Source organism: Eumetopias jubatus, unplaced genomic scaffold (assembly GCF_037043125.1).
Source record: "Eumetopias jubatus isolate StellerSeaLion01/CBP00866 unplaced genomic scaffold, mEumJub1_p1.0 scaffold_4, whole genome shotgun sequence".
Classification (NCBI taxonomy): domain Eukaryota; kingdom Metazoa; phylum Chordata; class Mammalia; order Carnivora; family Otariidae; genus Eumetopias; species Eumetopias jubatus.
In genome coordinates, this window is record NW_028274810.1 from 106,671,352 (window position 1) to 106,801,021 (window position 129,670).

General features: G+C 61.7%; 13 protein-coding genes and 1 pseudogene across 22 annotated transcripts; 8 read left to right on the forward strand and 6 right to left on the reverse strand.

Moving 5' to 3' along the window:
• The first annotated feature begins 1,358 nt into the window (after positions 1–1,358).
• MXRA8 (matrix remodeling associated 8) lies at positions 1,359–6,110 on the forward strand. Of its 3 annotated transcripts, none has more exons than XM_028108556.2 (10): positions 1,359–1,468; positions 3,001–3,024; positions 3,141–3,446; positions 3,540–3,641; positions 3,730–4,200; positions 4,385–4,543; positions 4,717–4,756; positions 4,840–4,916; positions 5,027–5,107; positions 5,271–6,110. In XM_028108556.2, exons 1-10 carry the CDS (start codon positions 1,420–1,422, stop codon positions 5,294–5,296), a joined length of 1,335 nt encoding a protein of 444 aa, XP_027964357.1. In that variant the 5' UTR covers positions 1,359–1,419; the 3' UTR covers positions 5,297–6,110. The 3 variants fall into 3 exon arrangements, with proteins under 3 accessions (XP_027964357.1, XP_027964358.1, XP_027964360.1); XM_028108557.2 differs by lacking the exon at positions 1,359–1,468 and having other exon boundaries at positions 2,934–3,024; positions 3,730–3,936; positions 4,045–4,200; XM_028108559.2 differs by lacking the exon at positions 1,359–1,468 and having other exon boundaries at positions 2,934–3,024.
• A 3,023-nt stretch (positions 6,111–9,133) lies between these two features.
• Positions 9,134–20,763, forward strand: DVL1 (dishevelled segment polarity protein 1). 2 transcript variants are annotated; one of them, XM_028108560.2, is made up of 15 exons: positions 9,134–9,378; positions 14,038–14,107; positions 14,238–14,359; positions 14,606–14,709; positions 14,958–15,096; positions 15,920–16,013; positions 16,102–16,171; positions 16,264–16,403; positions 16,482–16,558; positions 16,633–16,700; positions 16,849–17,001; positions 17,645–17,776; positions 17,857–18,024; positions 18,101–18,307; positions 19,770–20,763. In XM_028108560.2, exons 1-15 carry the CDS (start codon positions 9,209–9,211, stop codon positions 20,135–20,137), a joined length of 2,082 nt encoding a protein of 693 aa, XP_027964361.1. In that variant the 5' UTR covers positions 9,134–9,208; the 3' UTR covers positions 20,138–20,763. The 2 variants fall into 2 exon arrangements, with proteins under 2 accessions (XP_027964361.1, XP_087878784.1); XM_088022658.1 differs by having other exon boundaries at positions 16,849–16,926.
• Positions 20,764–21,911: 1,148 nt separating this feature from the next.
• On the reverse strand, positions 21,912–25,088 carry TAS1R3 (taste 1 receptor member 3). Its single transcript, XM_028108183.2, is given in 10 exon segments — positions 21,912–21,982; positions 21,985–22,598; positions 22,600–22,879; positions 23,064–23,184; positions 23,320–23,450; positions 23,453–23,522; positions 23,632–23,661; positions 23,664–24,416; positions 24,489–24,789; positions 24,904–25,088. Coding segments are annotated over 10 exon segments (2,556 nt in total).
• A 1,890-nt stretch (positions 25,089–26,978) lies between these two features.
• On the reverse strand, positions 26,979–30,806 carry CPTP (ceramide-1-phosphate transfer protein). 3 transcript variants are annotated; one of them, XM_028108591.1, is made up of 3 exons: positions 30,752–30,806; positions 28,836–28,970; positions 26,979–28,620 (listed from the first exon to the last, which is right to left on the reverse strand). In XM_028108591.1, the coding sequence occupies exons 2-3, from the start codon at positions 28,955–28,957 to the stop codon at positions 28,098–28,100; spliced, it is 645 nt and encodes a 214-aa protein (XP_027964392.1). In that variant the 5' UTR covers positions 28,958–28,970; positions 30,752–30,806; the 3' UTR covers positions 26,979–28,097. The 3 variants fall into 3 exon arrangements, with proteins under 3 accessions (XP_027964392.1, XP_027964390.1, XP_027964391.1); XM_028108589.1 differs by having other exon boundaries at positions 30,729–30,789; XM_028108590.1 differs by having other exon boundaries at positions 30,665–30,753.
• Positions 30,807–30,906: 100 nt separating this feature from the next.
• Positions 30,907–43,888, forward strand: INTS11 (integrator complex subunit 11). The gene is made up of 17 exons (XM_028108450.2): positions 30,907–31,033; positions 33,959–34,056; positions 34,545–34,618; positions 36,063–36,291; positions 39,700–39,798; positions 39,881–39,915; positions 40,180–40,318; positions 40,791–40,855; positions 41,244–41,433; positions 41,776–41,859; positions 42,291–42,380; positions 42,489–42,651; positions 42,781–42,888; positions 42,972–43,033; positions 43,104–43,246; positions 43,324–43,453; positions 43,569–43,888. Exons 1-17 carry the CDS (start codon positions 31,006–31,008, stop codon positions 43,632–43,634), a joined length of 1,803 nt encoding a protein of 600 aa, XP_027964251.1. The 5' UTR covers positions 30,907–31,005; the 3' UTR covers positions 43,635–43,888.
• On the reverse strand, positions 37,234–37,653 carry LOC114213318 (small ribosomal subunit protein uS12 pseudogene; annotated as a pseudogene).
• Positions 43,796–46,813, reverse strand: PUSL1 (pseudouridine synthase like 1). Of its 3 annotated transcripts, none has more exons than XM_088022659.1 (9): positions 46,709–46,813; positions 46,444–46,501; positions 46,120–46,307; positions 45,808–45,957; positions 45,550–45,720; positions 44,772–44,823; positions 44,526–44,688; positions 44,288–44,392; positions 43,796–44,084 (listed from the first exon to the last, which is right to left on the reverse strand). In XM_088022659.1, the coding sequence occupies exons 1-8, from the start codon at positions 46,777–46,779 to the stop codon at positions 44,289–44,291; spliced, it is 957 nt and encodes a 318-aa protein (XP_087878785.1). In that variant the 5' UTR covers positions 46,780–46,813; the 3' UTR covers positions 43,796–44,084; position 44,288. The 3 variants fall into 3 exon arrangements, with proteins under 3 accessions (XP_087878785.1, XP_027964255.1, XP_087878786.1); XM_028108454.1 differs by having other exon boundaries at positions 44,288–44,395; XM_088022660.1 differs by lacking the exon at positions 44,526–44,688.
• A 728-nt stretch (positions 46,814–47,541) lies between these two features.
• Positions 47,542–61,173, forward strand: ACAP3 (ArfGAP with coiled-coil, ankyrin repeat and PH domains 3). The gene is made up of 23 exons (XM_088022661.1): positions 47,542–47,688; positions 51,277–51,334; positions 52,022–52,141; positions 52,314–52,367; positions 53,553–53,611; positions 54,444–54,627; positions 55,100–55,144; positions 55,281–55,376; positions 55,461–55,535; positions 56,694–56,806; positions 56,894–56,945; positions 57,170–57,270; positions 57,346–57,457; positions 57,737–57,945; positions 58,017–58,086; positions 58,198–58,292; positions 58,372–58,574; positions 58,768–58,875; positions 60,014–60,112; positions 60,236–60,456; positions 60,611–60,720; positions 60,814–60,924; positions 61,020–61,173. The coding sequence occupies exons 1-23, from the start codon at positions 47,642–47,644 to the stop codon at positions 61,165–61,167; spliced, it is 2,490 nt and encodes an 829-aa protein (XP_087878787.1). The 5' UTR covers positions 47,542–47,641; the 3' UTR covers positions 61,168–61,173.
• A 1,830-nt stretch (positions 61,174–63,003) lies between these two features.
• SCNN1D (sodium channel epithelial 1 subunit delta) lies at positions 63,004–67,581 on the reverse strand. The gene is made up of 13 exons (XM_088022867.1): positions 67,528–67,581; positions 67,084–67,454; positions 66,341–66,548; positions 66,041–66,231; positions 65,784–65,872; positions 65,521–65,684; positions 65,297–65,395; positions 64,742–64,859; positions 64,526–64,604; positions 64,385–64,442; positions 64,149–64,213; positions 63,943–64,018; positions 63,004–63,838 (listed from the first exon to the last, which is right to left on the reverse strand). Exons 1-13 carry the CDS (start codon positions 67,579–67,581, stop codon positions 63,536–63,538), a joined length of 1,875 nt encoding a protein of 624 aa, XP_087878993.1. The 3' UTR covers positions 63,004–63,535.
• Positions 67,582–74,531: 6,950 nt separating this feature from the next.
• On the forward strand, positions 74,532–87,744 carry UBE2J2 (ubiquitin conjugating enzyme E2 J2). Of its 2 annotated transcripts, XM_028108355.2 has the most exons (8): positions 74,532–74,723; positions 75,278–75,416; positions 78,894–79,024; positions 79,969–80,009; positions 84,741–84,843; positions 84,924–85,062; positions 85,451–85,531; positions 86,131–87,744. In XM_028108355.2, the coding sequence occupies exons 3-8, from the start codon at positions 78,894–78,896 to the stop codon at positions 86,413–86,415; spliced, it is 780 nt and encodes a 259-aa protein (XP_027964156.1). In that variant the 5' UTR covers positions 74,532–74,723; positions 75,278–75,416; the 3' UTR covers positions 86,416–87,744. The 2 variants fall into 2 exon arrangements, with proteins under 2 accessions (XP_027964156.1, XP_027964157.1); XM_028108356.2 differs by lacking the exon at positions 75,278–75,416.
• Positions 87,745–91,229: 3,485 nt separating this feature from the next.
• Positions 91,230–95,785, forward strand: C1QTNF12 (C1q and TNF related 12). Its single transcript, XM_028108180.1, has 8 exons — positions 91,230–91,394; positions 93,735–93,851; positions 93,932–94,043; positions 94,133–94,284; positions 94,792–94,900; positions 95,111–95,201; positions 95,392–95,470; positions 95,687–95,785. Exons 1-8 carry the CDS (start codon positions 91,230–91,232, stop codon positions 95,783–95,785), a joined length of 924 nt encoding a protein of 307 aa, XP_027963981.1.
• Positions 95,786–104,624: 8,839 nt separating this feature from the next.
• Positions 104,625–109,425, reverse strand: B3GALT6 (beta-1,3-galactosyltransferase 6). Its single transcript, XM_028108621.2, has one exon. The coding sequence runs from the start codon at positions 108,367–108,369 to the stop codon at positions 107,380–107,382; it is 990 nt and encodes a 329-aa protein (XP_027964422.1). The 5' UTR covers positions 108,370–109,425; the 3' UTR covers positions 104,625–107,379.
• Positions 108,607–122,363, forward strand: SDF4 (stromal cell derived factor 4). 2 transcript variants are annotated; one of them, XM_028108177.2, is made up of 7 exons: positions 108,607–108,715; positions 111,617–111,969; positions 115,706–115,842; positions 116,142–116,255; positions 119,951–120,109; positions 120,467–120,642; positions 121,730–122,363. In XM_028108177.2, the coding sequence occupies exons 2-7, from the start codon at positions 111,665–111,667 to the stop codon at positions 121,904–121,906; spliced, it is 1,068 nt and encodes a 355-aa protein (XP_027963978.2). In that variant the 5' UTR covers positions 108,607–108,715; positions 111,617–111,664; the 3' UTR covers positions 121,907–122,363. The 2 variants fall into 2 exon arrangements, with proteins under 2 accessions (XP_027963978.2, XP_087878789.1); XM_088022663.1 differs by lacking the exon at positions 108,607–108,715 and adding an exon at positions 108,755–109,170.
• Positions 122,364–122,446: 83 nt separating this feature from the next.
• TNFRSF4 (TNF receptor superfamily member 4) lies at positions 122,447–128,678 on the forward strand. The gene is made up of 8 exons (XM_088022664.1): positions 122,447–122,642; positions 125,676–125,879; positions 126,134–126,256; positions 126,740–126,841; positions 127,197–127,263; positions 127,819–128,015; positions 128,183–128,287; positions 128,375–128,678. The coding sequence occupies exons 2-8, from the start codon at positions 125,732–125,734 to the stop codon at positions 128,443–128,445; spliced, it is 813 nt and encodes a 270-aa protein (XP_087878790.1). The 5' UTR covers positions 122,447–122,642; positions 125,676–125,731; the 3' UTR covers positions 128,446–128,678.
• Positions 128,679–129,670: the final 992 nt, after the last annotated feature.

Sequence of the window (129,670 nt, forward strand, 5' to 3'; positions counted from 1 at the left end):
AAGGCCCAGGGAGGGGCTGAGACCAGGACCGGCTCTGATTCCAGTTTGGAAACGGGGCTCCAACCCCAGGGTCCTGAGTCTTGCTAAGGAAATGGGTCCATTAGGGGGTGCTCCTCACATCCTCGTGGCTGGTCATTTCCTCTGCTGCAGCCCTGACAGTCTCCCCACCTTGCCTGAAGCTGGAGAGTCCGGCCAGACTGGGGTCCTTGCTTGTCTGAGGAATTGGGGACCAGGACAGGGTTCAAGGGCGAGGTCCTTGCCCACCAGGGACTGGGGCCTGTGACCATAATTCTATTCAAATGGGTAGTCTAAAACATGCACTGTGGGGTTGGGTGGTTGTTTGTATTTTTTTTTTTCCTTTTTTTCTTTTTGAGGTTTGCTTAACTAGAAAGAGTGGGTTTGGTACACAGTGTGGGATCTGTTATTTTGCATTTGTTTATGTGATTTTGTAAGTTTTCCCAGAGGTTCAAATTTGTGCCTTCCATGGGGGAGGCTCCCATACCCCCCTTCCCTCCTCCACTCTGGGCGGGGAGCATCTTAGCCAGGGTTTGGTTTCAGGGACACCAAGCTCTGCCCTTGACGGTGGGCAGATGGGGGTCCAGGCCAGAGGGGAGGGGCTGGTCAGACGCTGCTCCTCAGTGCTCAGGGTCCCCACCCTCACACCCTGGCAGGTCCCTTTGGGTGGTAAAAGTGACTGATGTACAGCAGGGCCCATCATGCTCCTAAGGGAGCTCCCCCCCCCCCCCCCCGCCAGGGCTGGTGTGACTGTTCTTTTCCTTTCACAAATGAAGAAATGCAGCCCCCAGAGGAGGCTGAGGGGAAGAGGGGAAGAGCTGTAGGTCTGGCACCCTGGGCTTCTTGGGGGTCCCAGCCCCAGGATGCCTTTCTGCTAGGAGGCATGCCTCAAGCTCCACAGCACAAAGCGGGGTCCTGCCCACACTGTGTCCACACAGGGGAGCACCCTGGGCCAGGGTTCCCCGACGGAGGCGGACGTGAGGTGATGTGCACCCCAGAGCCCCAGCCCTGTAGCAGCTCCAAAGGGCCTCACGTGTCACAGCCGCCCCCACAGCATCCGGCATCTGGGACCATGCCCTCGGCCCTCCTGCCCCTCCAAGGGCTGGGCTCCTGGGCCCCTCTCCAGGACCTGGGCCAGAGGAGGGGCAGGGTCTCTGCGCTGATTTCCCTTCACTTTGTCAGACGCGGGGCTGTGTTCCTACTCCTCCCCACTGGGCCAGCCAAGGATCCGGGGAGGACTAGGGGCCAGCAGGAACCAGAGGGGGCGGTCTGCAGACTGTCGATCCCGCCCAGGGCTCCGTGATGTCATGGTGGGTGCTACGGAGGGGGAGGGGGCCGGGCTGTTTTTCTGGAGAGTTGGAGCAGAAGTGAGACAAAGCGAGGCAGGCGGGCCAGGCGGGCGCCATGGAGCTGCGGTCCCAAGTTATGGTCTGGGAACTGGTGCTTCTGCAGAGTGAGTGCGGGGTGGGTGGGGGTCCGCACTGGAAGCCCAAGCGTCTTCGGGAGTTTGTGTTCTGGTCACAGCTGCCTGTCTGAGCTTGAGTTGGGAGGAGTGCGACGCTCCCGCTGCTGGGAGGGGTCGGGTGGGGGGGCCCCAGGTGGCAGGGTCGGGTGGGGGGGCCCCAGGTGGCAGGGTCGGGGTGGGGGGGCCCCAGGTGGCAGGGTCGGGGTGGGGGGGCTCCAGGTGGCAGGGTCGGGGTGGGGGGGCTCCAGGTGGCAGGGTCGGGGTGGGGGGGCTCCAGGTGGCAGCTCACCAGGGATAAGGGGCTCCCAGGACGCAGGGGGGTGTGAGGTTTTATGTTAGATCCCCACCACACGGATTCGGGAGCCAGAGGGCCAAGAAGGGCAGGGAGGCTGAGGTGGCGGGTGCCTCTCCCTGGGGTCCCTCCCCCACCCCTCTTCCAGGAAGCCCCTCAGGTGGCCAGAAGAGGACTAGGTTGGGGACTCTAGGGGGCCTGGGAATGGTGGGGCTTACAGGGTCTGCTCCACTCCCCCCTTGGCTCCCAGGCCCCCTGAGCCCGCCTCCTGGGCTGGCCTGCTGACCCGGCACATTCCTCCTGGTCCCGGGCGCTCAGCCCATCTCCGGAGCAGGAACTTGCCTGTGGGGTGCGGACAGTCCAGCCTGCTCGTGCTTCAGACCTCTGCCCTCCAGGACGGCTGAGGGGGCTCCAACCCTGAGAACGGGGTGTGGGGCAGGGCGCACAAATGTCTGAGGACTCTTGAGGGCGTGTGTGGCATGGCTCTTGGCAGGTGCACGTACCTCATTGGATACGAATGTGCGGGAGCCCCTGAAACCAGCCTTGAGCTCCACGCTTTGGCGCTCTGGTGGCCCTGCTGCAGGATGGTGACAGTGGCCCCCATTCCTGAGGGTGGCCATTGGTGACAAGCACACACTCCACAGCTGGTTCCACCATTCAGCCCCAAAAGGGGAAGAGCCGTCCCACGGTCTCGGCAGGTGGCAGTGAGGATTGGGTGGGGACCATGGGAGACATGCCTGCACCATGTGGGGCTAAAGGAGCCCCCTCCCCCATCCTGTCTGCCTGGCTTCTCTGACTTTATCCCCACCTATTAAGAAGGTGTCATTAACAGGGCACCTGGGTGGCTCAGCTGGTTGAGCGTCTGCCTTCGGCTCAGGTCGTGATCTCAGGGTCCTGGGATCCAGCCCTGCCTTGGGCTGTCTGCTCAGGGGGGAGCCTGCTTCTCCCTCTGCCTCTGCCCCTCCCCCCCTTTGCCCTCGCACACGTGCTCTCTCTCTCTCTCTCTGTCAAATAAATAAAACCTATGTATGTATATAAAGAGAGTGTCATTAACACCCCCCTCAGCAAGAACTAGAGTGGACCCAGGCAGCCAAGTGGGGGGCCCGGGGCTGGGTGGGCAACCTGGATGCAAAGGCTCAGGTCAGTGGGGGGCCCGGGGCTGGGTGGGCAACCTGGATGCAAAGGCTCAGGTCATCCCCTCCCCAGTGCAACCCTCTTCTTCTTCTAGGTTCTGCAGTCCTTCTGTCCTCAGGTTAGTGACCACCCTCCCCTGGAAACCACAACAGTTCCCCTCCCGTCCTGCCAGACCCACCCTACACCTTCCCCTTGGGTCCTATCCCTCCCCCAGTGACGCCTCCTCCCCCCCAGTGCCCTCAGGGCCCGTGCCAGCCGCCAGCTCCGTGGTGTCCGAGTCCACCGTGAGCTGGGCGGCAGGCGCCCTGGCCGTGCTGCGCTGCCAGAGCCCGAGAATGGTGTGGACCCAGGACCGGCTGCACGACCGCCAGCGCGTGGTCCACTGGGACCTCAGCGGCCGCCCGGCCGGCGGCCCGGCCCGCAGACTCGTAGACATGTACTCTGCGGGCGAGCAACGCGTGTACGAGCCCCGCGACCGCGGCCGCCTCCAGCTGCCGCTCTCCGCCTTCCACGACGGCAACTTCTCGCTGCTCATCCGCGGTAAGGGGCCTGGGCACCGCGGCGGGCGAGGCAGGGGCGGGGTGGCGCGGGCCGGCTGCACACTTCACCGCCGGGCTTTCTGCCGGGTCGTAGCGGTGGAGGAGGCCGACGCGGGCCTGTACACCTGTAACCTGCACCACCATTACTGCCACCTGTACGAGACCCTGGCCGTCCGCCTGGAGGTCACGGACAACCGTGAGTGTGCCCCCACCCCGCCCGCCCCGGGACGTGCCCCTGCGGGCTCCCTCCCCGCCCGCCGGCGCTGACCCACCTGCACCCCCAGCCCGGGAGGCCGGCGCGCACTGGGACGGCGAGAAGGAGGTGCTGGTGGTGGAGCGCGGCTCGCCAGCGCTGCTCACCTGCGTGAACCGGGCGCACGTGTGGACCGACCGGCACCTGGAGGAGGCGCAGCAGGTTGTGCACTGGGACCGACAGCCGCCCGGGGTGCCGCACGACCGCGCTGACCGCCTGCTGGACCTGTACGCGTCGGGTGAGCGCCGAGCCTACGGGCCGCCCTTCCTGCGCGACCGCGTGGCGGTGGGGGCGGACGCCTTTGCGCGCGGCGACTTCTCACTGCGCATCGACCCGCTGGAGCCAGCTGACGAGGGCACGTACTCCTGCCACCTGCACCATCACTACTGCGGCCTGCACGAGCGCCGCATCTTCCACCTGAGAGTCACCGAGCCCGCCGCGGAGCCGCCCCCGCGGGACTCGCCGGGCAACGGTTCCAGCCACAGCGGCGCCCCTGGCCCAGGTGCCGCCTGGCCCCTCCCTGCCCCTCCCCCCCGCCATCCCCGGACCTGGGTGCTAGCCGAGGGGAGGCCCCCTCCCGTCCATCCCTTCCTGAGCCCCGCGCCGCAAGGGCGGCGTGGAGCCGGCGGACGCTTACTGGGTCACGGGGCGCGCTCCCTGACACCGCCCCCGCACGGCCCGTGCAGATCCCACCCTGGCGCGCGGCCGCAGCGTCATCAACGTCATAGTCCCCGAGGGCCGGGCGCACTTCTTCCAGCAGCTGGGCTACGTGCTGGCCACCCTGCTCCTCTTCATCCTGCTGCTCATCACCGTCATCCTGGCCACCCGTCAGCGTCGCCGCGGAGGTGAGCTGGGGCTCCATCCCGCACAGCTGAGGCTAGGAAGCCTTCCCTGACCAGAGGCCGGGTGTGGGGTGCAGTGGCTCGAGCAGAAAGCAAGCAGGGATGGGAGGGTTCCTCAGGGCTGAGGGAGCTGGGGAGGGGGTGAGACTGTGCCTAACACGAGTCTTCCTCCCCAGGCTACGAATACTCCGACAAGAAGTCGGGGAAGTCTAAGGGGTGAGTGCCCCCTCCAGGCTCTCCTGGGGACCAGAACCCCCACCCCGCTCTGCTCTAACAGCCCACCACCCTCCCACCTCCAGGAAGGATGTGAACATGGCAGAGTTTGCTGTGGCTACAGGAGACCAGGCTCTTTACAGGAGTGAGGACATCCAATTAGGTGAGGGATGGCCCCAGAACCAAGGTGAAGACTGTGGCTCCCAGGCCTGAGCTAGGGGAGGCACATCTCTGGGGGTCGGGGGGCCTCACCCTGCTCTTTCCCTGCACCAGATTACAAAAACAACATCCTGAAGGAGAGGGCCGAGCTGGGCCACAGCCCACTGCCCGTCAAGAACATTGACTTGGACAGAGGTGAGTGAGTAGGAGGGCTGGCCCCATACCTCACCCCACCCACACTCACTAGCTAGCCCCAGGGGCAGGAGTCCCTGGGCAGTCCTGCTAGAAGTCTGCCTTGTGTTTACCCCTGTGACAGAGGGGTAGAGGGCAGACACCCCCCTGTTCCCTTGGCTTCCAGAGTTCCGAAAGGAGTACTGCAAATAAGGTGATCCTGGGCTCCTGGCTGGGCCAGCAGCCCTGCCAACTCCTATCTGTCCATCTTGGAGGATGACCTCCTGACCCTCATGTGGCTCACCCGACCCCCTTCCAGCGGCTGGTCCCGCTGTCCTGGAACTTGGCCTGGACTGGCACAGAGTAAGGCTGTCTCCAGACCCCTCTCCTGGGAGCCATGCCAATCCTCACAAGCAGCGGCGGGCTCTTTGGGATTCTGCTGGAGCTGCAGCTGCCCCTTCACCAGCCCTCAGCAGGTGCCTGCTGGCTCCCACACTCACTGGTGGTCCTGCCCCTCCCCCAGCCCAGGCACAGCCCTGACCCTGCTGATGTTCACCAGTCCTTCAGGCTCTCCTGACCCCTGCCACTATGGGCTGGGGCTCAGTGGGGGCTCTTGGAGCTCAGGTCAGCCTCAGGGCTAGCACCTTGGCCCCTTCTTCACCCCTTTCTAAGGGGAGCCTACGGCTGGGATCTGAGGATTGCACACTCCAGGCCCCAGACTAATTCCCCTCTGCTCTGTGTTGGGCTACTTGGGGCTTCTTCTCTGCTTTCCACCTTATTCCAGCTTTGTTTCCAGCAAGTGCCTTGACAGTCACTGGGCTCCATGTGACTTTTTACTCTGACCCCCCTCCCGCAGCCCCTCCTTGGGCAGGAGTCTGGGGCTGGGACCTCAATTTGGCTTCTGTTTTGGCTGCAGGGGACAGAGGAGGGGTAAAGATGGTTCTAGAGTGGCTTGTGCTGCCACCCCCAACCCCACATTTGCTCCTGGGACACTGCCACCATCACAATAAAGACTCCATGATTTTTAGACTTGGCCCCAGGTATGCCTCTGTGGTTCCTACTTCCTGGGGGGTGGAGTCTGGGCCTTGGGAACCTCGAAATGCTTTCCTTCGTCTGAAGCCCTGCTGTCACCACCCATTTCTTTGAGTGGAAAGTCTGAGTCCAGGTATCTTGGGAAGAGCAACATCCAGTCCAATCCTATGGCACTATTCCTGGTTGTAACGGAGTTCTAGATTCTCTTCTGAGGGCTTATTCGGACGTGGAGGGGGGGAGCCTGGACATGCTCAGAGGACAGCCCTCTGAGAAACAGATGCCAAAATGGGATTAGATGTGTGAGGATAAAGGGGGAGAAGCAGGAGTTGGCACCAAAGGCTTGTGAGGGGGATGGGAGGGGGCTGCAGGAGGAAGAAGCCCTTGTGTTTCCCCAGCCCTGACCCCATCCCCCAAAACTCTTCCAGGGCAGCAGGAAGCGGGAAAGGATGTCTGTCACCCTGTGCTGGAAACCCTGGGGTGGTGTGTGGAGAACATGCAGATTATGTCTGGCTGAATTAGGGGCACAAGCCATCCACACAGGGTCAGCAGGTAACCTGGCATCTGAGCTCCCACTCTGGGGAAGTGAAAACCCCAGGGCCGCCATGAGGAAGGTACAGGACACTCACGTGAAGGAAGTAAAGTCAAAAGATGTGTTACTTACAGATCCCAGGACAGGGGTGCGGTGAGCAAGGCTTCAGAAGGGCAGTTCTCCATTCCAGATCAGGAGAGAGACAGCAGGGTAGCATACACCTATTACTTATAAGGTGGTTGGGGTGGTGGTCATTAATTTTTTGTAGGCTCAATTCTGAGTGGTCATTTTAAAACATACCACAGGCGACACAAGGCAGGAGTTTGTGGTGGGCATCCTAGGTTCAGGCTCTTATCTGAATGTGCAGACTCTGGATGTGAGATGCTCAGACAGCACCTCAGTGTGGCTGTCTCCTCACTACACACCTGCAAGGGTCCCACAGTGGCAAAGGCAGGGAGGGAGGCTGGGCCAGGGAGCTGTGGCTTGCTTGAAAATGTGTCTCCCTCCCAGCCTGTGACCCCTGGCCCCACAGTAGCCGCACTGCTTGGACCACAAACTCACTCCCCCTTGCAGTGTGCCCGCCTGACCACAGAGTCAGCTCTGGCCTCTAGCTACCAGCCTCTCTCACAGGACTTGGGCAGCCAGGTGAGAAAGAGAGGCTTGGCGGGGGGGGGGGGGAAGCGCAGATGGGGCATCAGACCTTACATCTGTGAGACCAGCAGTCATTCATGTCTGGCCTGGGGGATGCTGGTCCCCTGGGAGCTCTCAGGGTGGGGACTGTCTCCCTCCCCTAGACACCCAGCAGAGAGCCAGCCACTACCTGGCTTCCTCAGATTACCTCTGGGGAAACCGAGACCCAAGGGGAGAAAGTGCAGGCTTTGCTGAGCGGGTGCCCACCTCACAGAGCCCTGTCCACTCTCCCCACCAGAGCCTAGGGGGATGGAGGTCAGTGCCCTTGGCCTAGGCTGACCTGGGGATGGTCCCCAGCCTGGGCTCAGGGGCTTTCCTTAAAAGTCTGGCTCTTCCAGTCAGTGGTGGACTGATGGGCTTTTTTCCTGTGCTGATCCACTGCCCAAAGATGGTCATGACCAGGCAGCTAGGACAGCTCCAGGCTCCAACCAGCGTCAAGGGGAGTGCTGGGGACAGGTTGCAAGGGGCATCATGCATCCTTCACCTTCATCACTCTTGGGTGCTGTCCTATGGACTCTCCTGTTCTTCACTCTCACCAATGTGGGATTCCCTCTACTGGCCTCAAGTCTTCCTCCTGGGATGGGGGAGACCCTCTACCTCCAGTGGGGTCAGCGTGTGGTTGGAGCCTCCACAGCCCGAGGGGCGCTGCTCTGGGTCTCCCTTGGTCCACAGAGGACCCCAGGCTGGCTGCGTCGACAGAGGCGGTGGCGGGGATGGGGGGGGTCTTCACCCGCTGCCAGAAGCACCTTCCCCGGGCACCTCTGCACACGTGCGTGCGCGCCGTTGCCGGTGCTGACCTCCGCTGTTGCCTTCAGCCGCACATACACATGTTCACGCTCGCACCCCGCTTCCACGCTCGCACCCGCATGCACTTGGCCCGTGTTTCGCGGAGCCTCCGTGGGGCCCGGTAGAGGGCGCGCGAGCACGCAGTGGGCACCGCGGCGCAGAGACCGAGTTGTCTTTGGCTCCTGGCCCGGACCGAAGTATCCTCAGCTTCCCGTGCTGCACCCCTGCTGCCCGCGAATGTGACCAGGGCGCCCCCCGACTTTGAGCGCCACGGACCCCGGAGCCCTCGCAAAGGGGCGGAGAACTGGAACCTTCTGGGTTCTGTAGTCGACCCCTGGGGGCCTTGGCGGGGGACTTGGCGTTGCCTGGGGCGGGGTCTCCCTTCTGACAGCAGGGCTGCTTCCGGAGGGTCCTCAGCCGTCTCCCTCCGGGGGACGCGCCCCTGTCTGCCCACGGGCCGAGACCCTAGGCCCAGCAGGGGCTACGGCCCGAGCACATTGTGGGCGTCCCCGCGTGCCGGGCCGGGGACCCGTGGCCCGAGGCGGGGGTCAGGGGCGGGGCCCGGGATGACCGGTGGGAGCTCTACGCGGGCGCCGACACCGTGGCCCCCCCACCCACGCGCGCACCCCGCCCTCCAGCCCTTCCGCGCATGCGCAGCCCCGCCCCGCGCCGCGCCGCGAGCGGCCCGGTGACGTCAGGCCCCGCCCGCTCTCGGGCGCCCCCCGGCGGGCGCGCTCAACCCGGGGCCGGCGGTCCCTTTAACTGCGCGGCCCGAGGGGGCGGCGGCGGCGGCGGCGGCGGGGCGCACGGACGCGGCCGGGCCTCGCACGCCCTCCCTGCCTGCGTCCCCGGGCCGGGGCGGATGGGCGGCCGCGGGCCGCGGGGCAGCAGCGGGGGCGCGAGCGGAGCCGGGGCCGGCGGGGCGGGTGGGGCCGGGGCGGCCGGGCGGGGCGCCGGGGGCCTGGTAGCGGCCGGGCGGGGAGCGGCGGGCGGGCGGGCGGGGCGCAGGCCGGCAGCGGGTAGGCGCCGGCGTCCGAGTCCCGGGCCGGGCCGGGAGCGCCGCGCAGGCCCCGCGCCGCCGCCGCGCCATGGCGGAGACCAAGATCATCTATCACATGGATGAAGAGGAGACGCCGTACCTGGTCAAGCTGCCCGTGGCGCCTGAGCGCGTCACGCTGGCCGACTTCAAGAATGTGCTCAGCAACCGGCCCGTGCACGCTTACAAATTCTTCTTCAAGTCCATGGACCAGGACTTCGGGTCAGTGGGCCGTGGGGGCCTGTGCGCGAGGACGGGTGTCCGCACCTGTCTGCGCCCGGGCAGGGTCTTGGGGAATCTTGGGACTGTGACCGGGGCAGTGCCTCCGCTCCCCGGGGGTGCTGTGCGTCCAAGCTGGCTGTGCCCTGAGCTGGGGACGCATGGGGCCCTGGCTGCCTGCCCAGGAGCCTGAGAGCGCTGGACGGTGGGGAGGCGAGGGTCCTGGTTTCTCCACCCACTCTGGGCCTGGGCCTGTGTGGCAGAGTGTGTTTGACTTGCGGGTGGTCAAGGTCCGTGGTCAAGGTCCGTGGTCAAGGGTGAGCTGAAGTCCCACCTTGGCACTTGTCAGACTCAGGGTCCCACCGCCTCCCTTCTGTGGAGGGCAGGTGCTTAGAGGGCTGACCTGGAGGGCTTGTGATTCATTGGGCCTGGGGTCAGAGTAGTGTCAGGGGGGAAGGTAAGGGTTGGGGGCAGGGTCCTAGCCGCCTAGTGGATCCACTGTAGTTGTTAGTATGGGGGAAAGGAGGTGATCTGCAACCGGCACAGATTAGTCTGTTGGAGTCTGCAGAAGTTTCCAGAGGCTCAAGACAGCCTCTCTCTGGATCCCTCCTCCGGGGTCCTGAGGATAGGGCAGAGATCAAGGATCACTGGGGACCGTGGGTTGTCACTCCACCTGCCCCTGCCTGAGGGTTGCTGTCTGTTGGGTCCCTATTCTTGTTGAGCCACATAGTACTTGGGTTCCTGGGAGCAGCCTGGGCCATCTGCTGACTCCAGCAGCCTCTGGGTCAGTGTCCCCATGTCCAGCCTTAGTGGTGGCTGTCTTGGCTGAGGGGACTTCCCGCCTGCACTGGGCAGGGCCTCTGGGACAGTGAGCTGGAGGCTGGCTGTCCGCTGGAAGCTCTGTCCGAGGCCTGAGCCAGCACAGCCATGGGTAACTTGAGTCCCCAGCTCAGCAGTGCTGGTGGGGGGGGGCGTTACTCAGAGGCCTCATGGGCTGAGCAGGTGTGCCTGGCCGCCCTCAGGCAGTCTGTGTCCTTGTGTGTGACTGTGTCTCAGGACTTTGACATTGAGGTCATTTCCTGGATTCTCTGATTTGCATGAACCCTGGGCAGCCCCAGGTCGGGTCAAGCTGGGGCCATTCAGTTCTCTGGGGGGCCTGAGGGAAGTTTGGACAATTAGACTTTCTTGTTCTCCACCACCACTAGGGAGAGGCAGAGAGGGAGCGTGTGTTCTCCTCAACCCTGGGTGGGCTGGGGAGCAGCCCGGCCCCACCATGAGAGGGGTAGCCTCAGATCAGGAACTGTGAGGACCACCCTGGTGAGCCTGGACCTGCTGCCCCAACCTACCATCCCACTGTGGGCCAGGCCTTGAGTACCCCAAGCCTCCATTCCTGGCCATAGTTGGCCACCTAGTAAGGGAAAGGGGAGTCTGAGGTGTGGCCACAGCCACCTGCTCTGGGCCGGGTCCCACTCCCATTTTGGCCAAGTGGCGGGGGGGGGTCCTGTGCCTACCTCCCACTTTTCCCATGCAGGTCACAGCAAAGCTGGAGAAGGTCCCTGGGCCATGGTGGGCTGGCGCAGAGGTGCCAAGCTTTGGCTTTGGTGAGCGGTGGTGCAGGGAGGAGTCTGGGCCCAGCTTTTAGACTGTGAGGCAGAGGTTGGAGTCCCTTGCTATCAGGGCTGCCTTGCTGATTCCAGGCCTGGCTTAGCTCATCTGCCTGGCAGTGGCCCTGGTCCCTCCATCTCTGGGCCAGGAGTTCCGGTCTCTGAAGCCACCTGCCTGTGGGCCATGTGAGGGCTGCAGGGCAGGGGGTGGGGGCCGGGCCTGACCCAGCCTACCTGGGTGAGTGCCCACTCTGCCCTCTGCAGCCGGTCTGTCTGGGGTCAGTGCCCCCAGTGGTGTTGGGAGAGTCTAGACAGGTACCTTTGGAGCTCATGGCTGGGTGTAGATGGCTGGGACCCGCTTGCCCTGGAGCCTGCAGAGCTTCAGCCTGGGGGAGCTCTAGTGTCAGGAGGCGGGGCTGGGGGGAGGGGCAGCCAAAGGCATGGTGGGAGCTGAGGATCCCTGACTTGTGGGGGCATCTTCGAGATCTTCCCTGTCATGTATGAGCTTGCTCTGCCATCTTCCTGCTTCGTGGTGGGGAGGTCTAGTTGGGGGAGCCCTGTGCCTCTGGGGACCCACTGGCAAGGGTTGGCCTGTGGCATGCTGTGGCCTCTGGGAGTCCTGGGGGTCCCCCTGTGGCTGTGCTTGGCTCTAAGGGCCCTGCTCTGAGCAGATTCCTTGCCAGGGCGAGTCTGTGGGGGTGGCGGGCGGGCGGGGCTGGACAGCCACAAGTTTGAGGTTAACCGGGATCTCGCCAGGAATTCTGAGGTTGGGAGCATGATGCCAGTGGGGGTGCCCCTGGGTGGCCACCCTTAAGGGCCGGTGGAGACGGCTTCTGAGGTCTGCTTTTCCACCTGATGAGGCCTGGCCCAGGAGGGAACCCCAGAATTGTTTGGAGACATTTCCCTCAGGCTCCACTGAGGCCTCCCCTGCCCTTGTGTCTGCCTGTAGCTCCCGGAGATTATGCTGGCCGGCAATGAGTTTTCCTGAGGAAAGCACCTGCGCCCTTATCCTGGAGGCTCTGCAGCCCCCCACCCCCACCTCCTGGCTGTCTTGGCCTAGCTGGGTGGGGGCCTTGGTGCCCAGGCTTTAGGTGGAAGGCAGGATGTCCTGTCGTGCTGGGTTGGGGGACTTGGGTTCCTCAGGCTGGGAGCAGGGTAGGGGAGCAGGGACTCTGGGCCCTGGGGGCTCATTTATGCAGGGGTAGGGGGCACAGAGGCTCGGGCAGCCCTGGGTGATTGGTCATCTGGAGGCGCTGGCCAGGGGGGCAGCCCACCCCTGGGGGACCAGGTAGGCCCTGTGGTGTGAGGGCTGGGGAGCTCATCTGCCTGCCTGGGGGGTGAGTCAGAAAGGGCGGGGGCTTGGGAATAGCAGAGGAGGCTGGGCCACCCGGGCTGTGAAACAGGAATCGGGTCCCTCCCGAGTCTTGGTCGCTGCGTTCACTCACAGACGTGCTCTCGCCTGCCGGGCCCCCAGAAGGGCTTGCTGCATGGCTGGTTGTCGGCTGCAGCTGGCAGAGCCCCAGGGGGTGCTGGGCCCCCTCAGGTCTTCCCATGGTGGCCCCCTCTTGCGGGGGACTTCAGCCGAGTGCTGGGCTGGGTCCCAGCCTCCCCGGGGAGTTCAGTTCTGCGGGGCTGTGGCTGTGTAAGTTGGGGCAGCAGACACGGGGGCTTTTCTTCCCGTTGGGTGTCCACCTCGCTGCCCCTATGTGGCTGGCATGCTGGGGGTGTGTCTGAGGGGCTGCTGCAGGATGCTGGCAGTGTGCCCCCTCCTGCCCTGGCTGGCCCCGTCTTTTCTGTCCTCTGAGGCCTGGGTGGTGGGTGGTGGACCTGGGCCTTGCTCCCTTGGGGGAGTATGGGGTGCCCGCTCTGTGGAGGCCTCCTGTTGCTGCCCAGGACGGGCAGAGTCCAGGCGTCCAGGCTCAACAGGTCACAAGGCTGCTTCCTGCCTGTTCTCCTGGCTCCTGTTTTTCTCCTGGGCCCAAGTCCCGGGTGTGGAAATCCCTCTGTGTTGGGCAGGGCTGGGCTCCAGCGGGGTAGGGCATCAGGGTGCCTCCTGCTGCAGGCCTGGCCCTGACTGCCCTGATCCCTGGGCCTCAAGGGGGCCACAGTGTGGGGTGCGTCTGGGCCATAACCACTGCCCGCCCTGCCCCACGGCCCCTCCCCGGCTGCCCCTGCGAACCGTGCTGGCGGCTGCCCTCCTCAGGCCTTTGAATCGGGCAGCTGACCCATCCCCCACCTGTGTCTGACCACGGCATGGTCGACTTCCCTCCCAGTTCGCGTTGCTTTGGCTCTCTGTGTCCTGCCTGGGTATCTCCCCACCCCCAAACCGACCTAACTGGGGGCAGCATCAAGACACCAGCCAGGGGCCGGATGCTGGGTGTGTGGCTGCTGGGGTTTGCTGGCCTTTGGGGCTGGGACTTCTCAGTGGGCCCAGCAGCCCTGTGCCTGGCTGTCCTTTCACGCCTTGAGTTGGGCTGTTGTAGAGAGTGGGGTCCGCTTCTGTCTCCTTGGCCAGGTGGACGGGGCAGGAGGGCAGTGGCCTGCCCTCCATGTGCACGTATGGATCTGCATGCAGTCCCATCTTAATCTGCCTATATTCACGTGGTCTGATTGTCCTCACGTCTGTATTGAGGCCTGCTGTGAACTGGGCCCTGTTCTGGGTTGGGGCCAGGTTTGGGGCGTGAGGAGGTGGAGGGAAGAAGCCAGGCAGAGCCCTGCTGTCAGGGATCCGCACTCCGTGGGGCACGTAGACACAGAGCAAGGCAGATATTTGCATTATAGGGTGTTATAGGAGGTGAACCTCTGCTGCTTGAGGGTCTGGAGTTCGGACCTCCCTCTGCCCTGGGCCCTGGAAGGGGTCTGTGGGAGGATGACAAGGGTCCCCAGGAAGGGATTGCACCAGGTAGGGGCATCCACACAGACTGACATCTGGGCATGTGGCTGGATGGCCTGGGCTGGCATGTACCCTGGACAAGAATATGGGGAGCTCTTCCCTCCAGGGCCCACCGGTGGGAGCCATCCCTCGTGCAGGTGGTCTCACGGCACTGTCTGCCCACAGGGTGGTGAAGGAGGAGATATCCGACGATAATGCCAAGCTGCCCTGCTTCAATGGTCGTGTGGTCTCCTGGGTGAGTCCATGGGATGTTGGCAGAGAATGCTTGGCTAGGGTGGGGGCTGGGCTGGGCTGAACCCATGTGGGGGGGTGGGGGGTGGGCCTGAAGGCTGGTGGTGTCCCTGAGCCATTGCTGTCCTCTGCAGCTGGTCCTGGCCGAGGGCGCACACTCAGATGCAGGCTCTCAGAGCACTGATGGCCACACAGACCTGCCCCCACCTCTTGAAAGAACGGGCGGCATCGGGGACTCCCGGCCCCCCTCCTTCCAGTAAGGACTGTGGGGGGGGCTGAGCCTGGTGGTCCTGAGGGGCCTGCTGCTACCAGGCCTGTCGGGGGAAGGGGCAACTAACCAGGGACACGTGGTCAGTAGAAACTGGTCAGTGGAGGAGGGGCGGGCAGAGAGGCCCAGTCTGGGCAGGTGAGTGGGTGGGAGAGGAGGCAAGGAGCTGGGAGGGTGTCGCACGCAGTGTGGGTGGCCCAGCCTGCCCCAGCCCACCCCGTCTTGTGGGCACAGCCCTAATGTAGCCAGCAGCCGCGACGGAATGGACAATGAGACTGGCACGGAGTCTCTGGTCAGCCACCGGCGGGAGCGAGCCCGACGCCGGAACCGCGAAGAGGGTAATGAAGCCGCACCCTAGACATGCCCGGGCCCCCACAGTGCACCCTATGACCCTGCCTACTCCCAGTTACTGCCCCCAACCAATGGGGGTCCCAGAGTAGAGGTCCTAGGCCTGTCTGCCCAAGACCCCAGGGACCCCCCCCCCCCCCCAGCAGCCTCACAGTCACCTGGCCGGCTCCCAGGGCACTTGGTGCTTGAGGCCACACAGGGGACCCTACGGCCAGCTCCCTTCTTGCTGTCCCCACAGCTGCCCGGACCAATGGGCACCCAAGGGGGGACCGGCGGCGAGACCTGGGGCTGCCCCCCGACAGCGCCTCTACTGTGCTGAGCAGCGAACTCGAGTCCAGTAGCTTCATTGACTCAGATGAGGATGACAACACAAGCCGGTGCGTGGGTGTGTGTGCCCGCAGATGTGTGTGCGCAGGTGTTACAGGTATGTGTGGGTGCGTGTGCACGCAGGTGTGCGCGCGCAGGGGTTACAGGTATGTGTGGGTGCGTGTGCACAGGTGCGTGTGTGCGTGTGCACGCAGGTGTGTGTGCAGGTGTTACAGGTATGTGTGGGTGCGTGTGCACGCAGGTGTGTGTGTGCAGGTGTTACAGGTATGTGTGGGTGCGTGTGCACAGGTGCGTGGGTACCTGTGCACGCAGATGTGTGTGTGCAGGGGTTACAGGTATGTGTAGGTGCGTGTGCACAGATATGTTACAGGTGTGCATGGACACACACATCCAGATGTGTGTGTGTGTAACAGGTTTGCATGCACGTGTGTGTGGGTGTATGTGTGACTAGATCTGTGCGTGCAGTCACGTCACGTATGGGTGTGTGGGTGTGTACGGGTATGTGCACATGCATGGGGGTGTGTGAGTCGATGGGCGTGTGCGTGCGTGGGTGTGTAACAGGCATGTGTGCACGCATGTGCTGGCTTCCTCAGTGTTTGTGCCTCCGTTTTGCCTGAGTAATGCTGCAGATAGGTGTGGGGTTTGTGTGTGTCGTGTGTGTAGGGCCATGTCCAGTCTGGAGCTGAGCCTTCTCCTGAGCCAGCTCTACCCCAGCTCTGTGTGCCACAGCTGACTCGGCTAGGGTGGCACGGGACCTGACGCCCATCCTGTGCACTCCCTGTCTTGTGTGTGGGGTGGGGTGGGGTGCCCTGTTCTCCACCCCACCGCAGCCCTGCAGCCTCTGGCCTGGCCCCTGACCTTCATGCCCCCCAGACTGAGCAGCTCCACGGAGCAGAGCACGTCCTCCCGGCTCATCCGAAAACACAAGCGCCGGCGGCGGAAGCAGCGCATGCGGCAGGCGGACCGTGTAGGTGGTGTAGGGGGCAGCCAGGCGCAGGGCGGGGTCCGCCCGCTGAAGCCCCTGCCTCTGTCCCCTCACTCGCGTCCCTCCGCAGGCTTCTTCCTTCAGCAGCATCACGGACTCCACCATGTCCCTGAACATCATCACCGTCACTCTCAACATGGGTGAGGCCTCACTGGGGTCCCCCGTGGGGTGCGGGACCCCTGGGTGGGGTGCACCCCCACAGCAGGCACCTGCTCACCCCTCGCCCCTGCAGAGAGGCACCACTTCCTGGGCATCAGCATCGTGGGGCAGAGCAACGAGCGAGGGGACGGCGGCATCTACATCGGCTCCATCATGAAGGGGGGGGCTGTGGCGGCCGACGGGCGCATCGAGCCGGGCGACATGCTGCTGCAGGTGCGGGGCTGTGGGAAGGGACGGGGGGCCGAGAGGCTGGCACGCCTGCCCTGCTGTGCTGAACCCCTCCCCCCCCAGGTGAATGACATCAACTTCGAGAACATGAGCAATGACGACGCTGTGCGGGTGCTGCGGGAGATCGTGTCCCAGACGGGGTGAGGCACAGTGGGTGGGCGGCATGGGGGGGCCCCCTTGGGGCCTCGCCTGTGTGACCTGCTGCCCCCCACAGGCCCATCAGCCTCACGGTAGCCAAATGCTGGGACCCGACCCCCCGGAGCTACTTCACCATCCCGAGGGGTGAGTGACCCTGCAGGGCTACTGGGGGGGGGTGGAGGGCGCTCACCCAGCCTGAAGGTCCTTTCCTCTGTGCCCCCGTGCTCCATCGTGCGCTACCGTCCATCCGTCTGTTTGTCCGTCCATCTGTTCCCACCCGGCGGCCACCCAGCTGACCCGGTGCGGCCCATCGACCCTGCCGCCTGGCTGTCCCACACGGCGGCGCTGACTGGAGCCCTGCCCCACTACGGTACGAGCCCCTGCTCCAGCGGCATCACGCGCACCAGCTCCTCCTCACTAACCAGCTCCGTGCCTGGCGCCCCACGTAAGTGGCAGCTCAGGAGAGCAGGGAACTGAGGCACCAGGGCGAGGGGCCTGGCCGAAGTGCCCGTCCCACACGGTCGCACTCGAGGGCTGTCCTGCCGTGTGGCCAGGGCGCACACGCACACGTGTCTGCCCTCACGCACACCCTCCTTCCAGCTGGCTGTCTGTGTGGTGGGACTGAAAGTTGCCCAGACGGGCCAGGCCAGCCCTGGGGCCCTTCTCTCCTGGGGAGGAGAGGCAGTGCACGCGTGTGACTCCCACCCGGCTTTCCTGCAGCTAACACAACTAACAGCCCTGAGCTAGCGGACGGGGAGGGGGGAAGAGGCCTCTCCCCGTGGGGCTCTGGTCTGCAGGGTGGGGGTGGCCTCACCTGGGTTTGGGCCCAAGATCTTGATGAAGCATCTGCAGGGGTAGGGGACAAAGATTCAACCCCCCTCCCCAACCCACCCCTGTGAGGGTCCATCTGGTGGTGGGATTGGACCCTGCAGTCACCGGATGGCCTCACGGTCTGGGCTCCAGGACCACAGACCCGATCTGGAGCCCGGGCTCTGAGATGGGCTGCCGCAGCGGGGCCTGCAGCCCATCCCAAGGCCTCCCCCTGCCTTTGGCTGCTCAGGGCTGAGGGGGGGGCTGTGCCTTAACAGAGCTGGAGGAGGCACCTCTGACGGTGAAGAGCGACATGGGCGCCGTGGTGCGCGTCATGCAGCTGCCAGACTCGGGCCTGGAGATCCGTGACCGCATGTGGCTCAAGATCACCATCGCCAATGCCGTCATTGGTGAGGGGCCCGCCGGGCTGGCTCCGGGCGGGGCGGGTCTGCCCCCCGGGCTCTGTGCCCTGATGTGTGCTCCGGGCCAGGGGCGGACGTGGTGGACTGGCTGTACACACACGTGGAGGGCTTCAAGGAAAGGCGCGAGGCTCGCAAGTACGCCAGCAGCATGCTGAAGCGCGGCTTCCTGCGGCACACGGTCAACAAGATCACCTTCTCGGAGCAGTGCTACTACGTCTTTGGGGACCTGTGCAGCAGTGAGTGGGGGGCTGGCGGGTGGGGATCCCAGAGGGCCTGCCCTCACTGCCCTCACCCACCCTCCCCTCCCGCCAGATCTCGCAGCCCTGAACCTCAACAGTGGCTCCAGTGGGGCCTCGGATCAGGACACGCTGGCCCCACTGCCCCATCCGGCCGCCCCCTGGCCCCTGGGTCAGGGCTACCCCTACCAGTACCCGGGCCCCCCGCCCTGCTTCCCACCCGCATACCAGGACCCTGGTTTCAGCTATGGCAGCGGCAGTGCTGGGAGTCAGCAGAGTGAAGGTGAGAGCCTGCTGGGCACCCAGCTCCCTGCTGTCCCTGCCGCCTGGCTCTGCCCTGTGTGTGCCCACCCCCTCTGCCCCATGCGCTCCTCCCTGCTCTGTGTTGAGGCCCTGGGTGAGCTCCTTCTGAAAGGGGTGAGTGGTTCAGGGGGATGGGGAGAGCCCTGCAGACGTGTGTGTGTGTGTGTGTGTGTGTGTGTGTGTGTGTGTGTGTGTGTATTGGGGGTGCAGCAGAAGCAAAAAGCCAGACGTGTGTGTGTGTGTGTGTGTGTATTGGGGGTGCAGCAGAAGCAAAAAGCCAGACGTGTGTGTGTGTGTGTGTGTGTATGTGTGTGTGTGTGTGTGTTGGGGGTGCAGCAGAAGCAAAAAGCCAGACGTGTGTGTGTGTGTGTGTGTGTGTGTGTGTGTGTGTGTGTGTGTGTGTGTGTGTGTGTGTGTGTTGGGGGTGCAGCAGAAGCAAAAAGCCAGGAGATGGCATGGGGAAGGATGGCAGAGAGGTCCCAGGCCACAGTGGAAGACAGACATTGCCCCCAGCACCTGCAGCCTGGCCGGGAGCTGGAGGTGGACAGTCCCACAGACAACTGTGGACTCACCCTGGGATGTGTGGAGAGCTGAGCAGGAAGATCGAGGGGCGTCCCTGCGGAGGGCACTTGTTGGAGGAGTGGCCTAAGGCTGTCAGTGTCACTGAGGCCAGGGGACAGAGGTCAGGGAGCTAGTCCAGTAGATCCAGACAGGGATGGGAGAGAGAGGAGAGCAGGTCAGAGGGCAGTGGTGCCCCAGGGGAAGCTGTTGCTGGGCGCCTGTGGACCCTGGACAGGCCCATCTGGTAGCCGCATGCACCGTCGGCGGGAATGGGTGTCCGGGCCGGGCCTGCTGTGTAACTCATGCTATCCCTTGCTTTGTGCTGAGCAAGCCTTAGACTGAAGGACTAGCGGAGTGGACCCTCCGGGCCGGTAAGCCAGGGTCCTGCTCGGCGTCCCTCTCGGCATGTTCCCAGCCAGCTGGCCTTCTCAGGCTCCCCGCTCTTCCTGGGAGCCCAGGACAGGGGCTGAACTGAGTAGCTGGCCAGGGCCTTGGGGCTGGACGGAAGGTGGGTCTTGGGGGTGGGGGTGGGGTGCCCAGGATGGCCCACGGGAGCACCGGGCACACAGGGCCTCACTCGTGCCTCAGGTTCTCAGCTGCAAGATCGGGCATTGGGGTGAGATGGGGGGCACTGAGCTGGCCCCAGAGTGTCCCTTCCTGCCTGCCACTGCCCGCCCCTGCCCCCCGGCCTGCTGCAGCTGTTCTTGCTTCTATGAGTGGGGCCAGCCCTGCTCTCCTGTCTGCATGGCTGCCCCCCCCACACCTGCCCTGCTTGAGACTACCAGGTTCTGTCCCTGGTTGCCCTGGCAACGGCTGGTCATCCTGGAAGTGACGTGGCCCGACACTGACCATCTCATTCCTCTCCCTGTCCTTGACTCCAGGAAGCAAAAGCAGTGGGTCCACCCAGAGTGCCGGCGGGAGCAGCCGGCGGGCACTGGGCCGTGAGAAGGAGCGCCGGGTGGCTGGAGCTGGGGGCAGCGGCAGCGAGTCAGACCACACGGCACCGGGCGGGGTCGGGGGCAGCGGCTGTCGGGAGCGTCCAGCTAGTCAGCTCAGCCGGGGCTCGGCGGCTGCCCCGGGCCTCCCCCCATCGTATCCCTTAGCAAAGGCGTACTCGGTGGGGGGGGGGCCGCCGGGGGGGCCGCCCGTCCGGGAGCTGGCCGCTGTCCCCCCAGAGCTGACGGGCAGTCGCCAGTCCTTCCAGAAGGCCATGGGGAACCCCTGTGAGTTTTTTGTTGACATCATGTGACTGAGGAGAGAGTGCCTTCAGCTCGGCCCCATGGTGGGGGAGCCAGTGGTCCTGCCCGCTCCTGCAGGAGGGCACCGCCTTTGGGCTTGTGTGGGCTTGCCTTATTGGTGGCTGTCCTGGGTCAAGCGAGCCTGTGCTTGCCTGCACACAAGGGGTCATGTCGGGGCCCAGGCCTGGACGGAGATGGGGAGCAGGCTGGGCGAGGGGCTGAGGGCAGCCCAGACCACCGTGATCTGAATTCGGCAGTCCGTCCATTCCTATTTGGAGCAGCTTGTGTCCGTGCAGAGCCCGTGCCCTTGGGGTGTGCCTCAGGGACCCCCACTTGCCTACAGAGCTGTGCACAGGGCCCCAGACTAAGCTGAGAAGAGGCTGCTGGGCCTGGGTCCCCTGTTTGCCCAAGTCATAGGCCCCACCACTTTTGCCTGGTCTGGGTTGGCCCTTCCTGAAGGTGGAATCAGAGCCCCCAGGCCCCTCTGTGGACGCCCGGGGTAGGGATCTAATTTATTTATTTATTGCCTGGCCTGTGTGCTCTGGGGGAGGTGGTGGCCAGGTCAGGTGCCCCCGCCCCACTGGGTCTCAGATTGAATGCAGGGACGCAGGTTCTGTCAGAAAGTGGGAGGGGTTGGTGAGGGGGAGATGGGAGGGGGACGTGTTTCAGCTGGTGGTGGTGGGGTTGTGACCCTGAGGGGCAGGGGGCCCGGATGCACACAGCTGCTGCAGGGGCAGGGTGTGGGGAAGAGGGGGTAGCCAGCCCACCCCTCCTTGCTGTCCTTGGGTGACTGCCCACCCACTCACGCCGCTTCCTTCCTGGCGTTTCTGGCCTGCACACATCTGCGCTGTAGATACTGTATCAAGTCGGAGTGTCCATCCAGATAGTTAATAGAGCTGCTTCTGTGTAAATGCTATTTTAAAGACTAAAAAGCATTTAATTTTATGGGACTGATGTGTGGCCTGTGTCTGTTTTCTTCTGCCGGGTACCTTGGAAGGCTGGGGTGCGGCTGTCTCTGGGTCCCTGCTCGGCACCGGGCTCTGTCCCCTGTGCTGGCTGCCGGCAGGGTCCTTGGCAGCTGGTCCTCTGTCCGTGGTGCTAGCTCCTGGCTCCAGGGGTCTTGGCTGTGGATGCTGGCCTTGGTGCTGACCCCCCAGGGCTCTGTCCACGGTGCTGGTGGCCATCTGACCCCATTTTACCCGCTCGGGCCGGGCCGCAGAGAGAGGAGGAGGTTGGGTGTGCACCCCATCCCCCCCACCCAAGTAGGCCTCTGCCCTGTTCATCATTCCCGTCCCACTCTGGGGCCCGTGATCAGTCACATGTCCCTGCAGAGGGGTCAGAACAGCTCCCATCACCCACCAACCTCCCTTCCCTGTGATGCTTGGATAGGGTGCTGGCTGGAGGCTCCAGGCTGGGCCTGGCCAGGCAAGTAATACCCAGCTTGGACTTCAAGTGATCTGACTGGGGCTTTCCTGAGCTCTTGGCATGAGCTACAGGAGCCCCAAGGAACCTTTTTATGGGCCTCTTTCTGGAACAGTGGGGCTGGATCACCTGGGTTGGCCCTGGCCAAGGCTTGGCTAGGACACATACAGAGCTGCTCTCGGGCCCCAGATGGGTGCTGAGGCCCTTCATGAATGCTGCAGGCCCAAGGATCACTGTGGTGTCAAGGTCAGCAGTCAGCCTGCAGTCAGGATCTAGAGCTGGGGGTGGTCTCAGCAGCTGGGGTAGAGTCTGGGGGTTGCTTCATAGGAACTTGGTTTGGGGGCATCTCAACTAAATCTGGGTTCACTGGGGTGAGGTCACTGGGTCAGGGGTCACTTGTTTTTGCCCTGAGTCTCCTTCCCCCCAGTACCACTGCTGCCCTGTCCTCCAGCATTGTCTCCCAGGAACTCAGGGGTGTTGAGCTCCGGCCGCCACAGCAGCAGGTAGCACTTGGGCAGGTGGAAGGTGGCCAGGATGCCCAGCGCACAGAGGAGGATGGCGCCCATCTGCACAGTGGGCTGGTGGGCCATGTGCACATTGGCAAAGAGGGGCACAAAGATCCAGGTGATGAAGTAGGCCAGTATGGCAAAAGTGAGGCTGCGGGCGCCGTTGTAGTGGCCTGGCCAGCTCTGCACCAAGAAGGTGCCCAGGAAGCAGAGGAAGGTCAGCGTGGCATTGGTGGCATGCACCAGGCCAAAGCTGATCCAGGAGCGCACGCAGCAGTGCACCAGCGCCTCTGTGAGCAGCACCCACCAGTCCGTCACCACTTCTGGTGGGAAGACCACCAGGTACCAGGCACACAGTGCTGCTTCCGCCTGCAGAGCAAGCAGCAACACCAGCCAGGCCCAGGGTCCCTGCAGGCAGCCACGCAGCTGCTCTGCCTAGCTGGGTGGCAGCTCCGAACCCACAAATATCTGGGCCGCCTGCAGGAAGAGTGTGCTCAGGCAGCCAGCGAGGGGAAGGTGGAGCAGGGGCTGCTGGGACAGGCAGCTGGCCGGGGAAGAGGAGGATGCTGAGGCAGACAAGGCCCAGGCAGGCCAGGCCAGAGCAGGCCCGTGGCCCGCCTGAGGCCTGAACCAGCAGGCTGTCCCAGTACCAGATGAAGAGCCCCAGGGCCGCCAGCACCAGGCCCAGCGCCAAGCCCAGCAGTGTAAGCAGTACCAGCATGGCTGGCTCCCCCCACATCAGGAACGTGGGCCTGCGGGGAAAGCAGTGTGTGCTCCGGTCCGGGGACCACTGGTCCTGGTCACACTGGGTGCAGAGGAGGTCAACTGTGGTGTGGGAGCAAAGAGGGGGCACTGGGGGGGGGCACGGGCTCCTTGGCCTCACTCCCACCCACTTGCTCTGGCCTCAGGGTTGGCCTTGGAGCCGAGACACGAGGCCCTGTGGGTCCCTGCCCGCCCCCCCCCCCGCTGCCCCCGTCCTCAGCTCGTGCAGCCTGGGAGAGGGGCTCACCTGGGCTGCGCTGGTAGCTGCCAGCCTTGCAGTCCACACAGTCATAACAGCAGGAGTGGAAGCCCTTCACTCGGCGCACCTGGCCCTCCCTGCACTGCCAGGAGCGCTGGGACACGGGCCCCTGGCACGGGGCCTTGGGGCTCAGGTTGTGCTCAGCCGGGTGCACTGCCCAGACCTGGGGATGGTCCCCCCGCCGCCCCTGCCCCGGCAGAGCCAGAACTTGTTCGTGGCCGGGGGGAGTGCAGCTGGGGCTCACCTGGTCCCCGGGCATGTGCCAGGACAGCTGGGACTGCCAGAGCTCCAGGCGGCCATCGAAGGCTCCTACAGTGCGCAGCTCGGGCGTCGGGTCCTGCCACACCCACAGTTTCAGGTCATAGTCCATGTTCAGTTCCCGCTGGTATCGAACTGTAGCTCCAGTCCGCGAGCGCGGAAGCTTGTGTTGTACATGTTCTCCAAGAGCTGGTGGGTGGGTTGGAGCCGGTGGGGGGCGTTGGGCCAGTAGCTGCCTCCAGTGCACACTCCCCACTGAAGCTCCTTCTCGGGAGTGCCGGGGGCTCCCTGCCCTTACCTGCCAGGGCCGCACAGGCTCCCGCGGGGGGGGCAGCCTGAGGCATTGCAGAGCAGCGTGTTGTGGAGGGCCTGGGCCACGGCATATACAGCCGCGTAGGCAGCGAAGGTCTGGTGGTGCAGCAGCCCCGCAGATATGTTCTCCAGCATGATGTGGTCACACTGGGGGCAGCATGGCCCCACCACGTGCTCCTCTAGACCCAGCTATTCAGCGTCCAGGGAGGCACAGAAGGCGGGATCAGCAGCCAGGGCCAGGCGGGTCCGCATGTAAGATGGGAACTTGGGCATCGGGGCGCCCTGCTGTAGGAAGCCGAGCACGGTGCCCACCTCAGCCATGCTGGGCACTGTCATGACCAGGTCTGAGGTCAGCCAGGCCTCACTGGCCACCCACACCTTGGGCGAGAGCCTGTAGTGGATGCTGTAGCTGAAGAGGGTGCGGGCAGCATGGGCGGAGGAGAACAGCACCACCACCCGCACACTGCTCTGGTTCACCTGGTGCAGCAGGTCCTGGGTGGTGCCCAGCGGCAGGCTGCCCACGTGCGGCAGTGGCACCAGGTCCTTGTGTGCAATGCAGATGCCCCTGGCGTTGGCCAGGCTGGAGAAGAGGCTCAGGCCCTGCCGGCCATACTCGTCATCACTGCCCACCACGGCCACCCAGTTCCAGCCGAGCTCCTGAAGCAGCTCCGCCATCGCCACCACCTGCACGCGGTCGCTGGACACCATGCGGAAGAAGGACGGGAAGATCTCCCGGTTGCTCAGCCGGTCAGTGCTGGCACCGTAGCTGACCTGCAGTGACCGAGAGGCAGCTCCTGACGTGGGGGCTCCTGCAGGCAGGGCCAGTGGGGGTGGGGGGCGCACCTGCGGCACGAGGAAGAAGCTGAAGAACTTGCTGGTGACGGGGGTGAGCTCGGATGAGTGGGGTCCAATGACAGCCAACACGTGGGGCTGGTACTGCGTGTAATTGCAGTAGGCGGCAATGTCGCAGCTGCCCGCTTTGGCCATGAACATGAGGCTGGGCTTCATGGCCACCGCGGGCTCTGAACACGTGTCGAAGAGGTCGTAGCCCAGGTGCAGCCCTGGCAGCAGGGCAGACCTGTTGTTGATCTCCTCCACAGCCATCTTCATGGCCAGCGCCCAGAGCAGGCCAAGGGACGAGAACCTGGGGCCACACAGGGCTGCAGGTGGCCGACACCTCATCCCCGCTCAGGAGCACGCCAGACCTGAGCCACCCCCACCCTCGTCACGCCTCGCCCCCCACCCCCCGCATTCTTACCTGGTGCACATGGTGGCATTGGGTTAAGTCCTGTCGCTGAGACCTGCATCGTCGGCCGCGCCCAGGGGGAAGAGCCCACCCAGCACACAGTCCCCTTGCATCCTGAGCTGCCAGGATAAGCACAGTGGGGTGCCTGCTCCGAGGCCCGAGAGAGCCATGAGGCCCAGGAGAGTCAGGCCTGGCATGGCAAGTGGCAGCTTCCAGCAGGGTTGGCAAATGAGAGAATCGGGTGGGGGCCCTGATACGATGACTTGGGACAGGGGAGGGCAGAGGATTTGCTTAGCAAAATCCTCGCCTGTCCTCATCTGCCAAGCCCAGGGGCCCCTGGGGACACCCTTGCTTTCCTGGGCCCCATAGGTTTGTGCTCTTTGGACTCTTTTATTTTATTTTATTTTTTTTAAAGATTTTATTTATTTATTCATGAGAGACAGAGAGAGAGAGAAAGGCAGAGGGAGAAGCAGGCTCCCAAGGAGCAGGGAGCCCGATGTGGGACTCGATCCCAGGACCCTGGGATCATGACCTGAGCTGAAGGCAGACGCTTAACCATCTGAGCCACCCAGGCGCCCCTCTTTGGACTCTTTTATCCTGATGTCACCCACCCACAGGCTCTCTGGCTGACAGTGACCTGGGCAGGCAGGCTCTGAGCAACCACTGATCATGATCTTGTTACCTGCCTGTGCCCAAGCCCCTTTGCACCCACCGCATTCCTGGAAAGGAGGAGGGACACTCAGGACTTCTCCGCCAGAGGATCCTGGGGTCTCTAGCTGCCTGGGGGAGGTGCCAGTGCCCCGATAAGTAGGTACAGAAACACCTCTTCCAGCCCTGGGGAGGACTGTTAGTAGCCGGGGGTTAGGGGTGAGGGGTGGGCTGCAGGGGTGGCTCCACCTGCAGGCTCAGGGGGCAGACCAGCCAGGAGGACAGTGGCCAGACAGCCTGCCAGCTCTCCATCCTGTGGCTGGGGTGGGGAGGGCCCCAGGGTGGGGGCTGTGGCCTCTCAGCTTGTATGAGAACAGGGCTGGGCTGTTGCCTAGAAACTTCAGGGACCCTGAGGCTGGTTCTGCCCACACCCTGCCTGGGCTCTTGACAGAGCAGGTGCCTCCCTCTGGGGACAGGGGGCACAGCTGGGCCTGCAGGACCGTGCATGCAAACGAGGGAGGAAAGGCTATAACCAAATGGGCCTCTGAAGCTGGGTCAGCACCAGGTGTGTGCAGGTGAGCCCCAAAAGATGTGCCAGCAGCAGTTCCTACTTAGCCTCTGGGTTGCCCTGGAGACCTGACACGAGTTTCAGGTGTGGGGGTGCCCAGTAGGCACCCAGAGGAACTGGGGGAGGCTACCGATGCCCCTGGAGAGGAGTAGGAGCTCTGGGTGGTCTCAACCCTGGCAGATGTTTATAGGAGATGGTCTGGGATCTGATCTTTGCTGCCTGTGGGGAGGGACCAAGCTGCATGGCACGCTCAGGGCATGCACATACGTGTGCAACACACACGCAACACACACACATATGACGCCTATGCCGTGCGTGGCCCCGTACATCTGTATGCACTTGGGTGCACACGTGTGCAGCCCTCATGGTCATCTCCAGCCACAGGATGGGGAGCAGGCGGGCTGGTTGCCGTCCCTGTGGGACAGGGCGAAGCAGCAGGCCTGGAGGTGGCAGAGGGGACCTGGCATTGGACACTGCTATTTGGGACTGGCACTGGAGTGTCCGAGAGCATGCTGCCTGACATGGACCCTCCTTCTGTCCCAACCCCTGCTGTGGCTCAGAGCCCCTCCCCTGCACAGGCTTTGTGGGCCTCAGACCTGCCCTTCCAACCCAGCCCCTTGGGTAATTGTTTTCTCACCTATAAAATGGGGAAAATGACATGGACCTTGGCGGGGGTTCGAGGGACCAAGCTAGAGGCCACACAAGCACAGACAGGCCGCATCCCCCTGCCCCATGCTGGCCAGGATAGGCCACCCGTCCCCGTGGCTGACACTGCCCTGTGAGCCTCGCAGTAGGGCCTCAGCCCCATGGGGTCACGCCCCTCCTCCCTTTAGTAAGCAGCCGCCTGACACAAAATACCTCCACCCTGGAGTGCACTGCCTGCTCTGTAAGTGGCCTTTATTGATGTTGGAAAAACAATTACACTTTCCCAGGGTCTCTGCAAGCTGACACGTATGTACATCTGCTGCATGGTGGATACGGTCCCCTTGGCATCGAGGGGCCTGAGCTCACAGTGAAGAGCCAGTAGGCCAGGCCAGGCCCCCACGTGCTGGGCATCCGGTCCAGGCTCTCTCCGTGTGCTATCTCATCCTGGGTCTCCTGAGCTCTGTGGGGCTGGGGCAGCAAGGGGCAGGGAGGAGGGAACACAGCCTCTCGCTGGATGACGGGAGGGAGAGGCTAGCCCTGGACCGGCAGAGCTGTGGGCTCTGTAGAGCTCTGGGCTGTGCTGTGCAGATTCGCAGGCAGTTGCCTGGGGGGGGCACCCAACTGACAGTGTGGCCGCGGGGGGCAGCTGATGAGAGTGCAGAGAGGCAGGGCAGGCCTCTGCTCAGGGCTTTAGTTCCTGGCTGTTGCTGCCAAGGACATGTGGGGCCCTGGCTAGTAAGGACGTGAGGGACCGGGAGGGAGCCTACACTGCCAAGGGCTGCCCAAGGGTTCTATCCCTGTCCTGGGGACGACTAGCCCTGAGTGCAGGGGCCCGAGGGTACCTGGGTACGGACACAGAGGTGGGCCAGGGGTGGACAAGCACCTGCTGAAGGTGCTTGCTGGCAAGCAGGATGAAGTCTCTGTGCCGCAGGGACCTGTGACTTGGCCCCATTTCACGACTTGGCTCACAGGCAGCGGGCAGCTTCTCTGGCTTTTCCATGAATGCTGATTCCTGCCCCTTCCCCGCCCTGCCTTCTACACCTCACCGTCTGGGTGAGGCCTGATTGGACACATATGTAACTCAGCTGAGGGTAAAGCAAAGATGCCCCTGGGCAGAGCAAGGTGATAAGGGCGGAGTAGATTGCCAGGGCCTACATGCCATAGGCCAGAAGCACAGCCCGAGAGGGCCATGCTGTGCCCGTGGCTCTGATCAGGCTTGGCTAGCAGGGGAGAGTGTTCTTCCCATTCCTGGGGCACTCACAGATCTCCATGGTGGGACTGATGGGTGCCGGCTGCCCCAGCCCAGCTCTGCAGGGGAAACCTGCCCCACCTGGCCTGCTGGACCTTAGGGCAGATCCAGCAGGGAATGCTCAGCGTAGAGTTTCTGGGAGACATTGTAGACATGCTCGATGAAGGGCAGGGCCTCGCCCAGCATCTCCACAGCCTGCTCCGGGGACCCCACGTTCATGGCCTCCAGGAAGACCTTGCGTGTGGGCAACGTACAGAAGGCCACGGTGACAGCCCGGCGGATGATCCAGGGGTGGTAGGCCGCCAGAGAGGCATTGTAGGAGTCCGTGCAGAGGACGGCCGTGCGGGCATCCTCGGGGCTGGTGCGCAGGCCTTCCAGGAAGAGCTGCAGCCAGCGCAGGGCACGGTGCAGCCGAAGCACCGTCCGGCAGCCCGAGTCAGGGTGGCGGGAGCGCCGCTCCAGGTCCACCAGCTGGTTGCCCACCTCGTAGGCCACCATGGACTGCAGACTGCTGTAGGGCTCCCGCTGGGGGCCGCTGCGCAGACGATCCATGATCTGCAGCTTCGCGGTGACATCCTTAGAGATGAAGGAGAAGATGGCTCCCAGGCTGTTCAGGAACCTGCTCGAGGGGAAGTAGGAGTTCAGCCCAGGTGCAGGGGAGACCGCCCCCAACCTCCTGGGGCACACGTCCCCCTGCAGGCAGGGGTAAGAAGGCTCGGTGCTGCCGGCCAAGTGGTGCATGAGAACGGCTGACCAGCCCCAAGCAGGTGGGAGCTGGGTGTGTACAGCACATGGGAAGTGTGGGCCCCACAAGGCAGTGCCCCCCAAAAGTACCTGACCAGCCCCCTCCAGCCGGCGAGGTAGTGATCCAGCAGCACCTCTTCCTTCTCATTGAGACACTGCTTGAAACTGACTAAGACGACTTTCAGGTTGAAGTCCGATTCTAAGCCATCCATTTCTTAGTTCGTACTGAAACACAAAGGAAGTCAGGCTGGCGGGCTGTCTCCCTGTGAGTCAGCTCCCTTCCTGGGCCACTATTTCAGGGTGGCGGGGAGAGCAGTCAGAAAGCAACTGAAAGCCCACAGTGGGCCCCGTCCCCCGGTCAGCCCCTTCTCCCCGGGAGCCTACTTCACTCTGCCTGGGCCACATGCTCGGACATAATGACCTGGTGCTGCCGTGCCCTGGGCCTGGAACACACGTCCACAGATCTTAGCACCACCCCACCCCATCACTCAGCCGGTCAAACCACTCTGCTCTGATCTATGGCAGACATCTCCACTCATGTTTTCTTGCTTGTTCACTGTTGTCTCTCTCACCAGTGTGTGTGTGTTTTTACCAGCTGGAGAAATATCTGCTGAGTCTCTGCCCAGAGCCAAGCACCCTCCCAGGGTGGATGGCCTGTGAGGCAAACAGTACTTCCTATCAGGGCGATATTCTTGGAGAAAGCCAGAAAAGTCCAACATGGTAGGTAAGAAAAGATAAGTACTATGAAAAAAGAGACAGTAGAGCGAGGTCGAGGGCCAGGAAGTGTGGCCAGCTGGGCTGGGCCCTGAGCAGAGACTGCAGGGTCAGCGCGCCTGACAGACCCCAATCTTTTCACTGGAGCCATACAGGTGCCACACGGAAGTGCAGCTGGGCCAGAGGTCTTCTACACTCTGAAGACAGCCATAAGGCCCTCCCCCAGCCCCAAGGAACCTTCCGGAAGTGCTCTAGGCCAGAGTCTTGCCCAGGATTCTGCTCACATTCCTACAGTCACTCCATAAACATTCAAGGGCCCACACACTGAATAGGTGCCACAGGGCAACCCAGCCTCTGCCCTCCTGGGTGCCCAGGGCAGGCACTGGGGTTGGGCTCTGATGGTCCCTGGAGACTCAGCAGCATCTCACCACCCAGGATGCCAGGAGCACCTGATGGGGCCTAGTGGCTGCTGAGGCCCTGGAGGCCCCTGGCATTGGGCCAAGCTCCCAGAGGTGAGCTCACCCTGTCTTCAGGTGTGGGGGACAGTCGTGCCCAGCCTCAGGAAGACAGTGCTCCAGCGACTTCCGGCACGCCCCTCCCCTCTCTCAGGGCCTGTCTTCCGTCCACTGAGCAGATGGCCTCTGAGGCCTTCAGGGCTACCTTCCTGGACACCAGACATCCTGTGGGCCTGGCTTTCCTGTCTAGAACCTGAGCCAGCAGCGCAGAGGAGCTGCTGGGAGCTTTTCAGAACTTGCAAACAACAGGAAGGACACTGGCTGTGCAGCCCGGGGCAGGCAGCCTGCCAGCTCTGGGGAGGTGATGCAGGGCACCACCAAGGCTCCCCCAGGGTCAGCCTACAGCCCCAAGGTCAAGTCTCGGCAGGAGGGCTGCCTGAGCCCCGCAGCTCTCTGGTTGACAGCAGGCTGAAGGCTCCCAGAAGAGGGCACCCACACTAGGACCCCAGGCCCAGCGGGTAGGAGTGAAGCCCTGTCCAGGAAGCCCTGCAAGTCTTGCTCGGGAAGGGAGCTCCAGGTGGCGCCGGGCTCGGACCCCGGGCTCGGGTAGGGTGGGGCCCCAGTCCTGGGCGGGCCCTGCTCCAGCTGAGGCCCAGGGATTGAGCAGGGGCCCCGGGTCCGGGGAGGCGTGGGACCCAGGCCCTCGGCCGCCCCTCCCGCGCCTGGCCCCTTGGCGATGCCCAGGCCCACCTGCCCAGTTCGGTTGGGCTCTGCTCCCTGGCCCCGGGCCCGAGCCTGCCGCCCTTCCGCTCACCTGTGCCGCCACCGCTCGCTCACCTGTGCCGCCGCCGCCGCTGCCGGGGGACTCGCTGCCCCGCCCCCGGCCACCTCCCTGACGCCCGGGATTGGTTGCCGGCTGCCCAATCCGGAGGCTCGACGCGTTGGCCGGCGTTTCCGGCGGGCGCACCGGAAGCCGGCGCCGTTGGGGCTGCGCCTGCGCGGTACGGCGCGGCGGGTCGGGGTCCGGCCGCGGTGGTTGTGCGGGCTCTGTGAGGGCAGAGGCCACGGGGCCTGGGAGCGCGCGCGGCAGCATGCCCGAGATCAGGGTCACTCCTCTGGGTGAGTGAGGCGCGCTTGGCCGGCCTCGCGGGCGCGGGGCCGGGCGGTGGTCTGGGGACGAGCCGCGGGGACGCAGAGGGCTGGCCCGGTCCGCGGAGCCCCCGGCTGTCGTCAGCGGAGGCCTCGCGCCGGGCTCCCCCTCCCGAGGGAGGGCTCGGGGGTCGGCCCGCTGCTGTGCTGCTGCGTCCCAGCTCTCCTCACCGTGAAAAGGGGGTGGGTCCGAAGGCGGGCAGCTGCTCCTGGGGTCCGCCCTCCGGACGCCGTCCCCGAGAGCCACAGGGTCTCTCCTCGCTGCGCCGGCGTCTGTCCGCATGGCCTGGTGCCTCAGGTGGCCTTCGTTCCCCGCCTCTGCTTCCTTCCCCCTCCTGCATCTGTGTCGCACCCGTTACCTGCAGCTTCCCGTCTGCCCAGTCCAGCCCTCCGCTCTCAGTTCAGCCTTGTCTTATTTATTTGGCAGCTGGACCTCTGCAACGTTTTTTTGTTTCTTTTGTTTTTTTTAAGAAACTTTGCATTTTGTAAAAGATATAAATGCACACTTTTAAAGGCCCAGAGTGCAGAACACTGAAGGAGGAAAGGTCACTGAGAATCCAGGGTCCCAGAAACAACTGGGGTTATCATTTTGCATTCTGGTGGCCAGCCCTTAGAGCTCTCTGGGCATTCTCCCTGCATCCGTGCTCTGGGCTTTCCCAGAACCTGCCTCCTACACCGGGCCATGTGTGGGGAGCATTTTCCTGTACAGATGCTCCACACAACTCCATATCCTTTCTCGTGGTGTGAGCTCTTTGTCACAAAGCCCCCCCAGCCCCCAGTGTGGACACTGAGGTGTTGCACACCCCTGCTCCTGGCCTACCAGGTCAGGGTACGCATCTCCACGGTGCCATACAGATCACCCTTGCAACAGCCTCTCCTAGCTTTTGGCACAGGGTCCCCTCTGGGTGCTGAGACCCCACACTCCCCTGCCTTTGGCGCCCTTCCAGGGGCCTCCTCGGATCACACTTTGCAGCCTGCCCCTTCATGATTTGGCCCACTTTCTCACCACTCACTCTCTCTGAACAGTTCTATCTGCCGCTTCTGTTACCCCAGTCTGCACCTGGCCGTGCTCCCGAGGCCATAGCACCATCAAAGCAGAACTCCTTCTCTATTGTCTTCCTTTGTCAGCTTCTGCCTTATGGGTTCCCTGGTCCTGTGGGCCAGGTACAGAGAGTCCTGCGTCCCTCCTGCCACACAGCCTTTGCACAGCTGCCCCTCCCACCTCCTGGCTGTCTCTTTCCACCCTGCTCAGAAGTCATTCTAAGGAGGACTTGCCGGGTGTGGGTCTGGAAGTTTCTGTGTCCCCTCCTTGCCTTAATCTTCTCCAGGGCCTAAACTCTACCTGATGGACTCAGTGTATGTCTTACCTACATGGTCATTGTCTCCTTGCCCTGAAACAGACTCTTGTGGATATGAAGTCACCTTTGTTTTCTCCTGAGTTCTGCCTCCTTTTGTGTGCTCTAGACTCTGTTTCCCATATCTGCTGCCCAGGGTGGGCCACTCTCCTTGCTCCCTGGGATGGTTGTGAGTCCTGGTGGGAGCAGGGGCCATTGCCTAAGAGCTGAGCTCTGGAGTCCAGAAAACCATCCCTGGCCCCATGCTTAGGAGCCATGTGTCCATGGGCTGATCCCATGACTTCTGTGCCTTCATGTCCTCTGTAAAGAGGGGCAGCCCTCCCCTTCCCCCGCCATAAATGTCTGGAGGCCTCTGCGCTGGGCTCAGCTTTAGGGCTAAAGATGCAGGAGGGAGCAGACAGCTGAGACCCTGCCATTGTCCTGGTGGGGCGGGAGCAGGCTTATGAGAGACCTCTGGGCCTGTGGCTGGGCTGCCTGAAGCACGCAGACGAAGCTCTTGGCTGGGATCACTGACTGTTGTCATGGATGACTGAAACTTCTCAAGGACCAGCCTGGGTCCTGTTCTGGGCCACCTTGATGTGTGTGGTGCTAACAGAAGGTTCAGGTGGCTGGCAGAGGGAGACTTGTAGGATCAAGATGGAAAGCAGGTCATTTGCTGTCATCAGGCCCTGCAAGGCTGTGTCCCTTTCTTCTTGGGCCTCCAGACCCTAGAGGAGGTGACAAATGGCTAGAGAAGGTGGCTGGGATATGCCCTGCTGAGGCTGAAGCAGATGGGTAGGGCTTGAAGTCAGGAACGTGGATAGGACTCAGGTTAAGTTTTGGGCTGTGGGTGCCCTGAGGGGGTGTGGTGGTGGGCCATATGCACTGTGGCTACTGTATTTGGTCATTGCTGGACGCTGGGGCTATGTCTCGCCATGGCCGGGCTAAAGCCTCACAGGTGTCCATCTGCAGTGAAACCACCTGGAGGTGCTTGATGCCTCCTGAGAGTAGGTCCTGGGGGAGAGGGCCCCATAGCCCAGATATGACCCCAGTTGAGTTTTCAGGAGGGGTGGTGATGCCCTGTGGAGTGCTGGCTTACCCCTATTAAGTGCCAGGACCACAGTCCAGCACCTGTTACACGGCCCCTGGCCTTTGAAGGCTCCCGTCAGCCGCAGCAGGTGGGCTGCTCCCTCAAGAGGTGAGGGTCTTTTTCCATCTGACCTAGGTGGTAGTGGCAGGGCCTGAGGCTGGAGGTGTAGCAGGGGAGGGCATGGGGCCTAGAACTCGCTTGGCAGTCTTGGTACTTCGCCCCTTCCCTGCACATTTCCCTGGCCTGTGTGTAGAGGTGATGGTGGCAGTGCCTCACACATCATCTGCACAACAGCTATGGGGGTCTACTTTTCCCAGCCCACTGAGGGTTCTGCAGCGTCGGGGACCCAGCGTTCCCAGTGGAGCTGTGAGGCAAGTGGCTGGGCCTTGGTCTTGGGGCTGGGGCCATCGCTTGCACCAGCAGGGAGAAGGATGTGGGGGTGGCAGCACCTCATGCCATCTTCCTTTTCAGGGGCTGGCCAAGATGTGGGCCGAAGCTGCATCCTGGTCTCCATCGCGGGCAAGAACGTCATGCTGGACTGCGGAATGCACATGGGCTTCAATGATGACGTGAGTCCTGAGGGAAGGTAGCCTGGAGGGAGCTCGTTCAGCCTGCTCCTTGTTGCTGTTCTTAGCAGGATCCCAGGCTTCCAAGCCTCAGGCTCTGACCCATGGCATAGGGAGTCTGGGCAAGTGGGCAGTGGGAGGAGGCAGGTGGGTCTGGGGTCACTGCATTCCCCGGCAGTCCCCCTGCCTCACTTGACAGATGGGGTGCCCTCTGTGGAAGGCTTGGTGTGTACCAGAGCAGGGCTCTCGGGCTCCTGCAGAGTCATAGGGGGCAGCTCGGCACTCCCCAGGCAGGGCTTCTGGCTTGGTGACTGGTGCTGGCAGTTTGACCCTTCCCTGTGTACTTGGAGGCTGTGAGCAGTCAATGGTCCTGGTGTGGCTGGCCAGGCTCAGCCTCTGCCCTCATTCCCCACTCCTGGGAGCCGCTCTCCGGAGCAGCGGCTGACCCAGGGCAACTAACTACATTCTGACCCTTTCTCTTGGCTTGTCAGAGGCGCTTCCCTGACTTCTCCTACATCACCCGCAACGGCCGGCTGACCGACTTCCTGGACTGTGTGATCATCAGGTGGGCACCTGTCGGCTGTTAGTGATAGTGTGTGGGCTCACATCTAGCCCCACCTGGAGGACCCCCAGGAGCCTAGGAGCCACTCGTGGCCCGGGGAGGCTGCAGCTGCAGGGTGTTGGAGGCCTGGGTTTTGTTCCAGGTTGCTGACGTGGCACACCCCCAGGGCTGGCCCTCCCTGCCTCTGGACAGTGGTCCTGGAGGCCGTGTATTTGCATGAGGTTATACGTATTCACAGTTGCTCCTTGGTGGGCTTTGGTCAACACCGTGGAGCCAGGGGGCACACTGTGCTGCATGTGCCTATTGGCTCTGCCCCTGAATGTCATGGATGAGAGCCCCAGCTACCCCAGGAAGATGAGGCTGGTATTAGGGCAATAGGCCTATGGCAGGGAGACCGCTCCTCACCCCCCCCCCCCCCAATGCTGAGGTGGTGCATTTCATGTGTGAGCGCCTGGGCTACTTCTCAGGCCTCCTCACTCAGCCTCTCAGCAGCATTTGGCAGCAGTGATCACACCCTCCCTTTCGGTCCTTGATCCTCCCAGATTTCTGTACCTTGCCATCCACCCTGCCCCTGACCTCCAGACTCATGGTCTGGCCCCGCTGGTGGCGGTGACCTTGCCAACCTGGCTGAGTGGGGCTTCCTTTTTCCTCCTATTCCTCACACCTCACCCAGACAGTCCACAGTTTGTGGGGTCCAGTCTTTTTCCTGACCCTGACTCTTGCCATGTGGCCAGATGCCCACAGCAGCCTCCTGCCGGTCTTCTCCCTGCACCCTGCAAACCAGAGGAGCTGCTGACATGAGGCAGCCCCATCCTCAGCTGCTCTGAGGCTCTCGTGGTCTCGGTTTCTTCTTGGACATGGGCTGGCATGCGGCGGGTCTGCCCCATCCGTGGACACACAGCACTGTCTTCCCTCTGCCCTGTGCCTTCCTGCTGTGGCTCACGTGCCGTGGGTCTGCCCCGCGCCTTCCTGCTGTGGCTCACGTGCCGTGGGTCTGCCCCGCGCCTTCCTGCTGTGGCTCACGTGCCGTGGGTCTGCCCCGCGCCTTCCTGCTGTGGCTCACGTGCCGTGGGTCTGCCCCGCGCCTTCCTGCTGTGGCTCACGTGCCGTGGGGTCTTCCTGCCGCTCCAGCAGAGACGCCCTGTGCTCTTTAGCTGTTTTTGTTACTCTCTAGAACACGTGCCTGTCTGATGCAAGCGTTACCTTTAACGGCCCCTGCTTTATCAGACACTTCGATTCTAAGTTCCAGGGAGGTAGTAGTTTTTATCTGTTTTGCTCACTCCTCACTCTGTGGTACTGAGGGTGGCATCTGATACACAGTAGGCAGTCAGTGTACAAATGCATGAATGGGTGCAATGGCCACGAGCCTGTGCTGGTGTGGAGGAGCTGTGGGGAGCAGGCTTGTTGGGGAGCAGTGGCCTTGGACTGACCTGTGTTGCACCTGCAGCCACTTCCACCTGGACCACTGTGGGGCACTTCCCTACTTCAGCGAGATGGTGGGCTACGATGGGCCCATCTACATGACCCACCCCACCCAGGCCATCTGCCCCATCCTGCTGGAGGACTACCGCAAGATTGCTGTGGACAAGAAGGGCGAGGCCAACTTCTTCACCTCCCAGATGATCAAGGACTGTATGAAGAAGGTGGTCGCTGTGCACCTGCACCAGACAGTCCAGGTCAGGGTCCTAACAGGCCCCATCTTGCTGTCTGTTGGGTACTGCCCACCAGGAGGCAGCATTGGGCAGGCATGTGGGGTCCCAGCCCAGATTCAGGGGCACACAGGGCAGCGTGCCAAGCGCCCATCAAACATGTGGAACCTCTGCTGCTCACCCAGCTCTGAGCCCGAGTGCATCCAAGAGGGTGTGCCGGCCAGGGGCAGTGGGGGGCAGAGACTGGACGGTGAGGTGGGCAAGCCCCGAAGGGCAGCCAGTCCTGGGCTGTGGAGTTTGCGTTTTGTCTCAGTAACTGTTGTGTGCGGGTCAGCAAGGAAGTGAAGGGTTTTAAGCAGGCAAATGCAATCAAATTGGGAAAAGTTTATCACAAAGATTATAGATTTGTCTGTTTCTCCTTAGAGTCAGTGGGTATTGCTTGTTAACTGGTATCTGTGTATTTTTAGTTATTTCTGGTTTAATTACTTGTCAACACGAAGTATGTGTGTTTATCCTTAATAACGTCTTTTACCTTAAAGTCTGTGTTTCTGGTAACACCCCACCATTCTCACCTTTCTCATCTTTGGCTATTTGCGTAGTATGTCTTTTTCCATTGTTCTACTTTCAGTTTTACTGCGTCATGTTTTAAATGTAGCTCTTTTAAGTGGCGTATAATTTGTTTTTGTTTTTGTTTTTTTTTAAAGATTTTATTTATTTATTTGAGAGAGAGAATGAGAGATAGAAAGCACGAGAGGGAAGAAGGTCAGAGGGAGAAGCAGACTCCCCGCCGAGCAGGAAGCCCGATGCGGGACTCGATCCCGGGACTCCAGGATCATGACCTGAGCCGAAGGCAGTCGCTTAACCGACTGAGCCACCCAGGCGCCCTATAATTTGTTTTTTTGTTTGCTTGTTTTTTGTGGGTTTTTTGGCATATAAAAATTTATTGTTGTCATGTGTTCGCCATCAAACTTAGGATCTGGGTTTTCCTTTCTTGCCTTTGTATAAAGGTTGGCTGTTTTGACGGTCCTAAAGCAAACTCCAGGAATGTCACTGACAGCATGACCTTTGTGACCAAATCCAGCAACTACAGCTTCATCATTTCCCTCAATAAAATTCAGACAGCCATCTTTGGGTACAAAGGCTGCAATTTTTTTTTGTCATTCTTGATCAGCTGGACCCTGACACACTTCCCGATGGCAGAATTTGGCTATTTGGCTTCAACTCCTACTTCTTCCAGCACAATTCCCTTTGCATGGGAAGCACCTCCAAAAGGGTTGGCCTCAGGGCTGTGCCTGAATGGGTTTTCTCATACTGTTCATAACATCCCTTCTGATCTCATCAGTGGCTGCGAAGCTTCCTGGCAGTGTGAAGACTGCAACTCTTGCCCATCCTGCCAGTGCAACGGGCCAGAGCAAAAGAGGGTTTTGTTGTTGTTGTTGTTGTTTTTAATCTATTCTGATAACTTGTCCAGATGGAGCATTTGGACTCTACATTTAATAAGAAAACTTTGAGTTTAGCTCTACTCTCTTACCATTTGCTTCCTATTTGTCTTGCCTGTTCTCTGTTTTTTCTTTCTTATTGCATTCTTTGGATTGATTTTTTAAATTTCTATCTCTCTCTCTTTCTTTTTTTAAAGATTTTATTTATTTATTAGAGAGAATGAGCGAGCGAGCAAGAACATGAACAGGGGGAAGGGCAGAGGGAGAGGGAGAAGCAGACACCCCTTCTGAGCAGGAAGCCCGACACGGGGTTCCATCTCAGGACCTCGGGATCATGACCTAGCCGAAGGCAGACGTTTAACCGACTGAGCCACCCAGGCGCCCCTCTATTTCTTTTATTTGGTTAGTAATTTTATTCTCTTGTAATTCTCATAGTGGTAGAGTTTACAAAGTGCATCCATGACAACAAAAATCTAAGGTATTTGGAGGTTTTGCCTCTAGATAATGGAAAGGTCTTAGAACATTTTAAATCTTTTTATCCCTTCCCTAACTTAGACTATTATCTGCCCTTATTTTAATGTGCTCAGTATATTGGGCGCCTGGGTGGCTCAGTTGGTTAAGCGACTGCCTTCGGCTCAGGTCATGATCCTGGGGTCCTGGGATCAAGTCCCGCATCAGGCTCGCTGCTCGGCGAGGAGCCTGCTTCTCCCTCTGACCCTCTCCCCTCTCATGTACTCTCTCTCTGTCATTCTCGCTCTCTCAAATAAATAAATCTTTAAAAAAAAATGTACTCAGTATATGTGAAATCTAGCAGGACATTATTACTAATATTAATAAAGTCAGGTTTGCTAGGCGTCATCTCTGTATTTACCCTATTTCCTGTGTTCTTCACTTTTTATTTGAGATAATTTACCTTCTTCCTGAAGAACACCAGTATGGATCTATTGGCAGTGAATTTGCTTTTATTTGTCTGCAGATGGATCTGCTTCACCCTCATTCCTTTTTTTTTTTTTTTTTTAAGATTTATTTGACAGCACAAGTAGGCAGAGCGGCAGGGAGAGGGAGAAGCAGGCTCCCCACTGAGCAGGGAGCCCGAGGCAGGGGTTCATTCCCAGGACCCTGGGATCATGACCTGAGCCTAAGGCAGCCGCTTAACTGACTGAGCCACCCAGGCGCCCCTTCACCCTCATTCCTGAAGGACTTTTTTCGTTACGTGTGGAATTCTAGTTTGGCAATTACTTCTTCTCAGTACTTTGAATATGTCTTTTTATTCACTGTTTGAAAGAGGATCTTTAATCTTAGGCTGCTTGTAGGATTATGCCCTTTTCTTTGGTGGGTTGCTATGATGGACCTGCATGTGGTTCTTATTCAACCTTTCCAGGTGTAAGCCTCTTGGGTCTGTGACTGATGTCGTTCATCAGGTTCTTCCAGTGTCGCTCCTGCCCATTGTCCTCCTCCAGCCCAGGGCCCCAGACCTTCCCTCATGCATCTTTCTGTGCTCTGTGCTAGAGATAGTCTTTTCTATATATTTTAGTGCATTAATATTCTTCAGTTATATATAACATGCTATTAAATTCATCCATTCAGTTCTTTATTGGGGTAATTATAGTTTCTGGCTTTAGAATTTCTACTTTTTAAAATAATTTCTAGTTTTTTGGTCAACATTCTTAATTCTGTTTTTTAGTTCTCTGAATATATTAATCACAGCCCTCTTAAACTCTGTGTCTGAAAACTCTAGGAGTCCTGAGTCTGCTTCTCTAGACTGTTGCTTCTCTTGTTTTTCATGGTGTTGTCTCATCGCTTATGTTTGGTTGCTTTTGGTTGAGAACTGGACATTGTGTGTGAGAAACAGGAAATGATGAAAGGCTTGGAACCATGTTCTTCTTTTCCGCCCTCTGCCTCCCAAGTGTCCACCTCCCTGGTCCCTCTGCCATCCTCTAACTGACCACCTACCCAGCATAGCCTGAAGACCTGACTTGAGCCCTCTCCTCTGTAGGTGGACGATGAACTTGAAATCAAGGCCTACTATGCAGGCCACGTGCTGGGGGCAGCCATGTTCCAGATTAAAGTGGGCTCAGAGTCTGTGGTCTACACGGTCAGTGGAAACACTTGGGGCACAGGGGTACTGCTTGGCTGGGGAGAGGAGGCACCCATTTTACTGCCACATTCTTTGCCAGGGTGATTATAATATGACCCCGGACCGGCATTTGGGGTGAGTAGGCTGGTGTGTTTGTTTCATCCTGTGGGGACCCCCAGGAGTGCACTGATGCTCGTGGATGTGCTGGGTGCCCGAGCAGCCTGCGCGCTGGTTTCTGCCACGTGTCCTCTGTGCACGGCAGAGTCTCTTCCTACTGTTTCCCCTAGTGTGCTGCTTGACAGAGGGTCCAGGGAAGCTGTGGCTGGGGTCCATTGTGTTGCTCCTAGCCTTGCAGCCATGTGGATTGTCCACCTCCGGTCACGCCCACCTCTGTTATAGAGCTGCCTGGATTGACAAATGCCGCCCCAACCTGCTCATCACAGAATCTACATACGCCACAACCATCCGGGACTCCAAACGCTGCCGGGAGCGAGACTTTCTGAAGAAGGTCCACGAGGCCGTGGAACATGGCGGGAAGGTAACTGGTGCAGGCAGGGTGCCAGGCAGGGCTCTGGGCCATGTGCCCACCCTGACCATGCTACACAGTCCTTCAGCAACCTCTGGCATGTCAGGAGATGGGTGCTGTGTGTTCTGGGCATGCAGGGAGGAAGATTTGCTTAGCGTTAGGAAGAAAAACTTCTCCGAAGACTAGCGGGGTGTTTATTCACCCCTCACCTCAGATCCCAGACCAGGGCTGGCCAGAATATCCACCATGGTCATTTTGGGACAGACCGTGGCTGGGAGCAGGACTTGCGGGCATTGTGGGGACCTTACCTGTAGCTCACAAAGGGCCTCGGGCTCTCAGGGATGCCGGCTATGACCTCTCAGTGGACGCAGCCTCTGACCCTCAGAGCTACCAGTGAGCCCATTATGGTCAGATGTGGGCTCAACTTGGGTAGGCAGCATGGCCAGGGACTCCTGCCTGAGCCAGCCTTGTCATCCCCCTGCAGGTGCTGATCCCTGTGTTTGCGCTGGGCCGAGCTCAGGAACTCTGCATCCTGCTGGAGACATTCTGGTAGGTGCAGCCTGATTGGTTTCTGGGAACCGTGGCCTGAGTGGACATTAGTGGGATGCCGGTGTCCGGGTCCTCAGTCCAGCTCTAGGCAGAGCATCGGCTGTAGCACTGGCAGCTGTCAGGTATAGTCAGGGTGCTTCATCTCTGTGGGGGTGCCCGCCCAAGCCAGGAGGCCTGTGTCATATGCTGTTCCACACCGCCCCCCGAACCATGCTCTGTGTCATTTCATCAGAACCAGCGTTTTATAGAAGGAAGTAGGCTGAGGTGGGAGACATGAGGGAGACATTGTTCCTCCCACCGGACACAACCAGGCTGAGGGTGTAAGGGGTGACATGGGCCGCTCCTTCCCTGGCAGCCTTCTCCACTGTGGTCCCTGCACTGTCCACAGGGAGCGCATGAACCTAAAGGCCCCCATTTACTTCTCCACGGGCCTGACAGAGAAGGCCAACCACTACTACAAGCTTTTCATAACCTGGACCAACCAGAAGATCCGTAAGACCTTTGTGCAGAGGAACATGTTTGAGTTTAAGCACATCAAAGCCTTTGACCGGGCATTTGCTGACAACCCGGGTCCAATGGTGAGGCGCTAGCCAGGAGGGGCTGGGGATGGTTATCTTGTGCCTGTTGCAGCCAGGTCAGGCCTGCCCCATGCCGGGGCATCTGGGGCCAGTGCTGACTCTCCGCACATGTGCACCTCCTCCATGTCTGGGACATGCGAGGGGACCTTGCCTGCAAGTCTCCCTCAGGGAGTGGGGTGCACTGTGCTGGAGGAAAGACGAGGGGAGGTCAGAAGGTAGAGCCTGTGGCAGGTGCAGGGTCAGAAGGCTCTTGAGGGCAGAGGAGGGGCTGGACCCATGGCCAATACTGGTTCCCTGACAGACGGGTGCTGTGCCGTCCCTACCCCCACCCCACCCCCGCAGGTCGTGTTTGCCACCCCAGGCATGCTGCATGCTGGCCAGTCCCTGCAGATCTTCCGGAAGTGGGCAGGGAATGAGAAGAACATGGTAAGAGGTCTAGCTCCCAAGAGGGCCTGTGAGGTTGGGCAGAGGTGGGGGAACTGGGGCTCTGCCTGGCTTGGGGACACTGCTGTTTGTCAGGACAGGGCTTAGTATCCTGGGGCTTGGTGTCTCACCCAGGCAGCTCAGACTCTTGCTGTGTGTCAGCCTCTTGTATCAGGCAGTGAACTCTTCTAGCCTCCTGAGCTGATGTGGTACTCAGGTCTGGGTGGGCTTGTGCCGAGACCCCTGAGCCTGCTTGGGTCTGTAGTGGGGCCTGGGATAAGGAGCTGCTGGCAAAGGAAAGGGGCTGTTCAGGGTATAGGTTGACAGGCAGGAAGGGCAGGGTGGAGAGACATACAGGGAGGAAGCCCCTGAGGCCGAACTTGGGGGGGCGGTGTTGCAGGGTGGCTGCCAGCTCCATCCCCCCTCCCCCACAGGTCATCATGCCTGGCTACTGCGTGCAGGGCACTGTGGGCCACAAGATCCTCAGTGGGCAGCGCAAGCTGGAGATGGAGGGGCGGCAGGTGGTGAGTCCCTGCTTCCCCAGCAGCTCTGTGGGCCCCCTTTTGGGTTGGTGGGGAGCCCTTGGAGCCTGCTGATCGTGGTAACGGCCTGTGTGCGCTGTGATGCTGCAGTTGGAGGTCAAGATGCAGGTGGAGTACATGTCCTTCAGCGCCCATGCCGATGCCAAAGGCATCATGCAGCTGGTGGGCCAGGCAGAGCCCGAGAGTGTGCTGCTCGTACATGGGGAAGCCAAGAAGATGGAGTTCCTGAAGCAGAAGATCGAGCAGGAATTCCGTAAGCAGCCCAGGCATGGGGTGGGCTTGGCCGATACAGGGAATGTGGGCAGGGTCTACCCATGGGGTCAGCATGCGCAGGGCCCGATGGCCTGGACTGAGGCTCTCTGCCCCTCCCACTCTTGCCCAGGGGTCAACTGCTACATGCCAGCCAACGGTGAGACGGTGACGCTGCCCACAAGCCCCAGCATCCCCGTGGGCATCTCGCTGGGGCTGCTAAAGCGGGAGATGGCACAGGGTATGCAAGGCAAGGCACACTGGGCAGGGGAAGGCAGCGGCGCAGCAGGTGGGCAGCTCCCATCCCTGCCCCTTTCTCCACAGGGCTGCTTCCTGACGCCAAAAAGCCCCGGCTCCTCCATGGCACTCTGATCATGAAGGACAGTGTGAGTGTGCGTGTGCTTGGGCGGGGGTGAGGGGTGCCCCGATGCCCCCTGACCTGCCCCTGCCCCACAGAATTTCCGGCTCGTGTCTTCAGAGCAGGCCCTCAAGGAGCTGGGCCTGGCCGAGCACCAGCTGCGCTTTACCTGCCGTGTGCATCTCCATGACCCTCGCAAGGAGCAGGAGACGGCCATGCGGGTCTATAGCCACCTGAAGAGGTGGGTGCCCCCACTCCTGGCTCTGGGGGTGGTAAGAAGTGGGGCACAAGGTGGGGTCTCACTGTGCCTCCCCGCAGCGTCCTCAAGGACCACTGCGTGCAGCACCTTCCCGATGGGTCTGTGACCGTGGAGTCCATCCTCATCCAGGCTGCTGCCCACTCAGAGGACCCAGGCACCAAGGTGCTGCTGGTCTCCTGGACCTATCAGGTGAGTGGTGGGTCCCAGGGAGCCCTGTTCCCGGCAGGTCGGGATAGGCGGGGGCTGCCCAGGTGTGGTGGTCGGGGAAGGTGCGATGACTGCCTCCTTTTGTATCTGCCTCTAGGATGAAGAGCTGGGAAGTTACCTCACGTCGCTGCTCAAGAAGGGCCTCCCCCAGGCCCCCAGCTGAGGTCAGCTGGTCACCAAAGGGACCTAGGCTTTCATCCAGGGCCATGTCTGTGCCTCAGCTCTTCCCTCTGTCCCCTGATGTGGAGCCCCCCGCTGCTCACATGTGAGGACAAGACCACAGTGTCATGTGCCTGTTTGCCTGAGGAAAGAAATAGGCCTGGGGACTTGATTACCCTTTATTTCTATTCCTGAGCCCCCAAGAGATGGGTGGATGCTCCTGAGGTATTAATTTCCAGTAAAAACCGCACCAAAGGCTGTATGGCTCTTCCCTTCTCGACGCGCAAACCCTTTTCCTGCAGTTCACCGGTGGCAGACAAGAGGTGGCGGGAGGCAAGAGGCCTGCATGGCATGCAGAGCTGGGCGGGGTCCGGCAGCAGGGCTGCGTGTGTCATGGCCGCCCTGACCTCAGCTGGGCATCTGGGGGTTATCTGTGGCTTCTGTGCAGTAAACCCTGCAGGACACAGGAGATTTTCTACAGAGGCTGGGCCTGGCCTTAGGTCCACAGCTTCATCTGTGCTGCAGAGCCCCTGCCTTTCAAGCTGCTCCCTACTCCCTGAGAGGAGCCCCCTCAATCTCCCTGCTCTACTAAGAACATGATCCTAGGGCCCAGGTCAGGAGTACGACTTAGGTCTAGGGATCCAGGGGAAGAGGTACCTTACTCCAGGCCTCCTGTTTTTGGGCTGCTGGTCTCCAGCTGGAGATTTTTTGGCCAACCTGAGGTTTCCTCGCCTTCCTGCTGAACAGAGGCTGGATTCCCACCTGCTAGCAGGACACATGAGGGCTGCAGCTGTGCTGTCACCAAGAGCCCCTCCTCCATCAAGCACTCAGCCTTAGGAGGAGGGGTCAATCAGTGGGATGCATGCAGGCACCTTTCCAGGCAGCAAACTCTTACCGAGGCTCCCGTATAGCACTGACTTGAGGAATAAGCCATGGGCTGGGGCCACACGTGCCTGGTGCCTGCCCAGGGGGTCCCGGCTTTCCAGGATCACCTTCACCTGAGCAGGCATCAAAGCCCCCAGCCCCACAGCCACCAGCACAGATGTCATTCTCCGCACCTGCAACCCAAAGCCAAGACTGCCATAGGGGCCCAACCCCTGGGGGCCACCCCCACCCCCTGGAGGCCCAGGGCAGAACCCACCTGTCTGTACAGGAAGGACCGGCTCTCAAATTCCAGGTTCCAGAACTGCAACCTAGAAATACAGGCACTTGTGATGCCTAGGCCAGAGGAGCCCCTGAGTCCACACTGTGACCCCAAACAAGGAGGTGGACAAGGGGAGGGGTCTGGGGGAGATTGGTTCCCACCCTCAGCTTCACTTGAGGATAGGGGCACTGAGTGGGAGGGGCAACAGAGCCTTCTAGGGAGCTTGGCACTGGGGACAGGGCCCTCTCAGGTGGAGGTGCTGCTAAGGTGTGGGTCCTGGGGCAGCTGAGGGAGGTGAGCACGGCGTTGATCTACCAGAGACCCAAGCCTCAGGGGCGGGGCTCTGCAGCTGACCATGCAGAAATTCCTCCTCTCTTCATTGCTGGCTCAAACTGGGAAGGTTTTGGAAGTCAACAGCTAATGTCTGGCCAGAGGCCCCAGGGACAGTGCCGGGGCAGTGGAACCAACCCCCTGCCAGGTAGGGCCCGAACGGCTAGCCTGGTGCTTCTCTTTCAGCAAAGCCTTTTCAGCAGCTAGGCAAGCAACGCTGAGCTGGGCAGGGCAGGAACCCAGCCTGGGGGGAGGGCACAGCTGCAGGCTCATGGCTGTTGGGGTCATGCCACTCAGCTAACCAGTACCCCCCTTATGAGGGCTGATGGGTGCCCAGGGGGCCCCCAACCCCAGCTGTGTCCTGCCTCTGCACACCCCTTGCCAGGGAAGGCGCTAAATCCAGCTCCCCCAGCCTCTGGCCAGTGTGCAGGGTGCCCTTCCTTACCTGTTTTCCTGGGCGAGGACAAAGGGGCTGCCTGGGTCAGGGGACACGGAGGCTCGGCGCAGCGTGCGCACTGAGCCAGTGGCTGGGCTGCCAGCTGACTGGAAGGCACTGAAGTCATGTGTCCCGAGGAGGTGCTGGGCAGCCTCCTGCATGGCATCCACATCCAAGCAGCTGCAGGGAGCCAGGTGACTGGTCAGGAGAGAGTGGCCAGCCAGGAAGTCTGACAGCCCTCTCCCACTCACGCACACCCACACTCACCCTGCCCGCAGTGCCCAGCATCGGTTTCGTTCAAACACTGACAGCTGGTCAGGCCGGTGGCAGCCCGTGACCAGGCGGTACAAGTAGGTCCTGGATGTGGCTGCATGGCGGGCATGGAAGTCACCAGGTACTCGGAAAGCCTGCACTATCCTGTGGGAACAGGATTAGGCACACCAAAAGGATCCCTCCACCCACCCAAGTGACACCTTGGTATCTCTATCACTCCCAAAGTTTTGTCCAGACACCGGGTCCTTCCCGACTTACGGCCTCCACCCCCATGGACCAGTCTGGAGACAGCAGATGGGTGCTCACCGGATGGCCGGGTGCTTCAGGTGGGCGTTGAGAGCCTCTGCCAGGACCTCTGGGGAGAAGGGGGCCTGGCCTGAGCGGCGCTGGACGTCCAGGTGAGCCGCGTTGCACAGGGCGTGGACCCCGGCATCCGTGCGGCTGGAGATAGTGAACTTGACCGGCACCACCGAATTCAGCCGCTTTGCAGCCTCCTGGGGGGACAGAGCCGCCTGGGGCGGGATGGGCAGCGCGGGGCGAAGACCCGGGCCCAGAGGCGCGGGGGCTCCCATCTGCCCCTCCCTCGTGTCTCCCTCTTTCCATTCCGGGCGGCTGGCGGGCAGAGCTCACCTCCAGGTAGTTCTGGACCCCGACGGCGCGCTGGCAGCCTCTGACGGCCGCGACCCCGCTGTGGGCAGAGACCGGCTCAGGTTAGCTGGCCGAGTTCCGGCCCTGTCCCGCCCTCTGCGGCCCTCCCCGTCTGTTCCCTCCCCCGGGCGTTGGGCCCGGCTACCAGAGGTGCGGGTCCTAAATTTAGCTCCCGCCCCCCTCCCACGTCGGGCGCCGGGATACACGTCGGGGCTGCGGGCACGGATGGGAGGTCCGGAAGACGTACTTAAAGTCCGTGCCCAAGTACTGGAAGTACACGAGGTAGCGCGCCGTCACCGAGCCTGCTGCAGGGCCCATGACGGGAGTCGGCGGACCGCGGCCTGGCTCAGCGGGGCCTGCACGTGTGCCTAGCACGCGCGCCTGCGCGCGCGGGGAAGGCGGTATGGCCACGCCCCCGGCTGCGCCCGCGCCCGCGCCTGCGCCTTAGCGTTGGTCCCCGCCTCGGCGGTCCGGCATTCACCCGCCCTACGGCTGCTAGGGGCGGGAGCGGGGGCGGGGCCGAACTAAGGGATTGGGTGCAAACTGCCGAGTCGCAGAAGAGCCCGTGGGCCGGATTCCGACAGCGGCGCCCAGAAGGGGCTCCCGCGGGCGGGCACTCATTCATCCATCCTCTCAACCCGCTCACCCACGCCCCACTGTTCTGGAGTGGGTCCGTCCCCACGTTCCGCGCAAGCGGTTTTTGCAAATGCGCCGAGTTGCGCAAAGGCCGCATCGCTGGAGCGAGCAGTCTCGCGGCCTCCCCGCGCCCCGCGGACAGGCCGACTGTGGCTGGGTCCGACTTCCTTCCCAGGCCGGGGTGGCCTGGGAACTAGAGGTTGGGACGACGGGGCGTCCGGGCCCGAGCCAGGCGTGGCTGAGCCTCAGGGAGAGGCGTTTGGCGACGCTCCCCGGCCGTGACAGCGGGAGGCGCGCGCGGGCGGCGAACATTGGCGACGCTCCCCGGCCGTGACAGCCGGCGGCGCGCGCGGGCGGCGGACTTTGGCGACATTCCCCGGCGGTGACAGGCGGGGCGGGGCGGCGGCGCGGCGGCCTCAATCCGGGGCGGGCGGGCGCCGAGCGCGGCGCGGGCGGGCCGGCTGACGGACGAGCGGGCCGGCCGGGCATGCCGCTCGGAGCGCTGCGGTCCTCGTGCCAGTGAGTGCCGCGCGCCGCCGCAGCCATGACGGTGGAGTTCGAGGAGTGCATCAAGGACTCGCCGCGCTTCAGGTGCGCCCCCGGAGACGGCGCGTCCCTTTGTGGTCGTCGGGGGTCGCCGCCCCCTCCGGGCACCCGGGGCCGCCGTGGGTGGGCGCAGAGGGGGGTTGTCGTTGCCGCCTTTGTGACGGGCGCGGGAGCCGGTGATGGGAGCTGGAGGACTCCGCCTCGGACAAAGCCCGCAGCCCGGGGCCCAAAGGCCTTGAACAAAAGATGCCCCTTCTGCTGGTCACTTCGCGCGGAGGTTGTGCGCGTGGGGGTGGGGTGGCCGCCAGTATAGACACCTCTCCGTGGTAGTGTCCACCCCCCGCTTTGTGTCTGCACCCTCGTGCTGGCCACCTGCACAGGGCTGAGACCCTCCTGGCCCTGCAGTCCAGCTCTGGCCAGGGTGGTCTGGGTGCGAGGGGTGTCTGTCCCAGGGATATGTCTTCATCCGTGTGACCAGAGCAGTGCATGGCGGTCAGGCAGCCGGAGCCACGTTTTCAGCCTGGGGCCGGCTGCTTGTCAGGGGTGACCTAGGGGCCTTGAGGGTGGGGTCTAGGCTGAGCAAGCCTGGGTGGGAGTTCCGGGTAGGGGCTGTGCACTGTGCCCAGCCCTGGGTTGGTCTTTTTAGTCCTTCGTGGGAGCGCAGGCTTGCTTATCCATGTGCACCACGGAGCACCTTGTGTGTAGCAGGTGCCTACGTGTGAGCTCTGCTCCTCTGGACCCTCCCTGGAGGGGCCAGACCCTGAATGTGTGGGTGGGCTGCACCCCTGGGCTGGCGTGCTTGATGTGTGCATGTGTGCGTGTCACTTCCTAACCCCTCTTGTGGGTGCATACTTGTACTGCGTGTTTATCATGCACAGGGAGCTTTAGCACAAAACACCCATGTTAGTTTGCTTATGTATATTCCCGCACCAGGCGTACGTGTCTGTAGGCCTGTGCGTATGTCCTATCCGTGAGCGCACATGTCTGTGTGTACGCTGTGTCACTACATGCAGGTACATTTGCTTGCACATGAGCACATGTGTGTTTGGTCATGTGTGTGTGTGTGCCTGCTGAGTCTTGGGTGTGCCAGCAGGAGGACCTGCGTGTGGATGCACTGGTGAGCCTCGGCATTGGTGCCTTTACCCCTGGGCCCCTTGCACAACCGTCACACAAGGGTGTCAGCAGCAAAGGCTTGGGGAGACTAGGGATGAGGGGCCAAGCGTTGGCCCAGGGAGGGGCCCCCGGACAGAGGGTTTGGGGGGTAATTCTCTGCCTTCTCCCAGCTGCTGTTCCTGACTGACTGAGGGAGGGGGTGTGAGCAACTCAGGCACCCGCAATCCTGGGCCCCCACCGCTGCCCACTGTCCTCCAGGACCCAGGCTGTGGGGGGAGATGTAGCTGGAGCCTCAGCTGGGGCCTTGGTTCTGACTGAGGTACCATAGTCTCACCCCGACCCCTTGCTCAGAAGCCCCATGGTCGGTCCTTCTTCCCCTGAGTGGAGGGGTCCAGGCCCAACTTGCCTGGTTGGATTGGGGGCATGTCACCCCACTCACCTCCAGGCCTTTCCTCCTGTTCTAGCCTGGTCTGTCTGTGGCCCACAGTGGGTGCAGTGGCTGCCTGGGTTTCGCCATGCTTCCTCTGGCAGGGATGGGCCACCCCAGGAAAGTGCCCTTCTGGGCCTGGGGTGGGGGCTGAGGAGATTCATCTGAACCTTGGGCCACAGAAGCCACACTGTGTGGGTTTCGGGGTTGGGCTGAGATTTAACTCAGTGTGGGTTTGAGGTTCTCCTGGGGTCCCACTGTCTCCTCACCCTCACCCTGCCACTGAAATGTAACCTGGGACTTCCTGGTGGCTGGCCTGGGGTGAGCCAGAGTGGGGCTGGTTGGGAGGCTGTAGTCAGTGATGTGGGGCCAGGTGGCCCCAGCCCTGGGAAGAGGGACCAGGCCTACATGCTCTTGGCCTGGGGAGAGCCCCACAGCCTTGGGAGGCATGTGGGAGAGTCCAGACTCTTCCAGACAGGCCTGGAGGTGCTGCCCCCTTGTTCTTGGTGCCCCCTCCCCTGGGTGGGGCTTCAGGCGCTGAGTCATGGCTTTGGTGGGGAAGCCGGCCTCACCCTCCTCCTTGTCATCCAAGCTGCTGAAGAAATCCTGGAGGGAGGGCAGGAGAGAAGGCCTTAGGTCCTTGGAGGCTGAGCCTCCCAGGACAGGGTGCTAGTTCTTTGCTCCCTGCAGAGCACCCACCTTGGCCCCGTGAGCACATTCATCAGCATCTGGTGCGGCGGCCCCACCCTTGCGGGGGGACCCCCTCCTTGCCCAAGCGCAGCAGCTGCTCAGGGCTGCCTCTACTCCTGGGTGGGTGGTCTGTCCCTTGTCTGGAACTCAGAGTTCCCTTAGTTCCACTGGAAGGGATGGGCGCTGCCCAGGAAGGAGCCCATGTCCTGCCAGAGAGGGTGGTGGGAAGCTTCCAAAGTCCCTGGCTGGGGTGGCCTGGTGCCCTCCCTACAGCTCCCAGTTGTGGGCACGCAGAACTATACATCTCTTGTGAGGGACCAGGTCCCTGACCGCAGGCCTGGGAAACCCTGGAACGCAGCGCCCCCCTGCGGGCCATGGGGGCAGCGAGGGGCCACTATACCTGGATGGCCTTCCCTCTGCCCCGCCCCCACCGAAGACCTGTCCCTGGAGGCCTGCCTCTTTCTCCTGGGCCCCTGTTCTCACCCCTGGCCCTCATGCCCGGTTGTCCTTCATTCCCAGGAGGCCAGATGGGCCCAGTTCACCAGCTGAGCGGCTTGGGGGGGTGGGGGGTGGCGCTGGGCTCCTGGCCCTCTTTCCCTATTTCCTGTTCCCAGAACAAGGGAGGGGGGTCACGTGCCCGATCCATCTGCCTCGCCTTCCGGGGATTCTCCCGTCTGTGGCCTCTCTGGTGATGTCATTCCTTAACTCTTAGCTCCCTGAGGCGGCCCCACTGTCAGGCTGTCGTGGTGGGAGTGGGCGCCTCTGAAGCTTGTCCCACCACTCCCTTTGGGCAAACTGTGCTGTTTGGCATTCTGAGGTTGGAGGTGCCAGGGGGCACTCCTCCACAGTTAGTCTGGGGTCTCACGCTGCTGCCAGACCAGAGAAAGCAGTGGGCCCATGCTTACGGGCCCTGAGACTGGTCTGCCCCGGGGTCCACAGGCCCAAGGTGGGGTCTGGGGTCAACTCAGCCCTGGAGAAGCGCAGTGGCCCAGCCAGGAGAGTGGCCAGGAAGTTGCAGCCCCTCCCTCTATCCTCGGGGGCTTGTCTGACCTCCTGCCCCTGGGCCCACAGCAGCCAGACCCCAGATGGGAACATCACAGCTGACTGGGCCTCTTCCTGCCTGGGCTGGTGCTGGGTGCTGGGTGGCTGTGGAGTCAGCTGGACCTGGGTAACAGTCCCTCACTCTCTGCCCAGGGGGGCATCTGCCTTTCCCAGCTTCCGTTTCCTCCATGTCTGAGGAGCATGGGACAGCAGCGGGGCTGACCAGAGCAGGTAGCCGGACCCACTGCACATCCTCATAGGGAGGGGAGAAGCACGGGGTGATGAAGCCCCAGCCTGACCTGACCCTTGGGCCCTGTGGCTTGAGGTGGGTTGGTCTGCAGCCACCTTCGTTCCTGTTGCAGGGCTACTATTGATGAGGTGGAAACTGACGTGGTGGAGATCGAGGCAAAACTAGACAAGGTGAAGGCGGGGCCCGGGGTGCCTGGAGGGTCCAGGGCTGCCTCTCTGCCCCCATGCCTGGCCCTGACTGGGTTCACGCACAGGCATGCGTGTGTGCGAGAGTGTGCGTGTGTGCGCGTGTGCGCAGGGCGTGCCACCTCTGTGTGCGGTGCACAGGACCTGGGGCTGTCCCTCGTTCTCCCGGCTGTGGCCTACCATACCTGTCCCAGGGTGCACATGCTGCTTGCACATGTGAGTCTCTCATGAAGTGGGGGTTGGCCTCGGTGGGGCCAGGGGGTGCCCAGGGTGCTTCCCAGGGACTGGGTTGGGGGCCCAAGGGAAGGGGCCGGGGAGGAGAGGAGGGAGAAAGGAGGTGCAGCATCCCTGAGTGCCTTCGCTGGCCGGTCCTGCCAGCCCTTGGCCAAGACCACATGCCCACTCCCGCCCTCGGTTCCCCCGCTCTGGGCTTCCCTGTCCTGCTCCAGCCTTCTGCTCTGGAGCCAAGCCCCTCATGGCACCTTGCTATGGGTCAGGTGGGTTTCAAAGAATGGGCTGGCTCCTCAGGGACAGCTGTGTCCTGGGCACAGATGGGTCCTGAGCTGAATTCTGGCTGCCTCCGGGCGGTTCCCACCTCTGTGGCCTGGTCTCTCAGAGGTGAGGGCTGCCACTTGGAGACAGCGCGAATGTTGCTCCTTCTGTCATCCGTAGCTGGTCAAACTGTGCAGTGGCATGATCGAGGCTGGCAAGGCCTATGTCACCACCAACAGACTCTTCGTGAGTGGTGTTCGAGACCTGTCCCAGCAGTGCCAGGGCGACACCGTCATCTCGGTGAGGGGGCACTGAGCTCGGACCTCTAGACAGGGGTGGGCACAGGCGGGCATCTGTGCTGGGCTGCGGGGCGGGTAGTTCTGAAACCTTGTGGACGAGGAGGTGCCAGCCACCCTAGGAACACAGCTGTCTCACCTGAGCAAGGGGTCTTCCCTACCATGTCTCCCCCTAGGAATGTCTGCAGAGGTTTGGAGACAGCCTGCAGGAGATGGTCAACTACCACATGGTAAGCCCTGGCCACAGTGGGGTGATGTGTGGGGGCCTGACCCAGGGCACATCCCTCTGGCTTCCCATCGCAGGCAGCCCCCCCACTGGCTCCCCTCAGGCCCCGCCCAGCCTGGAAGTGCTCTCAGCTGGCTCTGAGGGAGCTGAGCTGGCCACTGCTGGGAAGCCACGTTCCTATTCCTCTGGTCTGTGGGGGTGGGGGGGATGTCACTGAGGTGCTCTGCTGTGTCCCAGGTGGGGGCCAGACAGTGGGGAGGTACTTGGATTCTGGGGGTGGGAGGGGGGAGCAACATGGCCCAGGTCTGAGGGCATTGGGGTCTCAGGATGGGGGATACCTCAGAGGCCCATGCAGGGCCCCCCAGTTAAGCAGAGGTATCGGGCCAGGCAGTAGGAGCATCTCCAGGCTGACCCCTGGGCCCCTGGATGACTGCCAGCCTCACTGCTACCCAGGCTGGATCTGGTGACCTTGAGCCCCTCAGAGCCCCTAACATAGACACACAGAATAGGGCCCAAGGCGCATGTGGGTGGTCAGACCCTGGCTTGGGAACCAGAGCCCCAGACTAAACAAGGAGCTCCACCCCTGCAGGGGAAGTTTAGAAATAAACCAGCTCAGTATAGCTCATTCTGCCCCATCTGTCTGTCTGTCTGTCTGTTCCTAGTTAGGGCCCAGCCCTCCTCCTGTGATGGGGGCATCTGATTCTGGGCCCAATCAGTGCTGTAGGGAGGCCCTTCCAGCTCCTGAAAACCACCCTCCCCTGTCCCCTAGGTCAAGTCCTTTGGGAGCTCTGGGCTCTGACCCGATCTTTCTACTGTAGGCCTGGCCATGCTTAAGGTGGCCTCCAGGGTTGGGAGGCGGTGGGTGTCACCCAGTAGCCTGTGTGAGTCGGCATGGGGTGGTGCCGTAGGAGAGGGGCCCGTCTGGGAGAGCTCTGGTCTATCGTCTGGCTGAGAGCCAGGTAGGGGAGAGGGCAGGTGGTCACAGCTGTGGCCTCCAGGCACCAACCCAGGCCTGGGGCCACACCCACGCCCCTAGACCCTGTGAGGCTGGCTCTGTGGGGGCAACCAGCTGGGGCCCAGGCAGGGCTGGGTGGGGCTTTCCCTGGGCCTTACTTGGAACGACAGGGGCTTGGCCCCTGGAGCTGCAGAGGAATAGACCCTAACACCACCTCCCTCCCTCGGCCCCCAGATCCTGTTCGACCAGGCCCAGAGGTCTGTGCGGCAGCAGCTCCACAGTTTTGTCAAAGAGTGAGTGGTCCTCAGACCCCCGAGGGAGGCCTGGCCTCTAGGGTCCCTGGGAGGGGTTGGTGGTGACACCTGTGATGGAGTGGGGGGGCAGACACAGCTGTGCTTGATTGGGGGGCATCCTGGGGCCTGCGAAGAAGAGGCCTTGGCCAAAGGCCTCAAGACTCTGGGTGGAGGACTTAGCAGGAACAAAGGCTTGGAGGTGCGATGAGGCTGGGGTCAAGGAAACAGCGCCTGGAGGGCAGGGTGTGGGGTCAGGGAGCACACAGAGTAGCCAGCAGGGCCTCAGGCAAAGGGTGAGGGTTGGGGGGCCTGTAGAAGAATTTAGGGTGGCGGAGGGAAGGGTGGGGGCTGGGGGGAGGTCTGAGCTCATGTGTAGCTGGGGTGTTTGTGGCACTCACCCCTGAGTGGTGCTGGGTTGAATCTGAGTCTGGGGTCCAGGGTGAGGCAGGGGGTCTCCCTGGGCTGGACTGATCCTGGGAATGAGGTGGTAAAGGGCAGGGGGAAGGGGGAGTGGTGGAAAAGGGGGGGAGAGGGGGAGGAGGAGGGGGAGGGAAAAGGGGAGGGAGAAGGAAACAGAGGAGGAAGAAAAGTAGGGGAGCAGGGAGAAGGAAGAGGGGGAGGAAGGGAGCAGGGAACAAGGAGGAAGAAGAGGGAGGGGGAAAGAGGGATGGGAGATGAGGAAGAGGAGGGGGAGGGGGAGGGGAGGGGGAGGGGGAGGAGGAGAGCTGGGCAAGGGGCTGGGGGTGCTGGGACAGGGCCTTAGGGAAGGGAGGGCAGCTCACGAAGGCGGAGACTTCCCAAGACCCCCGACCTGACACCTGCTGGCCCCCAGGGACGTGCGGAAGTTCAAGGAGACCAAGAAGCAGTTTGACAAAGTTCGAGAGGACATGGAGCTGTCCCTCGTGAGGAATGCCCAGGCCCCACGGCACCGTCCTCATGAGGTGGAGGAGGCCACAGGTGCCCTGACCCTCACCCGGAAGTGCTTCCGTCACCTGGCACTGGATTATGTGCTCCAGGTCAGCCACTGGGCAAGGAGTGGTCAGGCCTGGGGGGGGTGGGAAGCTGCTCCTAGTTCCTGCAGACGAGCTGGCCTTCAGAGGGAGGACCCCTCTGGTTCCAGAAAACCTCAGATGCCAGATCTCGGGAAGGAACATGGGGGGGGGTTGCCCAGGCAAAGGCACAGCAGTGGGGGTGGGCTGGGGACAAACGTGAGGCTGCAGGCCACAGGGGGTGGGCTGAGGGGGGCCTGGGGGGCCTAGGAGCAGGTGTGAGAATTTCTGTCGTTGCTCATGGGAGGAACCCAAAGTCCTGACGTGGGGAAGGACTCCGTGACCATGGGCGGGTGAGGCTGGCACAGGTGCAGGGGGCCAAAGATGAGCTGGGGGTCTCAGGGGACCACAAACAGCCCGAGAGGACTCTGTGGTAAGGGACAGGCCATGGGCTACCTCAGCCCCAACACCCTTCACCTGTTCACCCGTCCCCTGGCAGATCAACGTCCTCCAGGCCAAGAAGAAGTTTGAAATCTTGGATTCTGTGAGTGATTGGTGAGGGGGTGGGGTGGGGGCACTGGCCTTGAGTACAGGCTTGTGCGGGATGTGAGTACACCTGGTGGGTCCTCCGGTCACTGCTGCTGAGGACCAGGCGTCCCCTGTGCCACACCCACCTCCAGATGCTGTCCTTCATGCATGCCCAGTACGGCTTCTTCCAGCAAGGGTACACCCTGCTGCACCAGCTGGACCCCTACATGAAGAAGTTGGCAGCCGAGGTGAGACTGTGGGCGGGGGCAGGGCCCAGGACCCGTCTCAGTGGGTGAGTGGTCACCTCCCTCCCTGACGCCCCTCCCCCACAGCTAGACCAGCTGGTGATCGACTCAGCAGTGGAAAAGCGGGACATGGAGCGGAAGCACGCTGCCATCCAGCAGCGGGTGAGGCCCTGCAGCTCCTGACCTCCCTGCACGTTCGGGGCCCCCAAGAGACCACTACCCCCTTATTCCCTCTCTAGGCCTGCCCACCCTGCAGGGGCTGATGCTGCTTCTCTTTGAAATGTGCACTCAGGGGAAGAGGTCTCCATCCTTAGGAGCCTCAATGTGGCCGAGCAGGAGGGACAGCCCTGTGACAGTCACTTAGAGGTCAGCCCTGGGTGGGCAGAGGGGCCAGCGTCCTCGGCTCACAGATGCTGGGGCTGGGGCTAGAGCTAGGACCTGGGATTTCCTTCCTTCAAGACTAGTAGTGGTCTCAGGAGGCCTCAGTTGCCGGCTCCTGCCCACACAGCCCCAGGGTAGAGGTGGGCTGCAGGTGGGAGTGGCTATTTCCAGCCACTGGGAGCCTGGCGGCGGGGTGGTGGGGTGGGCAGTCATTCACTGGCTCTTTCTCCCTCCTCACACCCCCTCCTGCTCCTGGCCCTCTCAGACGCTGCTGCAGGTGAGTGGGCGTGTACCCTGGGAGAGGGAGTGAGGGGAGAAGGCACTAGGCAGGGCGGGTCCTCTGCCCTCCCCCACGCATCAGAGCTTCAGCACCAAGGACACCTCCCGGCCTCGGCCTCCCCGGCACCTGTGAGTCCTTTGCTGTCGGTGGTGGCTGGCACCAGCAGGACTTGGGCTGAGCTGGACCGCCTCCCCCGCGGGAACAGGAACGGCAGCAGCTGTCCCTTTCTGCCCCCGCTCAGCCAGGGGAGCAGGTGGCTGGGCCTCCTGTCCTACCGCTGGACACACAGGACGGCACTCAGTGTGTCCTCGGTCCCTGTGAATGGGGCTCTGTCAGGCTGGCTGGAGCAGGCCCAGCTGGCACTGTGAATGGGGGACTAAGGATGGGGGGGCAGCTTCCTTCCTGATCCCAGAGCCTGCTGGCCCTGCAAGACTGGGGGTGTGCGGTGGGGGATGGAGCTCTTGGGGCCCTCAGCTGTAATGTGAGGCGTCTGCCCCCAGTGGGGTCTCGGGGCAACGGTCCCTGCGGGGGTCAGGAAGAGGCTGTGGAGAGCAGTGCCCCACCTCAGCGTTGGCTCGGCGGGGGGGCCTGGCAGGGCGGCAGCGTCCTCACAACCAGGGGTGGACACTCACTGGAGGCTGGGCTCCAACCACCCCCAGGACTTCTCCTATGATGAGCCCAAAGTGGAGTTTGATGTGGACGCGCCCAGCGGTGTGGTGATGGAGGGCTACCTCTTCAAGAGGGCCAGTAATGCCTTCAAGACATGGAACCGGTGAGGGAGGGGCCTTCTCAGGGGGTCTGTGGGGCAGACATGGGGTTGGCCCTGCCTGACCCCCTCCTGGCCCATCCACCTGCCCAGGCGCTGGTTCTCCATCCAGAACAGCCAGCTGGTCTACCAGAAGAAGCTCAAGGTGCGCTTCAGGGCTGCTGGGGCTCGGTCACTGATGGCTGGGACCCTCCCCACCTGGACCCTGGGGTGGGCTGGTCAGAGCGGGGGAGGTCGGACAGGGCCGAGGACACTGAGCCTCCATGGTCAGGGGACAGAGACTGTTTGGGTCTCAGTCTGTGTCCGTAAAGTAGAGCAATAAATGGGTGGTCAGTGCGGGGCCAAGGGCCACGGTGGTGCTGCCTGCAGGACGTGCTGACCGTGGTGGTGGACGACCTCCGTCTGTGCTCTGTGAAGCCATGTGAGGACATCGAGCGGAGGTTCTGCTTTGAGGTCGTGTCACCCACCAAGTGAGGAGGCCCACCCCGTGGCAGGGTTGGGGAGGGAGCCCCTGCCTGCCTGGCCTGATGGTCCCCTTCCTCCAGGAGCTGCATGCTGCAGGCTGACTCAGAGAAGCTGCGGCAGGCCTGGGTTCAAGCCGTGCAAGCCAGCATTGCCTCCGCCTACCGGGAGAGCCCAGACAGCTGCTACAGTGAGGTGTGGCCTTCTCAACACCCTCTGCGTGTGTGAGCGCACGGCTGTGTGCGGCGGGGAGACGGTCCCTGCAGGCTGCTCGTGTGCAATGTGAGCGTGTGTTTGTACCTGCGGGCGTGCCCCTTGTGTGCGTGTGAGTATGCAGCACACACGGGCACGCGGGCTCATGCTTCAGCTACCCTAGCCTGTGCCAGACCTCTGGCCAGGGAAGGGGAGGGGGCCCACCGGGGTGAGGGAGGCTGGAGCTCCTGAGGGCTGAGCGGCCCCTCACACCACCCCCAGAGGCTGGACCGCACGGCATCTCCGTCCACGAGCAGCATCGACTCTGCTACGGACTCTCGGGAGCGCAGTGTCAAGGGCGAGAGTGTGCTGCGGCGTGTGCAGAGTGCGGCCGGCAACAGCCGGTGTGGGGACTGTGGCCAGCCGGACCCCCGCTGGGCCAGCATCAACCTGGGTGTGCTGCTGTGCATTGAGTGCTCAGGCGTCCACAGGTGGGCCCGCCGGGGGGCGGGGGGCTGGGGTACAGCCGCGCCCTGACTCACCCTGCCTCCTCCCTGTCCAGGAGCCTGGGTGTCCACTGCTCCAAGGTGCGGTCCCTGACTCTGGACTCGTGGGAGCCAGAGCTGCTGAAGGTGTGTATGAGGCCATCACAGGCTGCCAGGCTACCACAGCCAGGTCTGCAAGCCTGGGGCGCGGCTGGCCTGTAAGCTGGGGCTGATGCCCGCACCCCTGTCTCCTGCTAGCTGATGTGTGAGCTGGGAAACAGCACCGTGAACCAGATCTACGAGGCTCAGTGCGAGGGGCCAGGCAGCAGGAAGCCCACAGCCAGCAGCCCCAGGTGAGGTGGGGGGGCAGCCTAGATGGGGCCAGGGGAGCCCCCGTGCATGAGCGCAGCCTCACATCCACCCCTGGTCCAGGCAGGACAAGGAGGCCTGGATCAAGGACAAGTATGTGGAAAAGAAGTTCCTGCGGAAGCTGCCCTCTGCACCAGCCCGGGAGGCCCCTCGGCACTGGCGGGCACAGAAGTGCCAGCGCCACCACAGCTCCCCCCGAGCCCCCACAGCGCGCCGCAAGGTCCGCCTGGAGCCTGTCCCGCCCTCCGTGGCTGCTCTGTCCTCAGGTACCAGCAGGCCGTACCCTTTGCTCACACACCCGCGCAGGGTTGGGAAGCGGGCTCCTGCAGGTGCGTGAGCCACCAAACCCCAGGCCCCAGGAAGATCAGGGTGGGGCAGGGCAGGATGGAGGCAGGGACTCCCAGCAGGACTTGGGCACCCTACTTTGCCTTGGGCCTCAGTTTCCCCACCTCCCTGCAGCAGGTGCTGTGGAACGCAAGTTCCGGAGGGACTCTCTCTTCTGCCCAGATGAGCTGGACTCCCTCTTCTCCTACTTCGATGCAGGGGCTGCTGCAGCTGGTCCACGTAGTAAGTGCTGTGAGGGCCCTAGTCCCCTGCTGCCCTCTTCCCTTGGCTCAGTTCCTCAGACTGGAGGGACCGGTGTTCCTTGCAGGAAGGACTGGGTTGGGGCTGGAGAGAGTTTGGGGGTCAAGCAGGGCTAAGGCTGAGATAGCATCTCGAGGGTCTGGGGTTACTTGGCCACTGAGTTGGAGGCTGAGGCCATGAACCTCAAGAGTGATGTGTGTGAATCGCATGTGCGGTATGCACACCAGAGTAAGTATGTGTATGTGAGTGCACGTGGGTGTACATGGATGCGTGGCTGGATGTGCATACAGGCATGTATGTAGGTGTGTGTGTGCTTGCGTGCTGGGGGCCCCGGGTGTGTGTGTGTGTGTGTGTGTGTGTGTGTGCGCGTGCTGGGGGCCCCGGGTGTGTGTGTGTGTGTGTGTGTGTGTGTGTGCGCGCGCGCGCGTGCGTGCTGGGGGCCTGGACAGCTGTGTGCTGGAGCCAACCTGTGAGAGACAATTGTGCATCTCTCCCAGCTCCTCTTGGAGTTGGGAGCCAAATGCTACAAGCAGGGTTTCCCACCAAGGGCTTCCTGTTAATGATTTATCGGCACCCAGTGGTCTGGGGCACCCATAGAGCCTCTCTGGGCAGTGTAGGCAGAAGGCATGGACCCAGGCCAAGAACTGACAGGGCTGGGGGCGGTGACCAGGGAGTGCCCTTCAGCAGCAGAGGGCGCTGCCTCACCATTCCTGAGTCTGGGGCTGCCCTTGGGTAAGCCATCTGAGATTTCACTCAGTGTTGTGGGGGAGGGGTGGGGTTGGGGGTGTCCCCAGTGAACTCACAGCATGCACTCGCCACAAACAGGGCGGGATGCCCACTGACTGTCCGTGGTTCTGTTTCAGCCCATCCATCCTGCTAGGGCCGACCTGCCACAGGGTGGGCTTCCCTGGGGGCTGTGCTCTTGGGTGCATTACTTTGGCTCCTTTGAGCTGTTTTCTCCCCTTTTGCCCCATCCTAGGCAGGGCTCCCCTCCCCTAGTGAGGGCTGATCCTGTCCCTGGGGCATTCCCTGGAGGATGGATGGGAGTTCTAGCCTTCCAGCAGAGCTCTGGGAGGAGTCAGGGACTCTAAGGGTCTCCATCTGTCCCTGGACCCCGCAGGTCTGAGCAGCGACAGTGGCTTAGGGGGCAGCTCTGATGGCAGCTCGGACGTTCTGGCCTTCGGCGCAGGCTCCGTGGTGGACAGCGTCACCGAGGAGGGTGGGTGCGCGCCTCCCCGCCTCCGCTGCAGCCCAGCCCCCGCCCTCCCCCAACCCCAACCCCACTCCAGGCCATTTCGCAGCCCCTGACCTTGCCCCTCCCCTCCCCCCCCCCCCCCCGTAGAGGGTGCAGAGTCTGAGGAGTCCAGCGGTGAGGCGGACGGAGAGGCTGAGGCCTGGGGCCTGGCAGACGTGCGTGAGCTGCACCCTGGGCTCCTGGCGCACCGTGCGGCGCGCACCCGAGACCTCCCTGCGCTGGCCATGGCCCTGGCGCACGGGGCGGAGGTCAACTGGGCGGACGCGGAGGACGAGGGCAAGACGCCGCTGGTGCAGGCTGTGCTAGGGGTGAGCAGGTGCGGGGGGCGGGGGCTGCGCGGGACACAGGTGCATCTTCAGGGCTCTCTTTCTTATGGCACGAATGCGAGGACCCCTTGTACCCTCCTGGAGACCGGCGAGGGGCCATTTCCCAGGTGAGTCTGAACTGTCCTCGGTTCCCCAGGGCTCCTTGATTGTCTGTGAATTCCTTCTGCAAAACGGAGCGGATGTGAACCAAAGAGACAGCCGGGGCCGGGCGCCCCTGCACCACGCCACACTCCTGGGGCGCACGGGGTGAGTCTCTGGCGCCCCTCCTGCCCTGGGGGGGGCGGGGGCTCGCCTCACCCACCCTGGGCCCGGCCCCGACTTGTTCCCTCCACCCATTAGTCAGGTCTGCCTGTTCTTGAAGCGGGGAGCTGACCAGCATGCCTTGGACCACGATCAGCAGGACCCGCTGAGCATCGCGATCCAGGAGGCAAATGCAGACATAGTCACGCTGTGAGCGTGGGCGGGGCCCTGGGGGTGGGGCTCCGGGGCTGCACGGCGGCGCCGGGGGAAGGCGCTCGGCTCGTCTCAAACCGCACTTCCCCCAGGCTCCGTCTGGCGCGCATGGCTGAGGAGATGCGAGAGGCCGAGGCGCCCCCAGGCCAGCCAGGCCCCCTGGCGGGTAGCAGCCCCACGGAGCTCCAGTACCGCAGGTGCATCCAGGAGTTCATCAGCCTCCACCTGGAGGAGAGCTAGGGCGGGGTGGGCCGGGTTTGGAGCGCCCTGTCCCCCCCCCCCCCCGCCCCCGCCTGCCTGCCCTGCCTGTGGTGGCCAAGGGCCCATTTCCTGAGAGCCCCAGGGCCTAGGCGGCCCTGGAACCCTGGCTGCCTGCTCTGCCCTCCTGGGAGCTGCCCCGGCCCTTGGGGCTGGGAGAGACCCCAGCACTGAGTCTTAAGAAGCCCCACATTTCCCCCTGGGAGGTGCTGCGTCATCTGGTGCCCCTTACCACACCTGGGGACCCCGTGTCTTCAGGTGACCCCTTTCTTGGGCACCTGGGTTGCTCATGTCACAAACCACTCTGAAGGCCCAGTGTCACCTTGTGCCCCTCCGTCCATCCTAGGACCTGTGTCACTTCTGTCCTCTCTGCCTTCAGGGCCTGTGTCACCTCGTGCCCCCACCTTTACTGCCGTAGAACACTGACCTGCTAGTTGGGTCCCTCCTACACACCCCCAGAGCTCCTCTGCTAGGCCCTGGGGCTGGTGGCTGGCCACCAGCACCTTTTGAGGGCAGAAGGGGCAGCCCATCCAGGGAATCAACCCGTGTACCTCACTTAGTGACCGGCATCCAGGCTGGGCTTCTCGGGTGCTGGGGGGCGGGCTGCGGCCTGGGGCCTCAGCCCTGGCTGGATGCAGGCGTCCCAAAGCCATGTGGCTGGCCACGCGGGCCCCAGTGCTGGGCGGCCAGAAACCTGTCCCTGCCTCCTCCAGAGGCACTTGGCCCCGAGCCGGTGCATAAAGGACTTTGGCACTTTCCACCCCTGCATCCGACATTCTTTGTCACAGACTGAGCAGATTTTCTACGACCTCTTTCTCACTTTGTCTTTCGTCTTTTCTCTGTGGACTCTTGAGGACCACCTTGACACACCTGGCTCTGCTGGGGGGGCTCCTGCAGGTGTGCCCTGCCCCTCGCCGGCCTCACCCCTCTGGCTGGGCCCTTGGACGGGTCCATGCGTCCCTCAGCTCACTCCCCAGGGCCCACCAAGGCGTTCATTCTGCAGTCCCCTTTCCTGGAGCCCCGGGGCAGTGGCTGGGCCTCTCCCCAACTTACGTCCTTGGTCTGGCCAAGGCCAGTTGGCTGGCCACTATGCAAAAGCTATCCAGGGAGGCTCCATGGGCGGCAAGGTGGGTGCTGACTGAGCCCCCCAACTCCCTTGCCTGTTGGCTGTGACCCCTAAAGAGCAGAATTAACTCCCTCCTTTCTCCCTGCTTGAGCTCCGCCCCTGCCTCCCATCCCACTACCTGCATCAGGGCCTGGGGCTGGCAGGACCCGCCCCCTGCCCCAGACCACGGTTAATAAACTGCTGCTTGCACTCCTGCCTGGTCGTTGGCTCCCCCGCCTTACTCCTCTCTCGCAGCTGGGGAGGGGGTGTCTCTGGGTCCTTTGCCTTCCCTGAGGGGTGGCCCTGAGTGGGGTAGCACCGGTGCCCCAAAAGGATGCAGTAAGCCAGAACCCAGCCCCTGCATGCTGGGGCGGGCTGGGGGCCCTGGGGTGTCTTTGATGGAAACTGACTCCCTATACCCCTCTAGCCCCCAGTCCCTCGCCCCTCTGCCTTTCTCTGGCCTGGACTGTGCCCTTGGAGTAGTAGGGGTGGATGCTAACCAGGGAGGGTGGTCTGGGGCTGGTCCCATCTCCTGGGCAAGCCCTGACCCTGCAAGCTGGCCGTGGGCACTGTGTCCTCCCGTCCCCCAGCCCCCACAGTGTGTTTGTGGCTCCAAGGAGTGTGGAGGTTCAGCCTGGGGCTTTCCGCTTACGTGGGAAGGGTAACTGGGGAGGCACACACACTGTAGCCACCAGGTGGAATCGCTAGTTTTATTACAAAGCAGCCCAAGGTCACCAAGTGCCTTGGTCTGGCCTGACCCTTCTTCCCACCTGCCCCGAGCTGAGGAAGGCTCCACCAGACGCCTACACACACCTGCACACAGGTGTAGACAAGTAGGTTAACACACTTAGAAACGTACATGCATTTATACGACACTGGCCAAACACGGGCACACTCCCATGTGGAGGCCCCCTCCCCCCTTGCATGCACACACACTCACAGCTACGCACAGACTAGACTTGGGAATCTAGAGTGGTAGGGACACTCACTCCCCTCCCCCCTGCCCTGGTGCCTGAGTGAGGCCGCCACTGGGCAGGTGGCTGGGCACCCTGGTGCCTACCTGCAGACCCCAGTGCTGCTTCCTGGGCCCTGGGTTTGGCTTGGCTGGCTGGGGTGGCTCTGTGGGGCTGGTTCGGTTTACCCTGGGCAGCTGGGAGAGCCCACCACTGCCATATCCCTCAGGATCAGAACAAGTCTGGCTGGCTCAGGTGCAGGGAGGCTGGGCCCCTCACTTGGCCTAACTCTTCAGCAAAGACTCCTGCCAGAGCTCCTGGAAGCATCGTGGGAGATGAGGCCAGCAGGGCCCCCCAGATGATTAATGTCATCCCTGTGGTCAGCGGGCAACTGGTTGGCTTCTGGCTTGGCGTGGGATGCCACTGTGGCTGCCCCTGGCTGGGACCCCCGAGCTCCGCGGAGCCAGCGGCAGCCCCGTAGGAGCGTGAGGGCTATGGCGTCGAGCAGCAGCTCCAGCAGCTCCAGCACAGAGAGAACCGATGAGCCGAACCACAGGCTCCAGAGGCTGCCCGTGGCTGAAAGCAGCTGGGGCACCTGCAGGCCCCAGTGGGCGGTGAGCAGGTGCACAGGGCTGCACCCCAGGCTGGCCAACCGCCGCTCCTGCCCCCACCACAGCTCCTGGCTCCCGGCTGGCTCACCGAGTAAACGGGCGTCTCGTCCACCGTACGGTAGTTGAGCTCCTGGTAGAAGATGTTCACCTTGGCCACGTTGCTCCTGGGGCAAGGCAGAGGTGTAAGGGGCTGGGCCCTGGGCCCGCATGGCAGGGTCCTAATTCGGGGTACTGAGGACAAGGTTGGCAGAGGAAGAGGCCAGGATGTGGCCTCTGGAGGGGGAGTGGACCCACCTGAGGGCTGGGCTCTGGCTCAGGCTCCTGTGGCGTCGCTTGCCCAGCACGGCCAGGATCCAGTCCTGTGCACAGAAAAGGCTCACTGGGGCCGCAGCTTCTTGCAGCCCTCAGGGCGCTGCGCGGCCGGTGTTAAGGGCAGGGACCGCAGGGCACAGCTGGTCTAGGGTGAGCCTTTGCGACCTCTGAGACCCACCTGCTTGCCTGCCCCTTACCCACCCCTTCGGGGCACTCACGGCTGACTTGGAGGAAGGCCATCTGGAAGTCCCGGCAGAGAGCTTGTAGGAAGACTCCCTGGGAGAGACAGACCCCCTTACACTCCTGCTGGGGTGCTGTGGCGGTAACCCCGACCCCGAGCCCCCACACGTGCCACTCACCTGCAGGGCCTGGGGCAGCGTGAGGTACAGGGAAGCCGGTGGGTCCCCAGGTCCCTGTAGAGGCGGTAGAAGCAGTGACCTGGTGGGGGGGTGGTTTGTGTGTCACAGAGGAACCCCCTGGGCTCGATCTGGGGCGGAGAAGAGGTTGCAGGCTGACAGCGCCTGGCTGCACTCCACCCCAGTGGCTGCGGGTGGGGGGCGGGGGGCGGGTCTCACCCCAGGCCTGGTGCCTGGCGTAGCTGCAGTACTCGGCCCCTGACGGCAGGGGGTAGAGGTAGTAGCCGCAGGAGCAGGTCTCCACCATTAGCTGCTGAAAGCAGGACACAAGGCAGGCCTGGGGGACAGCCAGGGACACGAGCTGAAGGTCCTGGAGCCGGACGTCCCTCCCCCAGGGCCTGCAAGAGGGCCTGGTTCACCTTCGTCTCAGCAGTGCACCTGCCCTCCCAGCACCCTCCCCCACTCCCCTCCCCCTTGGCCACCCCTTCCCCTGGGCCCCCTCCTGAAACCACTCCCCTGGCCTCCTCCATTCCTGCCCCCCAGGAGGGACTGCCTCTCCCTCTCTCTCCCTCTCTCTCCCTCTCTCTCTCTCTCTCTCTCGGCTGCCCTCTCCGCTGGCCTCCACCTCCCCCGGGCCCTGCCCCAAACCTCCCCTGGCCTCCCTCTCCCGGGGCCCACCGCAGACTCCAGATCTCCCTTCCCTGACCACCTCTCTCCTGGCCTCCCCGGCCCCACTGAGATGCTCCCTTTCTCCCCCCACGGCCGCATGCTCACCTGCAGGGTATACGAGGCGTTGTACAACAGCTGCACATCCACGCCCTCCGCACCCTTGGTGCAGTGGCTGTAGGGGCCCCCTAGCCGGTGCACCTCGTCCTGAGGGGAGGGGGCGTGCTTCAGTTCCACTGCCCCTGCCCTCGAGGCCCCGGAGTTGGGTAGGGACGTGGAGAGTGGGAGGCCTGGGGCCCCTCCTCTGCCCTGGCTCCCAGGGGCCCACCCACCTCTCGGATGCCAATGGTGGTCTCGGTGCCCGGCCGGATGCTGAAGCCCTGGTGCTCCAGGAAGGGCGTGTGGTCATGCCCATGAATCATGACCTTGATGCCAGCCTCCGTGGACAGTAGAGGGAGGTGGTCCTGCTGCCCAGCCCTGAGAACCAGGCTGATCCCTGGGCGAGGAAGGGGGTGAGGCCAGGCTGGCCTGGATGCCCCCTGCCCCACTCAGCCTGGGTGCCCCCTGCCCCACTCAGCCTGGGGCTGGCACTCACCATGGGTGATGCCTGGGTGCTGCGCAGCTGAGACGCCACTGAAGGTGTAACAGCTACCATAGCTGGGGTGGTGGGATGTTTGGAAGTGCCTGGAACCAGGAGCCACACTCATAGCAGCCCATGACCCCGTCGTGCGAGGCCTGAGGGACTGTGGTCTGCCTTATCGCTGGGCGAAGTGGTGTGCAGCCAGCCGGACCCCAGGGGTGGCACCCATGCCCGCAGCGGGGGAAGCAGCCCGCTGCCCTGCCCCCTCTCACCGGGCCTGGCAGTCCTGGCCATCGAATCGGCAGGAGAAGACAAAGTGGCCTCCGTGGCTGTGGTGGCTGTCCTCGCGGGCGGGGGGCATCAGGGCCAAGATGTTCACGTAGTGGAAGCGGTACCACTGCCGGACGGCTGTCACGGCTGACGAGAAGGCCCGGTAGAAGCAGTCTCCCCCTGTGCTGTTACACTGAGGGGAGCGGGGCCAGTTCAGCATGGCCTCCTCGTCCGTCCACGCCCAACTCAGGGCCCTGCAGGGTGGCAGTGTGCCAGGACCTTGCAGGACTAGGGACACTCACCAGTCGGAAACCCACTTTGTTCTGGCCACCTGGTTGGCTCAGCCTCTCTAGGCGGATCCCACGGTCCAGGTAGAAGGCAGGCTGTGGGAGCCGGTCATCAGCAAAGAGGACGTCCCTGTTCTCACTGAAGTTGAATTTGTAGAGAGAGTGGATATTCTCCCGGGCAAACTCATCGAGTACCTGCAGATGGTAGCGAGCTGAGCGTGGCCTGGAGGGTGGCAGGGCGAGGGAGAGGGGTGAGTTCAGTCAGAGCCCCCACATCAGTCCCCAGGTATTGCTGGGGAGAGTAGTGCCTACCCCCGTGGTGCTGATCCCAAAGATCAGCCAGGCAAGCCTAGAAGCCCCCCCGCACCCCGTGTGGACTCCACCGGCCTCCTGACTTGGCCACAGCTCCTTCTGTCTTTGCTCCTGCTGCCTCCCCACCTGGAACGCTGCCCTGCTCCCTTCTCCTGCCCCCCTGCCCCCCACCTGAAGCCTAGCTGCAGGCTGCCCTTCTGGAAAGCTCCCTCCCGCCTCCCCTCACCCTTCCCAGGCTGCCCAGCACCTGGAGTCTGGGTGGCACCGACCACACCAAGCTCCAGCTGGCTCTTCCTGGTCCCTGAACACCCTCCCCACCACCACTGTCCAGAGCAGAGGTCTCAGAGCTCCTGACTGGGTGCAGGGGTGCAGTGGGGTGGGGCCGTCAACGACCACACTGGGGAGGTGCCCACAGGCTGCGCAGGTGGGGAGGCAGCACCACTCACCTGTGTGGGTTCATGTCGCACAGAGTGACGGCTGGGAAGAGCCGCAGCTCCGAGTGCACGGACACTGTCATGATGACTGGGTAGCGCCAGTACCGTGCTAAGAGGAGCCCGAACTGCCAGTAGAACACCCCCAGGGCGCCCACCAGCAGCAGCCCCCAGGATGCCGTCTTGAGGCCGTTCTGGCTGGAGCAGACGAGGCGGATGGCCCCATGGATGGTGGCGTTGGCGCAGAAGAAGGTGAACAGCTCCCTGAAGGAGGTGTGTAGCTCCACCAGCCTCTCTCTCCGCCTGCCCTCCAGCAGTGGTGGCAGGGGCCGCTGGGCCTCACAAAACACTGGGGAACCACTGGTTGCATGGGCCGTGGCTCCTACCTGCGGCCAAGGAGCAAGCTGCAGTGTGGCCTCCGCCTGCTGCCTGGTCTGACTCCCACTCGGGCCTCCTCACCTTGGGCTGGTAGGACTGCCATTCTCTGTCCCTGGGAACTCCAGGGACGGTCATGTCCCCCGGCCACCAATGGCACCGCCCAGCCCGCTGATGCTCAAAAGAGGCCCTATCGGGGGCTTGGGACCGGCCCTGCAGCCACCCTGCACCACACCGGGCCGGGCACTGGGCAGCCTCTGCACGCGAGTCTTACTGCAGCCAGAGCTGGGTCTGCTGGTGGGGACAGGGACAGCAAAGAATATGGTGTCCAAGCCCTGCCTGGTACTGTTTGCACACAGGCTTACTGTTCACTCAAGTGGGGCAGGGGACTGTAGGGAAGGGCAGGCCAGGTGGGTGACCTGCTTGGGGTGGGGACTGTATGGTGTCCTTGGGCCTCAAGCCAATGTTGAAGGTCTAGGGGCCCTACTAACACTAGACTCTGGGCCTCAGTGGTCTCTACCAACCCTTAGTGGCTAGCATGGCCACGTCTGATTGGGACTGATGGAACCAGGCTGCTCCGGCCACGTCTGGGCCAAGGGTCAGGCCTGAGGATTGTTCAGTGCTCCGGGTGCCCGGTGAGGCGTCATCCACTGAGCTTGTCCCCAGGGAAGCCCTGTTTGTAGACCTTAGGCTTCAGGAAAAGTGGGCAGGGGGCCAGTGGGCTAGCCAGTGGTGGGGACCTGAGGGCCCTAGAGAAGTAGAGCCACAGACCCAGGGCCCCCAGACCCCCAGTCCCTCCAGCACAGGGACATGGGACCCTGACTAGGCCACGCCTGCTCGCCCCGAATACATGTGCAGTCACTGCACAGGCTTCCGGGGGACTTCCCACACCGCCTGCCTCTTGGTCTGAATCACTGGGCCTTCCTGCACCCCAGGCGGGGCCTCCTGAGCTCTGGCCCCCTCCTGAGGAGCCTGGGGAGGGGGCTGAGCCAGGGGGTGCATCTGCGCCCCTGCTGCATCTCAGCCAGCACATGCCCAGCCTGGTACACCTGAGCAGGCGGCCCCCACGTGCTCTGGGAAACTGTGTTGGAGCAGCCAAGCCAGCGGCGTGGGGCCACAGGTACAAGGTGAGGGTGGGTTGGCCTTCCTTCCCGGCTTCAGGTCTGGGGTGGGCCTCCCACTTGCCTGGTCAAGAGCGGGTACCAGCATGGGGTGCTCATGTTGGGTCTCACATTGCACAGAGCTCTGCCCACACGTGTGTCCACTAGGATCACACTGGGCCTTCACGGTGAAACAGGCCTCGGCTGTGTGTTCTAGGTTAGCCAAAAGGGGTTCCAGAAGGTTCTTTCTGACTCCAGTAACCATGTTTACCCTCCTCCAGACGTGTAGCCCAAACCAGCCCCCTCCTGCCCCGGCTGGGGCTACCAGGGTAGGAAAAGGGACGCCCTGGAGATGGGGATCTTGAGGACCACTGAGAGCCTCCAGGGCCTCCTGAGGGAAGGGCAGGGTCCAGACACCTGGGAGAGAGGGCCCCAGACGCACTGAGGGATCCGAGGTGCCTCACGTCAGACACAGCAGAAGCAGGGGTGCATGCCACCCATGTATTCCTGTCACACACACCAAGCCCTCAGTCAGTGGGGACCGCGTGACCCTCTTCTCTCGCCCTTTGTGCCCAAGGTCACGTGTGGGACACAACTCCCTCCACTTCGGGTTCGAGAGACCCCGAGAGATGACCTTCCCTCTTTGCCCCCCAGCATGGGAAAGGAAGCCCACATCAGGTGCCCTCTGGTACCTGGAAGCTGGAGCCTCCTTCCGCAGGTGCCTCCATTCTCCCGTGGTGGGTGGCCTCAGCGATGGTAGCTCTAGCAGGTGACAAGACAAAGTGGGATGTGGCCTGACACTGGCCAGGCAGCCTCCTGTTTATAACAGGCTGGCTGGGCGTGGGATGAGGCCGGGCGGGGCCCAGCTGGCAGGGGCAGACACACCCACGCTGGATCCGGAAGGGGAAGCCATGAGGGCAGGGATGGGGGTCCTGCCCCTGGGTGAGATTTTCTTGCCCAGAGCCCTGGGGATGAGGGGTTCCTGGTTCCTACAGTGAGAGGAGAGGCCTGCGTTGGCTGAGACCCCCTTGCACGGCTCAGTGGCCTCTTGCCGAGCAGACCCTCTGCTCCCCCACCTCCCGAAGCTCAGATCTCTCTTGGGTCAGACACCAGCTCTGCCTTCCCCCAGCAGTGTGCCCTGGCCACTCGCCTCTCTGCCTGCTCTCCTTCCGACAGGCCGGCGAGGGATGCCTGCCTGGCTCACGCAGTCAGCGCTGACCACAGGTGTTTGTGACCAAGAGACGCCGGTCAGGGGCCTCCGCTCCCAGAACCCAGGTGTGTAGGGCCAGCCACTGGGACAGGCTTGGACCGTGGGAACAACTCGGCCTGGCTGTGGAGATGACACCTGGCGCCCTGTGGCCCACAGTTCACTCTTCCCAGCAGACACGAAGGCCACCGCTGACCACACCACATACTAAGACAACACCCCGCTCACAAAGATGACACACCCATGTCTTGGTCACATATGTGCTAAGACCACACAGCACATGCTAAGAACACACAGCACACTCAGGGTCCGGATCACACCGTCTTGGGGGTTGAAGTCCTTGGCCTCAGTGTGGCTGAAGGCAGGACACCCAGTTCACCCCCGTCCCAGGATGACCCACCACCTCTGGCCCCAGGGAGGGATCCAGCATGTCCCCAGGATGACTCGGAGGTCTCACGCTCCCTAATAAGCAGACCCTCAGCCTGGTCCCAGGTTTGAGGGTGTGGCTCAGGTCCTACTGCCCCCCCACCCCCTGGGGCAAGCTCTAGGGTTCTGACACCCCACCCCAAATCAGTGCAGAGGGCCTGGACTGGGATGAGGGAGGGAGCCTCACTTCCAACAGGCCCTGCTGGTGGGGCCTTGGCTCTGAGGAGGGGTGAGGTCATCCGCCTGTGGCTTTGGAAGGAGGCAGAATGGTCACTGGTGATGTCTGGGAGGAGGAAGTCATATGCCTGGGGAAGAACAGGCCCTGGGCTCACCTGGGTGTGGATGCGCATCATGGCTCTGTCACTTATCATGTGACCTTGCCCAAATCAACCTCTCGGAGTCCATTAGCTCAAGTGCAAAATGGGCCTTAGTTTCCTCTTCCTGCTCAAGGCTCAGGGGTGGGGCCAGCTGATATCACTGGTGTGGCTACTCCCTCCCTGAGCCCCACATCAGACCCTCCAGACTCAGCACAGGCCTGGGGTGTCTCAGGCCCTCTGCCACTGAGCAATTTTCCTCTGTGGGATAGGGGGGCACACTGTCCTGGGGGAGGCCTGTGAGCAGTCAGAGGAGGGTCCCGGGCGCTCTGGGTAATGAGAACAGGAGTGACCTGTGGCTCCCTGCTCAGGAGGTTGAAGAAGGGAGCTGCCAGGAAGGAGGGACCTGGAGACCCCAAGCTTGGGGAGCTCAGGTCTGGCCAGAGTCCTCGCCAGCCAAGGGCAGCTTACAGGGAACAGGAGCCCCCACCTTCCTGTGGGAGAGGGAGCCCTGGCCGGGGGCAGAGGCATGCCTGTGATGACGAGGGGCTCGAGTCACAGATCGTCCAGGCAGAAGCCACAAACCTCCCTTCCCTCCTCCTGGGGAAACAGCTTGAGAACTGCCGAGGGGCCAGCATAAGGTGCCTGGGCCAAGGATCAGCGACCAGTGGGGAGGGGAGGAGGTCACCCCCGAGAGCCCACTTCTGGGAGGGCAGAGAGGTCTCTGGCTGCCTCAGCAGGACAGAGAGACCGTATCCAGTGGCACTGAGGCTGGCAGCCCCCTCCTCCCTTCCGGGTGCATCCCTTCCCCTGCCTCCCCAGGCCTCACTGGCCCCGGGAGGAGCAGGCTAGGGCAGGACAGGGTGACCCCAGCTCCTGGCACCGCGTAGGCCCAGGTGGTCACTCCTCAAGAGCTGCAGTGAAGGAATGTGGGGACGCCTCAGAGAAGAGACAGGTGGGTGGTCCGACGTCTTCCACCCTCTCCCCAGAAGGACAGTAGGATGGCTGGCCCCAACCTGCTGAGTACAACCCCTCTTCGGGACTTTGAGTGGGAGCCTTCACGAGGCTGGGCCTAGGGGTGCCAAGGCATCCCCTTCCAGGCTGGGGCTGTCCTGGAGACTGTTGGTGCCTGGTGTTTCATGGGGCCCCCGGGCTCAGCTTATTCACCTGTGGGTGGCCTCCCCCTCAGGGGCAGCTTAGAGATGGTCCTAGGGGACTCTGGTGTGACAGAAGCGAAGTCTGAGCCCGTGGGCTCTGCATATGTACCGGATTCCTGGTGGATGTGGCAGGTGGGGGTCACCCTCCCTGGGCCTGGAGGCTGGCCCACCTGCTTCCAGGAGGGTGAGGGGCCTTCTTGGTGCAAATGTGGAACCTCTCCCTGCCTCCAAACACTGACCACAGGGTTAAGCAGCAGCTCCAGTGAGCACAGAGGGGACTCCCTGAGGTGCCTCCAGCCAGCTGGGGTGGGTGGGGCTCAGGGTCTGGCCAGGTGTCTCCCACTGGAAGGGGTGGGGTGTGTGCACACTTCCTGCCTGGTCACCTCCAGGCTGGCTCTTTGGTACCCTCTCTTGAGCCCTGGCCAGGCGGTCCCTCCCAGTCAGATGTGACTGAGGCCTTCAAGTCCTGCCCTGAGGAGGGGGTAGCAGCAACTGGTAAGGGGGATGTTTTCTTGATTCTAACCTTCTTGGTTTTCTGGTAGCTCTTCCGACACAGAGCCATGGGCCCCCCCCCCCCGCCCCAACCCAAGATGCTCAGGAGAGAAGACAGCCACCCTCTTCCCGCAGCCCGGCCACTGGCAGCGGTGGGAGGGGTGGGAAGGAAGTCTGGCAGAAAGGGTTAGCTCCAGCTTCTGCTCCAAAAGGGTGGCTTTGGGGTTAGAGAAGGTCTCAGTTGTCATTTGCTGCCAGCCTCGCTGCCCACTCCTGTCTCGACTGCTGAGGCCATCACCTCTATGGCCAAAGGGCTGGGCAGCTTGGGCCTTGCTGACCTGGAAGGCAGCCTATGTGGGGCTAGTAGGGTGAGGGTCTTGGCAGGACCTGCCGGCCACATCTGTCTTGGGCACCTTCTTCTCCCTTAGGTGTGACTCAGCGGTGCTTGGTGATCAGGAGGTTGGGGGCTGATGCTGAGGGGTTCTGAGCTGAGTCTTCCCATCAAGATGCTCCCACATGAGTCGGCACCCCCATTTTACACAGGGACAAACTGAGGCAGGAGAGGGCCTCTACCTGCCCGAGGCCCCAGCCCCACACTGTCACTGCCTGGGCTCTGCAGGTGTGTGTGGGTGTGTGTCAGACACACCTGGGCTTGAACCCCAGGTGCCCTGGAGTGGCCTCCCTTACATAACTTTCCATGTGCTAAAAACAGCCGGGCCCGCCCCGTGTGGGGATGGCAGAGCCCCCGGAGAAGGTGGAGGAGTGAAGGCACTATCCTGAGTGTGGCAGCAGGCGGCTGAGCTCTGGAAACTAACAGCCTCCCCAGAAGGAAGGCAGGCCAGGGATGGGTGATGTGGTAGGAGGCAGAAGCAGGCTGGATTCCCACGGGTTGACTTGCCTGGTTGCGGACTGAGGGATGATGAGCACTCCTTCTGGGTTCCGCCCAGGGCCTGGGGCTGCTCAGATCCTGCCTGAGATGCCCTGGGTGGGCCAGACTCAAGGGTAAGCATGGTGCCTGTCTTCCGCCAGTGGCCACAGTGGGACCTGTCTTTGCTCGGTGTCCACTGTCAATGGTCATGTGATCAGTCACCTCGTTGACCTGTGAAGAGGCAGTCAGGGGCATGGTGAAGGGTTTGGAACCCTAGCTCTGTCCCACAGAGCCAGACCGTCCAACACAGCAATGGCCTTTCCAGATCTGTCTGGACTGACGACCACCACCTGCCTCATAGTTGATACGCATCATTTCCCCTGACATAACCTATGAGGGGACACTCCAGGCCCCCCCACTTGGCCCCGTCCTGGATTTTCTCTCCAGGGTCAGTATGCTGGCTTGCTCAGCTGCCCCGCCCACCCTACATTCAAACACCAACTTTACGACCTCCTGTGTGTCATCATGTCCCTCCAAGCCTTCCCTCGTGGCAGACTTGAGGAGGTGGAGAGGACCAGCTCCAGGCCTCCGCAGCCAGGGTCCTTTCCACGGACACTGGCCCTTGGAACAGCATCCCCACCTGCCTGCTTCAGGCATACTCCCATGGCCGGGTGGCCAGCTCTGCCTCCCCCTCCCCTAGGCCAGGGAGGGGACCGTGGGAGCAGAAAGCAAGCCTCAGTGCAGTGTCCACTGTTGCATAATGACCCTATTCATGGGCTGGGTGGAAAATTCGGTTGGGGAAACAGTGGAACTATTTTTATGAGGCCGGCTCTCCCCCACGGGCAGGGGCTGGACAGCCTTGCCCACAGCAGACCCCACCTGGCACAGGTTCTCGCAGGGCTCCCGGTCCCCGCGCCTCACTGGTGGCCAGACAGGGCCAATCAGGGCGTAACCCTCAGGGGCCCGAGCGGGGTTCAGTCACTGATGGGGCCGGGGGACCCTAGCGCCTCGGGTGCTCTCCGTTACATAGCACAAGGACTGGCCCCCCAGACCGGATTGGCCCCATCCTTTGGAAGGTAGCCGGTGGGACTGTCGGGGTCCCAGTGAACTCAAAGCAGAGTTCACGCTGGCACCTCGGGGGTCACCGTTGGCCTGGGCTTGTCTGTCTGCCCCAGAATGGCGCGCCCCGCTCTGCGACGGACCCCATCGGCCGCTGACAACCCCTGGGGCCGCCCGCCGGACAGCATTATGGCGGAAGGATGCCTCGCAGCGCCCTGACCGCCTGACCAGGCCACCGGAGAGAGCAGGGGTCCGACACCTCCCCACCCCCGCGGCGGCGCTGACCGCCAGGGCGCACGCGCCGACCGTCCGCCCTTGGGCCCCGCCCCACGGAGCTGCGCGCCGGTGCGCACGCGCGGACGTTCCCGGCCGTGAGGGGCGGGAGGTGGCAGCGAGACGCAGGCGACGGCCGCCCGGCCGGCTAGAGCGGCCGCCCCAGAGCGCGGCGCACCGGAATCGGAAGCGGGGATGAGTCTCCCCCGCCCCACGAACAGCCATCTTGCAAGCTGAGGCGGCGGCGGCCCTGCGGCGGTTCGGTGGCCTCGGTCGCGGCGCGGTGAGGCTCTCCGGCGCGGGCCACGCTCTTCCTTCCCTGCTCCGGCCTCGACCACGGCGAGCCTGAGCGCGGCGGCGGCCCACGCGCGTCTGCGGGGAGAGGTGAGAGCGCGGCGCGGGCCTGGGCCGGGGCTTCGGCCCGCGCGGAGGGCACGGGGCCGTCGCAAGGCTCGTCCCCGCCCGCCCCGCCGCTCGAGGGGCCCCGGCCTGGAGCTTCCGTGCGCGGAACCTGAGGTCGGTTACGGCGGGGCGCCCGGGGCCCCGGGCCAGCTTGGGCAAACGGGCCCCACGGCCGGGGCTCCTGCGGAAAGGCCCTCTGTCAGGGGCGCGCTTGCGGGCCCCTCCGGGACTAGTCGGCAAAGACCTTGGTGTGTAAATGTGCCCGGGAGTCGCTGTTGGGGTGGCCGCCGTTGAGCCCGTCGCCGCCTCGCCCGCAGGCCGAGCCCCGCGGGGATGCGCGTGCTCGGGGTTGTGCCCGCTGGGGTACTAGCGAGAGGAGACTCGGGCGGTAAGAGGGGGCGGCCGCGGTGGGCTGGCCCCGCTTGGGCCCCGGGCCAGTGCCTCGAGGGTGCCTGCCGCTCTCAGCGTCTAGCCGGGTGTAGACCTCTGGCCCCCTTTTGGGTCCATACCACCTAGCTGGTCTGTGTTTAATTCAGATCCAGCTCCCGACATCTTTCCGGGCCCAGGCGTGGAACAGCCGAAGAGAGGTGAGGCCGCAGCCTCGCGGGAGTAGTGCTAGGAAGTGCATGAGAACACACTCCGGCGGCGGGAGCGTGGGTGCTCTGTCCGTTCCAGGTGAGGAAACTGTAATCCAGCTCTGGTAGGAGGAGGCCGAACTGAAAAACTGGCTGCGTTGACGAGGCACGGTTGGATCTCGGCGCCCCGAGCTTGCAGTTCGTCCTCTGCCCTGTTCTGAAGGGCTGACCTCTGGGGCAGCTCTCCGCCCGGGCAGGTGCACAAACTTCCGTGGACGTCTTGGGCTTGGGTGTGTCCCGTGCCCCGCGGGTCAGGCTGGCCGCGGTCTCTTGCCACACTGTCACCCGAGTTACACTGACACGGAGCAGAGGGGGTGTGCGGGGAAAGAGGCAATGGGAGTGGGTACTGGGCAGGTGGCAAGCCTGTGTCCATATGAGGCTGAAGGGACTCATGCCCCGTGATACTGGTTCAGGCTGCTTTCCCTCAGCTTCTGTATGTGAAAATGTCTCATTCATGCCATTTTCTTTTTAAATGTCTTGCACTCTTTCTTTCAGCATAATGCCCTTTCACGGGCCTTGTCTGTGGGGTTCGCAGGGAACTTGAGACGTGCTTCCTACTGTGTGTCGGTGCTGTGGACTAGGAGAGCACTGACTGAAGCACAGGAGCGGTCAGTTGGGAGCCCTTCCTTTTCACGAACTGAGTAGTTGGATCATAAACGTGACTTTAAAGATCATGCGTTTGGGAGCAAGAATGCGAGGAGACGTTTGTGACTGACCAGGCAGGATCCGTTTATTTTGTGTGCCTGTCCAGTAGCCTTCATGAGGCATCCAGCCTGGCCACATAATTGAGTGCCAACACGGCGGTATTTGAATTATCCAGCGAATCGTCCTGTGTATGGCAGAGTGCTAACTTCATACGAACACTTAAAGGAAACAAGTCCAGTGTGGTGGTTCTGCTTTTGGGCTGCTGCCGTTTGTTACTAGGTGTTGGTCCCGGGTGAGCCACCTGGCCCACTTGGCTCGGCCAGGAGCTTGGGGGCAGTGCTGTGCGGGAAAGCATCCCTTCCCAGGCTGTTCTGTAGTCTTCTCCTGCTGTGGGTTCACCAGTGTCTCTGCTGGGGCCTGGCAGGCACCTGAGTGGTGTGGAGCTGGGTCGCAGGGAGGCTGGTGGAGGCACATGACTAGGGGAATCAGGGAGGCTTTTGAGGGACTTAGCTTGGCTAGGCCAAGAAGAGCTAGGCCGGGAAGAGCTTAAGTGAATTTTTTGCGAGTAGAGACCAGGCTGAGAAGCAGCCAGCTGGTTAGGGTGAGGAGGGGATTTGGGAGTGGGGAACTGGGGGGGCTAGCTGGGGCCTCTTTGTCAAGGGCTTGGCCCTGGGGGACTCTTGAAGTGCTGTGATCGGCACTGTGGGTGGAGAAAGTCCATCTGACTTAAGTATGCAGAAGTGGGGTGAGACCAGAAGCTGGGAGGCCAGTCGGGAGGCTGTCGTGGTGGTTAATGGGAACAGTAGGGTGAGTGGAGTGGGGACGGGAGAAGGAGGAGAACAGAGGCCCTGCAGTTTAGGGGCCCAGAGAAGTGCGGTGGGCACTGGTGTGTGGAGGACTGCTCTGCAGGCCTTGGGGTGTAGAGTGAGCACACTGAGCCCTGGCTGTGGTCTAGGGGTTTAGTGCTCTGAGGGGAATTCAGCCTGCAAAGGGGCAGGAGTCCGCAGACCTCTGACCTGATGGAGCTGTCGCTAGGGAAATGAGCACACAGAGGCCCTGAGGTGGAGGTGAGGAGGGGCGAGCGCTGTGGTGGGGGGTGGGGGTGGAGTGACGCCAGGTTCGCGCGGGCCAGAAGTCGGGCTGGAGATCCTGACGGCTGATGTCCAGTGCTGTGGCAGGATGGGCTGGGATTGCTGAGTGGCAGTGTCCGCAGCACGGGGGGAGAGCAGGACAGGTATGGCTCCGATTTGCCACCACTGTCTCCTTTCCCTTCCTGCGTACCCCTACATGTCCTCTGTCTCTATCGTATTTTAGACCAGTGGCTTTCACACTTTATTTTTAGCAGCAGAACTTTTTTGCCTTGCTGTCTTATGGGAAACTTCAGTGTATAAAGCAGTTTGAGTTGGAGCCGTTCTGATGTCTGTGAGGGTGGGGAGCTCTGTGTCTTCTCTCACCAACCCTCGCCTCTGCCTCTGAGCATAGCTCAAGGGCCCCAGGGCCCCCAGGCCAGGCCATGGCCCTTCTCTTGAGGCCTCGCTCCGGGTCCTTAGCCTTCGGTGCCGTCCTCACCCTCCCATGCCATCTCATCTGTCCCATTTGACCTTCACTGAACTGTTCAAGTGACCTTTTTTTTTTTTTTTTTTTAGGATTTTTTTAAATTTATTTGAGAAGAGAGTGCCCACACACATGAGTGGTGGGGACGGGGTTGCAGAGAGAGAGAGAGGGAGAAGCTGACTCCCTGATGAGCAGGAAGCCCGATGCGGGACCCCGGGATCATGACCTGAGCTGAAGGCAGATGCTTAACCGACTGAGCCACCCAGGCGCCTCATGTCCGAGTGATCTTTCTAACAGAAAATCTGATCTCCCTCAAGGCTTGGGCCTAAAGACTTTCTGCTCTGCTGCTTGGCCGCCTGGCCTTGCCTTCCTGGCCAGCCTTGTCATTCCCCGTTTACTGTGCTGTGGCTCCATATACAGTGGCCCAGGACTCTTCCCTGGACCCATGATGCTGCCCAAATCCCTGTAGCTCTTTCCCTCTTCCCAGCGTGTGTGTCGTACTTTCAAGGGTCCCCTCCCTCTCCAGTCTCAGGGAGAGGCCTTGTCTCTGCTCCCCTATTCCTCCCACCCACTTCTGTGCAGTGGTAGTTGTGTTGGAAAATGTTTAACAGCAGGCTTTCGCGGGGGGCCGGTTTGGGGTGCATCCTGATTTCCATGGTATAAACATTTCATTAGCACAGAGTTGGAGAGATCTGCACATTCAGGAGCACTGGTCCAGGCTGGCTTTAGCACACCTCCACTTAGAACCCTTTAAACAAGATTTTTTTGTGGCGCCTGGGTGGCTCAGATGGTTAAGCATCTGCCCTCGGCTCAGGTCATGGTCCCGGGGTCCTGGGATCGAGCCCCACATCGGGCTCCCGGCTCAGCAGGGAGCCTGCTTCTCCCTCTCCCTCTGCCTCTCCCCCTGCTCATGTTCTCTCTCTGTCTCTCTGTATCTCTGTGTCTCATATGAATAAATAAAATCTTTAAAAAAAAGTAAATTAGATGTTTTTCTTCCCGTTTTGGTTCTTTGAGGACAGGAGTGAGGCTTTGGGTTTCCCCCCCCCCCCCCTTAATTTTTGTATCTGTTATTACATAAATGAAGGTTGTGGCAGGGCAGACGGAAAAGGAGAATCTGCAAGTCCTGCAGGCGTCTGAGTGGGTGGGCAAGTCAGGACAACCCACAGGCCTGGGTTCTGGGTGGCTGGGATTAACTGTGCATGATGATGGGCTGCAGAAACGAAAGCAAAAGTGCGGGACTGCTGAAGCTGTCTGTGGGTGAGGGAAGCGGTGGCGTGCCTTTTCCTTCTTTGTAAACAGAGATGTTTGTTTTCCATAGATGAGCAGCAACAGCAATAAAAGAGCTCCAACAACAGCGACCCAGCGGCTGAAACAGGACTATCTTCGAATTAAGAAGGACCCGGTGCCTTATATCTGTGCTGAGCCCCTCCCTTCCAATATTCTTGAATGGTAAGGCTCTGCATTGCCGTTCACCTCACACTGACTGGCATCTGGGTTCTCTGCTGGCTCCCATCATGGCATTGGGAAAGGTGCACTCACTCACTGCCCCTACTCAGTGTTCTCAAATCGGGCACCGGAATTGGGAGCAGTGACAAATTAAGGCCATGTTCCTGGGTGTGTCACGTGCTTAGCGCTGAGGGTTGTTCCTGGTCTGCCAACGTAGGATGACAGTGTTTTTGGAGTCAGACGTATCAGCCAGCATGGTCCACAGCGGTAAGGCGGTGTTTGTGGGATGGGGGTTTGTGAAGGGATGGTCTGGTCTTGCGTTTCCGGTTGGTTCTACTTTCTCCTTTGTGCTTTTCTGTTTTGTTTGAAAAATCTCTGAGTTCGAACACCTCTTGACATACAGCTGAAGCTCTTTGTTTATGTGGGCGAGTGGAGTCTCTGGGTGCAGCTGCTTTTGCTCTGTGCGGGGACTTCAGTGACGGGCTTGGGCTGTGCCTGTTCCTCCTGCTGCAGGTCAGCCATCTGAGGTCAGGTCTGCTTCTCCCAGAACATCAACGCTGGGGGCACAGAGCCACCTCATGTCACCAGCTGTTCCCTGCTCGGCCTGCTTCATAATACTTGGGCACACTGAAAAATGCAAGTTTCCAAGTACACCTCAAGAATGTATGTGAAGTTAACATTGGAAAAATTGTCATTTGGCTATAATGGTTAGAGAGGATTCCTTTCTTGCATATCGTAGGCATAAAAACACTCTGTGGAAAACTCACAAGATACGGTTTTTAAGATTCTGTTACAAAGCGACTAAACCATCTATAGTACAAGTTCACCTATTCAATATTTGTGAATATCTAGTGTTGGCTGGACCCTACAAACCCCAGCCTTGGAATGACTCTAAATTTGGAGAATTTGTCATCCCCAGAGCTAGCTGATTTTCTTCTCTCCCTCAGGCACTATGTGGTCCGAGGCCCAGAGATGACCCCTTATGAAGGTAAGTTTTTAATCTGCGAGGAACAAGAGTCCGTTTGACCTTCTGAATAGACCTCACCGATCAAACACTTGGTATTTGTGAATCACGCCCTGTTTTGGATGTGCATTAGTGAGACTGGACTTGCTTGGAATCCATCCCAGTGTTTCTCCAGGTCCTAGAAGTGTTTGGTTTTGCCATTGTGTTCAGTCTTCGGGGGCTATCTGTAAGTCTTAGGGTTTACCCAGCCTCTGACGTCAGTAGGATCAGAGCCGCAAGACAGACCTGGTGAGCAGGACAGTGCGGCCAGTTTCTCCCGGGGTTTGTTCAGACCAGCATGAGTGTTGTCGGAGGAAGGAAAGGTGTATTTATGGAGCACTCACTCTGCTGCGCCCTCTGAGCTAAGTGGTTGGGCCCCTTTGTGGATGGGGCACTGCGGCTTAGGGAGGATCTGCTCTGGGTCAGCTGGGCACCTCTGCTCTCCTAACTGCTGCTGAGGCTGATCCGGTGATGCCACTCAGGGTCCTCTGGTGTCATTCACAAAGTAGATCTGGGATTAGCCAGCACATCAAGGGGCTGCAGGGAGCCTGGCACCAGCCTCAGAGTTTAGGCCAGGGTGAGAGATGAGCCATGGCAGGACAAGCCCAGGGCAGAGCTGTGGCCAGGTGGGCAGTACCTTCAGCTCTAGCCACTGGGTCCTCACTTCAGGTGACATCTCCCTCCACATGGGGCTTTTGCTTAAGATTTCACTAGAAAAGAGTCCAGCTGCTGGAGGAGAACGTTTGGCCTATATGTCACTAACTCTCTTCTGATGCAGGAGTCCCTGTTATGGGAAGATGTGTCCTAGGGAGACGGGTGCAGACCTCTCTGTAGGTTGGGTGTGTTCATAGTGACATGCTGGGGACTGCCCGAAAGCCCAACAGTGGCATGTGGGCTTGATGGGCTTGCAGTGGGTTTCCTAGAAATGCAGCAAAAGTACGGGCTTTATGGCCGTTTGGACAGACCATGTTAGAATGCTTGTTAGGGTGCCTGGGTGGCTCAGTCGGTTAAGCGACTGCCTTCGGCTCAGGTCATGATCCTGGAGTCCCGGGATCGAGTCCCACATCGGGCTCCCTGCTTGGCGGGGAGTCTGCTTCCCCCTCTGACCCTCCCCCCTCTCATGCTCTCTGTCTCTCATTCTCTTTCTCTCAAATAAATACATAAAATCTTTAAAAAAAAAAAAAAAAAGAATGCTTGTTAAATATGTGTTTTCTGACACAGTAGGACATGAGTGTGTGCTCTCTCACAAGGGGCATTGTGCCTGCTTTTTAAGTTTATTTTTTTATAGTTTTAGTATTTTTTGAATAAATAGTGAACATTTATTAATTTTTGTATCCAGGCCTGTTGCTGCTGGAAATGAGCCTGGACAGAGGTGGAGGCAGCGGGGAGAAGAGAGGGCAGGCCCCGAGCGAAGGCATGCAGGGCTGGGACTACAGGAGACCCCCATACCCCCCAGGCCCTGGCTAGCGTGGGGTCTCCTGTCTCTGTAGAAAGAGGTGCCCTCTTTTCAGACCCAAGCCCGTCACTAATGCTTCCTTGTGTCTGGTACTCCCCTGTGCATTTCCCTGCTGGTTCCGGCCCTCAGGCTGCCAGCAAGATTCCCTTCAGAGACAGAGCTTTTCCTGCTGCCCCTCCTCCCCCTTCTTTCTTCCTCCTCCTCCTCTGCCCACTTCAGCACCTACTCCTGTCCCCTCCCCTGCTGCCCATCCTCTCCTCAGCTCAGGGCTACACTCTGCAGCCTGCAGCCCTTCCTTCTGCTGACCGCTCTCACCTGGGTCGATAAGGGACTGCTCCGAACTACCAGTCCGAGGGACAGATCTCAGGCCTCAGTGTCTGGGGTTCTGTGGACTCTGGTGGCGTTGACTCTGGCTTCCTCCTCACTTGCTTCTCCTCTGACTTCGGGGTGTCCTGAGCTTTCCTTCTCAGTCTCTCAGGGCTCCTCTCCCTGTCCGTGTCTGCTTGGCACAGTGTGCTCCGGGTGCACCGACCCTAACAGTTCTGAAGCGGCCTCCTGCTAGCGTGGGTGTCGCTGAAGATTCTCCCTGAATTGATTTGTAGGTTTTACACAATCTTATCAAAGTCGTAATAAAAGTTTCTTGCAGGCATACACAGATTCATTCTGAGATTTTTATTCTAGAATATATACGGAAAGGCAGAGGATCTAGAGCAGCTAAAACAAGAATAAAGTGGGAGGAGTCACTCTGCTTGATTTTTCAGACTTGTGTAGCCTCCGTGAGCAGACTGGAGGGAAATGTGGAAATGCAGGTCAGTGGAACAGAGTAGAGAACCCAGGAACGGTCTGGCACAGCTGTGGCCTGTGGATTTTTTTCTTTTTTCCCCACTTTGTTACAAAAGCAGTTCGGCGGAGGAAGGGCAGCGTTGAAGGGCAGCATCGTGCTGGGTGCTCTCCCTGGCCTCCTTCCAGGGACACAGTGCTCTCTGTAGTTTCTGTCCCCAGGGCTTGGCCAAGGCTGTGCTCCTCGCTCTGTCCCCTGTGGACACTTGGAATGACGGGTGTGGGAGCTGCTGGCCTTGCACTGCTTCCCTGCCCTCCCTGGAGGCTCTGTCCTCCCCTGTCCCCTGCTTGGCCTTTTCACCTCTCAGGGTGAGCTGTCCTGGGCCCCCCTCCAGCACAGACCCTCCCAGGATTCATCTTCTGCACTGTAAGGGGCACCGAGATGTGGAGGTTGGCATGCTTCTGTGGCTCTGCGTGCGCCACCTGCTGCATGTCGTGCAACTTGCTGTTGGCTTCTCCAGTTTGCTCCCTGTGTGGCCTCTGCCAGGCTCCTGCATGGAGCCCTTCCCTCGGCGGAAGGTTTTCACCTAGCATCTGTCCAATAGATCGCAGGAGGTCGAGCCGCGGGGTCAGCGCAGGTATTGAGAGTTCTGTTTCCCTGGCAGGTGCACACCTGTCCCTCGAGGCAGTGTCTTCCCACTCCCCGCCCCCCCCAAGCTACATGTGGCAGCCATTTCTTGTGTAGCGCTGAGCCAGACCGTCTCAAACGCGCATTGACTCTTCCTGCCTTCTTCTTAGGAAACGCCCTTGTTTGTATCACTTGCCTATTTCCCAATTTGGCTTTCTTTTCTTAGTGATTTTGAGTGTGTGCGCTCTGAGTGTCATTTATAGTGTTAGTCTCTCACTGGTGGACTTGTTGGCCTGTTGGGTTGGCCTTACAAGGGACACTTGCTCATGTCATCCGTCCGCCACTGGCAGAACTTGGAGTAGAAGACTGCACTCACATGAGGGGCTGGGGCTCTGGTGGGGAGCCCAAATGAGGTGGTGGGGAGGCCCTACCCAAGAGTGGCTTTGGAGCAGACACGTGTGACTCTTTGGGACTAGTGTGCCCTAGTCCTTGAAGTGGGACCACACCCAGGGTACCGGGGGCAGCAGGGAGGAGGTGAGGGCAGCTCATGAGGCCTCACTGTGCAAGCATGTATGCATGCAGACATCCCCAGGTGTCCTGTCAGTGTGTGTTCTACTTAATGTGCCCGTGGTGGGCCCGAGGCTCTGCATTTCCAATAGGCTCCCAGGTGCAGCCCTGAGAGGGTGTAAGGCCTCAGGTAGGCGTGGCCAGTGGGACTGGGAACTGAGTGGGCAGGGCTGAAGGCTGTGAGGCTAGCAAGGTCACCCAAAGTGTTGGTCCTGATCAGGTTGAAGGTGTGGCCAAAAGGATTTGCTGATGGAGTAGGTGTGAAACGGCGGCAGGGCCAGGGGGTGGGGGGTGGGGTGGCAACGGGGCCTCCCAGATCTTAGTCTGAATGCCCAAGAGGATGGAATTGCTGTTTGGGGGAAATAGCTGGAATTCTCTCTCGGACCTGTCTGGGCAGTGTTGCCTGGGTGGTCTGTCCATGGGTCTGGAGCTGGGGGTGGGGGCCCGGAGGCCCAGGCGGAGGTGCTGGTTGGAGAGTAATTATCGTATCCTCGTGTCACGTGAGACTGAGACCCGGAAGGTGAGTGGTCAGGGAGGGTACCAGAGGGGCCAGTGGCCAGTGCTTACGGGGCGGTGTGGGACTGGGGAGCCAGGCCAGGGTGGGGCTTGAGGAGGCAGGATCGGGTGGTTGTGAGGTGTGAGGGGAGGTCTGGTGATCTCCATGTCAGCTTTGGGAGACCATGGTGGGAGCATGAGCCTCGTCAGGGTGGACTTGGGCGTAGCTCTCTGGGGATTTCACAGAAAGGAGAGTGAGCCATTGGCAGGCGTCCCAAGGCGGGTGGCGGCCAGAGTTTTGTTTTTCTGTGTTTTTACGGTGGGAGAAGTGACGGCAGGTTTGCTTGCTGCTGGGTGTAGTTTGGTGGGGAAGGAGAAATGAGTAGTGCAGGAGGGAGGGGATCTGAATAGGGGTGACCTCAGCTGACATGCTGGGGAGGGCGGCAGGCGGGGGGGCCAGTGAGGAGCCCAGTGCAGCTTCTCTTCTGATGCTGTGCTCTGAGTGAGGGCACGTAGGAAGGTTGAGCAGGGTTGTGTGGTGGTCATGTGGGGCGAGGGCTGCCCCTAACTTTTGGTCATGAGCCCCCAGTGAGACCTCCAGCAAGACTCTTGTGTTCCAGGGGTGGTCAGCTGGTGGGCACAGAGATGGGGGACAGCGGGTGGGGTGGGATGGGAGGCCAAGGGTATTGATGCCAGCCTGAGGGCTAGAATGGGGCTGGGTTGGAGGGGTTTGCCCCCACAGGAGTTGCACTGTGGACCATGACCAGGGTCTGTCTTTCTTTTGATGTAGGTGGTTATTATCATGGAAAACTAGTTTTTCCCAGAGAATTTCCTTTTAAACCTCCTAGTATTTATATGATAACGCCCAATGGAAGATTTAAGTGCAATACAAGGTAAGGCATTTCTGCTTCTCAAGTGTTGAGTGGGGTCAGGATTTGGGGTGAGCTCTGTTGAGTGGGTCCCTGTTTTGCAGGCTGTGTCTTTCCATCACGGATTTCCACCCAGACACGTGGAACCCGGCCTGGTCTGTCTCCACCATTCTGACGGGGCTCCTTAGTTTCATGGTGGAGAAGGGCCCCACCCTGGGCAGCATAGAGACATCGGACTTCACGGTGAGGGCCGGAGAGCATGGTCACGTGTTGTGGGGCTCCCGCTCATGTCCTTGCTCCCCAGGAACACTCACTGCTCTGGGGTTCCTTATTCTCATCAGCAGGGGGAAGAATGGGCCGAGCTTCCTCAGGGGTCTTGGGAGGAGTGGGCAACACCACTGGTTTTATTTTTCTATTGTTTAAGTAGGAATCAAGTTTAATGTTACTAATTGATGATAATGAAAAGATAAATAAGCCTTGATAAGACTAAATTAGTTGTTGTGAAGAGTGAGTTTATTGAGTGTTTTCAAAAATGTGAAGACAGCAGCTTTTGAGGATAAAATAGTCTTTAGAATTTGAAAGAATTGAAGTTTATCTTCGGACTGATTATTTCCCTTCTCTTTCTTCCTAGAAAAGACAACTGGCTGCACAAAGTTTAGCATTTAATTTGAAAGACAAAGTCTTTGGTGAATTATTCCCTGAAGTTGTGGAGGTAAGGAACAGACACTGCCAGTCAGTTCTCCCCCCTTGCACATCGGAATCTTCCAAAGAGAAGACGGTGCTGCTCTGTGTCCCTGTGCTGCAGACACACAGCACAGAGGGCACCTGTGCCCATGGGCACCTGCAGGAGCTAACTGGCAGGCGCAGCCCCGCCCCTCTCCTTCAGGTGCCCAGAGTCAGGGGGGCTTGGATGCTGGGGTTGGAGCTGGAGAGGCCAGGGAAAGGGAACTGGACGTCCGGGCGTGGAGCTCCTCAGGTGGGCTGCTGAGCTGCAGGGAGGGCCCTTGGCCAGGAGGGGCAGGGTGAGCTGCACTAAGGTTGAGGCCACGGTGATTCCTTGTCCCTTGGACCTGCTCGGTCTAGGCCCTGAGAGGTGCAGGCTTGGTGATTTTGACAAGTCCCTGGGCCCCCTCATCTGTAAGACAGGGTTAGCAGCAGCCCCCACCTCCAAGGGTGGGTATCAGGATTGAATACATGGGGCTGGCGACTGCTGGCCCCACAAGTTTTTGTGGGGCATCTTAGAACCCTCCCTAGTCTTAAAGGAACTCGTTTGTTTAGACCAACCCTTGTTTCTTTTTGTTTTTATCTTAGGAAATTAAACAAAAACAGAAAGCCCAAGACGAACTCAGTAGCCGACCCCAGGCTCTCCCCTTACCAGATGTGGTTCCAGATGGGGAAACACACCATGGTCAGAACGGGCTTCAGCTCCTCAATGGGCATGCGCCAGGGGCTGGGCCACACCTCGCAGGGCTCCAGCAGGTCAACCGGCACCACGGACTCCTGGGCGGTGCCTTGGCGAACTTGTTTGTTATAGTTGGGTTTGCGGCTTTTGCCTACACGGTCAAGTACGTGCTGAGAAGCATAGCGCAGGAGTGAGCCACATGCCACGGCCGGCAGAAGTGGTCAGAAACGAGGGACACTGGGCCCGAGCTTGCCATGGGCTGGCTGGACATGCCGCCGAGTGCAGGGTGGACCTGCCTGACTCCTGGGGTTAGCTTTTTAAAAACCTTGAAAAGGAAAACAAAAACCAAAGTGTGTAATTTGGATTTAGAGGAGATGCAAGATTCTCAGCTCCCTGTCCTCGCTCTGGGGTCGTTGGGGACCATGGAGCTTGGGTGTCGAGGAGGAGGGGCCTCACGCTTTGGTTTTATAGCTTATCTCCTGTATCGTCTTTTGGACCTGTTTTAGTAAACCTGTTTTTCATTTTATTAGATTTGGTCACTTAAAAATACAAAACTCGATTATCAAATACTCTGCGTGCATTCTTAGTCCAGCGGAGCCCTGGCTCAGCAGGCAGGAGGAGTTTCCACAGCTGCGCCCGGCTGGCAGGGGCAGGGGGCCTGGCTGTGGGGCCCAGGGGCTGGCCAAGGACAGCCACAGACGGGGTCCAGGAGACGTGGGGCTTGGCCTCAGCATTTGAAATGTGTTTTGTTCACTTGGAAAGAAGCAGTCTCTCGTAGGAAAGTGGGTTCCTTGTTTTGCTGAAGTTGAAATTCAGCAGCTGCTTGCTGTCTGACCACAAGGTGGCACCCTTTACTTGAAGAGCCACCATGCCCGGTGCGGTCCCTAAGGCTGCTTCCGGTTTATCCCCTAACCTCCTTGCCTCCACACCCGTGCCGGGCGGGGCCGGGCCCCCCACTGCCACCTCCAGGTTCCCGGATGCTGCAGGAGGTGGCCCCTGGTGCCCACAGGACATTTCCTCTGACCCTAGCAGCCCCCCGTGGATCTGCGCCTGACAGGCAGGTTCTGTGCCCTGTGAGGCTCTCCTCACACTTGGTCCAGATCTTTGCTTTACCCTAAAGATAGGGCCACATGTTCCTTTTCGCAGCTGATCCGTGTCTGGTATGGGCTCTGCCCTGGAAGATCACACATGGACTGGGCATCACGGGAAGTGAAGGCTGCCCAGGAAGGGCAGGGCCGGTGGGGTGGAGATGGCCCCCTGGCTGCTGACGTCTTCCATCAAGCGCCTGTTTGATGATTTCATTTGCACGTCGTTTGAAAGCACTGTGTCTGTGGGTCCCGGGCTGAGGGGCTGTGATCTCACTCCAGGGGCCACAGCGGCCTCAAGTGCAGCCACGCACTTGTACATCTTCAACATTCTTTGGTTTTTGATCGGTTTATTTAAAATTGCTCTATAATTTACCACTTGTGTGTATTTAACCCACTCTTGTGAAAAAAATCTTTCATTATATCTTTGTTCCTAAATGTTGTGCTGTTTGAGTCTCTTGGTGGAAATGCAAGTCCATCTCAGCCCATTGCCAGGCTCGCCCCCAGACAGGCCAGTGGCTTGGCCTGTGGGGGGGCTGGAGCTACTGTGTGTGCAGCGTGGTGGCACCCCGTGACTAGCCATGGGCCCTGGCAGCAGCGCCACACCGCTGGGCCCGGACCCCTGCGTGCAGTGGTAGGCAGGGGCAGGCTCCGCCGGGCCTCCTCTGCTGTGCTGGATGCCGGGCCTTACCCTCTGTCCATGGCCGGGTCTGATCCAAACACTTAAGTGTTTCCTGAGGTTTTGAGGAGGCAGATTACATAGCAAATATTTTACTTAACGTGGGTTACTTCTGCACCATATGTGAAATCTCAACTATTAAAAACCCTTTGTCAGTGGTAGAAATAGATCCGTGCTGTACAGAGCTTTCACCCGGTGTCCAAGGCGGCAAGCTGCCTGCAGTGACCCAAGGTAAAGGATGACCTTGGGACGCCTGGCTGGCCCATTTGGAAGAGAAGGTGACCCTTGATCTCGTGGTTGTGAGTTTGAGCCCCATGTTGGGTGGAGAGATTGCTTAAAAAAAAAAAAAAAGAACTTGTGCTGTGGGTCTGCACGTCTGACCCCGTGTCCATGTTGCTCTCCCTTGGAGGGGTCACTGGCCCCTCCCTCGTGTGTGGAGTCCCTGGTGGAGGGCAGTTGGGCGTCCCCAGTAATTGTCCCAGCTGAACCGCTGAGTGCAAGCTGTGTTTGGAGTCTCTTAATCCAGGGGGAAAGCCCCCGACCAAACTCGGGCTGCATGGACACGGGTGAAGGGGTCCTAGAGTGTGGAGAGTGGTCTTGCGAAGGGCGTTCCCAGCATCTCTCCCCCAAGAAGCTTCCCCAGGCCTGAGTCTGAGACTCGAAACTGCAAATGGAGCCGAGGGGTCTGGGTCTGGGTCTGAGGCTGGAGTGACCCTCGGTGCGTCGGGGGGCAGACGGCTGTGGGGACGATGCCCAGTGTCTGGGTTGTGGCTTTGTGGGTACAGAGAAGCGGCCGCTGCCCTGGACCTCCCCTCCGGGGGCACTAGGTGTCTGTGGCAGTAGGGTGTGGAGCACTGGGGAGCAGGGTCTCTGGTGGTTTTCCAGGCAGCTCCTGTGCGCCCGGTGGGAGCCTGGCCGCCGGGAGGAACCATGGGCTGCAGGGGAGAGGGGGAGGGGGCACTGAAGAGCAAAGAGCTGCTTCCTGACACTGGACCCGAGCCCAAGGGGGCCACGTCCCCCTGTAGAGCACAGCTCTGCTGCGACTCGTGAACCATTGGGCCAGCGAAGTGGCTCCCGCTTCCTGCTGATTGTCGAGGTGCCTGGGGATGGGAGCAGAACCCATGGTTCAGCCATGGCTGGGCCTGTTTTGAGGCCCACTGCCGTGTGGCTCCCCCATCTAGCTTCAGAGGTGGTCTGCTGTAGGTCGACCTGCCTGTAGGACCGTGCTGGAAGCTGGCCGGTTGGCGGTGCCCACACAGCAGCCAGTCGGAGATGGTGCATTGCCCCTGGCACTCTGCGGACACACTGAAGCCCTGACGGATTGGGCCATCAGGTGCCCAGCCTCCTGGGCACCCCAGGAGGGGTCTAGCAGCTCAGCGGAGTCTCCTGGGCTACCTTCCTGACTTGGTGTTGGGTGCAGGTCACATCCAGGGTTCCAGCCGGGCAGAGCACAAGGGGATCTTCTGCAGCGTGGCCCCCTTCAAGACCCAGGCATTGGGAGCCGGCTCACCAGCTGGACACCCGGAAGAGCTGAGGCTCCAGCAGCGACCTTGGACTTCGCCATAACTGCCCACTGTTGTCCCTGGGCCAGACCACCTCTGCCTGAACCAGGAGGGGGATGGATGACCCCAGGCTGACTCTCCTCACATCTTCCCCACCAGGCTGGTTTCTGGGGCAGCTGTGCCTGTAGTGGCCATGGACATGGTCTGGGGCTGGGGTCTGCCTTCATCGTTCCTAGTGGACGTCTGGAAATTGAGGAGTGCCGGGAGGAAGACTCTCAGGCTGTCCACTAGGACCAGTGTGCCCTGCTTCCTCTAGACTGCACTGCAAGCAGCAGCTCCTCTGGGACCTAGCCATGGCTCTGACCGTTCCTAGTCCTGGTCCACTGAGGGGCAGCGGTCAGCCCCCCCGGGCCCCCGTTTCGTGGCGACTGACTCTGCAAGGTTTTGTTGGCTTGAGCTGGCCCTGGTCATCCTGTTGCCTACAGTGGGCAGGTGGTTAAGGAAGGGCCCTAACTCTCCCTGGGGACCCACCCACTGGTTTTCAGGTCCAGCTGGGGGGAAATCTTGTGCTCCCTCTCCTTGGGCTGGACAGCTGTGGAGGGAGCAGGCTCCTCTGGCAGGGCTCACCGTCGTGCTGAACTCCAGATTGCAAAGGCCTGGGGACTCATGTCCCTTTCCCCTGCTGGCTCAGGACAGCAGGGAGCCAAGAGGCCTGGTTGGGTGAGGGCACCCCCTCAGGCTGCAAGGGTTGGCCTTGTGCCCCGAGAAGGGGAGGGGGTAGAGGGACTCGGGCAGCCTCAGCCAGGTCACCCGCCCTGCCTTTCTCTGAGGTCAGTCAGTCCCTCCCCTCGCTAGCCATGCTCACCCCCAGTGGAGGGCCAGTGCCCAGGGTCACCTAGACCAGGACAAGGCTGGGAGCCCGGCAGGTCAGCTGTCCTTCCTAGGTCCTACCTTTCTAAGGAGTAGGGTCTGAGCCAGGCTTCCGGGCATCCCTGGCACCCTGGGGTCTGGGGACCTCTGTCAGAGGGCCTGGAGGGGGCCTGTGGTAGGGCTGGAAGGATCCGGAGGGGCTGAGTGAGGTGGGTCATATGTAGGAAGGGCAGATGGGGCTGTCCGTCCTGATGGAGTTTGTCCCTACCCTGGGACCTCCTGGGCCACCACCCTGAAGGGGCTGGGTGTGAGGTGCCAGGAGCTTAGCTGGGAGGCGGGTGGAGTGAATTCGTGTTGGTTTCCAGGGTGAGCTGGCCCTCCTGGAGAAGGGTGGGGGCTGTTTCCAAAGGCAGGGAGCGCCCGGGGGAGGTGCAGCCCCTTGCAGCAGCCTAACGCCCCCGTCCACGCCCCCGGGCTGGCGGGGGAGCCCTTGTTGGCTGGCAGACCAGCAGAGTGTGAGCCCTCCCCCTTGGAGTTTTGGGGAGGAGGGGAGGGCTTATTTGGCGGCGTGCACGGGCAGCCCGGGCACTGCGTGTGAGGGGAGGCCGGCGCCGGCCCCAGCCTGCGGGATCCCAGGAGCGCGGCTGCCTCTGCCGGGTCCCTTGTGTTGCCTGCCCGTCGTGGTGCCCGTCGAGCCGCTGCTCCAGGCTCGCCCTGCCTGCGCATGCACGGGGGGCGGCTAGGCGCCCCCTGGGGCTGTGTCTCCCCCCGGGGGCCCTGAGTGCTGGCTGCACTGCCGCCCCCATGAGCACACCTGGGAGTCCCCGCTCGCCGCGCTGAGCCGCCACCAAGGTCTGGAGCCGCTGGGCGCCATGCGCTGGGCTTGGGCCGCCGCCACGGTCCTCTGGCTGCAGGTCACGCTCCTTGGGGGCATCGGGGCACGGCGGGAGCCCAAGAGGCCACGGCAGCCCAGCCAGCGCACAGAGCCCCCCACGGCCACCGCGTCCAACAGCGAGGGGCTGCTCCGCTCCCCCAAGGTACGCACGGGCTGGTTACTCGTGGGTGCGGGTGTGCGCGCACTCACAGGCTTCAGGCGGCGCCCCCCACCCCGGCTCTGGGCTGTCCTCCCACTCGCAGGCTCTGCCCTGCCCGGCCCTCCAGGCCTCCCCATCCTGTCTTGGTGCAGTGGGGCTTTGGGCAGGACTTGCTGCAGTGGCTCTTGGGGCAGCCACTGGGTCCCCCGGGCCCAGGGGAAGGGTGGGGGGAGGGGAGGGCCTTCCCAGAGGGGATGCAGCAAACCCTTTGAAGCCCCAGGTCCCACGTGCCTCTAGCAGCTTGCTGCCCTTGGGTGTAGTTGCTAATTCAGGAGTGGGGTGGGGCGGGGGGGAGCCCTGGACCCCTTGTCGGGAGCCCAGGTACCCCACAGCTTGAGTGGCTGGAGAGGCTAAGGCTAGCCTGGGCTCTGTGCTTGCTGGAGGTCCTTGCCCTGACCCCCCACTGTGTAGCCAGCACCCCCTATGGCCTCTGGCACAGGCTGTGTTCTGCTCGTTGGGAGTCCCTCTGGCCTCGGTCGGCCCCTGGGGTCCCCTCTGAGACAAGAGATCCTGGCACCTGCCTCAGCCCCGGTCCCCTCCACCCTCTTGGGCCCGGCATCTCCTGAGGGCGTCTTGGCACTGACCCCACCCACACAGGCCCGGTGGTTTCACACAGCTGTCCACCTGGGGGCCGCAGGCCTGGAAAGGGAGAGGCAGGGGCTGGGACAGGCTCCCCCACCCCCCCCACGCCCTCGTGCCTTTGATCCTGGCCTCCCGCCTCCCAAGGGCGTCTCTGCGGCGGCCAGCCCGGCTGCTCTCAGCCCACGCAGCCCATTGGAGCCCGAGGCCCCATTTTCCAGATGGGCAGGCTGAGGAGAGTGAGTGAGTCCTTGGGCCCTGCCAGCCAGAGAAGGGTGGGCTACCGACAGCTTCTGGGGGCAGGCACGGGTCCGTCTGGGGATAATCAGGCAAATCTCTATATTCCAGGAGGGGCCTCCATGGTGGGGGGCTGCCATGGGACACATACCCCAGGACAGCCCTCCCCCGACATTGGGACCCCTGCTCTTTCTGCTAGGGGTGGGCTCATCTTCCACCTGCCCCTTGGCCCCTAGACACCACTCATGGACTTGTCTCTCCAGGCTCCTGGGTCCCTCAAGCGTGGCTAGGGCGGGTGGCAGCCAGGAGATCAGGCAGATAACAGATATGCGAGGAACCAGGACATTCAAATATTCTTGGCTTCTCTCTCTTCTCTGGGTGGGGCCCAGATCAGGGGTGGGAGGCACCCCACCCTCCTGCCCCTCCCATCCCCCAGGATAGAGGCCTGTCTGGTCCGCTGAGAAGCCCTAGCCCTCCCGGGTCAGGAGGCAGCACCTGCCCCGGGGAACCTGGCTCTTACCATATTTGGGACTGAGGTCCGACTGCTGGACTGGACCTGCCTGAGTCAGGACCTCTCAGCTTGCCCTGCCGGGAACAGCTCTCCGAGAGTGGCCAGGGCTCTGCTAGCCCCATGATGGTGGCTCTCTCCCAGCCAGGCCAACATCTGCTGCGTTCCTGCCCATTTCCTGAGCTTCCTGTTGGAGCCTGGCGTGCAGATTTCCTCAGAGGCAGGCCGACTCTCTCCTCAGCCCACGCCCCCGTACTTAGCATGATGTGCTCCTTCTTTGACTTTGGGGTTAGGGTGCTCCTGACTCTCCTGCCTGTCCTGGTGCAGAAACTGGGCTTAGGAGGGGGTGGTTGGAGGGTGGAGGGGGCATGGTCTTAGGCAGCCCCGCTCTGCCCCTCCCAGACCTTGCTTGAACAGCCAGGTGGGCTGGCCAGCTGTGGCCTGGGTCCGAGCCTGAGGGGCGGGGCCGGCAGGAGTGCCAAGGCTGCCCGCTCACACCCCCGATGCCCAGCACAAAGCAGAGCCTGTGCCCGTCCTCACCCCAGCTTGGCGTGGCTCTGAAGCTCTTGGGAAGCCCCCCCCCCCACTGCCCCACCAAAATTTGCTCCTGCTCTTTACTGCCTACCTGTTGGGGCGTGTGGGGCTGGCCCCATGAGCACATGGGTGTGCCTGTCTGCTGGGGAACCCGGTGCGGTGGGAAGGGACACAATTGCCCCAACACAGAACCAAACCAGGGTGCCTGGACATCAGGTCCTGGCTTCCACAAAGGAAGCCCTGGCCGCGTGTGTCCTGGTCTGGGTCCCCAGGGGTGGCCTGCGGTGTCCCATTGCCATGTGTCTTGTGTGTGCCCTGAGTCCTACCCAAGGTGGCCTGGGCCGAGTTCCCCTCCTCACTGGGGCAGTAAGGCAGGACTCAGGGGCCCCGTGGCCGCACACCAGCTCTGTCCCCTGGCCCTGCAGCCACCTGAGGTCCTGGGGTCTGAGTTCTCAGACGCCCACATGACATGGCTGAACTTCGTCCGGCGGCCAGATGAGGGGGCCTCGAAGACACGGTGCCGGGGCCGGGACAAGAAGTCGGTGAGCCCCGGGGTCTGAACCCAGGGCAGGGGTGGCTGTGGTTCCCACTGGGACCCTCACTTTCTCCTGCCTCTGCCCAGCGAGGCCTCTCTGGCCCTCCCGGGCCCCCCGGACCCCCCGGGCCCCCCGGACCCCCCGGTGCTACAGTCACCCAGGAGGCCCTGCTGCGAGAGTTTCAGGAGATGCTGAAAGGTGAGGCTGCTGTCCTGGACTCTTCCCACCTGGGCCCTGGGGGTGACCGCCCCAACCCCAAGACGCTGCCCTCACCCTTTTCCCCACAGAGGCCACCGAGCGCCGGTTCTTGGGGCTGCTGGGCCCATTGCTGCCTGAGGGGACAGGGGGGCGGCTGGTGGCCGAGGCTTTCCACTGTGCACTGAAGGGCCCCATGGTGGTGGACGAGAAGACGCTGGTGGAGCTGCATGGCTTCCAGGCTGTGAGTGCACGTGGGGGCGAGCCCTGGTCTGCTCGGGGCGTCTGCTGAAGGCCCTCCTCAATGCCAGCAGGGGCCAGTGGGGGGGTGGGCAGGGTGCTGGGTCGGCTCCCCACTGCTGGGCAGGGCTCACACCCAGCACATACACGCAGGGGGCGCCTGGGGGAGCCAGGCGCGGGGGTCAGGGGGGGAGGAGGTGACCTGGGTCAGGGTTAGCGCGTCCCGTGTGCCATGACTTTGGGTGGGGTCCAAGGTGGCCAGGAGCCAGGGATGCCCTCCCTGGTGGGGGCTCTTGAGGGTTCGCTCATCCATCCCTTGGGGCCTGGAGCCTGTGCCCTGAGGCCCAGGTGGGCGAAGACACACAGGTTCCCCCCACCCCATCCTGCCCACCTGGGCCCTGCTTGGTGGGGGGGGGGGGGCAGCTGTTGGTCACAGGCCCCTCCCCCAGGCTGGATGTGCAAGATGAGGGCCCAGGCCCTGCAGCCGGCTCTTCACCTGCTATCCCTCTAGCCCACGGCCCAGGGCGCCTTCCTGCGGGGGTCTGGCTTGAGCCTGGCCTCGGGCCGGTTCACAGCCCCAGTGACGGCCATCTTCCAGTTTTCCGCCAGCCTGCATGTGGGTGAGTGGGGGCCAGCCCCCAGGCCTGGGTCCCATTGAAGAGGTGCCTCCCGTTCCATCCCCACCTCCCGCAGGGGAGGGGGGTTCTCACTCAGGGCCCACTCTCCCCCAGCCCTCAGCCGCTCCTGGGCCCGCCCCTGGCAGTCTAGCCACCACCCCTCTCTGCTCTGTCCTCCCTGGGGGCTGCTGCAGGCTGGGCCTGTCTCCACAGACCACAGGGAGCTGCAGGGCAGGGCGCGGCCGCGGGCTAGGGACACAGTGCGGGTGCTCGTCTGCATTGAGTCCCTGTGTCATCGACACACGTGAGTGGGCCTTCCTTGCGGGCACTCTTGATGCTGCGGGGGCCGCAGGGGGTGGTGCCCAAGGCTGGACTGTCCTGCCCGGGGAGAGGGAAGGGGCTGCTCCAGACACAGAGCTGTGTAGCCGGGGCGGGGGAGGGGCTGGCCCCACAGCCAGCGTGCCTTCACCCTCGCCCTGCGGCGCCGCGTCCAGGTCCCTGGAGGCCATCTCAGGCCTGGAGAGCCGAGGCAGGGTCTTCACCGTGCATGTGGAGGGGCTGCTGCAATTGCAGGTGAGGCTGGAGGGCTGGATGGGTGGGGAGGGGTCCTCCACCCAAGGGGTGGAGCCTTGGCCTGGCACTGCGCAACCTAGCAAGTGGACGGACATTGGCCATGTGACCCCCAGGGTGGGTGCGGCCTGGTGGGGCTCGAGCTTCATTCCTCCATACGCTGCCCCCTGGGCAGGCGGGCGCCGTGGGTGGGGTGTGCCCATTGTGGGGTGTCTGCAGGCTGGACAGTATGCCTCCGTCTTTGTGGACAACGGCTCCGGGACAACCCTCACCATCCAGAGTGGCTCCAGCTTCTCCGGCCTGCTCCTGGGCACGTGAGGGCCAGACAGGGGCCAAGAGCACCTGCTGGCCCTCATGCACCCACTGTCCTCTGTTAAACCTGTGGTCAGAGCAATAAAGAGCTCTCAGTCCTCCCTGTCTCCTGGATACTGAGTCGTCGTGGAGGAAGGGGTGGGGGTGCAGCCCCGGAAGGACATGTGGTCTCATGTCCAGTCTTGGAGGCGGTGGCCTATGGACACCTGCAGGGTCAGGGGCCCAGACCCATTCAGCCTGGGGCACCAGAAGTCCCCGAAGGCGGTGAGTCAGATGGCAGCCACACGCCGTGTGCTGTCCCTGTCTGGGGTGCAGAGAGCAAGGTGGGGAGCCCTTGGGAGGGCCTTGTCCGGCGGGGGCAGGCGCAGGGAGCACACGGGTGGGGGCCCCCCCCCCCCCCCCCCCCCCCCCCCGCACAGGGCTGCATACGTGAACCCAGAGGGCGGTGCGCCTCACCCCCAGTGTGCTGAGTGCGCATGCGTTTGCGGGGCGGGGCCAAGGGCACCCCTCCACTCCCGGCGGCCCGTACAAACCCCAGGTGGGGTGGCCAAGGCCCTGCCTGCGGCTCCTGTGGATTTGGGGCTCTCTACCCCCACCCTGTTTTGGCTCCAGCGAACCCAGACCAAAGAATGTAAATTGGTCTTGGGATGTCCGGGCCTCTGCAGAGCTGCGGAGATACGATCTCTGGTTGGCACCTGGGCCCTCAGCAGGCGGCCCCACCTCGGGGGCCGGGGGCCAGGCCAGGTCCTGGCCCCTCCACAGATGCCTGGGGGCTGGGGGCAGGGCCTGAAGCCCCCTCTCCAGGGCTGAGCAGGGATGGGCAGGGGGCGGGGAGGACAAGGGCCCCCGGGTCTGCCTGCTGGCTCAAGGGGCAAGGAGGGGGAGGCAGGGCGGGAAGAGATCCGAGCCGGAGAGAGCCATTATCCAGCCCCTCCCCTTGGGGACCCTCCCTGCAGCCCGCTGAGTAATGAGGCAGGAGAGTGCTGGTGCCGGGCTGGCGCCAGCCCCCACAGCAACAGGCTTGGCCGATGACCCGTCCTCACCTCTCTCCCTGGTCGCCCCAGGGTGGCGTCAGGGGCGGGGGGCCGAGTTGGGGGCGTCTCTGCTTCACGGTGGCTGCAGGCGCCGGCCTGGTCTGAGCAGCGTGCGGAGATGGGGGGCGCGGCACGGGTGCTTTTCTGGGGAGGTTGGGAGAGGAGGGGCACACCGGGGAGGCGGAAACTCGGGAGGGGGCACTGTCTCCCACTTCCCATTATTGAGGTCCTGCGCTAGGCTTGGCCGTGGGCACTGTCCATGCCGGACACCCGTTTACAGGGGGGAAACGGGACGGGGATGCTGAAAGGTGGTGCCCAGCGCCCAGCCGGACTCCCAGCCGTGCCTGGGGCCTCACTGCATCCAGGGGGCTCCCCCCACTCCCCTGCAGGTCCTGCGACGCCGGCCAGTGCCCTGCCTGGTCAGGTCCAGGAGGAGACAGCTCTCACGGTATCCGGACGTGCTTTGGGGACTGTGACGACAGAGATGGAGACCCAGACCCAGGGATGGGGCCCAGGGTCCACAGAGAGTGACAGACAGGGGATGACAGATGAGAGAGGCGAGGACATGAAGGACAAACCAGGCCGGCCCCTTGGAGCCCACGGTGGCCAGGTGGCCAGGGCCCCGGGCCCGCCACGCGATTGCACCTGCCTCCAGGTCTGTCTGGGCTTCCTCCCTGTTTCTGCCACCCTAATCAGAGGTCATTAGCCACCTAGCTATAATTCCCCTGGAATGTGCTGTGTCTCCAGTTGAGCCTCCATGGCTGAGGGTGTGGGAGCAAAGGCATGGGGGGCTGCGGTTGGCCACGATGGCTACCGTACAGCATCGAGGGTTGTGAGCTGAGGGGGCCCAGGGTTCAGGCCCCAAGCTCAGACAGGCCCCCAAGGACACAGGCTGGACTCCCAGTGTGAGCAAGGGGCCGGTGCAGAGTGAGGCTCCCAAAGGCACAGCCTGCCTTCCAGACCCAGGTACTGGCCCCACAGATACAAGGGAGAGCGGCCTTCTGTCAAATGGAGAAGATGAAGATTCTTAAGTAGCCGACTCTGGGACCTACTTCAGTGGAACCTCGCTGCCGTGTTGCCCTCAACCCAAACTGGTGTTTGAAAAGCTCCCCGCAGCCTGGGGAGGGGTCTGGAGCCCCCTAAGTGGCCCTGGGCCCTTGGGGTGATGCCCAGCCTGAGCGGGGTCTCCAGGGAGTGGGAGAGCCTGGGAGATGGGGTCCTTTTCCCGGCCTGGCCTCTCTGGATTTGTAGCTGTGTTTTGGAGTGGCCTGAGTGTCTGGCTGGGGCCAGAGCCGGAGTGGCCATACAGCTCTGGATGGCCTTGGGTTGACCCTTGACCCCGAACCCTACCCGGGAGCAGCGGGAAGTAGTGGGCTGACCTCACTGACCTCCTTTAGGGCTCACTTCCCAGAACCTCCATCTGACCCTGGGGCTTGCCAGGCAGGGCTCGGGGCTCTGCTGTACTAGGTAGGGGCTCCTGGGAGGGAGCACGCTTCCTCTGGGATTCCCCTAGCCCTGCACTGCCACTGACTGGCCCCTCTTGGCCCCACGGTAGGCCTTGGGACCCTGGGGGAGGGGGTGTCTCAGTGTTGGGCCATAGCCTGGCCATCCCGCGCCCTGGGTGCGCTGTCTGGTTTGAGTGCAGACAGGAATGCGGGTGTCTGGTTCAGGACAGCTGGGAAGTGCTCCTGGGGGCCGGGAGAAACCGCTATAGCTTAGCAGCCAGGCCCCACCCTAGGTCTGTGGCCCGAGCCTGGAGGGGCGTTGGGGGGGGGGCGGTTCCAGGCTTTGAGCTAGAAGGCCGCCTGTTCCCTCACCCCATGATTCTCTGTGCGGCTGAGGGATGGGACAGTGTAGGGCTGAGGCTTGCAGAAGAGGCCCCCCGCCCTCACCTGGGCCCTGGGGTCCCTGCCAGAAGCGTGGACGTTAGCATACAGCCAGGCCCTGGCCCAGCTTTGGGTCTGACTTCGCCCCTACAGGTTGGGCCTGCGGCTGGTGAGCGGGGGCTGTTCCAAGGGTGGCTACCTCTCCCCAGCCAGGTTCCTCCGAGCACACCTGGGAGGTTCTCACTCCCAGGCCAGACGTCCTGACTCCTGTGACCTGGGCCGGGGACTGAGATGTGGCCTGGGGGTGCGGGGGTCTGGGGGGCAGTTTCTGTACTTCTCTCTCTGCCTGTCCCCAGGCCCCCTGTGCTGACCAGCTGTCCTGGCTGTGGCTGGGATGGTGTCTCTGCCTTGGAGCGGTGGTCTCTGTGTCTCTTCTAACCCTGCCTGGGGCAAGGACTTTCTTTGTTAAGCTGGAATTGCCAGGGCCCTTGAGCAAACACAGGACAGGTGTCCAGGACCTAGTGGCTGGCGCCCCTGGCCAGCCGGTCGCTGAGCTTGGGAAACGGCTGTGCTTGGGGTCCTTGGCGTCAGGGAGGCCAGCTGGCTGGACCGTGCTGATGGTCACAAAACCGCTGGACCCTGGGGTGGTGAACCTCGGGCCGGGCTCACTGTGATGGCCGGGGACTCTGGGGGATGGCCGGGGACTCTGGGGGATGGCGGCAAGGGACAGGGATTCCTTACCCCAAGGAGGGGCTCCGAGCACACTGCCCTGGGGCAGAAGCTCCCTGCGGGCAGCAGGGAGCCCTGTCTCACCTGAGGACTCTGTCTTGGACACAGAGCGCTGATCTAAGGCCAGGGAACCCTCTTGAGACGGGAGCTGGGGGCCAGGGTGGGGCGCTGCCTCCCTGGGGTCTTGCTCACTGACTGGGCTTGGCCAGTGCGCCCTATGGGCTCTGAGCGCTCCCTGGCCTGAGGGTCCTGCCCCAGGGTCAGCCAGCTGCTGGGGCTCTAGCCCCGGGCACCTGAGCTGACCCAAGAGCAGAGGCCTTCAGCATCCCCGGGTCTCCCAGAGCCCAGACCGTGCAGCTGGGCCCACGAGGACTGGGAACATGTCCAGGTGTCAAGAGCACAGCCCTGACCCATGTCTGTGCCTCCGGCTGCCATCGGCATGCCTGCCCGCTCGTGCATCTGACCGTGTGCACGGGCCGGCCTGGGGACAAAAGGCCTTTGTTAGGAGGGTTTGGGGTGCAGCCCCTGCTCCGGGGCAGTGACTCATGGGTTCCTCTGGTGTGATAACGTCAGTTTTGCAACAGCCGGCATGTCACACACACACCCAGGCAGCTTCGAGGGTAGGAGGGACCCCCAGCTGCACTTGCGGTCCCTCCAGGCTGCTCTGTCGGAACCTGGGTATGTGAGGGGGTGGCAGCGAGAACAGGAGCGAACAGGAAGGGTGTCAGAGGGCCAAGCAAAACTCCATTTCTGACGTAAAGCATCTCCAGAAGCAACCACTCAGCCTCCCCGGGGCCCCTTGCCTGCCTCCCGGCCCCTGCTGGCCCCCTGCTGTAGGCCTGAGTCCCTCCCACCCAGCCGGGCCCCAGCAGCCTGGGGTCCCTCACAGCAGGATGCGCCTTCACCGTGGGGGTTGTCCGATCCTTCTCCTGTGGCGGGAGGGCCTGACACAGGTGCCTCGCTGTTGCAGGCTCGAGCCCGGCTCGGCCTGCTTTCCGTCACTCCCTTTGTAGGATCAAGTGGGTGCCTCTATCAGGTGCAGGGGCCCCTTGGGGGCTGGGCCGTCAAGATCCAAGAATGCCGCTGGAAGGAGGGGGCAGGGCTTGGGTTTCCTTCTCCTCGGGTCACCAGGCTGGGTCAGGCCCTGGGTCGGTGAGAGGCGGGATCTGAGTGAGGGTCTTCGCAGGCTTCCTGTCTGGCCGGCCACTGCCTGTGGTGTATCGTTTGAGGACAGAGCAGTCCAGGGTCCAGGCTCCAACCAGTGGGCAGAGCAGTACGCTGTCCAGGCCACCCATGGCCCTGGCTTCGCCCTGACCTGGAGCAACACCCAGCACCACAACCAGCTGAGCTGCTTGGTGGACCCTGCTGGCTATAGCAGAAGGGGCCTAGGGCCATGTGCAGGGGAAGTGCAGGGACCTGGGGCCAGGGTCAACAGGGGCACCTGTGCATGGACGCCACTCTGGGCACCACCACCTGCTGGCCCCAGATGTGCGTGGGAGGGCCCCTGACCATCCTGCTGAGTGGCCAGCCGAGCTGCTGCCCCTTGCCTCCCCTGCGGCTCCCACCTGCCCAGGCCTCCCCAGATTCCAGTTCTGGCTGCCCACCCAGCTGCCAGGGTCCCCTTCCTAGGGTTGGGGTGTGTGTTCTCGGGTGGTTTTCATCTCCAAGCCAAGTGGAGACCGCTCTGTAGAGACCCTGACCCTCATCACTTCCTGGGGTCCCCCCTGCCGCGCCCCTACTCCCGAGATGGCCCAGGTAAAGCCTTCAAGTCTCTGTTAAGGGGAGGGGCAGGAGCTACTCTCTCCCCATCTCTGCAGAGGCTGGGTCTCCTGAAAGCAACTTGGCTGACGCCACCGTCAGGCTTGGCACTCTCTCCAGGACCCCACCAGTTGGACGGGGCTCGATGGACCCCTGGACACCTGCTGGTGCTCAGACCGAGGGCCACACCTCCGCCTGGTCTTTGGACTTGGGCACCTGAGGCTAACATCCAGAATGGCCTTCCAAATCCCTGGGACCTCCCAGAACAGGCCCCCCCCCCGCCCCCCCCACCCCCCCCACCCCCCCCGGCCCTGGGGCCCTGCCCTAGCCTCATGGAGTTGCTTATCTGTCCTGTTTTCATTCATTTCCCGTGTCCTGTTCTGGGCGCCTCAGGGTCTAGGGGAAGGTCAGGAGCTGGGAGTGGCTGCCCTGCATTTTTTTTTTTTTTTAAGATTTTATTTATTTATTTGAGAGAGAGAATGAGATAGAGAGAGAGAGCATGAGAGGGGAGAGAGTCAGAGAGAGAAGCAGACCCCCCGCCGAGCAGGGAGCCCGACGCGGGACTCGATCCCGGGACTCCAGGATCACGACGCGAGCCGAAGGCAGTCGCCCAACCAACTGAGCCACCCAGGCGCCCGGCTGCCCTGCATTGATGGCCATCAGCCTCTGTGATCCCCACCAGCCCCAGGCCGTGGGCAGAGCACAGCACTGAGCAAAGACCTGAGGCTGTCAGTCCCCCCTCCCACTCTCCTCACCTGCTACCACCCCTCAGGCCGCCCCATCCACTGCAGAACCTCCTGTGGGACCCCACAGTGCGGGAGGCTCAGGGTCCTCAGGGAGGAAGGGGTGGTGGCTCCAGAGATGCCCAGCAGAGGACACTGCCCGGGGCATGCGGGCCCCAGGACATGTGGGTGGTGGGTTCTGTTTGCTTTGGGAAATCTCTGAAGCAGTCAGTGCAGTGTGGCCGTGGCAGGTCGTGCTGGGGCTTCTGCTGGAGGCTGTGAGGGTCTCAGAGGGGGACTGGGGAGGGATGGGGAGCCAAGAGCACCATCTACAGGGGAGATGGGGGTCAGGAAGGGCTGGGAGTGGGGCTGGGTCAGAGGAGACTGTGGGGGGTGAGTGGGAGTGGTTGTGTGTGGGGGAGGGGGGAACTCTGGGGGTAACCCTGCTGGCGGTGAGCCCACCCTGGCCCTGAAGAAGGGGCTTGTCCATAGAGGCCAGGTGACAGGTGAAGGAGTTAGCTCTCAAGGCTGTGGGGAGGGTCATCTGGGTGGGGGCTGGGGGGTGTAACCCCTGGGGGGGGACCCAAGGGTGGAGGGACATAGGGTCTCAGGAATGAGGAGACCCCCAGGGCCTGGACTGCAACCCCTTAAGAGCCCAGTGTTTGTTCTGAGGCCAGGTCCTGGTGTTAGGACAGACACAGGAGGTCTTCCGCCTGCTCCCTGGACTCCGGGCAGGAGGGAGGCCGCAGCTCAACCCCAAGCATACTTATTAGGAGGAAAAACAGCCCAAGCCTCTCTCCAAGCCCCTGGGACCGAGTGCAAGCACCAAGGAGCAAGTTAGGTGTAAGGCGGTCTTCACCGGGCTACCTGCAGCCCAGGTGCCTTCGAACGCGGTTCTCCATGGTTCCTCCGGCGGCCCTGAGCAGGGCTGGATGCTTGGCCTGCTTTAGGCCTGTCTCTGGCCAGCAACCCTGAGCTCCCTTGGCCCCAGACGGCGAAAGGTCTCACAATGGGGACCAGGTGCCTGGGTCAGGTTGGGGGCTGAGGGGCACACTGGCCATCCCTGTCGGACCCTGCAGATTCTGGCCATGACCCAGCCAGCCCCTTCCTCCCACTGCAGGACCCTCTCCTCCCAGCCCGGATGCTGGACAGAGGGAGGCCTGCCCCTGGGAGGCAGGGTCTGTGCTGAGCTCTGGGAGGCCCACCCAGCCAGAGGCGAGGGGTCTGGGATGCACACGCAGCTGGGAGGGATGAGGGCCGGTGGGCATCAGGAGCTATGCTAGTCTAGGGCTCAACTATGAGCCTCTAGCCCGGTTGGCACGTGGTCTCCTCCAGCAGGTGTGTGTCCAGGGGGAGCCCCCCCACACTGTAGGCCCCATCTCCTTCAGTCCCTACCATGTCCCTGATCCTTCTCAGCTCTTGCCAACTCTGTTACACCAGGTGGACCCAGGCTTTTGGGGGGTCTGAGGGGGCAGGGGAGGTCTTGGCTCAGATCTGGGGGACAGGGCAGATGGTGGGGTACTGCACCAACTCCCATTCGCCACAGGGCTCCTGGCTTGCCTCTGGGAGCCACACTACCCTCCCCAGCATGACTGTGTGGTCCCCTCCTGGTGCCCGGCCATCCTAGGGCGCCCTGCCTCCTCCAGAGTCTCTCTCGGGTCCCACGTTTCTCTCTTTCGTATTAGAATTAGTGTTGTAATATATATATTTTTAAATTTTAAAAATTTTGAGATGATTGTAAATTCAGTGCAGTTGTGACAACTAGAGGTGCCGTGCCCCTCACCCAGTCTCCCCCAGTGGCAGAGTCTTGCAAAACTACTGGACAATATCACAAGCAGGACGTGGACATCCAAGCCAGATGTGGGGCAGTCCCAGAACCCGCTGCCATCTCCCTTTCCACCTCTCCTCCTTGACCCCTGGCAGCACTGATCTGCCCTCCATGTCTAGAACCATGACCGTCCAAGAATGTCATGGAAACGGAGGTACCCAGTATGCAACCTTTTGGGATGGACTTTCCTTGCTTGACTAATTCTTAGGAGATGCATCCTGTTACTGCCAGTATTTAAGTTTCTCCCATTTTCTAGCCCTGGGACTTTGTCCAAGGCACTCAGGCTCTATGCCCCTGTCTCTTCCTCCTTTCTCGGGAGCATGAAGGGGCTGTTGCCAGGGCTCTCCACATTGGCTTAGGGGAGGGAGGGGCAGGACCAGGGCCTCTCATGAGGAGAGGGGCACCCCTTGAGGTGGTGCTGGATGCCCCACGCCCATCTGCTCCTGACGCCCTGCAAGGGTGGGCCCTGACGGCCACTTAAAGAGAGATACTAGTTTGGCTGGGAGAAGAGTTAGTGGTCCTATATCCTAACCCCCCCCCTAAACACCAGTTTGGTGGTCTGACTCCCCAGCTCCCAAGAGCCTACTGTCTCCTGGGCCCTGGGCCGGTGCTGGGCTCACGGAGAGCCTGAGCTCAGCCCCTGGTCTATAGGGCACACGTGTCCAGATGATGTGGAGCCCACAGTGCGTGCCTCAGTGGGTGGGAGGTACAGTCTGGGGAGGGGAACCCCGACCTGGAGAACCTGCCAGCTGGACTGGAGGAGGGCAGGCTCTATCCATAGGCCCTGGGGCCGCAGATAAGGCGATGGCTGAGGGTCAGTCTAGGAAGGGGCCTCTGGCCCTTAGCTCCCAAGTGTGGTCTGAATGCGGACATCACAACCACAGTAATGATGCCCAGTCAGCCCAGCGTCTGGTTTGTTCTGTTTTGAAATTTAATGATTTACTTTGAACAATATGAACTTTCCATTTTTGTCAAACCTGGCTGCATATGGGCACTTTCATGTGATTCAACTGAGTGCTAACGCTCAGGGACCCTCCCCCGCTCCTCCAAAGAGACATGCCTCGATTTTTAGATTTTTTACTAGGAGGTCTTGGACATTGGTGCCATGCTTTCCATGGGGTGCACTCCAGAGAAACCCGGAAGCTACAGCAGGACTGCAGATGCTGGGCAGGGATGTGGAGGTCCAGCCTTTGGGTGGGATCCGGGCTCTGCCACTGATGCCTGTGGCCCCAGCAAGCTGTCTGGTCTGTCCAAGCGCTGTCTCCTTGTCTGAAAAACGGAGACGTGCACGTGCCAACTCCAGCGATCCCGACGCTCAGACAAGACACCTGGGTGAAAACGGCCAGCAGGAACCAGGCCCCACCGTTCTCAGCATCCCTTGGGAACCTGCCCCCAGTTGGCAGGGTCCCACTCTGCTCACCTCAGTGTCCCCAAACCTGGACCCTCTCATGAATCCTTGTCTTGGAAACGTGTTCACAGGGGCAGTCAGGCCTGCCTCGAGGCGCCCGATCAGAAAGCCCACATTCACCTTATAATCAGAACTCTGTCACATCTTGGGACCTCTCTGGCCCAGCTTCTACCTTCTAAAGGCAGGAGAATTGCAATCACAAGACCATCCTCCCTTCCTTCTGGCCCGAGACTCCAAATTCTGGGCACTCTTCTACCTTTAAACACAAATAACCCAGGCCTGCTGTTAGGATGATTGTGTCCCCCAAAACGTAGATTGAAGCTTTAACCCCCAATGTGATGGTATTTGGTGCTGGTGTTAGATGAGGCCATGAGGGTGGGCCGTCTGGTGGGATTAGTGTCCTTGTAAAAAGAGACATCAGAGAGCTTGCTCTGGCTCTCTCTTGTGCCAAGGACGCAGCGAGAAGGTGGCCCCCTGCAGCAGGAAGAGGGTCCTCAGCAGCACGCGGCCCTGCGAGCACTCTGAGCTGACTGCCAGCCTCCAGAACTGTGAGGAGGACACGTCTGCTGCTTAAGCCAGCTTGTCTGTGGGGTTGTTACGGCAGCCCAAGAGCACCAGGACACCCGCTCCTAAATTCCACGGTCTGAGAACACAAAGGAAAGGCAATACAAAGGCAAGTCAGAGATTTGCTCCCCGCATCTGCATCTGCCCCAAAGTGGGCCACAGACATCAGCAGCATCGCCAGGCGACCCAACCCAGATTCCAGAATAAGAACGTGCAGCATCACACACCGCTGGGCTCACAGAAGGGCTCACGGCTGTCCTGGAAGCCTCTTTATTTCACTTTTGTGATGACCACAGCACTCACTTTTCACATTTAATGGGGAGAAAAGAACCCTGATCTTCTGAGGATGTGTTAGGTATGAGAGGTGATCAGCCAGGAGGGTGCGCGTGAATGCTTTTCTGTCTCCAAAAGGTCACGCCAGCCAGCAGAGCCTGTTTTCTTAAGACAGAATGTGGGAAACCTCACCGATGCTTCCAAGGGCTCAGATTCCTGGAACTTGGGCCCAGAGTCTAACATAACAGATGTGTGTGTGAGAAACACTTGCCCCTGCATGGCCGCGAGGAAGCCTTAAAAGGAAAGTCTTTTCAGAAAGAGACAATGGGACTGACTTTTGTGTAAACTGTAAAGAGAAATGGACAGTTTTAGAATTCTTCCACATTTAAACACACAGGCAGTAACAAGTCTACAACCCGAGCTGTAAAAACATAAATCCACAAAGCCCAAGTTCTGATAGAAAAGTCTTCCCTTAAATAATTTAAAAAATACGGAGACCCACACACTCCTAACTTAAATTCTTATCTACACAAATTTACGATATTTATAAGTCACAGACTAGTGCTGAATTACATTTATCACGATTCACTCCAAAGCAACACAGACCAAAATACCACTGAAGCTAAATAACAAAACACACAGTTAAATCTTAGACTGCCACATGACAAATGACACCAACATGGAACATAAAAGGTAACCTAACCCAATAAATCTAGGGCGATTTTGATAAAAGCCACTGGGTGCAACACAAAGCTGCAACATGCAAGAGCCCGAGGGTCACCTCCCTATAGCCACAGCTCTTGGTGTGGCGATTTCCTAGGTGGACGGTCAACACAGGATGCGGGACGAGACATAGTCCCCAACCCCGAACAAGTCCAGATTCGTGTTTTGGGGCCAGGGTCCGCAAGTGCCGGTCGGCTCCAGCCTCTGACTGCTCTCCTCCACCTGGGGAGAAGACAGCAGGTGCGCAGGCTGGGCTGGGGCTGCAAGCCCCTGCTGTCTGCCCTCACGCTCAAAGCTGGGCATCTTCCCAGTCCAGGCCCACGCTGGCTGAGATCCTGGGACAGGACACTGCCACCTGGACATTATGTGTCACCCGGGCAAGACCCACGGGTCGCCCAGACGCGGATCAAGACGCGGTCTGGAGTGAGGCCCCATGGCGGCCACGGGGGTGCACAGGCCTGGGTGCCCACCAGAGCTGGGACCTAGGGGCCGCTTGGCATCTGCCTGAAAACCCCACTGGTCGCCAAATACACCCGGCCCCCTCGAGGGCTGGACTCATTCTGGGTAACTAGCCGAACCGGCCAGCTTTGCCCGTGTAAGGCCAGTGGGAGGCCCCTCAGCAGCGGCCCCACAGGACCCCGAATGACTCTCGCTGCGGTGGCCACCTCCTGAGGCATCTGTCCTGGCCTCCCGCCGGCGCCATGTGACGTGTGGTGGGTCAGCTGTGGCTGCAGCTCAGGGGATGCCCTCCTTCCTCTGGCAGCACTGCGAGGGAGGCGCCGACCAGTCGTAGACGTAGGAGAGGCGCAGCTGAACCTCCTGCTTGCACAGGCGGCCCTCGCGCGTCAGCGTCTGGTGCTTCTCCAGCATGTCCTCCAGGCTCTGCTTGTGCGTCACCAGATACTGGTTGCTGCAGCCGCGGGACTTGTACTCGGTGTCGAAGCGCGGGTCGTGCTCGCGCTGGACGTCCACCGGCGCCAGCCAGGCGCCCAGGGACACGTCCTCGCTGTGCCACGCGCGCAGGTACTCCCGGCTGAGGCGCAGGTAGTGCACCAGGTCGGCCGAGAGCACGTAGCCGCCGCCCAGGGCGTAGGGGAGGTAGTAGTCACAGAGCTGCCAGGCGGCCTCGCGCCAGCGGCCCCCAGGCTTGACGCGGCCACGGCCCGAAAAGAAGCCCCAGTAGAGGCGGCGGCGACGCGCGGGGTCGCGCGCGCGCAGCTCGGCCAGCAGCGCGTCCAGCCGCGCGAACGAGTCGTCGTCCGCCTTTAGCACGAACTCGAAGGCCACGTGCTCGTCCAGCCAGGCCAACATGGCCAGCACCTTGGCCGTGAGGTTCTCGTACGCGTCACGCAGCGCGGGCAGTAGGAGCAGGTCGCCGTGGCGCGCCTGCTCGCGCTCCAGGGCGCGCCGCTCCTCGGCGCCCAGGCCGCCCGTGCCCACCGCGAAGCGCGCCCACACGTCGCCCGGGCTGCCGCGCCGCGCCGCCGCCAGCCACGTGCCGCGGACCACGCTGCGCCGTTCGGCCGCCCGCGGCGCGCTGGCCACCAACACGGCCAGGAAGGCGGCGGCGCGCGCGGACTCGGCAGGTGGGGGGCTGCGGCCGGGAAGCGGGTGGGGGCCGTCGGCGGCGCAGCGGGCCAGGTAGAGAAGCCCAGCGCCGCAGAGCGCCAGGCCGCCCAGGCCCAGCGCCGTCCGGTGCCGCCACGCGCGCCGCAGCAGCTTCATGGCGCGCGCGCGTGCGGGAAGCGCCTCCGAGGCCCCGAAGCCGGCGCGCAGGCCGGGTCCCCCAGCGGCGGAGGCTGCGGGCCAGGCGCGGCCCGTCACGTGCCCGCACGGCACGTGGGCACGCGCGCTCTTCTCATTGGTTGCCGGGGAGGGGCCGAGCGTCCCCTTCCGCCCAGAGAAAACATGGCGGCGCCAGCGTCGTCGCGGTGGCGTCGCGCCCGCGCTCACCGTTCCAGCTCCGCCTCTTCCCGGAAGAAAGATGGCGGCGGCCTAGGCGAGGCCCGTCGGAGGCGTCACGGGCGCTCGGGCCCCGCTCGGCGGATCCGGGGCGAGGGGAGGGAGGCCGGTGAGTGAGGGCCCCGGGGCGGGGGACGCCGGGAGGCCGACGCTCTCTCGGGCCGCTGGACCCTTGGCTCGTGTCCTCTCTGCCCTCACCGACGGCTGCCGCCGGGAAACTGAGGCTGACGGACTGTGGTCGGCAGGGGAGTCGGGTGGACCCCGGTATTTACCAGCGGGATGACCTCACTCCCCTGGTCGGTAAAGGTGCCCTAATTGGTAGGACTTGGTGAAGATTTGAAATCGTGTGCGTAAAGCCTCTGGTTTCCGGTTCAGCCGGTGGCAGTTGTTATCAACGCCCTGAACGCGCCCCCAGGAGCGGTGACAGAGCTTTTAGATGAAGCGTTTGCTTTTCTGACGGCAAGAGATCAGGCTCGCCGGCACGGACACCCCGGCATGGCCGAGAAACGCCGCCTGCGCTTCAGCTGGGCCCCTGGGGTGCGGTTGCCACCCTGAATTGACGAGGTAGAGGATGGGGATTCCCTGGTCGGCCAGCCAGGCCCCTGCCCTTTGAAATCCCAGGGGCGGCGGGGGGGCGGTGAGGGGCAGGCCGAGGACGAGGAGCTGAGCGGTGGATGGCATGCTGAGCCGCGCTGCTGCTTTTGTGCTCAGAGGAAGAACTGGCGTCTCACTTGACCTCCTGATATCCGTGCGGTTATCTCGGGGTTACTTTTGTGCAGAATGACGTGTCCTACCCACGAAGATAAGTGAGGAATTGACTGTTTGTTCAGGGAGCAAAGCACAGTCTGTTTGGACGTGATACGTGTTTTCACGGCCACAGTCAGTGAGGGCGGTGTTGATGTCAGGGGAGGTCATCTTGGTTTGCGCAACACTTTCCTAGCCGGGAGGGCTGGGCCGCAGGGTAGAGTGACACGCCAGCAGGAAAGGAAACCTTGGTGACCGCAGGCTTGCACAAGTCTTGCCTTCACGGCAGGCTGCATTTCCTCCTGGGCCCACCTTAGTGGCAGCCCCGCTGGCATCTCCTTGGCACCTGCGCACGGCATCTCCACTCAGTTTAATAGCCCCCGAGCTGTTTGCTGGGGCTGCAGGTGCCTCCCCAGACACCACTTACTGGTTTCCTCCTGGCCTGTTTATGTCGAGTTGTGTTGGTCTTGAGACACGTCCCTTGTGTTGTTCCCACGGGCCCTGTGTTTTTTTATTGTGCACTTTTGCAGAGCACTGTCATTTTCAGGAACATGCATATTGCGGTGTGGCAGAGACCCCTGTACGTGTTCACTCCGTTGTGTGGACAGTGTGACAGCTGCTGGGACAGGGAAGAGAAGGGTGTGGCGTTCCAGTAGATGTGATTCAGGGCAGTCCCAGCACAGAGAATGCCACGGCTCGGGTGCTTGTGGGGAGATGGCAGGCTCCACAGACCTGGAAAGAGGGATTACTCCCTCAGAGGAAGGAGACAGATGAGTTCAGGGAGCAGGGTCTTGTTGAAGGGCCCAGAGAGCGCACAGGTTCCAAAGACTAATGCATAAAGGTGTCACCCGGCCGGTGAATAATGCCATTCGGGAGCAGGTAGGTTCAAAAGGAAGCATCAGAGAAGCAGTGGCATCTGCTAGTGCCGCCAGACCAGTCAGCGGGAGCCCCTTGTCCCGCACTGTGTGCCCTCAGGCTCCAGTGGTTGTGCTGCTTTGCCCCATGCAAGGCCCTGTGCTTCCTGCCATGCCCCAGCTTGGCTGCAGGTGGCACTCTGGCCTTCGGCGAGCGTGTCCAGGGCCACCACCCCTGGACCCTGAGTACTGGTGGGCTTCCCTCTGCTGCTCCTCCCTGTAACAACTGCCAGAGGAGGGGAGGGCCTCAGCTGCACCTGAGAGGACCACCAGGTGTGTGCCAGGTGGGCAGACTATGAGAGGAACAGGTTAAGTAAAGGGCAAGAAGGAGCTGGAGTTCCTTTTGGGGAGTGTGGAGCATGAAGGTCCGTGAGAAGCTGAGCAGGGAGCAGAGCAGGCAGCTGGGCCCTGTTCTGGCACCAGCCAGAAGGGAATTCCAGGCCATTCCAGAAGGGAATCTGGAGGAACCTGGAAAGCGTGAGGGAAAGCAGGTGGGCCTGGGTGGAAGGAGCCGGATGTGGGAAAAGGCGGGGATGGCTGAGTGCTTGTGGGCCTGGCATCCTTACTGTGGTGTGTCCTCATTGCTGGGCCCAGACTTCCTGGTACTCCTGTGTGAACATGAGCAAGGGTGTGTGTGCGTGCACACATAGGCGTGTATATCCGCGCACATGTGTGTGTTTGTGTGTCCCATGTGCGTACGAGTGTGGTATATGTGCCTGTGTGCATGTGTGTACTTGCAGAGTGTGTGCGCGCACCTGCAGCGGTCATTGAGGTGGGAAGGTAGGAAGGGGCTGGCGCCCTGCTGGATGGGTTTGGGCATTTGCTGGCACCAGGCCCAATCCTCACAAAGCCTTGGCGTGGGGGAGGGAGCTTCCTGTTTCAGGGGGGAGACTGAAGCTGGGGAGGCCAGGTGACTTAGCCAAGGTCACAGAGCTCACAAGTGCTGAGTTGGGATTTGGAGAGTGAGTTACCATGATTCTGGGGTCTGTCTCGATGCCAGGGGGGACGGAGAGAGACTGTTCTGGGAATGCCCACTGTGGGCATTGAAAAGGGGTAGGTTTCGTGGTGCTGGGCAGCCTTTGAGGTGGGCATCTTTGGAAAAAGAGAAAGTAGTATGTTTAGTGTGTACCCCGTAAACCAAGAACTTCCACTTCATGTTGTAAACGAAACGCCTCTTGGTGAAGTATTTGCTGACCCTCCGTTGAACGATGGCTGTGTCCTCTTTATAGACCTTTAACTGCAAGCTGGGATCCGGCAGCCACAGGCTCTTGCCCTTCTGCAGTGCCTGGGGTGGTGGGAAGGCTGTGACCCCACGCCTCACCTCCTCACCTGCCCCGCCCCTCTCTCCCCAGCTCCTGGCCGCACTTGCAGACCATCCCACAGTCCGGACCCAGGTGGCCATGGCGTCCAGGCAGGCTCCCCTCTGTGGCCTGGTTCCTCACTGCCTCTGGCTCTTGGGGGTCATCCTTCTGATGGATGTGTCTGCCCGGCCTGCCAACCACTCATCTGCTCGGGAGAGAGCCGGCAACAAGGATGAGCGTGAGATCCTGCCCCCGGACCACCTGAATGGAGTGAAGCTGGAGATGGATGGGCACCTCAACAAGGACTTCCACCAGGAGGTCTTCCTGGGGAAGGACATGGACGGGTTTGAGGAGGATGCAGAGCCACGAAGAAGCAGGAGGAAGCTGATGGTCATCTTCTCCAAGTGGGTGCCCAGGCCTGGGCGCTGCCAGAATCTAACTAGTTTGCTCACCGGGCATGTACTGTGGCCAGAATTCACACAGGCCCTGTGCTCAGGCGGGGCAGTGTCCACAGGTCTCAGGGGGCCCATGCCTTAGGAGGTTCTCTGCCCAGCATGGGCCTGGTGGGGTCTAGGCTCCCAGGGTATTGGTGACATGGTGGCCCAGCCATGTGCCAGGACCCAGGATTCATGGCTCTCAGTTCCAGGGAGTAGACTGAGAAGAGCTCGTTCATGGGGCTGACTTTCCTGTGGAGCCACTCTGAGTGCACACAGGTGTCACACAGGCTTGGACTCCTGCACAGGTCACGGGTGCTGGCCGTGAGCACACACGCAGGTCACATGGCCCGGTGGCTTTGGAGCCTCCGAGGGAGGTGAGGGGCTTCATGGCCAGGGCATGAGCTCAGGAGGAGGCCTTTGGCAGTTGGACCTGGGCTCTGTTCCCTGAGCCCGCCAGCCTCATCCTCATCTGTGAAAGGGGTTGTTGAGAGCCCTGCTTCCTGGGCGTGGTGAGAACAAAGTGTGCTGTGTGCTGTCTACTCATAGGATCAGGGATGAGGGTGGAGAACAGATGGAGGGCAACGGGGCTGCCCTGGATGGGTGTTGGCGAGACAGAGGGATCCCAGAGGCCTGCCTTTTTGAGGTGCTATGTGCACTGGGTGCTGGGGGGGCCAGGTGGAGGAGCAGATGGGCTACCAGCTGGAGGCAGGAGGTGGGGGCAGGAAGATCTGCAGATGGTGGGCTGGCTGAGACCCGGTGAGGAGACAGGTGGGTGCTAGCACAAGGTTGTGCGCGCTGACGCTGGACTTGATAATCTGCTCATGATTGGGCCCGCTAATGTAGAGGGCGCCGGGCTCTCCCCGGGACTCTGTTGGGAGTGTCCATCCCCACGCCGAGAGCCACCTTCCTGGCAGCCTGCAGAGGGTGGTTTGCACCACTCACTGGGCCAGGGGCGAGGTGTGTGCCCACAGGCAAGAGGATCTACCCAGACTACCCTGGGCATCCTCAGGAGAGAGGGTGGCTTCACCCAGGGCCCCAAGGTACCTGTAGAACTTTGAACCTGTGAATATCTTACCTGTTAGAAGATCTTCCCATCAAACGAATTCAAACTCAGCTTTTGAGCCAACAGCAAGTTCTTCCCGGGGCTGCTTCTGTGCCTTCCTTGGCACTTTTGTGTGTTGCAGGGTCTGGGGGGGGGGGTCCAGTGGACGGGCCCAGAACTCTGGGAGGAGGGGGTCACCAGAGGGGCCAGCACTGTTAAAGGGGAGGGACCAGGCAAGGGCCCCTTGGACAGGTGATAGGAATGGGGCAGAATCCTGAGAGGGTGGGCTGTGGCCCGGAGGCTCAGTGCCAGGAGCAGGTGCATGCCGCTGGAGCAGGGGGAGCACTGGGGGGGCGGGACAGCTTCCTGCTGTGCTTACATTTTCATTGTTGAAGGTTAGCTCTTCACCCGGTTGGAACGTAGCTGGGTGTCATGACAGAGCATGGAGCCAGAAATTCAGCAGTGAGACTGGGACCATGGGGGCTGGGGGTGTGGCTCAGAGCCCCTTCTAGGTCGAGCCCCCTGGATCTCCCACCTGGCAGGGCTCTGAGGGTCGGGTGTGCAGATGTCTGTGCGTGGGCAGGGGGAGGGTTGAATTCCGGACCACACCTGGGCCCCTGCCGGCCTACGTGTGGTGTGGAGAAGGGCGGGCTTGCTCAGCCGGGCTGTGGTGCTAGGAGCACGTCGGCTGGGGTGCAGACAATGGGGCCAGCAGGAGCGCTGTGTCTGTCCACGGGAGGTGCTTTTGTTATGCCTCTTCTATTTTGCGGGGTCACAGGTGGGGAGCAGCTAACCCCGCTCGCTGCCCCTCGCTGCAGCGGTTTCCACACCGACTTCTGCCTACAGCAGCTCCTGCTTTAAGACGTCCCAGCATGGCCGCCGCCGCACTGGCTCCCTGCCCGAGTCACACGTGGTCTCAGGACCTGGTTTTGATTAAAGTAATGTTGCAACAACATTTTTTTTTTTTAAGATTTATTCATTTATTAGAGAGAGAAAAAGAGCGTGCACACACCCGTGCCTGCCTGTGCATGCAGGGGGAGAGGGAGAGGGAGAGAATCTGCCGGCTGAGTGCAGAGCCCGATGTGGGACTCAATCCCACAACCCCGAAATCATGACCTGAGCTGAAACTGAGTTGGGTGCTTAACTGACTGAGCCACCCAGGTGCCCCACCACATTTGTTAAATAAGCTTTTTATTTTGGAGTAGTTTTCAGAGTTACAGAAAAGTGGCAGAGATGGCCGGTTTTCCCTCATACCGACAGTTAGGTAACCACGGTGCGTTTGTGGAAACTGAGAAGCAGCAGTGCTGTGTTCCTGCTGTCTACACTGCAGATGTGAGATTTCACTCGGTTTGCCAACATCCCTGTCCAGGTCCCACACCGCGCTGAGTGTCACAGCTCCTTTGTTCCCTGTGGGGTGGCCTGCTGTCTCGGACTCTCTTACTTTTTCATGACCCTGACTGTTTTGAGGAGGACTGCAGAGCTGTTGTGTCGCATGTCCCTCCTTGTGGGTTTGTCTGCTGTGTTTTCTGGTGCTTCCGGTGGTGTCGTGGGCTTGGGAGAGAACAGCCCAGCGGTGGTGAGGTGGTCCTCTCATCACATGCTGTCGGGGGCGCTGGCCTCTGTAGGACAGCACGGGGCACGTGGGCCTGGCCACCTGGTCCAGGTGGTGCGTGCCAGGTGTCTCCTCGCTCCCTCCTGCTTCTCTGGTGGCCGCTCAGTGAGGCGGTCGCCCTGCAGGGGGTGGGAATGAGCGGGGCCTCCCGCGGTGTGGGGGTGGCAGGGGAGGTCCACTGTATGGTTTGGAATTCTGTAAGGAGGCTTTCTCTGTCCCCCATGTGTGGATTTGTCGGTCGTTTCCTTCCGTCAGCTGGGGCTCCTGGATGTTGGTCGTGTGCTTTGGGTCCGATCCAGCCCTGCGTGGTTTTGCTGCGCACACTGTTGGGAGCTCTTTCATTTGTTTGTTTTGGGGGCACTTCCTTTCTTGTTGGCGCTTCCAGATGCTCCAGGTTCATCTTGTGTGCCTGCCTCCGCCCTGAAATCAGCCATTTCTCCAAGGAGCCCTGGTTTCTTTCATTGGAGGATGGTGTTTAGGAGCTGGGATCTGGGCACTGGTGTCCGGGCCTGAGGTCCTCCCGGTGGGCGGGGCTAGATGACGTGTGGGTGTGCAGGAACATGTGTGTACATAGGTATGTTAAGTCAGGCGCACACGTACTAGTCTGCACATGTGTGTGTGAGCCATTGCATCCACAGAGCACTGCTAACTCACATGTGCGCACGAATGTGCTTGATCCATGCATATGCATGTACACACTTGCATCTACATTTGCTTCTCCATCTACCCGTCTGTACCCACGTACGAAACACGACTCTGTTTTGGCTTCACAGCTCTGGTCCTGTCCCAAACGTCTGGGTGTGTGGATTTGGGGTGATGAGGCTGCCTGTCCATCCTCCCCCAGTGGCCCCCAGAGTGTGGGGGAAGTGGTGCTGAGCTGCTCTGCAGAGCAAACTGTCAGCCTTCCCAGCCACCCCCAGCATCACTGTTGGGTAGAGTGTGTCCCTGTTCACGGCGGTGGAGCCCCTCTGGCCATGCTTTGGTCTGTCAGTCCGTCTGTCCTGCCCGGGTTCTAGAGGCCTCGTCTGACGTCGCTTGTCTGCCCTCAGGGTGGACGTGAACACTGACCGGAGGATCAGTGCCAAGGAGATGCAGCACTGGATCATGGAGAAGACAGCAGAGCATTTCCGGGAGGCCATCGAGGAGAGCAAGGTGCACTTCCGTGCAGTGGACCCTGACGGCGACGGTATGGCCGACGTCAACCTCACCCCATGGGCCTGAGGCTGCCAGGAGGAGGGTGGTGTGCACAGAGGGCAGAGGACGTGAGGACCTGGGCTTCGGGGCTTTGCTACGGGCTGGGCTTCGGGGCCGGGCTTGGGGGCCGGGCTGGGGGCTGGGCTGGGGGCTGGCTGCAGCTACTCTGGTGCTTCTGCTTCTGCCCTTGCCTGTAGGGCGGGGTTATTGACAGATGTCCGAAAACATGACGTCTTTCTTCCTAAAACCATCCATTGTGAAACAGCCTAGCAGGTCGGTCTTCTCTTCCAGGCCGTGTGTCGTGGGACGAATATAAGGTGAAGTTTTTGGTGAGCAAAGGCCACAACGAGCAAGAAGTTGTGGAGAAGATAAAGAATGGCGAGGAGCTGAAAGTCGACGAGGAGAGTGAGCGCCTGGGCCCTGTGGTGCGCCGCGAGGGGGCCTGTAGCCAGGGCAGGCCATGGGGCAGCAGGTGGCCTCCTGTGGGCTCGAGCTGGGGGGGGCAGGCCGGTCTGGGGGACAGGACAGGGTCCTGGGGAGGGGAGTTTGGTGAGGCAGGTGGTGTGGAGGTGGGGCGGGGCCGGCCACCAGCAGGGCAGAGCTCCGCCCTCCCCTCAGCCTTTAAAGCTCATGGGCGAGGGAAACTCCGGGTGCGGGTGCACTGGGGTGCTGGCTAGCTCCTCAAGTGCGGCTGGAGAATACTCACCCCCTTCACTGATCCCACCTGGGGGCCCCTGCCGAGCCAGGCATCAGGTTTGGTGTGCCGCCTCATGTCCTGGCCTTCTTCCACGTGGTGGGTCACCGTCCCCACCCTTGTCCCGTCGTGTCTTCTCCTGGTGGGCGTGGGTGTGCGGGAGTTTCTCTGCGGCATCTCTGTGCCCGGGACACAGCCCCCGTTGGCCACGTGTCTGTGTGGTGAGTGGGCCGGCACCCTGTCCTCTGCTCCGTGATGGCTGCTGCAGGGCGGGCTGTGGGCGCTCCTGTCCTCTGTCGGGTGCAGTCATACCTTCTTTCTTTCTGTTTGTGTTTTTCTGCTCGTCCTTAATCCTGATCTCCCAGCTCCCTTGCTGGCATGCAGGGAAGTGATTGGCCTTTCTGTGCTAACTTTCTGGCCTGCGGTCTTGATATGATTCAGACTTTCTACGCAGGTGATCGTGGTATCTGTGAACACGGACGGTTTGTTTTCTCCTTCCCGATCTGTGTGCGTCTGATTTTCTTTCCTTATCTTACTGCATTGGCTGGGACTTCCAGTATGGTGTTGGAAAGCGGCGGGGGGCGGGGGGCACCTTTTTCTTGTTCTGATCTTAGAGGAGAAGCATCTGGTTTCTCACCATTAACCTGATATGAGCTGTAGGTTTTTTGTAGATGTTCTTTGTCTAGTGGAGGAAATTTTCCTCTATTCCTAGTTTGCTCAGAGTTTGGATCATGAACGGCTGTTGGATTTTATGTCATGCTTTTTCTGTGTCTGTTGATATGATCATGTGATTTTTCTTTGGCCTGATGTGATGCTCACGTTAACTGATTTTCAGATGTTGAACCAGCCTGCTCAGCTGGGATGAGTCCCACTTGGTCGTGGTCTGGGATTTTTCTTACATGTTTTGGATTTAATTTGCTGACCCTTTGTGGGGCACATTTGCATGAGACACACTGGTCTGTAGTTCCGTTTTCTTGCAGCATCTTGTAGTGTCTGAGTCCCCAGCCTTCCAGCTGTCCCCGTGGGGGCCGCCCGTCACGGGCAGCTCGTCCACGTCCCCCACCTTTGTTTCTCCGGCTCAGTCTGTCTGTGGCACACGTGTGACTTTGCAGCGCCAGACCCCTTTCCTGAGCAGCACAGAGGCTTCTGGATGCCCTTGGGTGCCGGCCGGCCTTCCCCAGTTCCCTGGGCCCCATCCAGGATTTCACTTCGTCCTTTTTTATTTATTTATTTATTTATTTATTTATTTATTTATTTATTTATTTTTTAAAGATTTTGTTTATTTATTTGAGAGAGAGAGAATGAGAGATAGAGAGCACGAGAGGGAAGAGGGTCAGAGGGAGAAGCAGACTCCCCGCTGAGCAGGGAGCCCGATGCGGGACTTGATCCCGGGACTCCAGGATCATGACCTGAGCCGAAGGCAGTCGCTTAACCAACTGAGCCACCCAGGCGCCCCCGTCCTTTTTTTTTTTTTTTTTAAAGATTTTATTTATTTATTTGACAGAGCGAGCGAGCACTAGTAGGCAAAGCAGCAGGCAGAGGGAGAGGGAGAAGCAGACTCTCCGCGGAGCAGGGAGCCCGATGCGGGGCTCGATCCCAGGACCCCGGGATCATGACCTGAGCTGAAGGCAGAGGCTTAACCAACTTAGCCACCCAGGCGCCCCTCACTTCTGTCCTTTTTAAATCCTGTAACTTGGACGTGATTTTTTTTTTTTCTGAAATGCTTGTTTGCCTCTTCCCTATGTTTTTGTTTTGTGTTTCCATGGTTTGTCCTGTAGTTCCAGCTGTTCCCTGAAGGTGGTATTTAGAGGCATCTGGGGGTCCTGGGGGTCCTCTGTCCTCCTGCCAGCATTGGTGATTTGGCACCAGCGTCTGGGGTGGCTTCCGGGGCGTGGGCTGCCAGGCCTCTGTCCCTGCCTGCTCTCGGGAGCTAGTCTGTCTTCAGCACCTTTCCTTCGGGTGTGCCTGGGGTCAGGACCTGTCCTTCGGGAACATGAACTCTGTCACCTCAGCCTGCCTGTGGACTCTTTTATCTCAGCACGAGTTCAAGGCTCCTCATTCCCTTCTTCAGTTTGGGTGGGGTGAGCAGGTCTGGGGCATCAGAAGTGAAGAGCAGTGTTGAGGGTGTGGGAGGCCAGGGGAGTGCAGGCGGGGGCTGAGAGGTAGGAGTCCCCACGTGGCAGTCGGCCTCCTCGGGGCTTGTGGGGCTGCCAGCCCCAGGCACCACAGACGGGGGCTTGCAGGGGTCGGTGGCAGGCCTCCCTCCAGCTTCTGGTGCCACCAGCGTCCCTGCTTGTGTGTCTCTGTCTGTGCGCAGACATCTGCTGTTGGCTTCAGTGCCCACCTTAAATCTCCAGTGACCTCATGTCGAGGTCCTTGAGTAGTTACAGCCCCACAGACTCTATTCCATCGGGTGCTGTTGACAGGCCGCAGGTGGACGTAGCGAGGCCGCGCCTGTCCCCGTACGGGGCAGGAGGGAGCAACCTCTCACTCCCACCTTCCTCTAAGTGTATTTGCCATTAAAAGTAGGTCACCACGGGATCTTCTGTTCATCAGAAGGCACTGAGACTCAAGGTGACGGGTACTGTGTGGGATGCAGCCGTGTCCCCGTTGCGCTGTACCGAGGCCTGGGCATCCCTGTTCCCAGTGACTGCAGTGAGGGTGCGGACGGATCTCTGTGCCTCAGCTCTTCCTGCTCGCCCGGCTTCGACTGCTCCACTGAAGACCTGAATGGTCACTGAGCCTGTGAGGTTGTGGGGGCAAGCTCTGGGCCATGCTCCCCATGCCGGGCCTTCCCACGGAGGGAGAATGGGGGCTGTGGCGAGAGTCTGTGGGGGATGCTTGAGTCATATCTGGAAGCTGGGTTTTCCTCCAGAGCCCTGCCCTCTGCATACGGTGCACGTGAAAGATGGAAAGGAACAAGGTTGTGCTTTGTTCCTGTAGGTGCATGGTGAGGGTGAGTCCGCCTACACCCTGCTTTCCATTTCTCCCAAGGAGCAAAGAGCAGCAGTGAGCTGAGGGTGGGGGCTGTATGAGGGCAGGGGACGGGTGTCTGTGCCTGTGGGAGGGGGCTGTGTAAAATCTGTGTCTTGGGGGGTCTGGGTTTGTATCTGGAGGGGGGTCGGCCCCTGTATTTGGGTGGGGTCTGTGTCCACGGGTATCTGCATCTTGTGAGATCTGTGTCTGCGTCTGAGAGCAGTCTGCCTGTGTCTTGGGAGGGTCTGTGTCTGTCTGGGGGGCTCTGCACCATCTGCCTCCCTGAGGGCTGAGCTCTCCTTCGAGTGGCAGGGTCCTTGGCCTCACTCACCCCAGTGTCCTGAGCCAGCCTTCCCACCCAGGCAGCACATCTCAGAACTTTTCAGATGTGAGCAGGTGTCCTGGGTCCTCATGGGTATGCCTCTCTCAGCACAGGAAGTCCTGGAGAACCTCAAGGACCGCTGGTATCAGGCGGACAACCCCCCCTCAGACCTGCTTCTGACTGAGGACGAGTTCCTGTCATTCCTGCACCCTGAGCACAGCCGTGGCATGCTCAAGTTCATGGTCAAGGAGATTGTCCGGGACCTGGGTGAGGCCTGGCCTGGGACCCAGCCTCTAGGGGTGGTGCCTCCCTGCTGGCGGCTGGGCTGGAGGCAGGGCCCACTGGGCACCTGCAGCGTCCTCCTCCCAGCAGGGGTTGGCCCGGGGGTTTTGGAGGCTGTGCGGCTGCACAGTGGTGAGGGAGGGTCAGGCCTTGTCCTGGGCCATCTGGCCTCTGTCAGGCTCTCGAGCAGGTCAGGTGAGATGCACCTGTTTTGCTTTAGGCTAAAACTGAACACACACGCCAAAATTTGGCAGCAAACCTGTTTGGTTTACTTTCTTCTGGGTGGGCCTGGGTGGTCCCATGTCTACTTGAGGTCTGAGCGTCCACTCCCCTGTCTGGCAGACCAGGACGGTGACAAGCGGCTCTCGCTGCCCGAGTTCATCTCTCTGCCTGTGGGCACGGTGGAGAACCAGCAGGGCCAGGATATCGATGACAGTTGGGTCAGAGACCGAAAAAAAGAGTTTGAGGAACTGATTGACGCCAACCATGATGGGATTGTGACCATGGCGGAGCTGGAGGTGAGTGCAAGTGCCGAGTGGGCATCTGAGGTCGGGCCCAGGTCCCCAGGCTTCCCAGGGTGCCTGAGGCAAGGGGCTGTGGTGGAAAGGAAGGCAGCATTGGTCCGGCTGTGGCTGGTGGTGTGGCACTTCATGGCACCTGGAGGTGGGCTCCCTGTGTGCGGGGGAGGGGGATTCACCTGACAGCATGGTCACCTGGGGCGCTCAGACAAGATTTGAGCAGAAAAGCAGGCAGCGCAGTGAGGTGCCTGTGCCTGCCCCCGGTCGGGGTGCCTGGGACGTCTCGGCCTCTCCTGACTCCAAGCAGCCACTCCCCAGCAGGCAGTTGGCTTGGGCGCTGGGGGCTGCAGGCCATGTTGGAATCCACCATCTTCCCCTGAAGTGTTTTTGCTGGTGGTGTGTAGGTGCTGTGTGGGCCTGTTTTTCCCCATTGCTGGATGACTCATTGTCTTTACACCAGAATTCTCTGATCCCTGTTGATAGCTGGTGGGCACATCTGGTTCAAGGATTGAACAGCGGCTTGTCGGCTTGTCGAGTCTGTATCCGGGTGTCACGTGACCCACGGGCAGGCCCCCCCCCCCCCGCGGCCACTCAAGGCTGTTTGCCCTCTGGCCAGCCCCTTCCTTCCATCAGGGGTGCCCTGAGGAGGACAGGAGGCAACCAGTCTCAGGCACCCATGCAGGCAAAGGCTGTCTGGCCCTGAGCCGCTTTTAGCCTGGTGTCTATCTTCCAGAACATTCCAGAACATGCCCATATCCCCTTCTTGCTGCTTCTGTTCTGTCAGCCCGTGGGGTGTTTTAAATGAGGTGTTGATTTCTGCAGCTGGTGACAGGGTCAGAGCTCCGCAGCCGCTTCCCTGAGGCAGGAGGTGCTGACCTCGCTGACAGGGCATCCGTGGGGGGCGGGGGCATCTGCCCTGGGGGGGGAGGGTGTCTCACGGCCATGTCACGAAGTGTAGACTTTTGGTGCTGTAGTGGAGATGACTCCCGGGGTTGACGGGCCCCAGTGCTGCTGGGGAGTTGGGTGCACTGGGGAGGGCCGTGGCAGCCAGGGATCCACGCTGACCCAGTGGCCGGAACCATCGTAGGACTACATGGACCCCATGAACGAGTACAACGCCCTTAACGAGGCCAAGCAGATGATTGCCATCGCCGATGAGAACCAGAACCACCATCTGGAGCCCGAGGAGGTCCTCAAGTACAGCGAGTTCTTCACGGGCAGCAAACTGATGGACTATGCCCGCAACGTGCACGAGGAGTTCTGAGCCCGCGCCTCCTGCTGCCTGCCCCACGCGCCTTGGCCGGCTGGCCCCTCCGGAAGGCCTCCCTCCCTCCCGCGGCCCCAACAGCCGTGGGTCCAGGCTTATTACAGATGTGCTTGAGCGGACCCGAGTCCCGAGGTGCAGTTGCGGGCTGGCTGCCCCCCATGCGTGGGGGTCCCACGTGACTGCTGCGTCTCACTTCTGAGAACCGGGTGCTGTTCTGCCGAAGGCACTGACCGCATCAGGGCCCTGTGGGCTCACCACACCTGTGGGAAGTAACGCAGCTCCTGCCATTTCCTTGAAAACTGAGAAGTGAACCAACTATTAGAGTGTGCTCTGCTGGGAGCCCGTAGCCGGCCGCTGGGGGGTGCCTGCCACAATGTTCAGTCTCCGAAAACACAAACACTTGTGATGAGAATCTCATTAATGTACTTTAAAATAGAGTTGCCTTTTTCTCCTAGCTTCATTTCTTTGTTGAAAAAAAGCCCATAAAACGATTTTGGAACGTTTGTGGCTGGGTGGCTTCCACTCAGTGCTTTTGAGGTGGGCGATTTGGTGAGAACAGAGGGTTTGGTCAGGCTCTTGCCAGGGCAGGTGCAGAAGGGACCAGGCCCCTGGGTGGGGCTGCACGTAAGGGATGTGTTTAGCGATGGGGAGGCCCGTGGGTACGTGGAAGAGGGCTCTTGCAGGGAGCTGAGGATCGGGGCTACGGATTCAAAGTCAGGAGCGTGGAGCCTGGGTGAGACCCCCTGGGAGGGGCCAGGTGGGGGGACCCGAGTTCCTGGTAGAGAGGGAAGATCTGAGGACGAGCCCTTAGGGCAGGGGCTGGGGGAGAACACAGGAGTCCACCGAGCGTCACCTCCAGCTGGGCTGGCTATGGGGGACGGAGCAGAGGTGGCCAGGGGATCTGGGGTCTCACTGAGCCTGTAGTCAGGGCCTGGGGGCAGGACGGGGCCGCGGGCAGAGGCCCCACCAGACCTAGATTTCTCAGGCTTGCTGTCCCAGGCCCTTTCTGGGGGTCAGCCGTGCCCGGTACTTTTCTCGCGTGTGGGGACAGAGGGCATTGAGCTGCGAGGAGTTTAACTGACTGAGGGTCTCTGACCTCACGTTCCTCCAAACTGCCGCCTTCAGCCCCTGCCCCTGCCCCTGCCCCGCTCCGTGCTTGTCGTCCCCTGAGGAGCCCTGAGCCGTGGGCTGTGGTGCTTTAGTGGACAGCTCACCCAGCCAGTGGGTCCGCTCAGGCCTTAGAGGGCCCAGCTCGGGTGGGGGCTCCCGCCAAGTGGGCAGAGGGGCTGCCCTGAGCTGCCCTTGTGACCTGCCCTTGCCACAGGGACCCACTTCCGAGCAGTGTGGGGTGGGGCCGCTGTAAAGGAACAAGGGCGCGGTGACACCTGCGCTGTTTCCAGGCAGACAAGAAAGACTTCAGAAGGGACAGGAGTGTGTGGTGGGAGCGGGTCCCCATGGTGGCCAGGCCCACGTGGGTGAGTCAGCAGCAAGCAGCTGTGTGATGTTTGGCGGAGGTGTGGGCAGAGCCCGGGGGTCGGCTGGGCCCACAGGATGGAGGCTGAGCGTGGTTAGTTACTTGTCTGTGCTAGGTGGGTCCCCGTGAACAGATGCCCGATTTGTGGGCCAGGTGTGCAGGGCCTCAGGCAGTGGGGACCCCTACCGCCAGAGGGCAGGCAGCCCCCACGTGGCCCCCAGAGAAGGAGAGGGGCATGCTGGAGGGGGCGCTGGCCAGCAGACTCCCAAGTTAGCTCAACCTCAGAGGCTATGTTTGTCGTTGTCAATTAAAAAAAAAAGATTTTTCTCAACATCTGCGGAAGACGGGGGCACACGCACGCACACCAGGCTGCCTGACGCCCTGGTCCCCTCCCCTGCGTGGCCCCCTGGCTGCTGGCAGAGCCTGCCTCCCTCTGCCCCAGCTGTTGTGGGCCGTGGCCTGGGCCGTGGCCACCTTGCCCTGCTCAGCCAGGGAGGAATTTCCCACAGGTGGGCTGGAGGAGCTCAGCTTTGTTACCTGTTGTCGGGGAGTCAGGGAGGGGAATTTCCAGCTTCCCCCCTGCTCTCCTCCCTGAGGGAGGCCCTGCGCCTGAAACTTTGTAAACTAAGTGGTGAATGGTTAATTTCATCTCAAGGTTATGGTTTGGAAGCTTCAAAACGACACAGTGTAGCTTCCCCTGCCTCCAGGGCACCAGAGATGTCAGAGCTGGGTGGGCACGTGCCTGTTCTTCCCGCTTGACACACCACAGCCCTGCACACAGCCCTCCCTGCCTGCCCTGCAACCGCCCAGGGCCGCGTCCAAGGACCCCAAGTGCTCCATGGGACCATCCAGTGGGTCTCATCCCAGGCCTCGCGTTGGTGCTGTGGGGACACTCTAAGCCCAGGGTGGGTGTGGGGTGGGGCCGGGCTGGCCCGGCCACCACAGGGCACACAGCCGTCCTGCGGGCCCCCACGCGGCCAGGGAGTCAGAGTGGGTGCAGGTGGACCCCCCGCCCCCACCCTCACAGCAGCCGCACACACGTGCCGCACACACACACAGACGGGTTCACGCGTGCTCCCAGGCATATTTTGTATGCAGGGTACAGGGCAGGTGCCGTCCTAACAGAATACCAGGGACGATCGTTTCCCCGTCCTGGGGGCTGGACGTCTGAGAGCAAGTGTGGGCTGCTTTCTCCTGAGGCCTCTGTCCTCGGTGGTCGACACTGCCTTCTCCTCTGTCCTCACGTGGCCTCCCTCTGTGCTCTTCTTGGGGTCTCTCCCAGAAGGACGCCAGCCCTTTGGGATCAGGACCCACCCCTCTGACCCCATCTAAACTTTACCAGCACCCCAGAGGCCCCGTCTCCACAAACAGCCACGTTGGAGGTCAGGGTTTCAACACGTGGATTTGGGGGCACGGTTCAGCTCCTAACGCCTGCTGTGCTCACACACCAGCACACCCCTGCTTTTGCACTCATATGCACTCATATGCACTCACATACTCCTGCACACCGGCACATGCTCCCACACGCACGCTCACCATGTGGGCACAGGTGCCCTCAAAGCTCTTGACCACTGCCTCAGCCTGAGCTAGGTTTGGACACTTGGGCCAGGCACCATGCCCTGGAGTCTGGGGCACTGCTGATCTTACCCCTGAGCCTATGCCCAGTAGAGAGTCCAGATGGTGAGAGGCCTGTCTCCTGAGCGGTGTGCTGCCTCAGTTTATCCCTATGTTCTGTGCACCCCTTTGCTTGGGGGTGAGGGTTGGCATGAATGTAGCCTTTTGTGGGGGGCATTGCAGGGGCAGCTACCTGCTCGTCCTGAGGGGTCTGCCCTGCCCTGTACAGGGAGAGGGGGGTGCCCAGAAGGAGCAGGCTTGTGGAGGGGCCCGAAGACTACCCTCATCCAAACGGCTTGGTTGGGCTGGGCAGAGCAGGAGGGTACCCAGTGTGCCCAGCCGAAGGGACTCCACGTCCCCGGTGAGATGGGGGCAGGAGGGGTCCAGTGTGTGGGGGCGCGGACTAGATGTGCAGGCCCTGGTAGGGGTCAGGCGGCTGCGGGTCCTCCCTTTGGCCCCAGGTCTGCTGCCAGCCGGCTGAGCCTGAGGCTACTGGGCGTAGTTGAGGGGATGAGGGCCCTGCGGCCCAGGGCAGGGGAGAAGCCCACAGCCTGGACGGTTGCTTCCCAGACCAGCCGTCTTCCTGCCGCCGGCCCAGGTCAGGGGTCCTCAGCCCTTCCTGGGCCTCCTTCCTCCTGGTCCCCTCCCCCTCTCTCCCTCCCCACCCCTCCTCCGCAGCCCTTATAGCCACATCCTCCAAGGAAAAACCCCAGACTCCTGCACCGCCCGCGGAGATGAGAATGTTCGTGGAGGCTCAGAGGCTTAGGGGGCCTCACTCAGCCCTCCTGCTCCTGGGACTCGTGCTGGGCGCTGCAGCCCAGCTCAACTGTGTGGGGGACGCCTACCCCAAAGACGGCAGGTGCTGTCGTGACTGCCTGCCGGGTGAGTGGAGGGGTGCCTGTGGGGACATGGGGACCTGAGGCACGGGGGTGGGGGTCGTAGGGATGGGAGACGTATGGGGATGGGCGCTGGGGAGAGGGGAACATGCAGATGGGGTCCTGGGATGCGGGGGTCATGGGCCAGTGGGCTCAGGCTGATAGAGTGGGTGACTTGCAACCGGGCCTGGGACCGTGGGCCACCAGGACCGGGGTTGGGGGTGCCAGGCCGTGCTGAGTTTGGCCTGCCTCCCGCTGCAGGTTTTGGGATGGAGAGCCGCTGCAGCAAAGGCCAGGACACCGAGTGCCTCCCGTGCCGGCCTGGCTTCTACAACGAGGCTACGAACTACGAACCCTGCAAACCCTGCACGCAGTGCAATCAGAGTGAGCACCACCCCAGCCTGGATCCTGAGACCCCCCACCTGAGTCCCTGTCGTCCCGCCCAGGCACTCACAGGAGGTCCCCACAGCCGCAGAAACAAACCCCAAACCACAGTGGGGCCTGCTGTACCACGGAGGCCCCCTAGGAGCCCCTCCCTCCTCCCAGGGGGGCTGAGGCCACGTGGAGTCAGGCAGGAGCACGTGCCTGCCAGTGGGCCTTTGGGGGTGGTGAGAGCTGCATCCAGGCGCCACCACGGGTCCTGCTGTGGGCCTGACGGAAGGTGGGACGGGAGGCTGGATCCGCCACGGGGCTGCGTCCCAGGGGCCACGTGGCCAGAAGGAATACGGCATCCAGGGACTGGAGAGAACGGGGAACCGCCCGACTGCGAGGGGGCTGCTGGTCTGGGGGCCCTCGGCCTCGGTCCCCCAGCCTGCCCAGCAGCCCCGGCAGCCCTGCTGACTGTGCCCGCCTCACCTGACCCCCCAGGAAGTGGGAGCGAACCCAAGCGGAGGTGCACACCCACACAGGACACTGTCTGTAGCTGTAAGCCAGGCACGGAGCCCCAGGACGGCTTCAAGCGTGGAGTTGGTGAGCCCGGGGGTGGGCAGCGTGTGCCTGAGAGGTCAGGGTCTGCGTGCTGGTGGGGGCCTCGCGAGCGGTAAAGGAAGCATGTCTTCTACCTCACATGCTATCACTTCCCACTGCACCCTCCACCCCAGCTCAGACCAGGTTCCTTCCCCCCAGCAAACAGGCCATGCCAAGAAACGGGTGGGGGGCGCCTGGGTCAGGGCCAGTGGGTGGAATGTAGGCAGGGAGGAGGTTCTGGAGGCTGTGGTGGGGGAGCGCCCAGCCCTACAGAACTAGCCCCCAGCAGCTGCTGCGTCCAGGTCCCCGAGGTGGGTGACAGTGGAGGAGACTGTCTGTCCTGCTGTCTTTGTTGCAGACTGTGCCCCGTGCCCACCGGGACACTTCTCCCCAGGTGACGACCAGGCCTGCAAGCCCTGGACCAAGTGAGTGACCTGGGGGGCTCCTGCCCCTGCCCCCCCCAATGGCCCCTGGCCCCTCATGACCCCTGGCCCCGCCGTGCTGCCCGCCTGCTCGGTCCTGGTCCAGCCCGACTGCTGGGTTGGAGTGAGGAGTGTATGAGACTCTATCCCAGGCCCTGGGAGTACATGAGAGCCCTGCTCGTCCACAGCTGGGGCCTCCATGGTGGGGGAAGAAGAGAGCAAGGGGGTGGGTTGAGAGGGCAAGGTGCGGCTGGAGCAGGTTGGGAGGAGACCGTGTAGGGAGCAGAGCGAGGGGAGATGGGGAATGACGGTGGGGGGCAGGTGGCCCTGGGTGTGGCCAAGACCCCCTGGAGGGTGTGGGGGCCTGGGCAGGGTCCTTGGCCCGTCGCCTGGGTGGGAGTGCAATGCTGCCTGAGGTGATCCAGTGTGGATTGCCCATCGCTCCCCACATCTCCCTGGTCCTGTCTCAGTTCTGGGCTCATCCAGTCAATCTGGGAGGAGTTGGCGGGGGGCGGGGGTGGGGGGCTCTGGCCTGATCAACACCCCTGCCTTCCTCAGCTGTACCTTGATGGGAAAGCGCACGGTGCAGCCAGCCAGCAAAAGCTCGGACGCTGTCTGTGAGGACAGGAGCCCCCCAGCCACACTGCCGTGGGAGACCCAGCAGCCCCCAGCCTGGCCCCCCACCACCCATCCCACCACGGCCTGGGCCAGGGCCCCACAGGAGCCCTTCACACCCCCTACAGAGCCCCCCAGGGGTAAGGGGGGCCTGGCCTCAGCCCAGCAGGGCCCTTCCCCAACCCAAAACGGAAGGGGGGTGGGGAAAGAGGGATGGGGTGGGATGCCCTCTGCCTTCATGGAGGCCCCCCCCGGGGCGGACTCCTGGCTCTGTGGACGCACCCCAGCAGGCCCTGCCTCCCCACAGGCCCCCAGCTGGCTGTTGTCCTGGGCCTGGGCCTGGGCCTGCTTGCCCCTGTGGCCGCCGCGCTGGCCCTGCTCCTGCACCACCGAGCCTGGCGGCTGCCCCCTAGTAAGTACCCAGTGTGGCCCCAGCCCAGATGGCCTCCCGAAGGGCTGAGACCCTTACCACCTCCCGCCTCTCGCTCTCCCCCCTCAGCTGGAAATGGCTTCCGGACCCCCATCCAAGAGGAGCATGCCGACACCAACTCCACCCTGGCCAAGATCTGAGCAGCGTGCTCCCACCCCAGGCTGGGGGCCCAGAGGGTCTGCTAGACATTGAGGGGCATTGGGGGTGCCCCCAGGCGCAGGCCGCCGCCCCCCATCACGTGGGTGCCCTGTCACCCTGCCACCCCACCCTGCGCCGTTTTAGGTGCTCCTGGGCTGGCACCCAGGGCTCTGCTACATATGCTGTGCATACTTCCCGCCCAGGGTGGTGCCCTCCAATAAAGGACATTGGCGAACGCGGGTCTCTGCTGGGCGCCGGCGGGCCGGAGGCCGCACAGCCACGGAGGGAGCGCAGGGGTGTGCCTACTCTGGTGGGAGAGGGATCTCCAGCCTAGGCAGGGTTGTGGGGTAGGGAGCTCAAGTGGACCCCACTCAGAGACCGCAGGACTCCCGTCCTCACCCCTTCTCTGAGCACGTCCCGGCACCTGCAGTAGGGCGTGGAGGCCAAAACAAATGTCCTGAGGGGATTAGACAACCCAGCAGCTTGTTGGGGGAATCCAGGAGCCGCTGCTCTGAGCCCCTAAACCTGGGTGAGTAGGCCCCAGGCACCCCCAGTGAGCCCACAGCTTGGGCACTAATGGCCCCAAAGGGGACGTTTGAGGGTGACCCTTCAGGTCTCTGTGTGTCCTTCCAGAGCAGAGAGCTCAAGAGACATTCTTTCTCGAGGCCTCTCCAACTGCATGCCCTACCAGACCTGCGTGTGTGTGTTGTCGGTAGTGAGCGGTGAAGGTTGGGTGTCACCACTTCGGGAAAGTAGAGATTTCCAATCAGGCTGATCCTCAGTTTGCCCTTGGTGTAAACAAAACGCCTCGATGCAGAAAAAGCCCAATGCCCATCGACAGTGGGGTCCCACTGACCATGACTTGTCCGTGACCAGGGCGCCCCTCCTGCTGGGGTGCCAGGCCAGGTAGAGAATGTCCTTCGCAGCTGCCAGGTGACCTGCAGCCAAAGGCACCGTGGTAAGCGTGAGACTCTGGGCCCTGACTCCAGCACAGCCCTGGACACCAACCCTCCTTGTTTCCTGGGCCGCCTTGCTCCCCGAGGTCGCCACAGAGGCCCGTCCAACTTGTCTTCAAATCTCTGACCCCTCTGCCCCTGGCCCGAACACTGCAGAGGGAGGACAGAGCCGTCCCGTGTTCAGCCACACTGAGTTCCCACAGTCTTTTGGCGTGAGCCTCAGCAGTGACCAGAATAATGTAAGCTGTGCCCTCGACACAGGCAGCAAACC

Bases quoted from the DNA above. Each gene is read 5' to 3' on its own strand.
- DVL1 (XM_028108560.2), top strand. From the start codon at position 9,209: ATGGCGGAGACCAAGATCATCTATCACATGGATGAAGAGGAGACGCCG. The intron at 14,710-14,957 runs GTAATGAAGCCG...CTGTCCCCACAG, and splicing joins ACGCCGGAACCGCGAAGAGG to CTGCCCGGACCAATGGGCAC. The intron at 16,559-16,632 runs GTGAGGCACAGT...TGCCCCCCACAG, and splicing joins GAGATCGTGTCCCAGACGGG to GCCCATCAGCCTCACGGTAG.
- ACAP3 (XM_088022661.1), top strand. From the start codon at position 47,642: ATGACGGTGGAGTTCGAGGAGTGCATCAAGGACTCGCCGCGCTTCAG. The intron at 53,612-54,443 runs GTGAGTGGTCCT...GCTGGCCCCCAG, and splicing joins CTCCACAGTTTTGTCAAAGA to GGACGTGCGGAAGTTCAAGG. The intron at 58,575-58,767 runs GTACCAGCAGGC...ACCTCCCTGCAG, and splicing joins CGTGGCTGCTCTGTCCTCAG to CAGGTGCTGTGGAACGCAAG.
- CPTP (XM_028108591.1), bottom strand. From the start codon at position 28,957: ATGGATGGCTTAGAATCGGACTTCAACCTGAAAGTCGTCTTAGTCAGT. The intron at 28,621-28,835 runs GTACTTTTGGGG...CCCCTCGAGCAG, and splicing joins GGCTGGAGGGGGCTGGTCAG to GTTCCTGAACAGCCTGGGAG.
- MXRA8 (XM_028108559.2), top strand. From the start codon at position 2,949: ATGCAAAGGCTCAGGTCATCCCCTCCCCAGTGCAACCCTCTTCTTCTT. The intron at 3,025-3,140 runs GTTAGTGACCAC...CCTCCCCCCCAG, and splicing joins TGCAGTCCTTCTGTCCTCAG to TGCCCTCAGGGCCCGTGCCA. The intron at 3,642-3,729 runs GTGAGTGTGCCC...CTGCACCCCCAG, and splicing joins CCTGGAGGTCACGGACAACC to CCCGGGAGGCCGGCGCGCAC.
- SCNN1D (XM_088022867.1), bottom strand. From the start codon at position 67,581: ATGACCGTCCCTGGAGTTCCCAGGGACAGAGAATGGCAGTCCTACCAG. The intron at 64,605-64,741 runs GTGAGACCCGCC...CCCCCCCACCAG, and splicing joins CGCCAGGCACCAGGCCTGGG to GTCACTGCTTCTACCGCCTC. The intron at 63,839-63,942 runs GTGAGCCAGCCG...TGGGGCCTGCAG, and splicing joins ACGAGACGCCCGTTTACTCG to GTGCCCCAGCTGCTTTCAGC.
- C1QTNF12 (XM_028108180.1), top strand. From the start codon at position 91,230: ATGCGCTGGGCTTGGGCCGCCGCCACGGTCCTCTGGCTGCAGGTCACG. The intron at 91,395-93,734 runs GTACGCACGGGC...CTGGCCCTGCAG, and splicing joins GGCTGCTCCGCTCCCCCAAG to CCACCTGAGGTCCTGGGGTC. The intron at 94,901-95,110 runs GTGAGTGGGGGC...CTGTCTCCACAG, and splicing joins TTCCGCCAGCCTGCATGTGG to ACCACAGGGAGCTGCAGGGC.
- PUSL1 (XM_028108454.1), bottom strand. From the start codon at position 46,779: ATGGGCCCTGCAGCAGGCTCGGTGACGGCGCGCTACCTCGTGTACTTC. The intron at 45,958-46,119 runs GTGAGCACCCAT...CTGTTCCCACAG, and splicing joins CTGAAGCACCCGGCCATCCG to GATAGTGCAGGCTTTCCGAG. The intron at 44,396-44,525 runs GTAAGAGTTTGC...GTGTCCTGCTAG, and splicing joins AGTGCTATACGGGAGCCTCG to CAGGTGGGAATCCAGCCTCT.
- SDF4 (XM_028108177.2), top strand. From the start codon at position 111,665: ATGGCGTCCAGGCAGGCTCCCCTCTGTGGCCTGGTTCCTCACTGCCTC. The intron at 116,256-119,950 runs GTGAGCGCCTGG...TGCCTCTCTCAG, and splicing joins GCTGAAAGTCGACGAGGAGA to CACAGGAAGTCCTGGAGAAC. The intron at 120,110-120,466 runs GTGAGGCCTGGC...CCTGTCTGGCAG, and splicing joins GGAGATTGTCCGGGACCTGG to ACCAGGACGGTGACAAGCGG.
- TNFRSF4 (XM_088022664.1), top strand. From the start codon at position 125,732: ATGAGAATGTTCGTGGAGGCTCAGAGGCTTAGGGGGCCTCACTCAGCC. The intron at 126,842-127,196 runs GTGAGCCCGGGG...TCTTTGTTGCAG, and splicing joins CGGCTTCAAGCGTGGAGTTG to ACTGTGCCCCGTGCCCACCG. The intron at 128,288-128,374 runs GTAAGTACCCAG...CTCCCCCCTCAG, and splicing joins AGCCTGGCGGCTGCCCCCTA to CTGGAAATGGCTTCCGGACC.
- B3GALT6 (XM_028108621.2), bottom strand. From the start codon at position 108,369: ATGAAGCTGCTGCGGCGCGCGTGGCGGCACCGGACGGCGCTGGGCCTG.
- UBE2J2 (XM_028108355.2), top strand. From the start codon at position 78,894: ATGAGCAGCAACAGCAATAAAAGAGCTCCAACAACAGCGACCCAGCGG. The intron at 85,063-85,450 runs GTGAGGGCCGGA...CTTTCTTCCTAG, and splicing joins TAGAGACATCGGACTTCACG to AAAAGACAACTGGCTGCACA. The intron at 85,532-86,130 runs GTAAGGAACAGA...TTTTTATCTTAG, and splicing joins TATTCCCTGAAGTTGTGGAG to GAAATTAAACAAAAACAGAA.
- INTS11 (XM_028108450.2), top strand. From the start codon at position 31,006: ATGCCCGAGATCAGGGTCACTCCTCTGG. The intron at 40,856-41,243 runs GTAGGTGCAGCC...CACTGTCCACAG, and splicing joins ATCCTGCTGGAGACATTCTG to GGAGCGCATGAACCTAAAGG. The intron at 41,434-41,775 runs GTGAGGCGCTAG...CCACCCCCGCAG, and splicing joins CTGACAACCCGGGTCCAATG to GTCGTGTTTGCCACCCCAGG.